Genomic DNA, 144,179 nt, shown 5'->3' on the forward strand with positions numbered 1-144,179 from the left:
GAAGGGTGAAAAGTTTGTTTGGACAGAACCTTGTCAGGAGGCATTTGATAAATTGAAAGCTATCTTATGTCACCAACCTGTGCTCAGGTCACCTGATTTTGCCAAGCCATTCTCCATGGCTGTGGATGCCAGTGATGAGGCTGCAGGAGCAGTGTTACAACAAAGGGATGGTTATAATGATGTTGACCATCTTGTGGCTTACTTTCCAAAGAAATTTAATGAGCATCAAAGAAATTATTCCACCATAGAAAAGGAATTATTATCACATATTTTGGCTTTGTAGCATTTTGATGTGTGTGTTTGCACAGCTCAGAAACCACTTGTGGTTTATTCAGATCATAATCCATTGGTGTTCTTGAGTAAAGTGAAAAACAAAAATGGCAGGTTGCTGAGTTGGAGTTTGATTTTGCAGGAGTATGATCTCCTGATAACTCACATTAAAGGCAAAGATGATGTAATTGCCGATTGTCTTTCCAGATGTTAAACTTGCAATGTAATTTTAACAATGGAGTGGAATTTAATATTTGTATATGCTCCTGCAATATGTTGTATTAGTTTGTAGTGTGCTATATGATAACCATATATGAATTGTTCCACATATTGTAGATTGTAGTTAAAATTTTATTCTTACAGATCAAATTTTTCTCTTCTTGGGGGGAGGTGTCACGTGTCCACAGTTCCGTTTTCCTGGGAGTCCATAGTTTCATTTACTGTGGGCATCACATGACCCCAGTTTCGCTTTACTGGGAGTCCACAGTTTCATTTCTGTGAGTGTTACCTTATGACGTATGCCGATGGTATAAAAGAAATGTGGGCATGAATGCTGAGAAGAAGTCAAAGGAAAGAGAGAGAGAGTGAAGACTGCACTTCGAGCTTTCCAGGAACAGCTCACGATCGAGAACGGTAAAGACTAATGCTTACCCAAACCCAAAGGATTGGGTTAATCAGCGGCACACTGTGCATTGTGGAGATGTGTCTGTCCTTCATATGATCCATGGGTGTGGATTTCGTGACAGTCACTTTGTGAAATCACTCTTCGTGGACTTCAGAACAGTATTCCTCGGCTGAGATCTTCGGTAACTGTTTCTTCGTTCGCTAGCCATGAAATCTTTGGAATTCATCATGATTGCCTCGTCGCTGCACTGTGAATCCACAAGTCTCTCCTCTCACCTATTTTGTGAATTTCTGGGACTGGGACTCTCTGAACTGCCACTTTAAGACTGTGCTTGAGTAAGATTTGTTAAGAACGGGTTCTAAGTTAGACTGTAAGGGAGCTATAGACATATAACACTGTTAACTTCTGTTTAAGAAAGTAGATTATTTCATTTTCTATATTTTTGAGTAGATGTAAATAATATAGTGGTTTTAATATTATAACTCGACTCAGTTTGTCATCTCTTGCTGCTGGTACGTTACGAAGTCGTAATACCAGTCCTCTGGGGCTATGCCAGAATAAAATGATTCTTAAAAGATCATGACCAATGCATCCATTATCTTTTCAGCAACCTTTCTCAGACTCTGGGATGTAGTCCATCTGATCCAGGTAACTTATCCACCTTAAGACCTTTCAGTTTGCTTGCACTTTTTTTCTTTGTAATAGCAATGGCACTCACTCCTGCTCCCTGACACTCACAGACCTCTAGCACACAGCTAGTGTCTTCCACAGTAAAGACTGGAGCAAACTACCTGTTAAGTTCATCTGCCATTTCTTTGTCCCCCGTTACTACCTCACCAACATCATTTTCCTGTCATCCAATATCAACTTTCACCTCCCTTAATTGGCCTTAATCAATCATGGAATTGAATTTAGGAGCCGAGAGGTAATGTTGCAGCTCATAGGATACTGGTCAGACTCCACTTGGAGTACTGTGCTCAGTTCTGGTCACCTCACTGCAGGAAGGATGTGGAAACCATAGAAAGGGTGCACAGGAGATTTACAAGGATGTTGCCTGGATTGGGGAGCATGCCTTATGAGAATAGGTTGAGTGACGGAGGTTGAGAGGTGACCTGATAGAGGTGTATAAGATAATGAGAGGTACTGATCGTGTGGATAGTCAGAGGCTTTTTCCCGGGGCCGAAACGGCTTACACGAGAGGGCACAGTTTTAAGGTGCTTGGAAGCAAGTATAGGGGATATGTCAGGGGTAAGTTTTTTTTAAACACAGAGAGCGGTGGAGGCGGATATGATAGGATCTTTTAAGAGACTCCTGGACAGGTACATAGAGCTTAGAAAAATAGAGGGCTTTGGGTAACCCTAGGTAATTTCTAAAGTAAGTACATGTTTGGCACAGCTTTGTGGACCAAAGGGCCTGTATTGTGCTGTAGGTTTTCTATGTTTCTATGTTTGTATGCTCGCTCTCAGCACCACAGACTGTTCAATCCTGACCAGATTGTAGAACTGCTCGCTCTGAACACCACAGGTATGAGGTTGAATGCAGAATGTATTGTAGAGCTGCTCGATCTCGGCACCAGAGACTGTTCAATCCAGACCAGATTGTAGAACTGTTCTCAATGTGCATCACAGAAGGTTCACCGCAGAGAAGATTGTAGACCGGTTCGCTCTCAGCACCATGGACAACGGATCAATCCCGACCAATTTGTAGAGCTGCTCGCTCTCATCACCACAGACCTTGCTTCTGTCTAGACCAAAATGTAGAGCTGCTGGCTCTCAGCTCCATAGACTAAGGATTGGGGAGCATGCCTTATGAAGACAGGTTGAGTGAACTCGGCCTTTTCTCCTTGGAGCAACAGAGGATGAGAGGTGACCTGGTAGAGGTGTATAAGATAATGAGAGGCATTGATCGTGTGGATAGTCAGAGGCATTTTCGCAGGGCTGAAATGGTTGCCACAAGAGGACACAGGTTTAAAGTGCTGGGGAGTAGGTACAGAGGAGATGTCAGGGGTAAGTTTTTTTATACAGAGAGTGGTGAATGCGTGGAATGGGCTGACGGCAATGGTGGTGGAGGCAGATACGATAGGGTCTTTTAAGAGACTTTGGGAAAGGTACATGGAGCTTAGAAAAATAGAGGGCTATAGGTAAGCTAGTAATCTCTAAGGTAGGGACATGTTCGGCACAACTTTGTGGGCCGATGGGCCTGTATTGTGCTGTAGGTTTGCTCTGTCATTCTATGTTTCTATTCTTGCTCGTACAAAATCTCCATCACGCGTTATTTCCGGGGTATTCCGGCTCATCCACGGGCTCTATAATGCGTTAGTTCTGGAACATTCCTGTACGTCTTAGGTCTCTATCACACGTTAGTTCCCAAGCATTCCAGCTCATTCAAGGGCGCTGGCACACCATAGCACTGGAGCTGCCCAGCTCGTCCGAGGGCGCTGTCGTGCATTAGGTCTACAGCATTCCTGTTTGTCCAAGGGCTCTATCACGCTTCTATTCCAGAGCATTGGATCTCGTCTGAGTTGTCTTCCATGTCTTAGTCAAAGAGCTTTTCAGCTCGTCCCAGGGCTCCATCGCGCGGTAATTCAAGGGCTCTGTCACACGTTGGTTCCCGAGCATTGCTGCTCATTCAAGGGCTCTGCAATGTGTCAGTTCCGAAGCATTCCAGCTCGCCCAGGGCGTTATCACACGTTCGTTCCAGAACTTTCCTGCTCCACTTAGTACTCTATCCCATTTTATTTTTAGAGCATTCCAGCACATGCGAGGGCTATATCACACGTTTGTTTCGGAGCATTCCAGATCGTCGAAGACCACTGCCATGTGTTATTTCCGGAGCATTCCTGCTCGTCCAGGGGCTCTATCACGCATGAATACTGGAGCATTACATTTGTCCAAGGTCTCCATCACGTGTCAGTTCCAGAGCACTTCAGCTGGTCGAAGGGCTTTATCGCACTTCGGTTCTGGACCACTCCGGTTCCAGAGCAGTCCTGCTCATCGAAGAGCTCTGCAACGTTTTTCTTTGGCATTCCAGGTGGTCCAAGGGCTCTGTCACATGGTCGTTCTAGAGTATTCCTGCTTGACCGAGGGTTACAGCACGTGTTTGTTCTAGAGCATTCCAACTCGTCCAATAGCTGTGTGATCCGTTCGTTCTGGAGCATTGCTGTTCGTCCTAGATCTCCATAACATGTTAGTTCCACGGTTCATTCGTACACCTTCTCTTTCATATGTTACTTTCAAAGCTTTTCAGCTCATCGGTGGGCTCTATCACGTGTTAGTTGGTGGAGAATTCCACCCCAAGTAATGGCTCTGTCATGTGTCCAGTCCGGAGCATTTCAGCTCGCCGAAGGGGCTGTCACGCGTTAGGTCTGGAGCATTCCAGCTCGCCCAAAGGCACTTTAATGAATTAGGTTCAGAGTATTTCAGCTGGTGCAAGGGCTTTGTCATGCGTTTGTTCTGGAATGTTCCTGCTCATTCAAGGGGGCGGTCATGTGTTAGTTCTGTAGTATTCCAGCTCTTCCAAGGTGTCTATCACAGCTAGTTCCGGAGTATTCCAGCTCATCCACGGGCTTTGTGATGCGTTAGTTCTGCAGCATTCCTCTTCGTTCTAGGTCTCTATCAGCAGTTAGTTCCGGAGCATTCCAGCTCGTCCAAGGGACTGTCATGTGTTAGATCCAGAGCATTCCAGCTCATCCAAAGACTCTATCGCGCGTTCATTCCAGATCGCCCAAGGGCTCTATCCAAGCTTGTTCCGGAACGTTCAAGATGGTCCAAGGGCGTTGTCATTCGTTATTTCCCGACTATTCCTGTTCATCCTTGGTTTCTAACATACATTTGTTCCAGGGTATTCCTGCTCATTCAAGGGCGCTGTCACACGTTAGATCTGGAGCATTCCAGCTCGTTCAAGCTCTCTATCACACATTAGTTCCAAAGCATTCCAGCTGCCCAGGAACCCTATGATTCATTAGTTCCAGAACATCCCTGTTCTTCCAAGGGCACTATCATGCATTAATTCCAAGGCTTTCCAGCTCGTCCAAGGGCGCTGGCAGGCGTTAGTACCAGAGCATACCAGCTAATCCACGCGTCATAGAGCCCGTGGGTGAGCTGGAATGCTCTATCACAAGCTGGCTCCACAGCATCCCAGCTCACCCACGGGCTCTATGATGCGTTAGTTCCGGAGCATTCCTGCTCGCTTTAGGTCTCTATCACAAGTTAGTACTAGCGCATTCTTGCTCGTTGAAGTGGCTGTTACGTGTGAGTTCTGGAGCATTCCAGCTTGTCCAAGGGCGCTGTCATGCGTTAGGTCCAGAGTGTTTCAGCTGATCTAAGGCTTGATGATGCGTTATTTCCAGCGCATTCCTGTTCGTCCAAGGTCTCTATCACAAGTTAATTCCACAGCATTCTTGCTCGTTGAAGGGGTTGTCACGCGTGAGTTCTGGAGCATTCCAGCGCGCCCAAGGGCGCTATTATGTATTAGTTCCAGAGCGTTCCTACTCGTCCACGACCTCCGTCACGTGTTACTTCCGCAGCATTCTAGCTCGTTAGTTTTGTAGCTTTCCTGCTCCTCGAAGGGCTTTATCGTGTGTTAGTTTCAGAGCATTGCAGCTCACCCTAGTGAGCAGTCACACGTTAGTTCCGGAAATTTTTCTTGTCCGAGAGCTCTTTCACACGGTAGTTCCAAAGGATTTCACTCATCCAAGGGTACTGTCATGGGTTAATTCTCGGGAGTTGCAGCTCGACTAATGGCCCTGTCGTGCTTTGGGTCCAGAGCATTTCAGCTCGTCAAAGGGCTCTGGTCACGTGCTTGTTCCGGAACCTTCTATCTCATCCAAGTGCGTACTCAGGTGTTATTTCCGAAACATTCAGCCGTCGAAAGGCTCTCTCGTACATTAGTACCGGAGAATTTCTGCCCGTCCAAGGGCTCAAAATGATGCGTTGTTTCCAGAGCATTCCTGTTCATCCAACGGCTCTGTCGTGCGTTACTCCGGAGCATCTCAAATCGTCCTGTCATGGTTCCGTTTGGCTGTTCCCCTTTAACGCTCCTTTCTCCCTGGTTATGCCCTAATTTCAGATTTCCAATTGCTGCTAGTTTTCCTAATTACAGTACACCTGTTTTTCATCAGGGACTGTGAAATAAGTACGATGGCTTCTCTATCACAGGTTGCCAGTTTGTCGGTTTATCCTTGTATGATACCTCGTTCTCTTGTCCGCTTAGAATCATTAGTTCCAAGTTTAGTTCTAAGTTCTGCTCTAGTTTCAAGATAGTCCCTGTAGCTCCCGCCTCCTTGTCAATATTCCTCTGGTTTGCTGTTCTACGTTCACATCCACGCCAGCATCCCCAACTCAGTCGACGTGCCGGTGTTCTCCTCAGTCGCCCCGTACCACACGTCCAAGGCCTCTGTCGCGAATTAGTTCCCGAGTATTCCTGCTCGTTCAAAGATTCTATCACGCGGAACATTCCATCTGGTCTAATGTCTATATCAGTCATTAGTTCCAGAGCATTACAGCTGGCCAAGAGCTCCAGGATGCGTTAGTTCCAGAACATCCCTGATTGTCCGAGGGAACTATTGCGCATTAGTTCCAGGGCACTCCAGCAAGTCCAAAGGTGCTGTCGGGCGTTTGTATTGGAGCGTACCAGCTTATCCAAGGTGCCTATCACAAGCTGGCTCCGGACCAATCCAGTTCGTCCAAGGTGTCTAGCACACGTTCATTCCAGAGTATTCCTGCTTGAACAAGGGATCTATCATGCGTTAGTTCTGGAGCAAGACATCTCCTTCAAGGCCTCCGAAACATTTCCACCAGGTAATTTAAATCCCAGTCGTTCTTTCCTCTTTCCTGACCTCTGCACCAAAGCACAACAGGTCCTTCTCAGTCGGTTTGTGCCACTTTGTGTTACTCTTGAACCCCTACACCCTCTCCTGCTCCGTAACAATGTCACTGTCAGCAGTTTGGGCCTCTTATCTAACGAATTATACGCTGCCGTTGGAGAAGATCCAGACGACGTTCAGAAGAATGATCCCAGGGATAAAGGGTTAACATATGAGGAGGGTTTGATGGCTCTGTGTCTGTACTCGCTGGAGTTTAGAAGAATAAGGGGGCATCTCTTTGAGACCTGTCTAATATTGAAAGTGTTAGATATAGTGGATGTGAAGAGGATGTTTTTTATAGTGGGGGAGTCTAGGGCCAGAGGGCACAGCCTCAGAATAGAGGGATGTCCATTTAGACTCGTACAGTCACAGAAAAGTACAGCACAGAAACAGGCTCTTCGGCCCATCTAGTCCTCGACGAGCCATTTAAACTGCCTACTTCTATCGCCCTGCACTGAGACCATAGCCCTCCATACCCCTGCCGTCCATGTACCTGTCCAAACTTCTCTTCAGCATTGAAGTCGAGCTCACGTGCACTATTTGTACCGGGAGCTCATTCCACACTCTCATGATCCTCTGAGTGAAAAGTTTCCCCTCATGCTCCCCTTAAACATCCCACCTTTCACCCTTAACCCATGACCTCTGTTACAGTCCCATCTCACCTCAGTGGAAAAAGCCTGCTTGCATTTACCCTGTCTATACTCCTCATAATTGTGTGTACCTCTATCAAATCTCCTCTCTGGCTTCTACGTTCTGAGGAATAAAGTCCTAAGCTATTTAATCTTTCCTTTTCACTCAGGTCTTCCACACCCGGCAACATTCTCGTAAATTTACTCTGTACTCTTTCAACTGTATTTCCATCTTTCCTTTGGGTAAGTGACTAAACCTGCGCACAATTTAAAACAGAGGAATGTGCATTTAGAACGGAGATGAGGATTTTTCTTTAGCCGGAGGGTGGCTGTGAATGCAAGTCATTTCGGTAATTTTAAAGCAGGAGTTTGATAGGTTCTGCATTAGTCAGGGCATCAAAGGTTATGGGGAGAATGGAATTGAGAGAGAAATGGATCAGCCATGTTGGAATTGTCATGCTGACTCGACGGGCCGAATGGCCTGATTCGGCTTCTACGTTCTCATGGTGGGATGTCAGACTGGAAGTCTTCACCCCGTGCTGGACTAATTCCCTCTGCCACCAGGAACTCCTTTCGGGTGGCCGAAATGGGAACATTCTGGTCGGCGGGGTGGCACGAACGAGCCTGGTGGTGGGGACAGGTTAACCTTTCCTGCCTTGCATTGGGTGAGTTTGTAGAGGAAGGTCCAAGATTTCCGCCGTCGGTGGTGAGAGACGAGGAAGCGGAGATCGCCGGTGCCGGTGGACGTGAGACGGCGCTGCTGGTTGAGAAGATACTGGAGCCCACGCCCCCCGTCTCCCCCCCCCCCCCGAGGCCAAAGGACCCGGGTGGTGGCGGTGGCGGTAGCGGAGTGGGCCAGATGGTAGCCTTCGCTCCAGCAATGGGACCAGGATGTTAAGACTGCGCATTCGGTGAGAAAGTGTCATTGAAGCGTTTATAGGAATCAAATGCACCCGGCGCCAAGGAACCCTTCCTGCACCGAGACCGGAACCGGTGCAGAGTCGGGCCGCGGGCGTCTAAGCGGCGGAGCCCGGGAACCGGAGCGGGAGGAAGCGGTTACAAACAGATCGAGCGACGGAGCGGGAGGGATTGGTTACAGGAAGACCGAGAATCGGAATGGAACGACCAGGGACCGGTGTTTGGAGTGTACGGGAGCGTTGAACCTGGGACCGAGAGCCGGCGGTGGAGATGCTGGAAGCTGGGAAACGATTATTGCAGCGACCGCTGCCTTCTCGACCCTCGCCCGTGAAATTGCACCTCCCCGTCCTGCTCCACTCTGTCCAGTTCTCCACCGGACACCAGCTCTACCCCGCTGGGCACTCGGCGTCTTCGGCCGGAGCTCCGGTCCCGGGGCACGAGGTCGGAGATTGGTCGGGATCGGGTTTGGGGAGGGGAGTCTGTGACAAAGAGAGGGAGAGCGGCATGTCCCCAGTAACGTCAACCTTGGTTGAAAGGGAGAGGGCGGTGGACCCAGGCGACGGACTGGGGAAAGGATAGAGGGCGAAAGTCCCGGGCAGTGAGGTGGGGTAGGTAAGTCCCGGTCGGTGAGGGGGAGACGTAATTCCCGGCTAGTGAGGGTGGGACGCAAGTCCCGGACGGTGAGGGGGGAGACGTAAGTCCCGGGTGGTGATGGGGAGAGGGAGTAAATCCCTGGCGGTGAGGGGTCGGAACTTAAGTACCGAGCAGCGAAGTGGGGAAAGAGGGCGGAGGTCCCGGGAGACGGAGTGGGGAGTTAGGGCGGAGGAGGAGAAAGAGGTCGTAGATCCCGGGGGGAGGAGGAGAGGAGATCAGGCGGAGGTCCCGGGCCGGAGGAGTAGGGAGAGGACGGAGGTCCCAGCCGCGAATGGGAGAGAGGTCGGGGGCTCGGGCAGTAGAGGGTCCCAGGAGGGAACACGTCGGTCGCTAAGGAGTGGGAGATCATCGAGCCAGGGAGAAGTGAGTGTCCAGTGCCGGCACGTCGTTCCAAAAAGGACTGGGAGCGATGGATAACTCGGGTTGGGGGGGAGGGGTGTTCAAGAGCGGGGTACGAGCTTTGGGTCAAGTACTGCTAAGAGCCGGCTTTGGGCGTTGGGACCTTGTTGAATGGGAAGCCGAAGTGCTGAGGGAGAGTAACCTTGATGTCCAGACGGACCACGTCCATAGCTCCCTGAAAGAGGAACTGAGATTAAAAGTCAAAAAGTTCTCTTGCAGCTTGATAAAACTCTGGTTCGGACGCATCTGGAGTATTGCGTGCAGTTCTGGTCGTCCCATTATCGGAAGGACGTCAAGGCTTTGGAGAGGGTGCAGCAGGGGGTTAACCGGGATGTAGCCCTGATTGGAAGTCATGTACTATAACGAGAGGTTGGACAAACCTGGGTTGTTTTCTTGAAGCGGTGATTGCTGAGGGCAGCAGATTCAACGGGCCGAATGGCCTACTTCTACTTATACAGTATGCCTTATGGTAAAGTTAACAGGTTCATAAAATTATGAGAGAGATTCTGTAGATAGACAACCCGTATAAAAAGAATCTAGTGCTTTCCCGGTGTAGATGGAGAAAAAACTCTTCTGGGGCTTCCAGCCGGAGGGGGTGGGGTACAGGAATTGATTATAACCAACGTTTCGATGACGAACTCTGCCATCTTCATGTCGGTTATAATCGATAGCTGCACCCGGCTGGAAGCCCGAGAAAAGTTTACTAGACAGCTTGTATCTATTCCCAGAGTTGAAATGTATAATATCAGGGCCTTGCATTTACTTCAGTATAAATTCAATGTAAATTTATTATCAGAATACATATATATCACGAAATACAACCCTGAGATTCATTTTCCTGTGGCATACTCAGCAAGTCTATAGAATAGTAACTATAACAGGATCAACGAAAGATCAACCAGAGTGCAGAAGACAACAAACTGTGCGAATACAAAAATAAATGAACAGCAATAAATAACGAGAACTTGAGATAATGAGATAAGGATTCCTTAAAATGAGGTCATTGGTTGGGGGAACATCTCAATGGATGGTCGAGTGAGTGTAGTTTTCCCCTTTGATTCAAGAGCCTGATGGTTGAGGGGTAATAACTGTTCTTGAACCTGGTGGTGCGAGTCCCACGGCGTTCTAGGCTAAATCCTTTTGTAAGATTTTCCATTCAAAGGCATCCATGTTTCCATACCAGGCCATGATGCAGCCGGTCAATACACTCTCCACTACACATCTATAGAAGTTAGTCAAAGTTTTAGATGTCATGCCGAATATCAGCAGATTGCTGAGGAAGTCCATGTGCTGCTGTGCTTTCTTTGCAATCATGTGCTGTGTCCAGGACGATCCTCTGATAGAGTAACAGCAAGGAATTTAAAGTTGCTGACCCTCCCCACCTCTGATCCTCCAATGTGGACTTGCTCAGGAGAGAAGGGGTAACATCAAAGGAGTTGGGAGGGGCCAGTTTATTTTTACACAGTGGATAGGGCTGCCAGGGGGGTGAGACCATTTCACAAGCTCTCACAGAAGCACACGGATGTGCAGAGAATGGAGGGACAAGGATCATATATTGGCGGGCTTTTCACTCACACAGCACAGTTGTTGGTTGGAACATGTTGCCGGGGCAGTGGTAGAGGCAGATACATCAGGGACATCTAAAAGACAAGTTGAAGGATAAAGAGTGGGTTTAAGGATCCGTGCAACATCGTGGGCCAAAGGGTCTGTACTGTGCCGAGGGTTCTCAGTTCTTTTTGCAGCATAAATTCCTATAGTGGGTGAGTCACGGAGCCTCAGAACAGGGAGACGTCAATTTAGAACAGAGATGAGGAGGAACTTCGTTAGCCAGCGAATGGTGAATCTGTGGAAGTCATTGCCAGGGATGGCTGTAGAGAACAAGTCATTGTGAATATTTAAAGTGGAGATTGACCGGTTCTTGATTAGTCAGTGTGTCAAGGGTCACAGGGAAAAGGCAGGAGATCGGGGTTGATCGGGATAATAAGTCAGGTCAGGTCAAGTTTATTGTCATTTAACTATATACATTACATGTATATAACGTATATAACCATATAATGTATATAGAAGCGAAACATTTCTCCGAGACAGGGTGTAAAGTACAGTCGTACACGTAACACATACAGCACATGATAACATGAAGGTAAGGATCAATCACGCATAAATAACAAACTTAAGGACATCAAATTTAACACTGGAAGGTACGGAGCAGATTAAATAATGAACAGGCCATGACGGAATGGTAGAGCAGACTCGATGAGCCGAATGGCCTAATTCTGCTCATACGGGAATTGTGGTAATTCAGCATCATTAGGCCAATTAGTTGGACCCCACTCTGTGGGCTGAAGGGCCTGTTCCTGTGATATAATGTTCCAGGTACTAGTAAGCAGCATTTATAACGTGATACTGTGTGATTTCAGATGGCACAGCGCTCAGACCGTACAAACCTCACGGAGGAGAACTGTTGAAGAGGAGACGAGTTCCGTGGGATGGAAGGAGACTCTGGGAATGATTCGCCGGCTGGCGGCCGCCGGGACTGGTCAGATGGAGTCTGGGAGATGTCCGCTCTCACTCTCCAGAGTAACACCAGCAACTCTACAGCCGAGCCCGGCCTTCAGGGCTCGGCTGCCCAAACCCTGCTGAGGGTCGCCCTGCTCTCGGCCATCCTCGGCGCCTCGCTGTTCGGGAATGGCCTGGTGCTGTCTGTGTTCCAGAGCAAACCACAGCTTCTGCACGTAGCCAACCGTTTCGTGTTCAACCTCCTGCTGGCGGACCTGCTGCAGACGCTGGTGGTGATGCCGCTGGTGATCGCGGGCGGCGTACCGGGCATCCAGCCACTCAACAGCGGCCTCTGCACGGCCCTGGTGGTCTTAGCTCACCTCTTTGCCTTCGCTGGTGTCCATACCATCGTGGTGGTCTCCATTGACCGGTACCTGGCAATAATCCACCCCCTGTCCTATCCCTCGCGAATGACTTCCAGGAGAGGTAGCCACCTCATAGCTCTCACCTGGCTGCTGGGCACAGTGCAGAGTACCCCGCCACTGTACGGCTGGGGACAGGTGGCTTTGGATGGCCACCCCTTCTGCGGCCTTGTCTGGTCCTCCAGCCCCTCCTACTCGTTGCTGACCACACTGCTGGGCTTCTGGCTGCCTGCCCTCATCATGCTGGGCTGCTACTGGATGGTGTTCCGCGCAGCTCGGCGGCAGAACGCACTGGTCCACCCAGCCCGTTCCAACAGCCCACCGCGGGGCTGGACTTGCACCAATACTTCCGCCCCCAGCTCTGGAGTCAGGATTCGGGCGCGCCGCTCCCTTTGCCACTGCAAGGCGGCCAGGGTGGTTTGTTTCATTATGTCCTCCTACCTCCTCAGCATGGGGCCCTACAGCATCCTGGGCACCATATCCATCAGCAGGGCCCACAGCCCACCCTCTTGGCTCAGTACCGTCGCCCTGGTCCTCTTCTACAGCCAGTGCTCCGTCCACCCCTACATATATGGGTACCTGCACAGGAGCATCAGGAGGGAGTTCCTCCGCCTGCTAACCAGCTCCTGTTGCGTTTTGCCGCAACCCAAGGCCTTGCCAGCCCACAGTCACCTCACCACCATGGTCAGGAGGGTTCATCGCCCCCACTGCTCCTCGGGCGCCTCTCGGGCCTGTGCCCTGGGGTGCTGGGGGGTGGAGCCTGCCACTGCACTAACTCCCATGGACCTGAGCGGAGCTCAGAGCCCCCAGGGCTGCCGCAGGGAGACTGTCTCAACCAGCTGCAGCTCAGAGAACGAACTTCGTCTCTTGCCCAGCCAGGTGTCTGGGCGGAGGCAGAACGGTGTCGCCTCTCGTTAATACAACAACTCTCGCTGTACCTACACAGAAACATAGAAAACCTACAGCACAATACAGGCCCTTCGGCCCACAAAGTTGTGCCGAACATGTCCCTACCTTAGAAATTAATAGGCTTACCTATGGCCCTCTATTTTTCTAAGCTCCATGTACCTATCCAAAACTCTCTTAAAAGACCTTATTGTATCCGCCTCCACCACCGTTGCCAGCAGCCCATTCCACGCACTCACCACTCTCTGAGTAAAAAACTTACCCCTGACATCTCCCCTGTACCTACCCCCTAACACCTTAAACCTGTGTCCTCTTGTGGCAATCATTTCAGCCTTGGGAAAAAGCCTCTGACTATCTACAAGATCGATACCTCTCATCATCTTATACACTTCTTTCAGGTCACCTCTCATCCTCCGTCGCTCCAAGGAGAAAAGGCCGACTTCACTCAACCTATTCTCATAAGGCATGCTCCCCAATCCAGGCAACATCCTTGTAAATCTCCTCTGCACCCTTTCAATGGTTTCCACATTCTTCCTGTAGTGAGGTGACCAGAACTGAGCACAGTACTCCAAGTGGGGTCTGACCACGGTCCTATATAGCTGCAACATTACCTCTCGGCTCCTAAACTCAATCCCACGATTGATGAAGGCCAATGCACCGTATGCCTTCTTAACCACAGAGTCAACCTGCGCAGCTGCTTTGAGCGTCCTATGGACTCGGATCCCAAGATCCCTCTGATCCTCCACACTGCCAAGATGTACATGCTGAACCTGTTTTCATTTCAATGGTTATACAGTATCTGTGAGAATAAATTATTCTGATGAATAGAAAATACTGTAATTTTCTAATCAATGGAAGAGTTCAAAGCCTGAACATGCAGTTGGTGAACTTTCCTGGAAGGGATCTCTGCTGCCTTGCTCCAGGCCCACTCATGGGGGATGCTTTGGGAGTAAACCCCAAGGAAAAATCTGGACCTGAAGTCCTTGCATTTTGTTCAAAGCTGACTGGTAACTCCTGCGACGCTGCTGGTGCCAGACTGTATTGGACTCTGTCATTTCTTTGGATTCTTCAACCGTGTTGAGAAAAGGAGCCTGCTACATGGGCACCAGTTTGCTCTCCCCTCCCTGGCTTGCTTGCTGGCATGCATCTCAAATGTAGACAGCCAGGACACAACATCCATGGTCAACCAACCCTATCTAACTTGGGCTTAACCTGCTTAAAATAAAGTGCTTGACTTGCTTGGGGCTGAGATAGTTTGGATGGACGTTCACCCATATCCTGGAAGTTAGCGATGGAAGCGTCTGTGGTCACAGATTTCAGACCAGTTGGTTAAAAATGAGCAAAAACCTCAAAGCTGGAAGCACTCAGCAGGTTGGATGGCATCAATGGGAAAGAGGTGGGGTCCCTCTCATGAGAACGGGAAGGGGCTGGGTTGAAAGTCAATGTGTCCCAATTAACTGCCCCTTGTTCTCAGTATTGGCAGCCCTCGGGACTGTCCAGGAGCTTTGTGGAAATGACATAATCTCCCAACTCAGGGAGATGATGCTTCTCGTGTTTGGAGACTGACCACATTCTGACGCAGACGGCCCAGGGACAATGGAAGTGCCAACAGTAAGAGCTGAAGGTTAGTGATGCAACTCCAGAGAAACATGAAATCACGGGCCGCCACCCACACTCCCTCTTATTTGCATGGTCTATTTATTTAGAGATACAGCGCTTAACAGTCCCTTCCAGACCAATGAGCTGTGCCGCCCAGCAACCCTCGCCGAATCACAGGAGAATTCACAATCATCAATGAACCTACTAACCGGTACGTCTTTGGACTGTGGGGGGAAACCGGAGCACCCGGAGGAAACTCACATGGTCATGGGGAGAATGTACAAACTCTTCACAGACCACGCCAGAATGAATTCCGAACTCCGATTCCCCAAGCTGGAATAGTGTCACACTAACCGCTACACTATAGCCCCACTACTAAATTTCGGGTGTGGTCACCAAAGTGCTGTGTTTTGCACAAAATGGAACAACGTATCAGTTCAATGCTGCAGGACATTGGAGAAACGTGCTAATGAGTGAAGAAGGTGGGTAACAAACACACAGAACTGACCGGGTTATCGGTGAACAATTTCCCCTAAAGGTTTGCAGTCATACGTCAGCAACAGACTTGTGTCAGAGGGTGTGAATATGGTGATAGTGTCAGTGTCTGTAACAGACTTGTGTCAGAGGGTGTGAATATGGTGATAGTGTCAGTGTCTGTAACAGCCTTGTGTCAGAGGGTGTGATTGTAGTGATAGTGTCAGTGTCTGTAACAGACTTGTGTCAGAGGGTGTGAATATGGTGATAGTGTCAGTGTCTGTAACAGACTTGTGTCAGAGGGTGTGAATATGGTGATAGTGTCAGAGTCTATAACAGACTTGTGTCAGAGGGTGTGATTGTAGTGATAGTGTCAGTGTCAGTGTCTGTAACAGACTTGTGTCAGAGGGTGTGAATATGGTGATAGTGTCAGTGTCCATAACAGATTTGTTTCAGTCAGTGTGAAGTGCTGGTGTCCATAACAGACTTGTGTCAGAGGGTGTGAAATGAATAATAGTGTCCAAATCCACCAAAGGCTGTTTCAACGGGTGTGAACAGAGTTATATTGCCCGTGTCCAAGAGCGCCATGTAGTGTTAGTCCAGTCACTTGTTACCAAAATTTTACAGGTATTAAAAGTAAACTTCAACAGACATTGAGGGGAAGTCTCATTTACTTACCTTGCCTGTAGGAAGTGTAATGGTCATTTTTGTCTGTATCTTGAAACCCATTTTACTCCATGCCAGAAAGGTCATCACTCTTTGGGTTCAGTGCATGCAGTGTTTGACAGTGGGCAGTCTACTGTTCCCATCTCTGTTGCAATCTCCTCTGTTGCTTACCATATTTTCCCCTCCTCTCCCCAATAACACCATTTGTAACGTTTGTAATATAGAGTCATAGAACACTATGACACAAAAACAGTCCTTCAGGCCATCTGGTCCATGCTGATCTATTATTCTGCCTAGTCCCGTTAACCAGCACCCATACCCCTCCCATCCATGTACCTATCCTAACTTCTCTTATATGTTGAAATCAAACCCTCTTCTACCACTTGTGCTGGCAGCTCGTTCCACACGCTCACCACCTTCTGAGTTAGGAAGTTTTTCCTTGTGATCCCCTTAAATATTTCACCTTTCACCCTTAACCCATAACCTCAATGTCTAGTCTCACTCAACCTCAGTAGAAAAAGCCTGCTTGCTTTTACCCTATCTATAGCCCCCCTCAGAGCAAAAAAGAGAGGCAAAAATAGTGAGGTAGTGTGCATGGCTTCATTGTCCATTCAGAAATCTGATGGTGGAGGGGAAGAAGCTGTTCCTGAAACATTGAGTGTGGGTCTTGAGGCTCCTGTACCACCAAACAACGAGAAGAAGGTGACGGTGGTCCTAAATGACTGATCCTGCCTTTTTGAGGAATGGCCTTTTGAAGATGGGAGGCTAATGCCCTTGGTGGAGCAGGCTGAGTTTGCAATTTTTTGAAGCTTTTCCTGATCCTGATCCTCCATACTCAGACATTCCTCTTGTCCTCACAGAAGGACTATTGGGTTCTTGGGCTGTATTCCCTGGAGTTCAGGAGAATGGGTGGGGGGGGGGGGGCTTCTCATTCTGAATGGTAAAAGGGCTGAACAGATTAGATATGGCAAAGTTATTTCCCATGGTAGGGGAGTCTAGGACAAGAGGGCACGACTTCAGGATTGAAGGACGTCCATTTAGAACGGAGATGCGGAGAAATTACTTTAGTCAGAGGGTGGTAAATCTGTGGAATTTGTTGCCACGAGTGGCTGTGGAGGCCAAGTTATCGGTTGCATTTAAGGCAGAGATAGATAGGTTCCTGATTAGCCAGGACATCAAAGGGTATAGGGTGAAAGCAGGGGAGTGGGGATAACTGGAAGAATTAGATCAGCCCATGATTGATTGGTGGAGCAGACTCAATGGGCCGAATGCCCTACCTCTGCTCCTATATCTTATAGTCCTCTGGTCTTATGGAGTAGGTGCCATGGCTGAACCCTTTCTCTTGGTATAAAGCACAGAAAAGATCCAAAACCCCCTCACCACCAAAGGTAGGGGATGCCATGGGACAGTAACAACCTTCTATAGACATGTCAGGACAGGCTGTGGATGGGTCACTCAGCTGAAAGACAGAAAACCATGAGTTCTCAGCACCAGTGGAGAAACTGGATGGCTTTATAGAGCATTGGTCAAACCACACATTAAGTATTGTGAGCAATTTTGGTCCCCTTATCTAAGATGTGCTGACATTGGAGAAAGTTCAGAGCAGGTTCATGAGAATGATCCCAGGAATGAAAGGGTTAATGTATGAGGATCATTTGATGGTTCTGAGCCTGTACTTGCTGGAATTTAGAAGAATGGGGGTGGTGAGTCTCACTGAAACCTATTGAATATTGTAAGGCCTAGATGGAGTGGATGTGCAGAGGATATTTCCTGTAGTGGGGGAGTCTAGGACCAGAGGGCACAGCCTCAGAATAGAGGGATATCCATTTAGAACAGAGGTGAGGGGGAATTTATTTAGCCAGAAGGTAGTGAATCTGTGGAATTCATGCCAGATGGCTGTGGAGGCCAAGTATATTTAAAGTGGAGGTTGATGGGTCCTTGACAAGTCAGGGCATTAAAGAATATGGGGTGTAGATGGGAGAATGCAGTCAAGAAAGAACATAAATCAGCCATGATGGAATGGCGGAGCAGACTTGATTTGGTCAATGGCCTAATTCTGCTACTATGTCTTATGGTCTTATGTGTTGGTCTTATGTGTGGTATCACGTGTTGATGTCACATCAAGGCACAAATGCCTTCTCAAGGGGAAAGAACATTCTTCTGATAGAACATAGAACACATAATGATACAGCACAGAATGTATCCTTCGGCCCATCATGTTGTGTCAACCAATATAAACGTACTCCACAATCAATCTAACTTGTCCCTCCTGCACAGAGCTGTCAATCTCAACAGCAGAGGAGAGCACCCTAGTATCCTGGCCAGTCCTTAAAAATATTAGCTCAGATCCAAAATCACATTCAGGTTTAATATCACAGCAAATGTCGTGAAATATGCTGTTTTGCAGTTTTATAAATTACTATAAAACTATAAAAATTATATATCTAAAATCGAAATTAAATTAGTGCAAAAAGAGAGCAAAAAAAAGGGAAAAAAAGTGAGTTAGTGTATATGGGTTCAATGTCCATTTAGAAATCTGATGGCAGTCCTGAAAAGTTGTGTGTATGTCTTCAGGCTCCTGTACCTCATCCTTGATGGTAGACATGAGAAGAGGGCATGTCCTGGGTGATGGAGGTCCTTAATGATGGATGCTGCCACTTTGAGGCACCTGATTTTGAAGGTGTTCTCAATGCTGCTGCCCATGATGGAGCAGGCTGAGTTTCACCTTTTTGCTGCTTTTTCCAATCCTGTGCAGTGGCCCCTCTGTACTACCTGTCTCCTTGTCTCTGTGAGAACATGCCAAGCACAGATCACATCTACAATTCCTGCATTACAACTGCATCTGCACTTTAAAATGTACTGTAGTGATGCTTGAAATGTCACAAAAGGCCTTATGAAACAGATCAGGCAGCATTTGAGAGAGAAACTACTGACTTGGTGTTTCAGATCAGTGACCCCTCGTGGCTGATACAAGGGGCATAATTGTAAGATGATTGGAGGAAAGTATTGGGGGGGCTGTCGGAGGTAGGTTTGTTTTTTTTTTTTTACACAGAGTGGTGGATCTGTGGAACTTCCTGCCCGGGATGATGGTAGAGGCAGATGTGTTGGGAACATTTAAGAGACTCTCAGATCAGCACATGGATGAGAGGGGTTAGACTGATCTTGGAGTAGGTTAAAGGGCTGGCACATCGTGAGCTGAAGGGCCTGTACTGCATTGTACTGTTCTATATTCGTCAGAACTGGGAAATGTCAGAAGAGGAGGAGATAAGAACAGGCACAGAAAACTGTGATCAGCTGGGGACTAGGAAGCAAATGACAGAGCGGGTGAATATATCCAGAAAACAACAAGTCTCCAGGAGGTACAAGCAGAACATGAGCAAGAGTGCTAGGCTAACTGAAAGGTCCTAAGGTGGAAAAGTCACCTGGATCAGATGGACTACATCCCAGAGTCCTGAGAGAGGTTGCTGAAGAGATAATGGATGCATTGGTCATGATCTTTCAAAAATCACTTGATTCTGGCATGGTCCCAGAGGACTGGAAAACTGCAAATGTCACTCCACTCTTTAAGAAGTGAGGAAGGCAAAAAAAAAGGAAATTATAGACCAGTTAGCCTAATCTCAGTAGTTGGGAAAGTATTGGAGTCTATTATTAAGGATGGGGTTTTGGGGTTCTTGGAGACTTCTGATAAAATAAGTCAAAGATAGCATGGTTTCTGTAAAGGGAAATCTTGCCTGACAAATCTGTTACAGTTCTTTGAAGAAGTAACAAGCAGGGTGGACAAAGGAAAGGCAGTGGATGTCACTTACTTGGATTTTCAGAAGGCATTTGATAAGGTGCACACAAGGTTGCTTAACAAGATAAAATCCTATGGCGTTACGGGTGACTAGTGGTCTCACTATTGGGACTGCTGCTTTCACATTGTTTATCAATGATTTGGATAATGGAATTGATGGCTTTGTGGTAACGTTTGCAGATGATACAAAGATAGGTGGAATGGTAGGTGGTGTTGAGGAAGCAATGTAATTGCAGCAAGACTTGGAGAAATTGGAAGAATGGGCAAAAAAGTGGTAGATGGAATACAGTATTGGCAAATGTATGATAACGCATCTTGGTAAAAGGAACAATAGTACAGGCAATTATTTAAATGGGGGAAGGTTCAAACATCACAGGTGCAGAGGGACTTAGGAGACCTTGTGCAAGACTCCCAGAAGGTTAATTTACAAATTGAGTTTGTGGTAAACAAGACAAATTCAAAATTGGCACTATTTCAAGGGAAATAGAGTTTAAAAGCAAGAGATCATGCTTGACCTTTATAAGACACTAGTCAGGCTGCACTTGGAATATAGTCATCAGTTTTGAGCCCCATGTCTCAGAAAGGATGTGTTGTCCAGAGGAGGTTAACGAAGATAATTCCAGGAATGAAGGGGTTAACATATGAGGACAGTTTGGCAGCTTTGGGCCTGGACTCACTGGAATTTAGAAGAATGCATGGGGATCTCATTGAAACCTACTGAATGTCAAAGGGACTAGATAGGGTGGATGTGGAGAGGATGTTTCCTATGGTGGGGGTATCCAGAACTAGAGGGGACAGCCTCAGATTTGAGGGGTGACCTGTTAGAACAGAGGTAAGGAGGAACTTTTGTTTTTAGCCAGAGAGTAGTGAATCTGTGGAATGCTCTGCTACAGACTGCAATGGAGGCCAAGTCTGTGGGTATATTTAAGGCAGAAGTTGAGAGCTCTCTGATTGGTCAGGGCATCAAAGGAGAAGGCAGGTGTATGGGGTTGAATGGGATCTGGGATCAGCCATGATGGAATGGTGGGGCAGACTCGATGGGCTGAATGGCCTAATTCTACTCCTATGCCTTATGGTCTAAGAGAAATTATCTCCCCCCTCTCCCTTCACGGGTTGCAATATTTCCAGTTTTCACAATCCCTTCCCGACCCACAGTGTCCTTGTTCCATTGCCACCTCCTCTTATGTCTGAAGGTCCAAACTTGTGTCCAATATCCTCTGGATTTTGCAGGATCTCATCTACCTTCCCAGATCTGAGTGCGTCTGCCTGCTCCGAAATGCCCACTTCCAGTTATCCCTCTGCTCAAGTGACAGATTGAGCAACGTGGCGCAGACAGGAGAGCCGAGTGTGGGGAGTGAAAGGGAAACATGCTCAACAGAACAGTTAGTAGAAGAAGGCACTTTGAGCAGCAAGCAGAGAACAGCCTGAGGGGGCTGGGCATGCTGACGGACCAAAGGGAGTTCAGGGTTGGCAAACCTATGGCATTCAAGACAGGGGGCTAGTCTTAGAGCCCCTGCTCCACCATCCAATTAGACAAGATAAACATTACCTATAAAAATGGGATGCTGGAAATCCAAAGCAATGACACAAAATGTTAGTGGAACTCAGAAGATCAAACAGCATCTAGGGAGGGGAATATGCAATCAGCATTTTGGGCTGAAGCCCTTCGTCAAGACTGGGAAGGAAGGGGACAGAAGCCAGAATAAAAAGGTGGGGTGGGGAAGGAGTAAAAGTTAGCAGGTGATAGGTGACACCAGGTGAGGGGGAAGGTAGGTGAGTGGGGAATGAAATGACAAGCTGAGAGGAGATAGGTGATAGAGGTAAAGAGCTGAAGAAGAAATGGTACAGGAGAGGAGAATGAAGCAAGAACAAGAACCCCTTACAGTCTTGGCCTGAAACATCGACTGCTTATTCTTCTCCACAGATATTGCCTGAAACAGAGTAGGAGTAGATGACGACGACATTGGACAGTGTTCAGAGAAGATTCACGAGAATGATTCCAGGATGTATGAGGAACATCTGGCAGCTCTTGGGCTGTATTCCCTGGAGTTCAGGAGAATGAGGGGGGATCTCAGAAACATTCCGAATGGTAAAAGGCCTGAACAGATTAGATGTGGCAAAGTTACAGAGATGTGGAGAAATTACTTTAGTCAGAGGGTGGTAAATCTGTGGAATTTGTTGCCATGAACAGCTGTGGAGGCCAAGTCATTGGGTGTATTTAAGGCAGAGATGGATAGGTTCTGGATTAGCCAGGGCATCGAAGCATTTGGGGAGAAGTGGGGATGACTGGAAGAATTGGATCAGCCCTTGATTGAATGGCAGAGCAGAGCCAATGGGCCAAATGGCCTACTTCTTCTCCTATATCTTATGGTCTTATGTAATGACCTAATTCTGCTCCATTGTCTTATCGTCTAAGCTAAATTCTGATTATATCTACAAGACAATATACATTATCTAAACAATGAAACAAAACATTAAAATGTAAGAAGTCTGCACAAATAAAAAGTGATTGATCTCAAGTTTATTGAAGAGATATTGGTAGATATTGGAGACATCAGGCACTGCGGATAGGTAAAGCCACCAATCTGTGCTGCTCTAGCACCAAAACACTACCCTTGATCCAAGTTGATGGGAATATTTACAAAATATCACAGTAAACAATAGAAGATTAAATCCTTGCTGCTGTTGGGAAGTGGGAACAACGACCGGACTGGGGAAGGAATGGGTTAACACAGTTCCATATATTTACATTACAAAGGTGAATGAGCTGTCTATATACAATGGATTGATCTTATTGCAATTGTTTTAATGTAGCACTAAAGAATCCACTTTCAGTAAAATTATTCAGTTATTATTTGAGCACAAACAGTGGAAGTAAAAACACGGGAGCACAACGACCAACGTCTTTGGAACTGCCAGAGCAAAACTGCCTCACAACCTCAAGCTATCAAAGAGAAAGTGTGCCTTGGAAATCCAGCAACAATGCCACAGTGTGGTTCTCCAACAGTTCAAGTGCTCCTGACGGTGCCCAGGTATCCAAGTGCTATTTTACTGGGCATGACAGTCCCAACCATTGACAAAGGATCAGAAAGCATGCACTACAAATCAAATTGGAAGGAGGAAACTATGCAGTAAATGGGACATCTGAACACGGAGTTAACAGCCAAGGAAGCCTTCCTCAACCTGTCACTCTAATCATTATCACATGATTGCAAAAATGTGAGACAATCGACTAAACTAGTTTTTATTGTTGCAATTATTCTAGCTTCGCAATTAGAAGTGAACAATGTTTAGAAAGTGTCCAGGATTGAAGCTATTGATAAATATTTTAAATGCAAAAGTTAAAGAAAATACACATCATATGTGTGGGGGCCGTTATTAATCCACCTTCACAACACTATAGATCTTGTTGACAAACCAGAAACAAGCGAAAAATCCAACAGTACCTAAACAAAGAAAACACAGAGAGAAGAAGTTAATGTCAGTAACACATTACAGCATTGCCGACATTAAAAACCATCTGATCAATATCTCCAGTTAATAGGTGTAACAGAAATGCCAAATGGAGCAATAGACTGTTTGGGCCACAGGGGCCTGTATCTGTTCTGTCACATGATGATAACAGGCCCCTTTCTCTACTTTTGGTACTTGCTTGTGACTGGATTGGAATAAAACATACATCCTATTGACAAGGGAAATAATGCACAATTGTTTTAAAAAATGTTGCATATGTTTTCTTTGATCCTCCTTTAATGTTCAGTTCAGTTATTACCCCTCAACCATCAGACTACTGAACCAGAGGAACGTAACATCACTCAACTTCACTCGTCTCATCACTGAACTGTTCCCACATCTCGTTCCTCACTTTCAACAACTCTTCCTCTCATATTCTTGATATTTATTATTATAAACAAACAATAAAAAATACTTTCTCTGTATTTGCAGTTTGCTGTTTTTTTTGCACTGGTTGTTTGTCCATCTTGTTGTGAGCTGTGTTTCACTGATCCTATTGTGTTTCTTGCATTTCCTGTGAATGCCTGCAAGAAAATGAGTCTCAAGGTTGTATGTGGTGACGTAGAGTACTGTGCACAAGTCTTAGGCACATATGTATAGCTAAGGTGCTTAAAACCTTTGCACAGTACTGTGTTGCACGGCAAAACAGTACAGTTTTATGTATTACACTGTACTGCTGCTTGCTGCAAAAAAAATTCATGACATATGTGAGTGAACTTGATTCTGATCTGGGTCTCTATTGTGGACTGAGAGTGGGAAGAGGGCAGGGAGAGGACAATCATGGTTGGGGAAAGGGAAAGGGTGAGGGGAGGGAGCAGAAGGCACCAGGAAGACATTCTGTATTGATCAATAAATTAACTGTTTGGAATCAAATGACCTTGCCTGGCATCTGCATCACCCCCCCACCCCAGGCACTCCTCTGCCACATGTCCCACACACCTCCCAAAGCACTCAACCCTTGCCATTCCCAACATCCCTTGCTCCCACCAGATTTACAAACTCACTCGCCATTCCACACTGGCAAATACTGTACTATGAAAAAGTCTTAAGCACCTTAACTATATAAATACATATGCCTAAGACTTTTGCACAGTACTGTAAATATACTTCGATATTAAATTTATTTTGAACTTTGGCGCTTTGCTTACATGGTCTTCTGCTGCCTTCACAGTGGACGAGAACATTTTGCTAAAGTTGAATTAGTTTTATATGTTCTTTTCAGATCTCCTCATGCATGAAGGTTCCTGGTATGAGCTTTGAGTAAGAAATCTAAAAGCTGTGTGTTCAGTTTCAGGAGTCAAACAGATAAACCGAGGGAGTGTTGCTGCAGACAGAGGAAGACTGAGGCTGTGCTCTCTACTGTGGTGTGTGTACACGTACGTACGTACGTATACACACACACACAATGCTGGAGGAAACCAACGTGTCAGATGGAGACCCTTCATCAGGAAGGTTAGATTGGCCTTGGAGTAAATTAAAGGGTTGGCACAACATCGTGGGCTGAAGGGACCTTACTGGTATATGTGAAACAAACCACACTCTCTGTGCTGACCAATGAAGCCAGTCCCTCTCCTGCAGTTCCCTATTTGCATGCAATATATTACCCCTTCAAGCAATAATCTACTTTCCTCAAAGCCTTAACTAAACCTGTCTCAGCCGCCTGGGAAGGTATTGCATGCCAGACACGAGCCAGGTACTGTGTGAAAATTATTTTCACACACTTCATCTATATAGCAGGGTGATCCTTCCCCTTGACGGCAATGCTGAGAGTGCAGAGTTTGGAAGAACAATTCCACTTCTGGTCCACAGGTGCTTTGGATTTATCAGCTGCATGGAGAGGGGGGCAGCAGCTTGTTCTCCATATTGTACTGCCCTGGCTCGCACAGGCAGCCAGGATGACACATCCATGGTTGAGCTGACCTACGAATGACCTCAAATTTCATACCATATAATAAACTGAACTGAATTTCTCCAACTGCCATGGTAAAACTGGAAACATTTCAAATCAGTGACCCAGATACAGTGCCTATTAAAAAGTATTCACTGCCCCCTTTTTTCTGACTCTGATCAAAAGAAAAAGACTCTGTATCAAAGTGAAAACAAATCTCTACAAAGTGATCTAAATTAATTACAAATATAAAACAAAATGATTGATTACACAAGTATTTACCCCCTTTAATATGACACACCAAATCATCACTGGTGCAGCCAATTGGTTTCAGAAGTCACATAATTCGTTACACGGATATCACCTGTGTGCAGTCAAGGTGTTTCAATTACACCTGTATCTGGAAGGTCCAACTGCTGGTGAGTCAGTATCCTGGCAAAATCTACACCATGAAGACAAAAGAACACTCCAAGCAACTCCATGAAAAGGTGATTGAAAGGCACAAGTCAGGAGATGGATACAAGAAAATTTCCGAGTCACTGAGTATCCCTTGGAGTTGGTTAAGTCAATCATCAAGAAATGGAAAGAATATGGCACAGCTGGAAATCTGCCTGGAGAAGGTTGTCCTCAAAACCTGAGTGACTCTACAAGAAGGGGACTAGTGAGATAAGCCATCAAAAGACCTTTGACAACTCCGGAGGAATTACAAGCTTCAGTGGCTGAGATGGGAGAGACTGTGCATACAACAAACGTTGCCCCACTGTTTCACCCTCTGCACCTTTATGGGAGTATGGCAAAGAGAAAGCCACTGTTGGGGAAAACAAAACTCACATGAAATCTCAGCTAGAGTTTGCCAGAAGGCATGTGGGAGACTCTGAAGTCAGCTGGAAGAAGGTTCTATGGCCTGACGAAACCAAAATTGAGCTTCTTGGCCATCAGACTAATTGCAATGTTTGGCGTAGGCCAAACACCGCACATCATGAGCTGGTGATGCTTCACTGCAGCAGGCCCTGGAAGGCTTAGAAAGTAGAGGGTGAAATGAATGCAGCAAAAAGCAGGGAAATCCTGGAGGAAAACCTGATGCAGTCTGCAATAGAACTGCAACTTCGGAGAAGATTTGTTTTCCAGCAGGACAATGACCCCAAGAATAAAGCCAAAGCAACATTGACTTGGCTCTATGACATTAACTTTGTTGTTTTTAAGCCATTTCCGAGTCCAGAGCTCAATCTAATTGAGAAATTGTAGCTGGACTTGAAAAGGGCTATTCACTCACAATTCTCATGCAATCTGACAGAGCTTGACAAGTTTTGTAAAGAATGGGGAAAAATTGCAGTGGCCAGATGTGCAAAGCTGACAGAGAGCTATCCACACAGACTCAAGGCTGTAATTGCTATCAAAGGTGCATTTACTAAATACTGACTTGAAGGGGGTGAGCAGATATGCAATCAATTATTTTGTGTTTAATAATTGTAATAAATTTAGACCAATTTGTAGAAATTTGTTTTCACATCGACATGACTCTTCATTTGATCAGTGTCCAGAAATAAAATTACATCCACTGTGATTCAATGTTGTAAGACAATAAACCATGAAAACTTCCAAGGAGTGTGAATACTTTTTATAGGCACTGTATCTGGATTGCCAGTAAAGAAATCTCCATAACAAATTAGAACCCATCATAAGAATAAAAATTTAAAGCATTACCTTCCATTCTGCAGCAGACTGAAATCAAACAAACTAAGTCAGTTGCCTATTTGTGCCTAGTGATCTGGTGAATGGACCATGCAGCACTGACTGTTGGATCTGGGCTTGATACTGACCTCTGGAACTAGCTGTATGGAGACTCCACTAGTGCCACTTGTTGGACATACAATGTATATAAACTATCTCACGTACTTACATGTATCATTTTAAAAAATAATTATTACTGTTTTTTGGTGCCGCATCAGATCTGGAGTAACAATTATTTTGTTCTCCTTTATATTTGTATACTGGAAATGACATAAAGCAATCTTAAATCGTGACCATTTCCCTGTGACGATTTCCTCACACACTCTAGAGGTTGTGCCCATGGGTTTCATGGCTGCTGTACAAGAAGTGGCAAACTAATGGGTGGGTGCTCGAGAAAGAACAAGTTATGGGGCTGCAGGGACAGGAAGAGGCCTGATGCCATTGCTCTGATAGGAGCTAGCATGGAAAAGGGCTGAATAACCACCTTCTACCCCTGCTTCCTGCCAGCAGTGCCTGCCCACTTCAATAATTCATTCCTACTAGCTGCTCTGAAGGTCGCAAGACCATAAGACATAAGAACAGAATTAGGCCATTCAGCCCATCAAGTCTGCTCTACCACTCTATCATGGCTGAATTATCCTCCTCAATCCTATTCCCCTGCCTTCTCTCTGCAACATTCGATGCCCTGACTAATCAAGAAGCTATCACCTACTTTTTAAATATCCACAATCCATAGCCACCTGTGGATTTTGCTCTTATAATACGTTGGTCAGACCGCACTTGGATTACTGTTTTAATGCTACAGTGAAGCATGATCCTTCAAAGGAAACACAAGAGGTGAAGGGTAAAATATTGCACAACCCCACATGAGACACTAATTGGTTTAGCAGCCTCAGCTACAACTCAGATTTAACATCACAGAATCTGCTGCTAGGTGAAAAATTGTCTGTAGAGAACACTGACTGAATCACAAACATTCATCCCCAAGGCTGCTCTCCCACAGCAGAAATCTCATTTTGGTTTCTACATTAGCCGGAAGCCAACATGCCTTGGAATTAACATGTAACTGATGTCTACTGCTGGCTCCCAGATAGAAAGCCTCGCCAGGCATCACAGTAGTGTAGCTGTTTGCGGCAGGAATCTGGGTTCAATTCTGCAGCTGCCTGCATGGAGTTAGTATGTTCTCCCCGTGACCATGTCAGTTTCCTCCAGTTACTCCAGTTTCCTCCCATGTTCCAGAGACATACAGGTTAGGGTTAGTAAGTTATACCAGCCATAAAGTGCTTTGAGAGACTTGTGCTCTCACACATTAAGGCTATAATCCCACCTGATCTGGACAAACACCAGTCTGCCTACCGGGCAAACCGCTCCACAGAGGATGCAATCACAACAGCCCTCTGTATTGTCTGACTCACTTAGAGGAACCGAACACTTATGTGAGGATGTTATTTGTGGACTTCAGTTCTGCATTTAACACAGTCGTCCCCCATAAGCTGGTCAGCAGGCTGAACACTCTTGGCCTTGGTTCCTCCCTGTGCTCATGGGTCATGGACCTTCTCACAGACCGACCACAGCAAGTCAGAATTGGTCAGCACACCTCCACCACCCTCATCTTAAAAATAGGCACCTCGCAGGGCCCGTACACACTATGCTCTACACTCTCTTCACACATGACTGAACCCCCATCTACACCTCCAACTCCATAATTAAATTTGCGGACGATACCACAGTGGTTGGCCTGATCTCGGACGAGGATGAAACAGCCTACAGGCTTGAGGTGGATCATCTGACGGAGTGGTGTAAGAACAACGACCTGGTCCTTAACACTTCTAAAACAAAAGAGATGATCATTGACTTCAGGAGATCGAAGGACAGAGTACACACCCCCCTCCAATATACATGGAGAGGTAGTGGAAAGTGTGGAAAACCTAAAGTTCCTTGGAGTTACATTATCAAAACAGCTGACATGGACCTCCAACACCTCGATGCTTGTGAAAAAAAAAGCACAACAGAGACTCCTCTTCCTCAGAAAGCTGAAACAGGCCAAACTCCTACAAATGCTGTTGCAAAACTTCTCCAGAAGCACAATTGCAACCATCCTGACTAACAGCGCCACAGTGTGGTATGCCAGCTGCACAGCCGCTGAGCGACAAGAGCTGCATCGCGTGGTGAAGGCGGCCCAGCAAATTGTCAGGATGGAGCTCCCAGGACTGGACACCATCTACTCCAGCAGACTCAGGAGGAAAGCAACCAGCATAACCAGAGACACCACACACCCCGGCCACTCCCTGTTCGACCCGCTGCTGCCCAGCAAAAGGTTCAGGGCACTGAAAGCCAGAACAAATAGACTGAGAAACAGCTTCTATCCCAGAGCTGCGGCCTCCATCACACCACTCCCACAGAACAATGACTGAAACTGTGAGCACACACAGGGACTCAAATACTTGCACTAATGGCACCTTGTGCATTACTGTGATGTTCTGGTGGTGCTGCAACTTATTTTCAGTTACTTATCTATTTAACACTGTTTTTCTATTACTGTCTTGCTTTTATCTACCGCTTTATTTAATTGCCTGAGAGGAACTTGGGGCATTGGGATTGTTCAGAAAAAAGTTGGATGTGTATAAACTAATCTGGTTATAGCTCAGTGGGGCTGAGATCAAAATCTTCACAGTCAGGTTGCAGAGGGCTAAACTTGCTCGAGTATAGAAGACAAAGCAAACGAATAGACAAAGGAGCCAGGAGGTGCTTAGATGTACGAAGGGCAATCAATACTGATAAAGGAAATGCAAAAATCAGACAAGGAAGGAAAATCTCAGGAGGTCAGATAGAATCTGCGCAGAAAACACAATGAACGTCAGCAATTTTTTCTCTCATCAACTGGATGACCTTCCAAATATTTTCAACATTTTTTGTTTTTCTTCCCCCAGCTAATGCGTTTTGTGCTCCAGACTAGGGGTGAAGAGTAAGAGATGAGCTTGGGTCAAGTGTCAATGATAGCTCTGGCTCTCTTTTGTCCTTGCTGATACCTACTGCATACTAATGAGCAAATTTAACTGCCACTGTGCCCTGCTCATACCAGTGAAAGATATAAAACCATAAGACTTGGAGCAGAATTAGGCCATTCAGCCCATTGAGTCAGTTCCACCATTCCATATTATCTCTCTCAACCCCATTCTCCTGCCCTCTCCCCACAACCTTTAAGACCAGACTAAGCAAGAACCTATCAACCTCTGCTTTAAATGTACTCAATAACTTGGCCTCCAGTCATCAAATGCATTGAAGTCCACAGATTCACCACCCTCTGGCTAAAGAAATTCCTCATCTCCATTCTAAATGGAGGCAATGCCCTTTGGACCGAGACTCCCCCACTACAGGAAACATCCTCTCTACAGTCCTCTCTACAATCACTATCTAGGCCTTTCAATATTCAATAGATCCAGCGAGGTCCCTCCTCATTCTTCCAAATACCAGCGAATATAAACCCAGAGCCACCAAACGTTCCTCATGCGTTAACCCTTTCATTCTTGTGAACATCCTCTGCACCTTCTCCAATGCCAGCACATCTTTTCTTAAGATATGGAGCCCAAAACTGCTCACAGTAATCCAAGTGCAGTCTGACCAATATATTATAAGGCCTCAACTTTGTTTTACATTCAGGACCTCTTGAAATGAATGCTTACATATAGAATGTGGTCGTTTTTCAGCTAACAACTCCTAATTGTCCTTTTACACCTTTAATTACAACAGCCTTCAAAAACTAAGGCAAGCAATTCTGTTCCTCTATGTCTGATTTAAATTCTCACCAGCTTTCAGAAATGACAACAAATTCATGAAATTTTCATTATTGTAAACAAAAAGTAATTGGAAAATGAATTCTATTTAACCATTTTCCCTAGTTTTCTGATAAATGTCTATATAGATACCACTTCATTTCCTTATCTGCATATAAAACCTTTCATTTCTAAATAATGATTTTTAATCAATCTGCTATCATCTGAAGTTGCTAAGTTGCCATAACAGCAGTAACCAGGAATTTAGAAGCACCTATTATCTTTGTTGGTGACTAAAATGTATTAGCATCACTCACTGAAGTTTCAAATTAAAATGCGAATTTTCAGATCTAAAGCCTTTGAAGTCCCTCCCACTGCCAATATGCGCTTATTAACTAGACAAAGGAAGATGCAGCCGTGTCTGCTGAGTTACTGTCTCATTCACCTAACCCTCAGGGTGCTGGATGACTTTATGTACCTGTGTACCACAGGGTTACCAGCACACACAATGTATTCACTTGCTGGAAGACCCCACTTCCTGGGATGAATGACATTTTCTCACCTACCTGACATGTACTGAACCCATCTCCAAGCTTACCAGTCACAAGTCACCAAAGTGGAGCAAATTTCTACAGGTATACCGTGGAGAGCATTCTAACTGGTTGCATCACCGTCTAGTATGGAGGGGCCACTGCACAGGTAAGCAAAAAGCCTCAGAGGGTTGTAAACTCAGCCATAGAACCATAGAAACTACAGCACAGAAACAGGCCTTTTGGCCCTTCTTGGCTGTGCCGAACCATTTTCTGCCTAGTCCCACTGACCTGCACACGGACCATATCTCTCCATACACCTCCCATCCATGTATCTGTCCAATTTATTCTTAAATGTTAAAAAAGAACCCGCATTTACCACCTCGTCTGGCAGCTCATTCCATACCCCCACCACTCTCTGTGTGAAGAAGCCCCCCCTAATGTTCCCTTTAATGTTCCCAGCCAGTTCCATTGTGGGCACAACCCTCCCCACCATACAGGACATCTTCAAACAGCAATGCCTCAAGAAAGTGGTATCCATCACCCAGGACATATCCTCTTCTAATTGCTACCATCAGAAGGTACAGGAGCCTGAAGACACAGTCAATGTCTCAGGAACAGCCTCCTCCTCTCCACCATCAGATTTCTAAACAGTCCTCGTTATGAACACTAGCTCACTATTTTTGCTCTTTTTTGTTTGCAATATATATATTTCTTATTGTAATTTATAGAATTTAGAAACATAGAAAAGCTACAGCACAATACAGGCACTTTGGCCCACAAAACTGTGCCGAACATGTCCTTACCATAGAAATTACCTAGTGTTACCCATAGCCCTCTATTTCACTGAGCTCCATGTACCTACCCAGGACTCTCTCGAAAGACCCTATCGTATCCGCCTCCACCACCGTTGCCAGCAGCCCATTTCACCCACTCACCACTCTCTGCGTAAAAAAATTACCCCTGACATCTCCTCTGTACCTATTTCCAAGCACCTTAAAACTGTGCTCTCTCGTGCTAGCCATTTCAGCTCTGGCACCTCTTATCCTCCATCGCTCCAAAGAGAAAAGGCTGAGTTCACTCAACCTATTCTCAGAAGGCATACTCCCCAATCCAGGCAACATCCTTGTAAATCTCCTCTGCAGCCTTTCTATGGTTTCCACATCCTTCCTGTGGTGAGGCGACCAGAACTGAGCACACCTTATGTATTGAACTATACTGATGTCACACAACAACAAATTTCATGACATGCTACGTCAGTCAGTGATAACCCAGATTCTGATTCAGTAGGATCTGGGGGATACCTGCCACATTCAGCTCACACTACTGGCTCAGCATCACCCTGTCCTTCAGCGGTCCCAATCCTGCCTTCCTCCCGACCCACGTTATCAATATCTTCAGTACACCCTCCCCTCATTAAACATCCTTCAGCAGTCCCAATCCTGCCTTCCTCCCGACCCACATTATAAATATCTTCAGTACACCCTCCCCTCATTAAAGATCCTCCAGCGGTCCCAATCCTGCCTTCCTCCCGACCCACATTATCAATATCTTCAGTACACCCTCCCCTCATTAAACATCCTTCAGCAGTCCCAATCCTGCCTTCCTCCCGACCCACATTATCAGTATCTTCAGTACACCCTCCCCTCGTTAAACATCCTTCAGCAGTCCCAATCCTGCCTTCCTCCCGACCCACATTATCAATACCCCCCACCCTCCCCTCAATAAACATCCTTCAGTGATCCCAATCCTATCTACCTACCCACATTCATCAGTATCTTCAGTAGCTCCCCAACCCTGTTAAGCATCTTTCAGAGGTCCCAATCCTACCTTCTTTCCCACATTCATCATCTTCAGCACTTCCCACCCCCTAATAAAAAAACTTCAGTGGTCACAATCCTATCCTACTTCCTGCCCACATTCAGCAATAGTTTCAGCACACCCTACCCCCCGGTTCCAACCTGCACCTCGTAAGGAATGAAAATGGCCGACACAGGCCTCTCATGGTCTGAGTCGACGTTCCCCCCCCCCACCCCCACCCCCCGGTTAAACATCTTGGTCAAAGCTGTGATCTTTTGGAACAAGACATCACCTAAAGCATGACACAGCAACTTCTGCAGAAAGGTTTAGCATCACCCAGTTCACCTCAAGCCGTGGCACAGAAAGCAGAGCACACTGAGCTTTCTCAACAGGCTCTCGGGTCAATGACCTGCTTAAAAGCTGTAGCCTACAATCCAAGTTGCAGCACTGAAACTGAGTGACTTTAGACGAGTGACTTACACACAGCTCTTGCCTGTCGTAATGAACGCTTGCTTGTGAGATGCTGCAGTGGAAGTAACTGCCCACTGCACAGCGATTTACTGCACCCACAATACAGAACCTCTATGACTCAACCAGCTCTCTGGAATTACACGCAGGCCAGACTGGAGAGGGACTGGGGAATGGCTAGGCCACAGACAGATGGAATCAGTTACAAAGTGATTGCCCACATAATTATTTCATCTGCCATTGGCTGCATGAAAACTACTGAATCAGCTGACATTGAACAACAGGAACTCTGCAGATGCTGGAAATTCAAGCCACACACATCAAAGTTGCTGGTGAACGCAGCAGGCCAGGCAGCATCTGTAGGAAGAGGTGCAGTCGACGTTTCAGGCCGAGACCCTTCATCAGGACTAACTGAAGGAAGAGTGAGTAAGAGATTTGAAAGTTGGAGGGGGAGGGGGCGATCCAAAATGATAGGAGAAGACAGGAGGGGGAGGGATGGAGCCAAGAGCTGGACAGGTGATAGGCAAAAGGGATATGAGAGGATCATGGGACAGGAGGCCCAGGGAGAAGGAAAAGGGGAAGGGGAGGAAAACCCAGAGGATGGGCAAGGGGTATAGTAAGAGTGACAGAGGAAGAAAAAGGAGAGTGAGAGAAAGAATGTGTGCATAAAAATAAGTAACAGATGGGGTACGAGGGGGAGATGGGGCCTTAGCGGAAGTCAGAGAAGTCGATGTTCATGCCATCAGGTTGGAGGCTACCCAGACGGAATATAAGGTGTTGTTCCTCCAACCTGAGTGTGGCTTCATCTTTACAGTAGAGGAGGCCGTGGATAGACATGTCAGAATGGGAATGGGATGTGGAATTAAAATGTGTGGCCACTGGGAGATCCTGCTTTCTCTGGCGGACAGAGCGTAGATGTTCAGCAAAGCGGTCTCCCAGTCTGCGTCGGGTCTCGCCAATATATACAAGGCCACATCGGGAGCACCGGACGCAGTATATCACCCCAGCCGACTCACAGGTGAAGTGTTGCCTCACCTGGAAGGACTGTTTGGGGCCCTGAATGGTGGTAAGGGAGGAAGTGTAAGGGCATGTGTAGCACTTGTTCCGCTTACACGGATAAGTGCCAGGAGGGAGATCAGTGGGGAGGGATGGGGGGGGACGAATGGACAAGGGAGTTGCGTAGGGAGCGATCCCTGCGGAATGCAGAGAGAGGGGGGGAGGGAAACATGTGCTTAGTCATGGGATCCCGTTGGAGGTGGCGGAAGTTACAGAGAATAATATGTTGGACCCGGAGGCTGCTGGGGTGGTAGGTGAGGACCAGGGGAACCCTATTCCTAGTGGGGTGGCGGGAGGATGGAGAGAGAGCAGATGTACGTGAAATGGGGGAGGTGCGTTTAAGAGCAGAGTTGATAGTGGAGGAAGGGAAGCCCCTTTCTTTAAAAAAGGAAGACATCTCCCTCGTCCTAGAATGAAAAGCCTCATCCTGAGAGCAGATGCGGCGGAGACGGAGGAATTGCGAGAAGGGGATGGTGTTTTTGCAAGAGACAGGGTGAGAAGAGGAATAGTCCAGATAGCTGTGAGAGTCAGTAGGCTTATAGTAGACATCAGTGGATAAGCTGTCTCCAGAGACAGAGACAGAAAGATCAGCTGACATTGAGATGCTTTTACTTCACCGTATCTGGCTAATTTAAAGAGGCATAAATTCAGGAATAACATCAACACATAAACACAAGAGATTCTGCAGATGCTGGAAATCCACAGCAAAACACACCAATCCAGATCTGTTCTTTGCAAAAACTAACAGAAAAAAGGAAAACTCTGTTAGCAAATTTATTAGAGTGCTTTTGAGAACATGTCCAAGGATAAAGGTTAGCTTTATTTATCATATGTACATTGAAAAACGGTGAATATCATTGTTTGCATCAACAATCAGTCTGAGCATGTACTGGGAGCAGCCCACAAGTGCCTTCATGCTTCCAACACCAACATAGTGTGCCCACAAATTAGTGACCTTAATCGGTACGTCTTTGGAATGTGGAGGAGACCAGTGCGTCTGTAGGAAACACACGCAGTCAAGGGAAGAACGTACAAACTCCTTATAGACAGATAGGAATTAAACCTGAATCGGTGATTGCTGACACTGTGTTAACGTTACACTAACCACTACTGACAGAAGGGACAAAGGCGGGTTACTAGCTCCTGAAAACCAGTCGCTTTGGGCAGATGGGGCTCGTCAGCCGGTGTTGGCAGAGAAGAAAACTCTAATGTGAAACCTCTGCTGCCTTGCAGCTATACCCGCTTATGGGGAAGGTTTCAGGAGTAAACCCAAAGGGAAAAATCTGGAGCTGGAGTCCCTAAGGCAGTCCTACATTGAGTTCAATGCTGACTGGCAACTCTTGCGATGCTGCTGGTGCCAAACCGTATCGACCTCTGCCGTTCCTTTGTGTTCATTAGATGTGTGGAGAGGGGGAGCTTACTACACAGGCAACAGCTTGCTCTCCATATCGTTCTGCCCAGGCTTGCGTATCTGGACAGCTAGGATGCAATATTCATGGTTAACTCTGACCGACAGAGTGCCACACCTCACCAACCAAACTTCAAAGTAAAAGGGGAGACAAGAAGACGACTGCGTTTAGATTTCCAAAAGGATGCGAAAGAAAAGCTTGTCAGTCCCTACACAAAAACTGAAGGAAACAAATACTACAGAACAGACACAGCAGCCCTCTTCAGTTTAGCAAAGAATAGTTTGTGAAGTATCACAAGGTTCAGCGCTGAACTCAAGCCATTTACAATTTATGCCAATCATGCAGACAAAGGCATCTTGTCTACAACACCCAAAATATGAAATATTAGTGCTCAGAAAGAGCCGGTCGAAGAGACAATTATAGCAAATAATCAGGCGGCCAACAGCCTTTACCGCAAGGACCAAGAGCCTCCCAAATTCCCTCAGGATCAATAAAGTATATATATCTCTCTATCTATCCATCTCACCCATTCAGAATCACATCCAGCATCAGGTTTAATATCAACAGCATACATCATGAAATTTGTTTTTTTGTGGCAGCAGTATTCTGCAATACATTCTGCATACAATGCAAAGAGAACCAATTTCCCCCGGGATCAATAAAGTATGATTATGACTATGACAACATAATAAAATAAACTATAAATTACAATAAATATATATAAATTAAATAAGTAGCGCAAATTATCTTTGAGGTAAATAGATTGTTGAAGTTTAGGAGAAATCTCATCATCATCATCATCATGGCTTGGCTTCGCGAATGAAGATTTAGGAAAGGGCTGCCCACGTCTGCTGCAGGCTTGCTGGTGGCTGACGAGGCCAGTACGGGGCAGGCAGGCCCGGCCACAGCGGTTGCAAGGAAAATTCTGTTCTGGGTTTGGTGCTGCTGTGTCACGGTTCTTCCTCCTTCCTCCTTCTCCTTTTGTCCTCAATGCCAGCCCTACGTGCGTTCTCGAAGGAGGAGACAGACTGCTGAATGGTGTGTCATCAGTCCTCACGATCGGAGGCTAGATTAGACCACTGGCAATGGTCAATGTAGTCATAGTCATACTTTATTGATCCTGGGGGAAATTGGTTTTCGTTACAGTTGCACCATAAATAATAAATAGTAATAGAAATAGTAATACTATTAGTAAATAGTAATAGTCATGGAAATAATAAATAGTAATAGAAAAATAGTAATAAATAGTTAAATAGTAATATGCAAATTATGCCAGTAAATTATGAAATAAATCCTGGACCAGCCTATTGGCTCAGGGTGTCTGACCCTCCAAGGGAGGAGTTGTAAAGTTTGATGGCCACAGGCAGGAATGACTTCCTATGACGCTCTGTGCTGCATCTCGGTGGAATGAGTCTCTGGCTGAATGTACTCCTGTGCCCACCCAGTACATTATGTAGTGGATGGGAGACATTGTCCAAGATGGCATGCAACTTAGACAGCATCCTCTTTTCAGACACCACCGTGAGAGAGTCCAGTTCCATCCCTACAACATCACTGGCCTTACGAATGAGTTTGTTGATTCTGTTGGTGTCTGCTGCCCCCAGCCTGCTGCCCCAGCATACAACAGCAAACATGATAGCACTGGGCACCACAGACTCGTAGAACATCTTCAGCATCGTCCGGCAGATGTTAAAGGACCTCAGTCTCCTCAGGAAATAGAGACGGCTCTGAACCTTCTTGTAGACAGCCTCAGTGTTCTTAGACCAGTCCAGTTTATTGACAAGCACCAAGGAATTTCTTCAGAGAGTCCTTGCACCTCTTCTTCGGTGCCCCTCTGTCACGGTAGCCAGTGGAGAGTTCGCCATACAGCACAATCTTGGGCAGGTGATGATCCTCCATCCTGGAGACGTGCCCTGTCCAGCGCAGCTGCGTCTTCAACAGCACGGCCTCGATGCTGGTGACCTCCGCCTGTTCGAGGACTTCGATGTTGGTGACAAAGTCACTCCAGTGGATGTTGAGGATGGTGCGGAGGCAGCGCTGGTGGAAACGCTCGAGGAGTCGTAGATGGTGACGGTAGGTGACGGTAGGTGACTCACGACTCGGAGCCGTACAGGAGGGTAGTCAGTACAACGGCTCTGTTCACGCTGATCTTTGTGCCTTTCTTCAAATGCTTGTTGTTCCAGACTCTTTTGTACAGCCTGCCGAATGCGCTGTTTGCCTTTGCCAGTCTGTTGTCAATCTCTTTGTTGATCTTGGCATCTGACAAGTTGGTGCTCCCCAGGTAGCTGAACTGGTGGACTGCCTACAGCTCTACCTCACCAATGGTGATGCGGGGAGGGTGGTAATCTTCCTGAGATGCGGGCTGATGGAGAACTTCTGTCTTCTTCAAGCTGACTTCCAGTCTGAAGAGCTCTGTAGCCTCTGCGAAGCAGGATATTATACGCTGCAGGGCAGTCTCTGTGTGGGCAACAAAGGCAGCATCATCGGCGAAGGGTAGCTCTCGGATGAGTTGTTCCAACGTCTTGGTGTGGGACTGTAGTCGCCTCAGGTTGAACAGGCTGCCATCTGTGCGGTATCAGATGTAGACACTGTCCTCGTCATCAAGGTCTTCTGTGGCCCTTTCGAGCATCATGCTGAAGAAGATGGTGAAGAGAGTCGGCGCGAGGACACAGCCTTGCTTTACTCCGTTGCCTATTGGGAAGGGTTCTGAGAGGTCGTTGTTGTGTCTGACTTGGCCACTCTGATCTTCGTGTAGCTGGATGACCATGCTGTGGAACCTTGGGGGGCATCCCAGTCGTTCCATGATTTGCCACAAACCTTCCCTGCTCACAGTGTTGAACGCTTTGGTATGGTCAACAAACGTCACGTACAATCCCTTGTTCTGTTCCCTACATTTTTCTTGGAGCTGCCCGAGAACAAATACCATGTCGGTGGTGCTCCAGCTGGCTCTGAAACCACACTGGTTCTCTGGGAGGTGTTCTTCTGCAATGCTGGGCACCAATCTGTTCAGGAGTACTCTTGCGAGGATTTTTTCTGCAATAGAGAGAAGAGTTATCCCCCGGTAGTTGGAGCAGTCGGACTTTTCCCCCTTGTTCTTATACAGGGCGATGATGACTGCGTTATGGAGGTCCTGTGGTAGTTTACCTTGCTCCCAGCAGTAGACAAAGAACTCGTAGAGTTTGGTGTGTAACGCTGGGCCCCCATGTTTCCAAATCTCAGGTGGGATTCCATCAACTCCCACTGCCTTGCCACTTTTCAGCTGCTCTATGGCCTTGACCGTCTCTTCTAGGGTTGGAATCTTGTCCAGTTCTGTTTTCTCTGGCTGTTGTGGATGCCATGAATTGCTGAGCCTTGGACCATGCGGTTGGCGCTGAAGAGAGTCTGGAAATGTTCCAACCACCGGTTCAGGATGGACGCCCTGTCTGTGAAGAGCGCCTGACCGTCTGCACTGCGCAAGGGACTCTGGACCTGGTGCGAAGGTTCCATACACCGCTCTCAGGGCTTCATAAAACCCTCTGTAGTCACCGGTGTCTGCGTAAAGCTGAGTTCTCTTTGCGAGGTTGGTCCATCACACATTCTGAATCTCTCGAAATGCGCTGGAGGTTGCTGCATACAAAGTGGAAGGCTGCTTTCTTATCAGGACAAGACGGCTGAGCAGGGTGCACCTGGTTGGCGGATCTCTTCATCACCAGCAATTCTTTGAAAACAACCAGGAGATCATCGAACCAGTCCTTGCTCTTCTTTGTGGAAAATCCTAGGACTTCTTCAGAGGTTTGCAGGATGGTGGTTTTTGGGTGTTCCCAAAGCAGCTCTGGAGAGGAGTCTGTAGGGAAACTGGGATCCTGAAACCTCGACTGAAGATTCGTCTGAAAGTCAGCTTTCACTTCAGCTGACTGGAGGTTGCCAACATGAAACTCCTTCCTTGGAGTGCCTCCTCTCTTTGGCTTGAGTTTGAAATGGAGACTAAGTTTGCAGCGGACAAGCCGATGGTCCGTATGACACTCTGCGCTGGACATCGGGTTGAGTAAGACGTCCCGAAGGTTTCTCTGGCACACCAAGATGTAGTCCATGAGGTGCCAATGCTTGGACCGAGGATGCATCCAGGTTGTCTTCAGACTGTCTTTCTGCTGGAAAATGGTGTTAGTGATGGTGAGTTGCTGCTCCATGCAATAATCTAACAGAAGGCGCCCGTTGTCGTTGCAGTTTCCAACACCATGTTTGCCAAGTACTCCTTTCCAGGCTTCTGAATCTTGGCCTACTCTGACACTGAAGTCGCCAAGGATGAAGACCTTGTTGTCGGCAGGGGCGTTCCGTACGAGGTTGGGCAGGTCAGTGTAAAACTTATTCTTTTCTTCAGGATCCGCACGTACACGCTGAAGAGTGTGGCATGCTGCTTGGTTCAAAGTGGGAGGCGCATGGAGATGATGCGGTCAGAGTGACCCATTGGCAATTTTTCAAGTTTGGAGGCAATGGAGCTCCTGACCATAAAGCCAATGCCAGAAAGGCATCTCTCAGTCTCTGGCTTGCTTGACCAGTAAAGGGTGTGTCCTTCGGCCTGCGCAATGGTATCTTAGGTGGAGTGCAGTGTGCGCGGTACTGGCCCCACCCTTTACACCTGGGGTTCATCTGCCATAGCCTAGCAAGCTGGGGCGGTGACAGTGAAGTCCTCAGGTCGTAGGATTTATGTTGGAGTGTCCTTCTCCTAGGTGGTTGGCCTGACAAGGGCAACGAGCCCCACCTGCCCGGGTTTGGATTCAGAGTCGTCCTTCTCTTAGGCTGGCTGCCAACCAAGGCTAACTAGCCCTGCCTACCCATCCAGCTATACCGCTGGTCACTCGGTTGCCGCCATAACGTAGCAAACTCGGTGGAAACAGGGGGCACCGACGAGAAGGTGTTGCTACGGGCGCAGTAATGTAGCAGAGGCCATTTGCAGTGGCCTCCTGTCTAGCAGGCCAGACAGCGAGCACATGGTGATCACTACACCGGGAAAGGGGAGGCAATGTATTGCGCGTTCACTTTCCCTGGGTGAGCGGGACGTCAGGCCCAGACCTACAGTCATACAAACTGGCCACAAAAGCAGAATCAAATATCAGATCAAACATGTTCCTGGTAAGCATCAGTATGGGCTCGAGAGAAATGTGCCTTCCTCTTCCTACACCTTGCTTTCTAAGAGATCAGCATAATGGCTAGGGAGGTTGACACTGTTCCAGAAACCCATGCTCAAACCTAGTGCAGGTCTCTCAGTGCTGAAGCCCTGCGACCATTTGGGCCTTCCCGAGCGCTCCAGTGTCCTCCAGCAGGGCAAGTTACCATGATACAGGTGGAGAGTAATGAGGAACCGAAGTTTTATAAAGTATCGGTCATAGACTGCACTTGGAGTATTCTGAGTAGTTTTGGGCTGGCATTGGAGGCTCCAAGAGGTTCACAAAATTATCCCGGGAATGAAAGGGTTAATGTATGAGAAGTGTATGATGGATCTAGGCCTATACTCACTGGAGTTTAAACGAATGTCATAGAAAAGTACAGCACATAAACAGTCCTTTTAGCCCTTACTGAAATCTTTTAAACTGCCTTGTCCCATCAACCTGCACCAGAGCCATAGCCCTCCAAACCCCGAACATCCATGCACCTACCCAACCTTCGCTTAAACGTTGAAATCCAGCTCACATGCCCTACTTGTGCTGGCAGCTTGCTGCACACTCTCATCACCTCTGAAGGGGGTTCTCATTGAAACTTATCAAATACTGAAAAGCCTTGATAGAGTGGATGTTTCCTATAGTGGGCAAGTCCAGGAGCAGAGGGAGAAGATGTCCCTTTACAGCAGAGATGAGGAGGAATTTTGTTAGCAGAGAGTGGTGAATCTTTGGAATTTATTACCACAGACAGCTGTGAAGACCGAGCAATTGAATATATTTAAAGCTGAGGCTGTTAGCTTCTTGACTAGTAAGGGTGTCAAAGGAAGACGACAGAAGAATGGGATAATAACCCTGCTGTGATGGGATAGCAGAGCAGACTTGATGGGCCAAGTGGCCTGGTTCTGCTCCAATATCTTATGAGAAAGAACAGGTGGGGGAATGAACACAAGAACGCACAGATGCAAGGAAACAAATGTCATATGTGGAAAAACACATAGCAGAGTGTACCCATACATGTACTTTTAAAACAGGCTCTCAATGCAGCCATATTGACAATGACCAGCCTGCACACCACTGAGGGGGAGAAACAATTAGCCCCTTCAGAAGTGAATTGCTCAAGCCTGATGTAAATTTCATAGCATTTCCTTTCATAGAGATTAATGACGTTAAGTTTGGAGCATGTGCGTGTCTCTGTCCCTCAGTGTCTCCCTGTATATACTTAACTGAATGCTTCGTTAAGACTTTCATTAAACACAGAAGCAGTGTCAATGTCAGAGCCCAATTATAATTGTCCTATTACACACTGAATGCTATTTCAGGATCAGTCACTTCAATCTCACTTCTTAATTTGAAAGATAACCATTTAATCAAATGCCAAGCTTGATGGAATTGATTCAACAGTTGACTTTGGAACAGTTGTATATATGTTGGCTTGCAATCTGAGCCAATAAAAATCTGACTGTTGCCACTAATTTTAAGGCTGCTGAATCCAGTGAAGGATATCACCCTCTGATGTCTAGGTTAATGATTTCATGAAGCACATAAGAACATTAAGAAATAGGAGCAGGAGTTGGCCATCTGGCCCGTCGAGCCTGCTCTGCCATTCAATAAGATCATGGCTGATCTGGCCATGGACTCATCTCCATCTACCTGCCTTTTCCCTATAACCCTTAATTCCCCTACTATGCAAAAATCATTCCAACCTTGACTTAGGTATATTTACTGAGGTAGCCTCCACTGCTTCATTAGGCAGAGAATTCCACAGATTCATCACTCTCTGGGAAAAGCAGTTCCTCCTCATCTCTGTCCTAAATCTACTTTCCCGCCTCTATCTTATCAATCCCTTTCACAATTTTATGTTTCTACAAGATCTCCTCTCACTCTTCTGAATTCCAGCGAGTACAATCCCAGGCGTCTCAATCTCTCCTCACAGTCGAACCCCCTCATCTCTGGAATCAACCTGGTGAACCTCCTCTGCACTGCCTCCAAAGCCAGTATATCCTTCCTCAAGTAAGGAGACCAGAAATGCACACAGTATTTCAGGTGCGTTCTTACCAGGGCCCTGTACAGTTACAGTATAAACTCTCTACTTTTCAATTCAATCCCTCTAGCAATGAAGGCCAACAATCCATTTGCCTTCTTGATAGTCTGCTGCACCTGCAAACCAACCTTTCGTGATTCATGCACAAGCACTCCCAGGTCCCACTGCACAGCAGCATGTCGCATTTTTTTTTTTACCATTTAAGTAATAATCTGCTTTCATTTTTTCCTTCCAAAGAGGATGGCTTCACATTAGCAACATAGTACTCCATATGCCAGACCTTTGCCCACTCACTTAACCTATCTATATATCTCTGCAGTCTTTCTGTATCTTCTGCACAATTTCCACTCCACTCAACTTAGTATCATCAAAAACTTAAGATACACGACACTTGGTCCCCTCTTCCATCCATTAATGTATGCTGTAAACAGTGTGGCGACATAAAGATCCTAGCCAGAGGCTCAGCAATCTCTTCCCTCGCCTCGTGGAGCAGCCTGGGGAATATTCCGTCAGGCCCCGGGGACTTATCCACCCTAATGTATTTTACCAACTCCCACACCTCCTCTCCCTTAATATCAACATGCTCCAGAACATCAACCTCACTCATATTGTACTCACTGTCATAAAGTTCCCTCTCATTGGTGAATACTGAACAGAAGTATTCATCGAGGACCTCGCTTACTTCCACAGCCTCCAGGCACATCTTCCCACCTTTATCTCTAATCGGTCCTACCTTCACTCCTGTCATCCTTTTGTTCTTCACATAATTGAAGAATGCCTTGGGGTTTTCCTTTATCCTACACGCCAAGGCCTTCTCATGCCCACTTCTTGCTCTTCTCAGCCCCTTCTTAAGCTCCTTTCTTGCTTCCCTATATTCCTCAATAGACCCATCTGATCCTTGCTTCCTAAACCTCATGTATGCTGCCTTCTTCCACCTGACTAGATTTTCCACCTCACTTGTCACCCATGGTTCCTTCACCCTACTATTCTTTATCTTCCTCACCGGGACAAATTTATCCCTAACATCCCGCAAGAGATCTCTAAACATCAACCACATGTCCATAGTACATTTCCCTGCAAAAACATCATCCCAATTCACACCCGCAAGTTCTAGCCTTATAGCCTCATAATTTGCCCTTCCCTAATTAAAAATTTTCCTGTCCTCTCTGATTCTATCCTTTTCCATGATAATGCTAAAGGCCAGGGAGCGGTGGTCACTGTCCCCCAGGTGCTCACCCACTGAGAGATCTGTGACCTGGCCCGGTTCGTTACCTAATACTAGATCTAGTATGGCATTCCCCCTAGTCAGCCTGTCAACATACTGTGACAGAAATCCGTCCTGGACACACTTAACAAACTCTGCCCCGCCTAAACCCTTGGAACTAATCAGGTGCCAATCAATATTAGTGAAGTTAAAGTCACCCATGATAACAACCCTGTTATTTTTGCACCTTTCCAAAATCTGCCTCCCAATCTGCTCCTCGGTATCTCTGTTGCTACTAGGGGGCCTATAGCGTACTTCCAATAGAGTAACTGCTCCCTTCCTGTTCCTGACTTCTACCCATACTGACTCAAAAGAGGATCCTGCTACATTACCCACCCTTTCGGTAGCTGTAATAGTATCCCTGACCAGTAATGTCACCCCTCCTCCCCTTTTCCCCCCTCTCTATCCATAGAAACTACAGCACAGAAACAGGCCTTTTGGCCCTTTTTGGCTGTGCCGAACCATTTTCTGCCTAGTCCCACTGACCTGCACACGGACCATATCCCTCCATACACCTCCCATCCATGTATCTGTCCAATTTATTCTTAAATGTTAAAAAAGAACCTGCATTTACCACCTCGTCTGGCAGCTCATTCCATACTCCCACCACTCTCTGTGTGAAGAAGCCCCCACTAATGTTCCCTTTAAACTTTTCCCCCCTCACCCTTAACCCATGTCCTCTGGTTTTTTTCTCCCCTTGCCTCAGTGGAAAAAGCCTGCTTGCATTCACTCTATCTATACCCATCATAATTTTATATACCTCTATCAAATCTCCCCTCATTCTTCTACGCTCCAGGGAATAAACTCCTAACCTTTTCAACCTTTCTCTGTAACTGAGTTTCTCAAGTCCCGGCAACATCCTTGTAAACCTTCTCTGCACTCTTTCAACCTTATTTATATCCTTCCTGTAATTTGGTGACCAAAACTGAACATAATACTCCAGATTCGGCCTCACCAATGCCTTATACAACCTCATCATAACATTCCAGCTCTTATACTCAATACTTCGATTAATAAAGGCCAATGTACCAAAAGCTCTCTTTATGACCCTATCTACCTGTGACGACACTTTTAGGGAATTTTGTATCTGTATTCCCAGATCCCTCTGTTCCACTGCACTCCTCAGTGCCTTACCATTAACCCTGTATGTTCTATGTTGGTTTGTCCTTCCAACGTGCAATACCTCACACTTGTCAGTATTAAACTCCATCTGCCATTTTTCAGCCCATTTTTCCAGCCGGTCTAAGTCCCTCTGCAGGCTCTGAAAACCTTCCTCATGTCTACTACACCTCCAATCTTTGTATCATCAGCAAACTTGCTGATCCAATTTACCACATTATCATCCAGATCATTGATATAGATGACAAATAACAATGGACCCAGCACTGATCCCTGTGGCACACCACTAGTCACAGGCCTCCACTCAGAGAAGCAATTCTCTGCCACCACTCTCTGGCTTCTTCCATCGAGCCAATGTCTAATCCAATTTACCACCTATCCATGTATACCTAGCGACTGAGTTTTCCCAACTAACCTCCCATGCGGGACCTTGTCAAAGGCCTTACTGAAGTCCACATAGACAATATCCACAGCCTTCCCTTCATCCACTTTCCTGGTAACCTCCTCGAAAAACTCCAACAGATTGGTCAAACATGACCTACCACGCACAAAGCCATGTTGACTCTCCCTAATAAGCCCCTGTATATCCAAATGCTTGTAGATTCTGTCTCTTAGTACTCCCTCCAATAACTTACCTACTACTGACATTAAACTCACCGGCCTATAATTTCCCAGATTACTTTTCGATCCTTTTTTAAACAACAGAACAACATGAGCCACTCTCCAATCCTCCGGCACTTCACCCGTAGACAGCGACATTTTAAATATTTCTGCCAGGGCCCCCGCAATTTCAACACTAGTCTCCTTCAAGGTCCGAGGGAACACTCTGTCAGGTCCCGGGGATTTATCCACTTTAATTTTCCTCAAGACAGCAAGCACCTCCTCCTTTTCAATCTGTACAGATTCCATGGTCTCACTACTTGATTCCCTCAATTCCATAGATTTCATGCCAGCTTCCTTAGTAAATACAGACGCAAAAAACCTATTTAAGATCTCCCCCATTTCCTTTGGTTCCGCACAAAGCCAACCACTCTGATCTTCAAGAGGAGCAATTTTATCCCTTAAAATCCTTTTGCTCTTGATATACTTGTAAAAGCTCTTTGGATTATCCTTCACTTTGACTGCCAAGGCAACCTCATGTCTTCTTTTAGCCCTCCTGATTTCTTTCTTAAGTATTTTCTGGCACTTCTTATACTCCTCAAGCACCTGATTTACCCCCCGTTTCCTATAAATTTCATAAAACTCCCTCTTCTTCTTTATCAGAGTTACAATATCCTTTGAGAACCAAGGTTCCTTATTCCTATTCAATTTGCCTTTAATCCTGACAGGAACATACAAACTCTGCACTCTCAAAATTTCCCCTTTGAAGGCTTCCCACCTGCCAATCACATCTTTGCCAGAGAACAACCTGTCCCAATCCACGCTTTTTAGATCCTTTCTCATTTCTTCAAATTTAGCCTTCTTCCAGTTCAGAACCTCAACCTTAGGACCAGATCTATCCTTGTCCATGATCAAATTGAAACTAATGGTGTTATGATCACTGGAACCAAAGTGCTCCCCTGCACAGACTTCCGTCACTTGTCCTAATTCGTTTCCTAACAGGAGATCCAAAATTGCATCCCCTCTAGTTGGTCCCTCTATATATTGATTTAGAAAACTTTCCTGAACACATTTTACAAACTCTAAACCATCTAGACCCCTAACAGTATGGGAGTCCCAATCAATGTATGGAAAATTAAAATCCCCCACCACCACAACTTTATGTTTCCTGCAGTTGCCTGCTATCTCTCTGCAGATTTGCTCTTCCAAGTCTCGCTGACTATTGGGCGGTCTGTAATACAATCCCATTAATGTGGCCATACCTTTCTTGTTTCTCAGCTCCACCCATAAGGACTCAGTAGACAAACCCTCCAATCTGTACTGCCTGAGCACTGCCGTAATATTTTCCCTAACAAGCAATGCCACTCCCCCACCTTTCATTCCTCTGCCTCGATCACATCTGAAACATCGGAACCCTAGAATATTAAGCTGCCAGTCCTGCCCCTCCTGTAGCCAAGTTTCACTAATTGCTACAACATCATAATTCCACGTGTCAATCCACGCCCTCAACTCATCCGCCTTCCCCGCAATACTCCTAGCATTGAAATATATACACCTCAGAAGATTTTTACCACCACTCACAACCTTTCTATCAGCGGATTTGCTTAAACTTTCAAACCCCAGCCACACTGTCAGCTCTGGCACTCTGGTTCCCATCCCCCTGCAAATCTAGTTTAAAGCCTCCCCAATAGCACTAACAAACCTCCCTGAAAGGATATTGGTCCCCCTGTGGTTCAAGTGTAGCCCATCTCTCTTGTACAGGTCCCACCTGCCCCAGAAGAGGTCCCAATGATCCTGAAATCTGAAACCCCGCCCCCTACACCAGTTCCTCAGCCACTTGTTCCTCCTCCAGAGCATCCTATTCCTACCCTCACTGGCACCTAGCACAGGTAGCAATCCTGAGATTACCACCCTTGAGGTCCTGCTTTTCAACTTCCTACCAAGCTCTCTATACTCACTGTCCAGGACCTCTTCACTCTTCCTTGCTATGTCATTGGTACCGATGTGCACCACGACATCTGGCTGGTCACCCTCCCACCTCAGAATGTCATGCAATCGATCAGAGACATCCTTGACCCTGGCACCTGGGAGGCAACAAACCATCCTGGATTCTCTGTCACGACCACAGAACCTTCTATCTGCACCTCTAACTATCGAGTCCCCTATCACTACCGTTCTCCTCTTTTTCCCCCCTCCCTTCTGCACTGCAGAGCCAGACTCAGTGCCAGAGATCCGGCTACTGCAGCTAGTCCCAGGTAAGTCATTTCCCCCCCCACCCCCCAACAGTATCCAATGTGGTATACTTGTTGTTGAGGGGAATGGCCACAGGGGAACCCTGCTCTGCTTGCCCTTTCCTCTTCCCTCGCCAGTGACCCAATTTCCTGTCCTCTGCTCCTCTGGCATAACTACCTCCCTGTAGCTACGATCTATAATCTCCTCATTCTCCCGGATGATCCGCAGGTCATCCAGCTCCTGCTCCAGTTCCCTAACACGGTTTGTTAGGAGCTGCAGCTGGATGCACTTCTTGCAGGTGTCGTTGTCAGGGACACCGGAGGGCTCCCTGACTTCCCACATCCTGCAAGAGGAGCATTCCAACATCCTGCCTGGCATTCTCACTGCACTAAACAATCTGAACAAAAAACTTACCGGAACCTACCCTGGCCTCTGCCTGTTCTCACCGAATCCCTTTTAAAGCACTGAAATCCAAGAATAACGAGAATCCATTCCTGCCCTGGTGCCAACCAAGTCTCTGTAATGGCCACTACATCATAATTCCATGTATGTATCCAAGCTCTCAGTTCATCACCTTTGTTCCTGATGCTTCTTGCATTGAGGTACACACATTTCAGCCCTTCTACTTTACTGTCTTTACACCGTTTATTCTGCTTCTCTTTCCTCAAAGCCTCTCTATATGTTAGATCTGGCTTTACTCCATGCACTTCTTTCACTGCTCTATCGCTCTGGGTCCCATCCCCCTTGCAAATTAGTTTAAACCCTCCCGAACCATGCTAGCAAACCTACCTGCAAGGATATTGCTCCCCCTCAAGTTCAGGTGCAACCCACCCAATCTGTACAGGTCCCACCTTCCCCAGAAGAGATCCTAATGATCCAAAAATCTAAAACCCTGCCCCCTGCACCAACTCCTCAGCCATGCATTCAAATGCCATCTCCTCCAATTCTTACCATCACTGTCACGTAGCACTGGCAGCAATCCTGAGAACGCCACCCTTGAGGTCCTGTTCTTCAGCCTTCTGCCTAGTTCCGGAAACTCACACTTCAGGACCTCATCCCTCTTCCTGCCTATGTCATTGGTGCCAACATGTATCACGACTTCTGGTTGCTTTCCCTCTCATATCAGGATGTACCTGCCTGATAGCTTCATATTTCCCCTTACTCCAATTAAACACTTTCCTAAGTTGTCTGTTCCTATCCCTCTCCAATGCTATGGTAACGGAGATAGAATTGTGATCACTATCTCCAAATTGCTCTCAGTGAGAGACCTGACACCTGACCAGGTTCATTTCCCAATAGCAGATCAAGTATAGCCTCTCCTCTTATAGGCTTATCTACATATTGTGTCAGGAAACCTTCCTGTACACATCTAACAAACTCCACCCCATCTAAGCCTCTTGTTCTAGGGACATGCCAATCAATATTTGGGAAATTAAAATCTCCCACCACAGCACCCCTGTTATTATTACACCTTTCCAGAATCTGTCTCCCTATCTGCTCCTCAATGTCCCTGTTACTATTGGGTGGTCTTTATATAGAAAAACACCCAGTAGAGTTATTGACCCCTTCCTGTTTCTAACTTCCACAGAGACTCAGTAGACAACCCCTCCTTGACTTCCTCTTTTTCTACAGCCCTGACACTATCTCTGATCAGCATTGTCATGCCCCCACCTTTTTTGCCTCCCTCCCTGTTCTTTCTGAAACATCTAAAGCCTGGCACTTGAAGTAACCATTCCTGCCCCTGAGCCATCCAAGTTTCTGTAATGGCCACAACATCTTAGCTCCAAGTACTGATCCACGCTCTAAACTCATCCGCTTTGTTCATGATGCTTCTTGCATTAAAACAGACACATTTCAAACCATCATTCTGAGCGCATACCTTCTCTATTACCTGCCTATCCTCCCTTTCACACTGTCTCCAAGCTTTCTCTATCTGTGAACCAACAGCCGCTTCCTCCATTTCTTCAATTCAGTTTCCCACTCCCCAGCAATTCTAGTTTAAACTCTTCCCAATCGCCTTAGCAAACCTCCCTGCCAGGATATTGATCCCCCTGGGACTCAAGTGCAACCCGTCCTTTTTGTACAGGTCACGTCTGCCCCAAAAGAGGTCCCAATGATCCAGAATCTGAATCCCTGCCCCCTGCTCCAATCCCTCAGCCATACATTTATCCTCCACCTCACTCTATTCCTATACTCACTGTCACGTGGCACAGGCAGTAATCCCGAGATTATAGTCCGGTACATCTGATTACTGATGCCATTCATGGGCTGCGTTTCTGAAGAACGTTTAATGCCCCTGCAGATAGTTCATTTTTTGTAAAAAGCAAATGATAATAGATGAAAACTATCACTACATATTTTATCTTACCTGTAAAAAGAAAGAAAATCAAGACCATGATGAGCGTGTAGCCAAAGTATAAAATCGTGCTCGCAGCCCCGGAAATTTGAAGTTTGGAGAAGAAGTAATGGACGGCATATATAAAGAAGTAAACAGCTGTAAAGCCACTGGTCAGGAACGACCTCCACCACCAGTGATAATCCTGCAAAAGAACACAATGCCATGGTATTGAAACACTAAAATAGTGTGTGTAGAATTATAAAATTAGAATTGATATCTTATGAGCACGATCAAATATTGAGATTTTCTACATAAAGCTGCAGTAATATATAGGACAGAGTTAGGAAGCAAGAAAGGGATGGTGGTTGGGGCCACGTTTGGTTGATAATTGGTAATCAGACAACTGGAACAAAATGACGATTACAAAGCACAATCCACAATGACTAGTTTCCTCATTTCTCAAGAAAGAATATGTGCCTGAGGGGATATAGCCCCACTGAAAGCTGGGACTGCCCAGAACTGACCAGGAGAAGGTGATGTTCAGTGGCAGAAAGTGCAAATTGTGTCAAACTAATCCTATACTATTGACCACACATGCACTATCCATAGTAGCCACCAGGTGGCAGACGCAATCAGAGTAGCAGACCTACTCACTTAATATTCACATCTGACCAAATGCACTTGTTATCCGTCCAACAACTCTCTCTTTTGTCATCCAAGGAGCTATTTCTCCATTACTCTAAATACTATCTAATGCAAAGCTTGTTTTTTAAAAAGTCCGAGTTATCATGTAGTGAGTCTTGATTTTGTTTTCAAGTTTACACCATTCCATTATGCATTCTTTAAAAAAAAGTTAAATCCTAATCAGGCTTCCTCGACTGACTACTATAACAAAAGTAAACTAACTGCTCTGCAGCCTGAAGCAATTATAAAGCAAATTGCCAATGGGTTTAAAAACTCCCCAACTGAACATATTTTTGAATTAAATTACAAATAGAAATCAAAACAGGCTGCATCTCACATCAGTTCAACAATGCAAGCAATAGTGCAAATGGGTTTAGGGTCTGAGTGTGTCATTAGACATCATTAATCCTGTATTTCAATATTGTGTTTGAGAGATTCCCATACCCATCAAAGTGATTTCTGTGTAAAACATGGAATGCCAAACAGCAGAGCACCATACAGGTTGTGGCAACCTTTTACCCTACTCCAAGACAATCTAACCCTTCCCTTCTGCATGGTCCTACACTCTTCTATCATCCATCTGCCTATCCAAGAGTCTCTTAAATGTCCCTAATGTAACTGCCTCTAAGACCAGCCTTAGCATGACCTACCACCCACCCACCACTCTCTGTGTTTAAAAAAAATGTCTCTATACTTTCCTCCAATCACTTTAAAATTATGCCCCTTCACATTAGCCACCTTCAAGAATATAGAACAGGACAGGCCCGGTGGCCCAGAATCTAGTGCTAACAATGAAGAGGGTCCAGCTCTACTGGTATGAAAGGTGATCGCAGAGTAAAAGATTCTCGGAAGGGTTGATTATTAAGGAGCTCCTCTATGGAGTGGAGCTCACTCATGCGCTTTCAGATGGCAAATCAAATGGCCTCCAAAACCAGAAGGCTCTCTTGAACATGGGCAAAAGCACAGACTTCAGCAAATGTGACCTTACGGCACACTGTACAGTCCGCAGCACGGCAGCGTAGCGGTTAGCACAGCGCTATTACAGCTTGAGGCTTTGGACTTCAGTGTTCAGTCCCAGCGTACTCTGTAAGGACTTTCTGTACATCCTTCCCAGTGAATGAGTGGGTTTTCTCTGAGTACTCTGGTTTCCTCCCACGTACCGGATAGGTTCATTGGTTATTGGAAATTGTACCGTGATTAAGTTACGATTAAATACGGGTTGTCAGGGGGTGCTGGGCAACACAGTTTGAAAGGCTGGAAGGGCCTATTCCACACTGAACCTCTAAATAAATAATTCTGAGCAAGACTTCTTTGTACATCATTCCCAATGCAACAGATCAGATGCCTCTGAACTCCTCGCTGTATCTGCCTCTGTCTCATGAATCACAGAGCCCTCTAATACAAATTCAATTTTGTACAAGTTTCTTCTCCCTATAAAGTCAAACCTCAAAGTTCCCCTCCTCCACTAATTTGCCATCTTTAAGCCATTCAGTGAGCCTATTTCCCTCAGGGGATAACCCAAGCAGACTCTCCTCCTCCTCACAGCCCACTTTCCCACCAGGATTAGAACAGAAATAAACTTCACACTGTGGCCTACCATTTTACTCACAGACAGAAAACTATAAATTCAACATACAATGAACCCAACACACATTCTCTGCAGACCTAGAAGATTAAAAATGCAAATCTACAGAGATATTACTCAGGGACTTGAGCTATATTATGAGCTCTTTTTGACTGCATATTTTTCTGAAATCACAACCATGTGCGTTATTTGTGCTACGTGCTGTGTGCAATGTGTTTTAAACCTTGGGCTTGGGGGAGCACTGTTCCGTTTGACAATACTCATGTCTGGTTGAGTGAAAATTAAACTTGTTGGTGCAGATTCACAGGTATTGTTAACTTGAGCAGAGGAATTTGGAGCAATAATCTTTCTGCAGGGCCAGGTGGCAGCAGGGCTGGGAGGTACAAACCTCTGCACAAAGGTGGAAGTGAAGCAGATCAGAGAACATGTGGCGTGGCACCGGGGCCAGGAGGTACCGCAGCACCGCGTGGCAGTGGGGCCCAGGAGCTACTGTGGCACCACATGGCAGTGGGCCCGGGAGGTACAAACCTCTGCACAAAGGTGGAAGTGAAGCAGATCAGAGAACATTTGGCATGGCAGTGGGGCCGGCAGTTACAAACCTCTGCACAAAGGTGGAAGTAACAAAGCAGAATGGTAGCTTCTGAACAAGTGATGAGGAGAATGATGAAGACCAGGAATAGGAAACCAAACATGTAGTACATCTGATGAGACCTGCAACAGAATGAACACAATTACTACAGCAAATGGATGATATACAAGCCATCTATAACAATGCACACACAGGAGGGCCTCAGCCCGAAACATCAGCTGTTCATTCCCCCGCATAGACACTGCCTGATCTGCTGAGCTCCTCCAGCATTTTGTGTGTGTTACTCTGGATTTTCAGCATCTATAGAATCTCCTGTGTTAATGACCTGTAACAATACAGCTGGGCACAATGCCTTGGATACAAAAACAACTGCAATTACTGATACTGGAAATCTCAAATAAACCAAGGAACACGGGGAAAGTAGAATGCATCAAGTCCCGCATAAACTGCCAAAAAGTCTTCTGAGGTAAAGCAACGTCTTTGAAGAAATAATGCTTGAAATTAAATGACCTTTTAGAAGATTCTGATGCTGTTTTGCTAACTTTCTCTAAAAAGATGCAGCAAATTTTAAATCTAAGTCAATTACAGTAGAACTTCTAAACAGGCTGCATTCTGCCATTTTACATTCAAATGAATGCTTGTGTAAACCAGTTACTCACAATGTTAAATTCAATTTAGATCATTCTTCCAACATGTTATGAGAAGCATCGGTCTTCGTTCTGGTGTAATGTTATCAACAAAATTAAAACTTTCAGTAAGATGACAGAGCACTAGGTTGCAGCAGCCTCTCTGGGTCCAACAAACGGTGCAAACGTGCATCTTAAACATTTTTCTTGTGGTGGCAAGATCCTAATTGACATCGGTAATGCAAAATGCTGCAAGTCTGGTTCATTTGTGAGACGGATGGTGGGAAGCTGTGTGGCCTCGGTTGTTGCGTGGACCAGGAGGCCCTCATGCCACGATGTCGAAGGCAACGAAAACACAGGAAGCATTAGGTCCAGCAGAGGGCAGCAGTGGCACAGCTGGTAAAGCCATTGTCTCACAACTCCAGAGAGCTGCGTTCATTCCCAACCTTGTGTAGTCTGTGTGGAGTTTACTCGTTCTCCCTATAACCAGCAGCATTCTCTCCAGATGCTCGATTTGTCTCCAATATCCAAAGCATGTACGGGTTTAAATGCCCGATGGAACCTACCCCCCCGATGTGTTATTACCCCTCAGCCATGAGGCTTCTGAACCAGCATAGATAACTTCACTAACTCCAACACTGACTGAACTGATCCCACAACCTATGGGCTCACTCTCAAAGGCTCTACAACTCACCTTCTCAATATTTATCACTTTGTTTTTGTAGTTGCAGTTTATTGTCGCTTGCTCGTTGGCTGTTTGTGTGTAAAAAACTAATCTCAGGGTTGTATATAGTGACATACACATACATTGGTAATAAATTTGTTTGAACCTAGGTGAACAGCAGACTCCGGGAGGTACTGACAGTACAGGGAGAAACTGTGGGATTAATACAAGACCACTGTAAATGGGTGGTTGATGGTCAATATGGACTTAATGGGCCTGCTTCCCACAATGAGCTGAGCCAAGCCCAAGCGATGGGTCTGCCCTTCACAAACCGAATGATGTATGGCTGGAAGCAGAACTGAATACAACTGAAACCTTAACTCACCAGATGCTGTTGAGAATAAAAAACAGCTGGATAAAGATGCACCCGAAGGGCAGGATGCCGCCCATGACGATCCCCGGTAATGGTTTTGTGAAAAAGGATTGTTCTGGAATTTGACGTGGGATCTGATTAGTGCGCACAGGGTGATCAATTGGCTGAAAAGGCAATATGCACCAAATTAATTACATATATCCAAAATCTGACAACTTATTATCATCCCGTTCAGTAGTCTGATGTCCTGCAAAGAGACAAACAAACCAAGGACTTTGTCTATACTGCCCACTGCCTCAGTAAAGCAGCCAGCAGAACCAAAGACCTACCCTACCCAGGCATCCTCTCTTCTCACACCAGCCAGAAGATAGATTATTGAACAGTTCTAGTATGATAAAATACTCTTAACCTCACAACCTACCTTGTTCTGACCTTGCAACTTATTGTCTGCCTGTACTGCACTCTGTAATTTCATACTTTAATCTGTACTCTTGTTGTTTGCCCTTGTACTACCTCAATGTACTTTTGTTGTAGTATGAGGGAAAACAGTGGCAGACTGCAAATTAAAGTGTAACACTTAAGAGTATGAACATCATGCAAAACAAAGCTTTGCACTGGTCCTCACAACTGTAACAATAATAAACCTATTTACTATAAAACCCTTGAGCACAGAAATTGACAAATACTTCAAACTTTATTAGAGACTTCAATGTGTAGTTAAAATAGACCTGATTTAAGCAGAGTTTTGAACATGATCAGCCCTTATTTTTTATAAATGCATTTTATTTCATTTAATTGTTAGAAATGCAACAAGTACAACTGATAAAATCCCGCTTGACCATTCTCACCAAAATTTGTTTGTCAGCTTGGGAGATGTGGGGGAAAGTACGGAATGAATGAATCACCCTGTAGTACATGGTTGTGTGGTCTACAGCAATGCAGCCCTCCATAATACCGTCTGGCACACTGACCAACTTTGATTACAACTCCAAATTCCAAGGAGTCACTCCCCTTAAATGCTTGAAATTTAGAGGTAAAATATTTAAAAATCTCTGCTGGGTAACTACACAATCTCCTAACATGGCAACTCAGATGGCTACTCCAGGCACTCATTCAAAGGATTTACTTAGTAATCAGTATCTTGCTGGCTTTCCTGCAATCTTCATCACTTTGTTTTGGATATGTCGATCACCAATTTCAGGGAAAACCATAATTAAAAATGATGAAAAGAATCCTTAGTGTCGGTTTTCTGTAACAGTTCCACTTTTTGTTTTAAACAAAGGAGTTTAATTTTCTGGCCAATTGCCCATCCTAATTCAATACATTCCTTTCACAAACATGGCTTCTCCCATGGCTCTACTCCATCAGAATTTATCTTTCCCAGTCTTGCAACTCCATGCACGGACAGCAAATCAACATTAAATTTCAGAGAACATCTGGAGTAACTATCATTAAACTCACCCTTTTCTTAAATCCAAAATAAGCGCCAACAAAAGTCAATGGTACCGAAATTCCAAACCACATCGCCAAGATTGCTACTAGTGTGCCGAAAGGAATGGCAGCAGATGATCCCTCGACCCAGAGGATGAGGTTGGTGATAAAGAAATCAATGAAAACAATTCTGTAAATGACAATAATGCATCACAAGATCAACAGATTGTTTAATGTCATTTCAGGTACACAAGTGTAAAGGAGAACGAAATAATTGTTAATCTGGATCTCATGCAGCACAAAAATAAAACAAGATAAAGAACACATAATAAAAATGACAATATAAATAAATATATAAGATAGTTTGTGCACATAGATTGACTGTATGTTTACAAAGTGACACTAGGTACAGGAATGTCTGTATACAGTGGCATGCAGAAGTTTGGGCACCCCGGTCAAAATTTCTGTTACTGGGAATAGTTAAGTGAGTAGAAGATGAACTGATCTCTAGAAGTCATAAAGTTAAAGATGAAACATTCTTTTCAACATTTTAAGCAAGATTAGTGTATTATTTTTGTTTTGCACAGTTTTAGAGTGGAAAAAAGGAAAGGAGCACCATGCAAGTTTGGGCACCCCAAGAGATCTGAGCTCTCAGATAACTTTTACCAAGGTCTCAGACCTTAATTAGCTTGTTAGGGCTATGGCTTGTTCACAATCATCATTAGGAAAGGCCAGGTTATGCAAATTTCAAAGCCTTATAAATACCCTGACTCCTCAAACCTTGTTCCAACAATCAGCAGCCATGGGATCCTCTAAGCACTCTGAAAATTAAAATAATTGATGCCCACAAAGCAGGAGAAGGCTATAAGAAGATCGCAAAGTGTCTTCAGGTAGCCGTTTTCTCAGTTTGTAATGTCATTAAGAAATGGCAGTTAAAAGGAATGGTGGAGGTCAAGTTGAGGTCTGGAAAACCAAGAAAACTTTCCAAGAGAACTGCTCATAGGATTGCTAGAAAGGCAAATCAAAACCCCCATTCGACTGCAAAAGACCTTCAGGAAGATTTAGCAGACTCTGGAGCGGTGGTGCACGGTTCTACTGTGCAGCAACACCTGCACAAATATGACCTTCATGGAAGAGTCATCAGAAGAAAACCTTTCCTGCCTCCTCACCACATAAATTCAGCATTAGTGTTTGCAAAGGAAAAACAAGCCTGATGCATTTTGGAAACAAGTCCTGTGGACTGATGAAGTTAAAATAGAACTTTCTGGCCACAATGAGCAAAGGTATGTTTGGAGAAAAAAGGGTGCAGAATTTCATGAAAAGAACACCTCTCCAACTGTTGAGCACAGGGGTGGATCGATCATGCTTTGGGCTTGTGTTGCAGCCAGTGGCACAGGGAACATTTACTGGTCGAGGAAAGAATTAATTCAATTAAATACCAGCAAATTCTGGAAGCAAACATCACACCATCTGTAAAAAAGCTGAAGATGAAAAGAGGATGTTTCCCACAACAGGATAATGATCCTAAACAGACCTCAAAATCCACAATGGACTACCTCAAGATGCGCAAGCTGAAGGTTTTGCCATGACCCTCACAGTCCCCCGACCTAAACAAAAGAACAGTGCATGCAAGACAGCCCAAGAATCTCACAGAACTAGAAGCCTTTTGCAAGGAAGAATGGGCAAAAATCCCCCAAACAATTGAAAGACTCTTCGCTGGCTACAGAAAGCATTTACAAGCTGTGACACTTGTCAAAGGGGGTGTTACTAAGTACTGACCATGCAGGGTGCCCAAACTTTTGCTTCGGGCCTTTTTCCTTTTTTGTTATTTTGAAACTGTAAAAGATGGAAATAAAAAAGTAATCTTGCTTAAAATATTAAAGAAATGTGTCATCTTTAACTTCATGCCTTTTGGAAATCCGGTCATCTTTTACTCGCTTAGCTATTCAGAAATTTTGTCCGGGGTGCCCAAACTTTTGCATGTCACTGTATATAGTGAATCTGAGAGGAACGATGAAGTCGTGGTAGCTGGGGATTAGTGAGTGGAGGCGTGACCAGCCTTACTGCTTGGAGAAAGTAACTCAATCTTAAATGTAGGATTACCCACCTGAACGGGTTAAAAACCAAAGGCTTCACAGTCACACATTTTGCACTTGTATACAATGAACCAGACTGATTCAGGATCCCACAAAATTAATGACAAACTCTGAAGAGGCAAGGTAGAAAGGAAATCTTACCTTGTTCAGGTTTAATGTTTGCTTAACCAGAATAGCACAACAGAGAGAAAAGGAAGCTTCACATATATTTTTTCAAATCTAGAGATACAGCGCAATACAGGCGCTTCTGGCCCACTGAGCCACACCACCCAGCAACCGACCAACTTAACCTTCCTCTAACCACAGGTCCATAACATGTCGGAACAGAATTACGCCTTTTGGCCCATCAAGTCTGCTCCGCCAATCAATCATGGCTGATCCTTTTCTCCCCCTCCTCAACCCCATTCCCCAGCCTTCTCCCCATAACTTTTGATGCCGTGTTCAATCAAGAACCTACTAATCTCTGCCTTAAATACATCCAATGACCTGGCCTCCACAGCTGCCCGAGGTAACAGATTCCAATGACAAATTAACCTACTAACCCATAGGTCTTTGGTCTTCCTTCAGTGGGAGGAAACTGGAGTATCCGGAGGAAACCCACGTGGTCACATGGAGAACATACAAACTCCTTTCAGAGGATGCCAGAATTGAACTCCAAACTCTGATGTGCCAAGCTGTAATAGCACTGCTCTAATTAGTACACTGCCCTGGCATCAGTTTTGATTTTTCATTACAAATGCACAGGATTTTTAAAACTCTCCACCATCTCAATACTATATTGCAGTTCCCGAGGGCAAGTTATTATCCAGTTCTCAGTTTAAATGTTTGTGTGCATGTAAATGAATGATGTGAAGACTGCGGGCTGGTGGAACTCAAGTAGCTTAGTGTTGCTGCTTCACATATCCAAGTTAGTGATCCTGGTCTGACAGGAGCTATGCAACATTACGAAGTATTAAACAAAACAAGCTCCGACTGAATGCATTCAAAGTCATATTTACCCTAAAATGCATCACTAACTAGAGACTTTGCCTACAACCTGTAACATGAATTCAAACAAATTATACATTAACTCAGAACTCGGCACACTAATCAAGAATAAATTAGTTGTTCAGGCAGCATCTATGGAGAGGAATAAGCAGTCTATGTTTCAGGCCAAAACCCTATGAGTACTCAGCCCGATATGTCAGTGTTGTGTCTCTGTGTTATGGTTAAGAGCAATTTGGACAAGTATATGACAGGGATGCAGTGGAGGGATACATGTAGACCGTGTATAAAGATGTTTTTGAAAGATGAATATATTTATCACACTGAAATGCATCACCAACATGTCATGTCCAGAACTCAGTGACCCACTGACTAATGTGCAGACAGATGGGATGATTTGGATTGGCACTGTGTCCAGCATGGACATTGCGGGCTGAATGGCCTGTTCCTGTATACCATTATGTTTTTCCCAGCTCCTGCTCAGGAGAGGCTCACCCCACTGAGGGATCCCACCTTTGTCACGCTCACATTTATTGCTGTTGTTCCTGATGCAGGAGATACGTTGTTCAGCGCACACAACACCAGAGAAACTCACAGGTCAGGAAGCATCTATGGAGGGTAATAACAGGCAACTTTTCAGGCCGAGACCCTTCATCAGGACATGGCTTGAAACATCAACCATTTATTCCCTTTCATAGGTATTGCCTGAACTGCTGAGTTCCTCCAGCATTTTGTGTGTGTTACTCTGGATTTCCAGCATCTGCAGAATCTCCTGTGTTTACAAATTACGTTACTATTATTTAAGTTTTACCCATTATCCTTCCCATAAAATGATTACATTGATGAAGTATGTGCACCAAAATATAATAGTTAAACACAAATTCTATTGTTACAAAAACATGCTGGCAAGTACTAACCCAGGACAAAGGAAAGAAGTCAAGAGAACATTGGTTTTCCATTTCTCACCACCGAACGCTGCAGGAAAAAACACAATAGTTAATCAAAATATTGGTAGATATTTGAAACCTGGTTCTTTTTATTGCCTTGAGCAAGAACATCTGATCACAAGACATAGGAGCAGAATTAGGCTATACGGTCCATCTGGTCTCAACCTCATTCTCTCATCTTCTCTCTATAACCTTTGATGCCCTGACTAATCAAGAACCTATCAAACTCTGCTTTAAATATACTTAAGGACTTGGCTTCCACAGCCACTGTAGCAATGAATTCCAGATTCACTACCCTCTGGCTAAAGAAATTCCTCATCTCTGTTCTAAATGAATGTCCCTCTATTCAGAGGGCACAGCCTCAGGTCCTAGACTCGCCGACTTTCACGAAACATCCTCTCCACAGCCACTCTACCTAGGCCTTTCAATATTCGATAGGTTTCAGTGAGATCCCTTATTCTTCTAAACTCCATTGACTACAGACCTACAGCCATTAAACGCTCCTCATACATTAACCCTTTCATTTCCAGAATCATTCTTGTGAACCTCCTCTGCACTCTCTCCAATGTCAGCACACTTTTCTTATATAAGGGGCCCAAAACTGTTCACAATATTCCAAGTGTAGTCTGATGAATGCCTGATAAAGCCTCAGCTTTTGGAGTTGAGAATACCAAGCATCTTCACAATTTTCATTTCTGACTTTTGCTGTTTGTTTTGGGGTGTGGAACTCTTCCCCTTGTCAAGGTCGACTACAATAAACAAGGTCTGCATAAGTTTGTTGCTTTTATGGGCCGTGCTCAATCACCGAAGGAAGTTCTAACCCAGACATTACCATGTTTGTCATTACTAAGGTCAAATGTCACTCTTACAAAATACATCCAGTAGTCATTTTAGTAGGTACAGCTGTACACCTGCTCGTTAATGCAAATATCTAATCAATCAATCATGTGGCAGCAACTCAGTACATAAAAGCATATAGACATGGTCAAGAGGTTCAGTTGTTGTTCAGACCAAACATCAGGATGGGGAAGAAATGTGACCTGAGTGACTTCAACTGTGTTGTCAGACAGATTGTTGATGCCAGACAGGATGGTATCTCAGAAACTAATTTCCTGGAATTTTCATGAAAAACCAGTCTCTAGAGTTTACAAAGAATGTGTGAAAAACAAAAAAAGTATCCAGTGAGTGGGGGTCCTGTGGGTGAAAACACCTTGTTAATTTGAGAGGTCAGAGGAGAATGGCCAGACTAGTTAAAGCTGACAGGAAGGCAACAGTAACTCAAATAACCACATGTACAACAGTGATGTGCAGAAAAGCATCTTTAAACGCACAACACGTAAAACCTTGAAGTGAATGGGTTACAGCAACAGAAGACCACAAACATATACTCATTGGCCACTTTATCAGGTACAGGAGGTACCTAATAAATTGACACTGAGTACATATATCAAAAAGATACTCAAACTGATATCCCACCAAGAACAACAGACATGTAAAACATAGGCTGCAGAAATATTCTGAAGCCCTGAGGTGTAAGCTACAGTGAGAAACTGAAATTTAACATCTAACAAAAGCAGTAGATTCCAGTGAGTGGGGATTGTGCACTTATATCTTAAGGTAACTTCTCAGTTTTATTACATATAAAAGAGGGCTTTCAAATAAAACGTAGTTCTTGTAATCGTACTCCCATTTTGTTTTTTGGTTTAAATAGTTCATGTAATCAGATAGGTTGATGGAACAGATAAAAGGAAGGGCCAAGTCTGGTGTTCAGTTTAACCAGCCTAAAGGCTGCTTTCATCATGAACAAGGTTTTGCAAGTGTACGCCCACAGCTGTTTTATAAGTTTTCATCTCAGAGAATATGTGGTGGAGAATTTCCCTCCCACTCCCAAAGCAGAAAACAGAGGTAAAACTAACCACTAGAAATGGAAATGGTATAGAAGCAGAAAGCAAAACAACATCCAACTGGAGAGATTTTATAGGGTAGCTAGGGAAAGATTACGTCCCCTTGGAAAAACATACAGTAATGAGAATGGCACACTACAATTGCTAATATTGGAAATATAGAAGTGGGGTTAGGAGAAGTTGATGTCAATTACCAGTCACTTTAGTCATTGTGGAAATAGACTCAGATGCAGACAAAAACAGTAAATGAAGGACATCTTACACAATGGATTCAGGTTATTCAATTGTAATGAGCTGTATCTTGTGGGAACTGTCCCAGTGCCCCTGTCTGGCCCTATCTGCCTGCACTGGTGGCAAAGTGGCACATTGCCAAGCCTCTCCACCCAAATAAGGCACAGTATAAAGAATGGCACTAAAGTTCAGGCAGTAGAGAAGCCCCGTTACTAATGCACAGACATATGATGATGCTGGAATGGACTGGGGCTGGGGGCGTGTGGTGGTAGTAGGGATGCAATCAATTGTGCTGCAAACACTAATAATGCATTTTTAACAGATTTTTAATACCTCTGACATCATCTCAAAGTATCAATTTCAAATAAATGAAATAAAACAAAGATGAAAAGACAAGAGGTCAATAAGTTAGAAGTAGGGCAGAATATTACTGCAAAACAATGGAGTCTTTTCTCTGCTGTATCACCAGTGAAATCAGTGACATGTCAAACTCTGAACAGACTTTGAGATAATTGGTTGCATATTCTACAGAATGAAGACCAGAACCTTGCAGATGCCAGACCAAATCTGAGATCTTGAATATCTAAAAATAGGCATCCATTGCAGCATCAAATGTGACAGAAAATTAAAGTGGTTTTTAAACAGAATGAGTCAGCACGATGCCTTTTTTTTAAAAAATTACTGCAAACTCCATTCCACCAACCCTCAATTGCACATCTGCAGAGAAAGCCTCACATCCTTACTGCCACATTAATGGCTGAGCACCCTATAAAAGCCCAGTATCTGTCAACATTTTACGTAACATAGATCAGTTTAAAAACCCTTTACATCTTTGCATTCTCCACAAAGTGAGACTGATTCACTACAACAATGGTATAGTCAAGAACAAATAGCTACTTAAAGCATGACTTACTCTTGTACATTCGAGCAGAAACATATCCTGCAGGTGTTCCTAACAAGACCCAGAGGACAACAGCACAGGTCATCAGTGCTCCTCGGTTTGCCGGAGAAAGGAACCCAAGACATGCGAGGACTAAAGGGAAAGAGAAAGAGGAACGTGTCAATGTGCAGAAAGACACCACCAGTGTCTCCCTTACCCAATCACTACAGAAGAGTTCAACACCCTAGAGGAAAGCTCAGTTTTGTCCATCCACCTCGAACAGTGTTGATCAGACTGTATAATTGTTATTGTCTGTGCAGTTTAACAATTTCTCTGTTTGTATTTTTATATAGCTACCTATATACACGTAATTGTTTAGTATGTCCCCCTGTATTCACAGTATGTATATGCAATTGTTCAGTGAGTCCCCTAGTGGTTACAGTTATTTGTCTGATTCTGGAAGCTTCTTTGGCATCACATTATCTGAATAAGTACGATCTAATAGTTGACTCTAATCTACAAAATTGAATGGAATGTCTCTTATCTAACTAAACTCATTGCCCCACCATCTTTTTCCCCCCTTTCTTTGTTCTTAGACTCTAGCTACTGTCCATTCCAAATTTTCTTTGTTCTGTTAGCACTTAACAAAATGACCATGAAGCAACATGTTTTATGCCTTTTTCCTGACACCCAGAAGAACCTTGGATCAAAAACATTGGAATCTAACATCAAGCAATAATTTGACTCTTTTTCTCATTAGTGTTTTACTTCCAGTCAAGATGGCACCAGTGAACAATTCTTCAGGCGACATCTTCCACACAGCCATATCCCTTCAATTATTTCACTTCCTCTACATCTTCTGCTTGTTCCTTTTATCTTGATTGTGTTTTGGAAACTGTTGAAAACTTGTGATGTGTAGCTTGGAATTCGATCAACAGATCTAGTGCTCTGCTCTCCCCCAGAGAGGACTGACAGCACGAGCTGCCTCATGGAGAAGACAAAATGGAGTCCCAGAAAGGACCGAGAGTATGAGCTGCCTCATAGAGACAGCACAAAGTCAAGAACAACTCAATTTTGAAGCTTCGAGGTGAATATGAAGGAGGTCAGCGATTGCTCTCCATGGAGGCCACAGGGTCAATGGTGGTCAGGATGGCAGCGTTCATGCCCGGCATGGCAATTGCTCTTCATAGGACTGAGATCTTTTGGCCACTCTCCTCGATGCTGATCGGAGGATGTTTTTGAAATTCTGATATTTATGTGATTATTGGACTGTAGCTATATTGGTCTCCTTCAGTTTTCCATGTTTTTTTTCCTCTTGCTGCCAAATGGCAGGTGGGCAATAAGTTACTTTTTGTTCAAGGGTGGAGTTGAGGATTTGGGATCTGATGCTCTTGTTGGTGTTTTTCTGTGTGGATGATTGTTTTTTTGTCTGTGAGAGAAGGGATTGGGGGTTTGGTACCATTGTCACTGTTCTTTTCTGAGAGGGAGGAGTTGGAGGTTTGATGTCCTAGCTGCTGTTTTTTGAGCAGGCGATCTGTTAGTTCTTGTGCAAGCGAGGGGGTTGGGGGTCTGGGGTTTGGTGTTCCAGTTGCCATTTTCCATGTGGGCGATGCTAGTTTTTTGTGGGAGGAAGTGGGTGGGGGCAGCTTAGGGTTTGCAAATTTTGTTTCTTTTTCTTTTTCACTGGGGGGGGGGAAATCGATGTCTCTTATTTCAGCAAATTCCATGGTCTTCTGTATTTCATGGCTACCTGGAGAAGACGAATATCAGAGCTGTATTGTATATGCATACTTTAAAAATATAACGAACCTTTGAACCTTTTCATGAGCACTGATTTCTCCAGGAACTCATTCAATATCAGCAGAATGAAGATGAGAGTATCTATAGAGATAACTGTGGAGGTAACCCATTCCGCTTTGCAATATACTGTCACAGAAGACACTCAGCTGCACTTTCCACCCTTTGTACTTCACAACTGAGCTAATTACCATTGATTTCCATTATTTTTAACCAGTAACTTCAGATCTGAGTGATTTACTTTGAGTTATATTTAAAAGAACTCCATTGCCATGAACTAGTCTCATCCTCTGCACCAATACTGTCTGCTTTCAGCTACAACAGGAATAACAAAACTTTAAGACACATTCAAACTCCTTCAACATTCAACCTGATTTAAACCTCTTTGAATCAAAGATCCACAAGAAGGTGGCACCAGCAACCATGGACAACATTCTCCAGAAAATGACGCACAAAACTCTTTCTTTCTCTTCTTTTATGCCTTTTTCTTTCAAATATGGTTCTGGTACTGTCGGATCCTGTGATCTATAATTTGATGGAGTGATTTTGGGACATTTGAGCAATCTGGCACTTATCTCCAAGAAGATTCTGGGAGGCGAGTGGCCTCGAAGCCAAGAAGCATAAAGATGGGACATGTGCCCATGATCAACTCCATTTCTCGCCAATCTCGCTGATTAAAGCACCGAGAAGATTGAAAACACCGAGACGGGTGCAGAAGGCGAGCAAGTGTTCAGTGCCATCTACCAGCTTCTCACTCGCTGCTGCCAGAGGAAGGTGTCTGCATATGACAGTCTCTCTCTCCCCACCCCCCCCCCACCCACTGCTCCCAAGGGAAGGCATCTGCATTTGAATGGTCTCTCCCTCCCTCGATGCTGTCAGAGGCTGGTTCCAAAGTTCTCGGTCTACAGCTTGTGGATTGGACTGTTGTTCCTGGTTGCTCCTTTCTCTGTTGCTAATTTGCTATTTTTGGGTAACTTTGAATCGGGGCAGCCTTCAGATAATGAGCGTTGAGCTGAAAGTGAATATGGACTCTTCGATCTTGTGTTTTTGTTTGTTCTTTCACGTTGCTATTTCTGCAATTTTTTTTGCACAGGGGTTTGATGTTCTTGTTGCCATTTGCACTATTACTTTTTTTGTGGTGTGGGAGTTGACATTCTTGTTGCTGTTTATGTGATTTGTTTTTTCTGCACGGCGGGGGGAATAGTTTGATGGGTTCCATGGTCTTCTTTGTCTTGTGACTGTGGAGAGATGAATCTCAGAGCTGTGTGATGCATACATACTTTGATAATAAATGTACTTTGAATCCTTTGATCCTTTGCCCTTCCTACTGTGCCCCCTACCAAACTACTTGAAATACCACACTGAAGTTTATCCAATCTTGCGAACTATTCCAGAAAAACAAGCAATAATTCAAAAACATGAGCAATACAGGTTCCCCCCCCCCCATCCGAAGGTAGAGCGTTCCTATGAAACGGTTCGTAAGCGAGATGTCGTAAAGCGAAGAAGCAATTACCATTTATTTATATGGGAAACTTTTGTGAGCATTCGCAGACCCAAAAATAATCTACCAAATCATGCCAAATAACACATAAAACCTAAAATAACAGTAACATATAGTAAAAGCAGGAATGACATGATTAATACACAGCCTATATAAAGTAGAAATACTTTTCCACAATCATTGCCGGCACTGTTCGCTGAAGCGAAAGTCTCACGCAACCGCTCTCAGCAGAAAATCTCACGCAAGCACTCTCCGCAGAAACACGGCGCAAGCGCTCTCCCGTAACCTTTAAGCTATGAAGCTGCCAAATCATACCAAATAACACGTAAAAATACACAGCCAATATAAAGTAGAAATAATGTATGTACAGTGTAGTATCACTTACCGGAATCAGGACAGCACCGAGCACACTGATGATGTGTTTTAAGGTGATAGACTGGCAGGCACTCTGTGAGCCACATGGAGAGGATTTTGATGGGCTCACAGAGTGCATCACTGATTACATCAACTTCTGTGTGGACGGCAATGTTCCGACAAGAACTGTCCTTTGTTATTCAAATAACAAGCCATGGGTGACAAAGGACATTAAAGACATCCTGAACGCTAAAAAGAGGGCGTTTAGAGATGGAAATAGGGAGGAGCTGAGGGCAATACAGAGTGACCTGAAAGCCAGGATCAGGGAGGCTATAGACAGGTACAGGAGGAAGCTTGAGTGGAAACTCCAGCAGAACAACATGAGAGGTCTGGAGGGGGATGAGGACCATCACTGGGTTCCAGCAAACTAGCAACAGAGGAGCAGAAGGCAGTGTGGACAGGGCCAATGAACTTAACCTGTTCTTTAACAGATTTGACAGTGTGGCCCCTGCTCATCCCACACATGAGCCATCTGTTGTCGGCCCCCAACCAACACATATTCCACTCTCCCCTCCTACCCCTCCTCACAGTCCCCCACCCTGCTCTCATGACTATACCACTTCCCCACACGAAACCACCACGGTGGGCTTCACAGCTCTACAGGTGAAAAGACAGCTGAAGCGTCTCAACCAAGCAAGGCTGCAGGACCAGATGGTGTCAGTACCAGGGTGCTCAAAGCCTGTACCCCTCAGCTATATGGAGTACTTCGCCATGTATTCAACCTGAGCCTCAGGCTCCGGAGAATTCCTGTACTGTGGAAGACGTCCTGCCTCGTCCCTGTGCCGAAGACGCCGCGCCCCAGTGGCCTCAATGACTACAGACCGGTGGCATTGACCTCCTACATCATGAAGACCCTGGAGAGACTTGTTCTGGAGCTGCTCCAGCCTATGGTCAGGCCACATTTAGATCCCCTCCAGTTCGCCTACCAGCCCCGACTAGGAGTTGAGGATGCCATCATCTTCCTACTGAACTATGTCTACGCCCACCTGGACAAGCCAGCGAGCACTGTGAGGGTCATGTTTTTTGACTTCTCCAATGCATACAACACCATCCGCCCTGCTCTGCTGGGGGAGAAGCTGACAGCGATGCAGGTGGATGCTTCCCTGGTATCATGGATTCTTGATTACCTGACTGGCAGACCACAGTACGTGTGCTTGCAACACTGTGTGTCCGACAGAGTGATCAGCAGCACTGGGGCTCCACAGGGGACTGTCTTGTCTCCCTTTCTCTTCACCATTTACACCTCGGACTTCAACTACTGCACAGAGTCTTGTCATCTTCAGAAGTTTTCGGATGACTCTGCCATAGTTGGATGCATCAGCAAGGGAGATGAGGCTGAGTACAGGGCTACAGTAGGAAACTCTGTCACATGGTGTGAGCAGAATTATCTGCAGCTTAATGTGAAAAAGACTAAGGAGCTGGTGGTAGACCTGAGGAGAGCTAAGATACCGGTGACCCCTGTTTCCATCCAGGGGGTCAGTGTGGACATGGTGGAGGATTACAAATACCTGGGGATACGAATTGACAATAAACTGGACTGGTCAAAGAACACTGAGGCTGTCTACAAGAACGGCCAGAGCCATCTCTATTTCCTGAGGAGACTGAGGTCCTTTAACATCTGCCGGACGATGCTGAGGATGTTCTACAAGTCTGTGGTGGCCAGTGCTATCATGTTTGCTGTTGTGTGCTGGGGCAGCAGGCTGAGGGTGGCAGACACCAACAGAATCAACAAACTCATTCATAAGGCCAGTGATGCTGTCGGGATGGAACTGGACTCTCTCATGGTGGTGTCTGAAAAGAGGATGCTGTCTGAGTTGCATGCCATCTTGGTCAATGTCTCCCATCCACTACATAATGTACTGGGTGGGCACAGGAGTACATTCAGCCAGAGACTCATCCCACCAAGATGCAGCACTGAGCGTCATAGGATGTCATTCCTGCCTGTGGCCATCAAACTTTACAACTCCTCCCTTGGAGGGTCAGACATCCTGAGCCAATAGGCTGATCCTGGACTTATTTCATAATTTACTGGCATAATTTACATATTACTATTTAACTATTTATTATTTATGGAGCAACTGTAACAAAAACCAATTTCCCCCGGGATTAATAAAGTATGACCGTGACTATGACTATGACGATGGTGTGTTAGACTGAGTCACAGGTTGGGGTGGTGCAGTAGTCCCCACCCTCCGGGCCGCCGACCGATACATTGCCGCGAAGCATGCAGGAATGCAGCGGTAGCCGGGAGGCACACTTCACATCTTCAAGAAAAAAGCCGAAATAAACATGCTAATTAATTAGGTGCTGCCCGACACATAATTGTCAGCTCAGATCAGTGCCGACTGCCGATTTTATTGCCTCTGATCTGGGCCGACATTTATGTGTGGGGCGGCACCTAATTAATTAGAATGTTTATTTCAGCTTTTTTCTTAAAGATGTGAAGTGTGCCTCCCGGCTACTGCTGCATTCTCCGCGAATCCATACTGTATCTGTCCGCGGCCTGGGGGTTGGGGTGGTGGGACACTGGGGTGTCATCTCGCCGTCTGTTTCCATTAGAACAGGTAGCTTATCTTCTCCTATGACTGCCTGCCTCGATGTCGAAGGTCGAGGTTCGTTGCCTGCTGTGGATGTGGAAGGCTTGCTTGACTGCTGAGCCTCGCGCATTTCTCTATCACACAGTTCTTTGTAAGGACTCAAACCATCCTGCAAATATCCCCTAAACCGACGTATTCTTTCAAAATTAAAGTCGTACTTTATCATTGCAGCAAAAATCTCACGCAGTGGCTTCACGTTCATTTCGCTACTGCATTCAGTTTCGATTGTTATCCTTTCCTTTTCTAATTGCATCAGCTCTTCATCTATCAGTTCTTGGTCATGGGATGCCAAAACCTCTTCAACATCATCTTCGTCATCTTCCACAAGTCAAACTCACTTTGTCCTTCCTTCGTTCACCACGATCAAACGCTTAATTATGTCTAGCCTTACGCTAAATGTAACACCCTTACAAGCTCTTTCAGGCTTTTCCAATACCTCAGAACTCATCTTGCAAACGGCTGCTCAATGCAACATGTTAAAGCAATGCTGTTCCGAATCCGGGGGAGAGCGGCTGCTTGGGGCGCGCACGGCTTTTTATCGCGCGCTGATTTTTTATCACACCCTGATTTTTTTGTAACAGTAAAAACACCTTCTGAAAGCGAAAACAGGGTACTAATGTAGGTCTTTCGTAACAGTGAGGTTTCATAAAGCAAACGTTCGAAAAGCGGGGGACACCTGTAATCCACTTGTACAAATATCTTAGCAACCAAGGACACTTAATACTTACAAAGAGTGATAAACATCATTATGAAGATCTGTGTTCCTTGACCAAGGAAAACTGACAACAGCATTCCTTTCCTGGGAGGTCTGAAAATATCTCCATGCACCAGCTTCCAACCAAACTCTTCCTGTGCATCCTCCTGCAGAGATGTCATCAGTATCAAGTGCATCAGTATTATGCAGAAACAGTAAACACCATCAAACTAATGCACAAATGTAGCACAAGGCTTCATGAACAATGTAACTTAGGTCACTGTGAAATTTCATTTGCACCAATTCAAAAAAATTTATCCCTTCCTCATGAAAGCCTCACACTGGAACCTGCCCTCACCATGATTCTAGAGTTTCCCTGCCGCCTTAAGTGTTGAGAAATCTGACATTAGCTCAGACTGACACCAATGTTCTACTACAAATGTATAGAATTATCCCAAATGAGCTTAAAGAGTACTCTGCAAAAATTTGGATAAGGGAAGTGCTGCAGATATTGATAATCTAAGGTAAAATAAGAAATGCGACAAATACTCAGCTGACTAGACTGTATCTATGGAAACAAAGATTTCATCTCAATATCCTTTCCATGGTATTGAGCTATGATACAAGATCTGTGATCAGAAACATCGGCTCAGTTTTCTTTCTTATGACATTAGCTGACATTCTGAATATTTCTAGCACTTTCTTTTCATTAAGAAAAATTAGTTCATGAAGAGCTTTAAATATTGGGGGAGGGGTTGTGAAAAATTATGAGATGGCAGTGCTTATGGGAGCAGAGAATAACAGGTTTGTTTTCTCCAATATTTCTGAGCAGTAAGAGGAAGGAAAGAGTACTAAGAGCTTCAATATCCTGGAAAAGTATACAAACTACAACACTAGTTGCAAAGGAATAGGGGAGCATGCCAACAACAGGAATTCTGCAGATGTTGGAAATTTAAGCAACACACATCAAAGTTGCTGGTGAACGCAGCAGGCCAGGCAGCATCTGTAGGAAGAGGTGCAGTCGACGTTTCAGGTCGAGACCCTTCGTTAGGACTAACTGAAGGAAGAGTGAGTAAGGGATTTGAAAGTTGGAGGGGGAGGAGAGATCCAAAATGATAGGAGAAGACAGGAGGGGGAGGGATAGAGCCAAGAGCTGGACAGGTGATAGGCAAAAGGGATACGAGAGGATAATGGGACAGGAGGTCCGGGAAGAAAGACAGTGGGGGGGGGGACCCAGAGGATGGGCAAGAGGTATATTCAGAGGGACAGAGGGAGAAAAAGGAGAGTGAGAGAAAGAATGTGTGCATAAAAATAAGTAACAGATGGGGTACGAGGGGAGCATGCCAGTCATTGAGGAAAGCAATAATGCATCAAGGATGGACAGAGTGCGGGCCTTTGTTTACAACGGAAGTATGTGGAGCAGACGTTACCACACATCCTCGCAAAACCCTGGAGAGATCACTACTTGCATTTTTTGGCAATACCCCTTACAGGTTTCAAAAATTTATTTACAAAGATAGCACAACTTAATATTCTATTCTTTAGAGTTTCAGAAGGAACAAGGTATTTTGATTGAAGTTCTCAACATACTGAAGGGAAGTAAAAGAACACAATTAGTAAAACTATCACCAGTTGGGCACTGCAGAACAAGGAAAAATAATCAAAGCTGGGCTTTAGAAGAGAAGCAATGGGACATGTACACACCAACCCATGTGTATGTCCACAAGTACACAAGATCAACAGAGAACATTTGGACAGTCCTGTGAATAGCAAATGAGACCAAGTCTATTACTAATTTAGAATCTGCAACTGATGGATTTATTTTTCTTGACAAAGTTAGGTAAACAGGGTTTCAATACTGTAAATCCCCCTTCAATATAAGTAAAAAACAAAAGATTCAAAGTAGAGCTATTGAGCTTGCTAGAGATTAAGTTCTAGCGGTGCAGGGAGATGACAGGAATGGGAATGAAGGGATTGCTCAGTGGGAACTAGCATGCACCCAATGGTCTGATTGACCATCTCCTGCATCATATATAATTGCTGAAGGAACACGATAGAATGGGAGAAAGAGGTGGATCAAAGGTTCAATCAGAAAGTGATTAATTATAACAAAGATTGCATACTATATGAGGAAGATCAAAACCACAGCACACTGCTTCTATGACATAATTATCATCACCATTTTGAACACACTCCATGAATGTACTTACTGCCGAATCAATCTGGTTGTATCTGGCAATATCTTTGTGTAGGGTCCGAAGCATAATCATCGCCACCATTCCAGATAAGAAGAGGACGATCACAAGGGAATTCATAATGCTAAAAAAACAACAAATGAGAAAAACAATTTAACATCAGAAGTAACTGCACCATGACACTCGTTCATCAAATGGGCCAGTTCGCGATCTGTATCGTTTAATAAAAAAAAGGTACTAAGCACATGGCATTTTTAAGATTTGAATGAATTTCAAATATGCTATTGTAATAGAAAACAATAACAAATTTTTATTTTGGTGATTTGTTCATGTTTCTCAGTTCATGAAAAAACATTCGTTATGAGGTAAAATTACCTTTATTTATAAACAACCAAACTCTATGTACTTATGTAGGATGAGAAATGTAGATGGTTTTGTAAGTCAAATGTAAATTGGGGAGGGTTGGGCGTGGAAAAGGTATACATGCAATTTGAATGGTTTACAATATAGACATACCTAAACCACTGAATATTTGTGTGTGGCATGGACTCCAAAATGTAATCCCATCTGGAAGCCCACTTTATCTTAGCATCTTCCTAGAAATGAAAAAAATTACACGTTAAAATTACCAGTATATATCATTATCAAATAAACCCTGGCACTTAAAAATAATGAAGAACAAATTCATTGAACCCATTGCTTTACTTTTATTTTGATTCACTAATCACTCAAATACAATTAAAATATAACTTTCAAACTGAAATATAATCATTCAGAACACGGTCATAATGTTAATCTAACTCGTGAACCTAAACTGCAAATATACAAGCAAAGAGCAGTTCCTCAGTTTCATAAAGTTGCAACATGCCATTTGATTCTGACATACTTTGCTTACTGGAGTCACAGACCAATACAGCACAGAAACACACACAATCATGAGAGAGCCTACAGCTGCTGGAAATCCAGAGCAACACACACAGAGCGTTGGATGAACTCAGCAGTGTAGGCAACATCAATGGAGATAAATTATTTCCCTCTATAGATGCGGCCTGATTTGCTGAGTTTCTTCAGCACTTTGTGTGCGTTGGATATGAACCAGAGGCAAATGTCAAGACTTAAAAAGGTAGACAGCCATTTTAAACAATCTTAGAATGTAGTTACAGAATGAGCAATGACTGTGATAGCTATATTGTTAAACATTTAATCATTTTCACCAATGTTACTGCAAGTAACAAAACACAGAGTCTTTTTCAACAACTCAGACTAACTCACGGCACTTGTCACAAAACTAATTTGACCATATTCCTTTCACTCACCTGATCCACCCAGGTCCTCTTCCACAGCCTCTTCCTTCCAGCCACACTGTCCAGTCCCATGTTTCTCACCACTCCTCAACCTGGCTCCACTTATCAGCCATCCACATACAGACCACTCTGTCTCCTATCCTTGCCCCCCCCCGCCCCCAATCACCTCTCCACCCTACCTGCCCTTCATCTCTTAACTGATTCCTCTTACCACCTCTGTTTCCTATCAAAAGGCCTGGATCAAGTGGATGTGGAGAGACGTTTCTAAAAGTGGGGGAGTCCAAGACCAGAGGGCACAACCTCAGAATAGATGGTTGTCCATTTAGAACAGGGATGAGTAATTTCTTTAGCCAGAGGGTGGTGAATCTGTGGAATTCATTACCATAGACGGCTGTGTAGGCCAAGACATTGGGTATATCTAAAGCGGAGTTTGATAGGTTCCTGATTAATCGGGGGTCAAAGGTTTATGGAGAGAAGGCAGGAGAATGGGGTTGAGAGGGCTAATAAATCAACCCTGATGGAATGCGGAGCAGACTCAATGGGCTGAATGAACTCATTCTGCTCCTGTCTTGTGGCCCATCAGTAGTTTTTGTTATCACCACCCAGTTTTTTCCTGTAGTAATCTGAAAAGAGTGCTCATACAGTTCTGGATACAAAGCAATAAAGTAAACTTATTTATTTGGAAATACAGTGCAGAACAAGGCATTCCAGCCCTTCAAGTAGCCCACTGACTTAACCCAAATCTACTCATGGGACAATTTACAATGACCAATTAACTCGCTGATTAAAATTAGAATGCCTTGGTTTGTGGGAAGAAACCAGAGCACCCAGAGGAAACCTACATTCACAAAGGAAGGAATGTCTTGGCTCCATCCCTCCCCCTCCTGTCTTCTCCTATCATTTTGGATCTCCCTCTCCCCCTCCAACTTTCAAATCTCTTACTCACTCTTCCTTCAGTTAGTCCTGACGAAGGGTCTCGGCCTGAAACGTCGACTGCACCTCTTCCTACAGATGCTGCCTGGCCTGCTGCGTTCACCAGCAACTTTGATGTGTGTTGAATGTACAAGCATGTTTACTAGAGTGTGCCAGAATTAAACTCCGAACATAAGACCATAAGACAGGGCAGCAAAGTTAGGCCATCCCACCCAACCCCATACACCTGCCTTCTTGCCATATCTTTTGATGCCCTGACTGATCAGAAAACTATCAATTTCTGCTTTAAATATACCCACAGACTTGGCCTCCACTGCAGCCGGCGGCAGAGCATTCCACAGATCATTATTCTCTGGTTTAAAAAAAAATCCTCCTTACCTCTGTTCTCAAAGGTCACCCCTCAATTTTGAGGCTGTGCCCTCCAGTTCTGGATACTCCCAACATAGAAAATATCCTCTCCACATCCACCCTATCTGGTCCTTTCAACATTCAGTAAGTTTCAATGAGATGACCCCGCTTTCTTCTAAATTCCAGTGAGCACAGGCCCAAAGTTGCCAAATGCTCCTCATATGTTAACCCCTTCATTCCTGGAATCATCCTCATGAATCTCCTCTGGATTCTCTCCAATGACAACACATCCTTTCTGAGATATGGGGCCCAAAACTGTTGACAATACTCCAAGAGCAGCCTGACTAGTGTCTTATAAAGCCTCAGCATTATCTCCTTGCTTTTATATTCTATACCCCTTGGAATAAATGCCAACATTGCATTTACATTCTTTACCACAGACTCAACCTGTAAATTAACCTTCTGGAGATCTTGTACAAGGACTCCTAGTCCCCTGTACCTCTGATGTTTGAACCTTCTCCCCATTTAGATAATAGTCTGCACTATTGTTCCTTTCACCAAAATGCATTATCATACATTTCCCAACACTGCATTTCATCAGCCACTTTTTGCCCATTCTTCCAATTTGACTAAAACCTGATGCAATCGCGTTGCTTCCTCAGCACTACCTACCCCTCCACCTATCTTCATACGCTGACACCCCACACTGTAGTAGCGTCATGCTAACCACTAGCACTGAATAATCAAGAAATTGAAATTCAAGTATTTAAGTTTGGAATTAACAAGCATGCATCACTGCTGTACAAACCATCTGCTTCACTCACTTCTTCAAGGAAGGAAATCGGTGGTTTTTGTGATTCTGTGACTCTCAGTTCATAACTTTGTAAGTCAATTCACTTATACTTGAAATAGCTTAGTTTCAATGGGTAACTACTCGTGGACAGTAAGTGAATGAGGTAATTTAGAAATACAGTACTGTAATAGGCCTTTCCAATCCAATGAGCTTGCACCCATGTGACTGTTTAAGCCATGCGCCTTTGTATGTGGGAGGAAACTCGATCACCTGAAGGAAACATGTCCAGCACACATTACATTGATCTTACAATTGGTGAAAAGGTTAGCACAACATCATGGGCCAAAGGGCCTGTACTGTGCTGTAATGTACTATGTTCCATGTACAAACTCCTTACAGACAGCGGCGGAATTGAACCCGGGTCACTGGTGCCGTATTAGCGTTATGCTAACCGCCATGCTACCATGTTGCACAATTGTGATTTCTTCCCACATTCCAAAGAGGTACTAGCTAGCAGGTTAACTGGTCACTCGGGTGCCACGGGTGTTAGGCTGAAGGGCCTGTTGTCCTAATGTATCTCTGAATAAAATACAAAAAGAAGAGATTCTGCTGGAAATCCAGAACAACCCACACAAAATGCTGGAGGAACTCAGCAGGTCAGTCAGCATCAACATTTCAGACCAAGACCCTTCATCAGGACTAAGAACTCAGACTGTTTATTCCCCCCATATATGCTGACTGACTTGCTGAGTTCCTCCAGCAGTTTTTATGGGTTGCTTGTGCTTGAATTTACTGCCAAAGTTGAAGAGATGGGAACAGTACCACAGTGGGAACTTGAATCACATGTAAATTCAACAAGACCTGCTTTGCTGCAACTGACTGAACTACTCTGAGGACAAGACTACCTCAAACATCAGAAGTTCTGCTGTAGCTGCTGGAAATGCTATTGCAGTTTTAGAGCACCAACATCTATCCAGTGAAATCATCCACTTCACTGCAATTCACTTCACAGCACATAGTCATGAGGTCATCTCAGACCACACAAACTACATGCTCTCCAAACTGGACTACAGGAGAAACGATTAGACATTACTTACTGTAAATGTAACCGAATAGGTGTACACAATATTTATTTTCTTATCTTTGTCTTCAGCAGGAATTTCCATCGGGGCTCCATCACAATTCAGGTGGGTGGCGTCCACATGGTTGTAACTAAAAGGTAAATAAAGTTGAAAGCGCCATTTAATACCCCAACAAAACACTGCTGACAAATCAGTGCCACGTGCATAATCTGTCTCAATGCATGGTGTTCATCACAGCCAACTATATTTGTTTCTTGTCTCTTCAAACTAGTTTGAGTTTAATTGTCATTTAACCATGCACATGAATACAGCCAAAAAAAAAAATTTTCTCACACTATGGATATTACCTTTTGGGCACTAATTTAGCAGCAACCAATCGTGCACCTTCCCATTCTTTGTTTGTTCCTTTGTGGTAAGTGATAAGGATATCCACATGATTGAAAACATAGTAGGTGTTCTTCTTGTTGAACTCAGACTGCAAAATACAAAAGGAGCTGTAACAACAAGATAACAAAAATCGAAGAGCACCAAGGCAAAAGGTACCTCAAGGCATTACTCTATTTTCAGAAAATTCAAAACAATGCTTTTTGTTGTATAAAGTATGAAAATGATAGAAAATAATCAAGTTCTAATCATTTTCATAATCAAGCCAAATGGGAGGTATTGATCAACAAAAATCTATGAAACTGATGAGACATTCATTGAAGATAAATGAACATTTACACTAAAGTGCAAACATACAGAATGACATCAGTGGCTTCAGAGACATGCATAAAGCAGCAACAAATGCCTACAAAATATTAAGATTCAATACCACAGGATCATAATTCAGAAGCAGAATATAATCTTGTCTGATTACACGGGTTACTGGTAACAGCTCTGGTCTGCAACTTACAAAATGCAAATGAAATAATTGTCATATCAGATTGCATTAGCAAAAGTGAGCAGTCTGGCACACTAACTTTACAATTCTTACAGGTGGACTGAAAAAGTTGAACAAGTATGTAAAATACAAAACATGCCCATAAACATTGATAAATTCGGTAAGGAACTCTGGGAAGTGCACAGAATGCTTTGAACGTAGGACCTGCTATCACAAGTGACAGCTGCAATAAACAGCAGTGACACACAGCTTCCCCTGAAGTTTAACAGTCAAAAGGAACAAAAGAACATGCTGCTCAGATGAAAATGACGGGTTTACAAAGCATGTACCCGCTGTTGGATTACTATTTTCTGTGCAGTTTAACATTTATGTCTGCTTGTATTTTACAGAACTACTTACATACATTTAACAGTTTAGTATGTTTCCTGGTGGTCACAGTATGTATATGCAATTGTTCAGTGTGTCCACTGGTGGTTACAATTCTGTATGATTCTGGGAAGTTCTCTGGTATTGCATTATTTGAATATGGGAAAACTGATTCATTAACTCTTACCTACAAATTTGAATGGAACGTCTCTTATCAATGGTACAAGAGCCTCCATGCAATCTCGCATCTTTAGCCTTCACTTCTTTCCCTACGAGACTCCTGTTACTGTACACCTCTGTAATGCGCTGTAAGGTTTCACTGCAAATGTAATGGTTTCTCTGTAGCAGTAATGTTTAGGTTATGACTAGCGATAACAGGGCTTTGGAATGTGGGCTATCCAATGAGAGGGATATTATTCTTTCTTGTGGGTCTGGGTGCAGGGATTACACAGTCTTTTGCTGGGGAGAGATGAGTAGAGAAGACGCGAATGGAGAGAGTTGGTAGACCACCGGACGAAGTGGACAGAATCCAACAACGCTAACAAAAAGTGTGCATTTCTTATCTGTATAAGGAATAATGTTAATCTGATTAACATGCCAACTATCAATGAAAATTATTGTCTACTATTTGAATACATACACGTTTCAAGCAGAACTTACATTGATGACACAGGCATCCTTTGGACGGCCATCCTGAGTAACAAAGCATCCAATAGGAAATCCCGGATTACAAAACTTTTGGCCATCTTCTACATCGTAGCACCATGTGACAGGCATGTTATCAATGATCCTACAAAAGGCACAACACCAACATTGCTACAAATTACAAATTAACATTAAAATATTAAGATTAAAAACAAAATGAAACTCAGGAGATCCTGGAAAGGTTCTCAAATTCTAAAAATAATGATTGGCAATAACACCCACAAAATGCTAGAAGAACTCAACAGGTCAGCAATAGCCAGCATTGATGGAAATAAATAAACTGACAGCGTTTTGGACCAAGACCCTTCATCTGTCCTGATGAAGTATCTCTGCCCAAAATATTAACTGTTTATTCATTTCCATAGATCAGGGGGTTTAAAACCTTTTTTTATACCATGGTGTCTTACCATTAACCAAGGGGTCCATAAACCTCGGGTTGGAAACCCTGCCACGGATGCTGCCTGATCTGCTGAGTACCTCCTCCAACATTTTGAGTGCATTGTTCTGGATTTCCAGCATCTTTTCTTGTGTGTGTGATAAAAATTGGGTTACTTTTTGTTTGAATTAGCTAGCAAAAGGTGTATTTATATAGCCCACTTAAAGATAGAAAACTGAAAGGTGCTACAAACATACAATGCTGGAGGAACTCAGCAGGTCAAGCAGCAATGGAAGTTGCTACACAGGAATGCGACCACACAAAGTCCAATATTGAAGTTCTGACACAAAGCAATAAAATGATAGAAGACAGCGTGAGCAAAGGACTATTGTAAAAGGAGGAAAGGTAGAGGATTGTGAAAGGTGGTGACTAAACTCAGGGATGCACAACTGGATGACCATTAAAATTTGATGGTTGTAGGTTATTGAGATAAGGATGGACCATGTCATAATTGATTAGTAACCAAGGATAAGAATGCCAAAACAATGGCATTGCTTAACCGAGCAGCAAAGGTAGATGAATGGAACTTGATAAAAACATGTAATTGTGGACCAGAGAATTTCACAGAACTTCTCTCTGCTCTACATTTCTACAAATTCTAGACACACCAACTTGTTTTATTCCAACCACCCTTCCACCCATTGAACTTCATTTCATAACTATCCCCTGCACTGTTTTACTACACATACATATTTCCCTTTGCATATTTTGCCCAAAATGTTAAATATATACTCCTTCTATTTGCATTTACTAATCATACTTTACTCATCTTTCAGGAGGGTGAGGTGAAGTCCTCCATTGGTCAGTTGACCATAGATATTGCATCCTAGCTGTCTAGGTCTACAGGTCTGGGCAGTATAATATGGAGGGCAGGCTGTAGCCCATGTAGCAAGCTCCCCCTCTCCACACATCTGATGAACCCAAAGAAAGGACAGAAACAGATACAGTTTGGTACTAGCAGCATCGCAGGAGTTGCCAGTCAGCATTGAACTCAATGTATGACTGCCGTAGGGACTCCAGCTCCAGAATTTTCCCTCAAGGTTTACTCTAGAATCCTTCCCCATGAGTGAGTATAGCCGTAAGGCAACGGAGGTTTCAGATCAGAGTTTTCTTTCTCCTAGATGAGCTGCCAACCACAGCTGGAAAGCCCCATCTGTCCGAAGAGACTAGTTTAAGACACCAGTAACCCACCTTTTCCCCCTTCTCCAGTCAATAGAAACGGTTCCACCAAGCTTAGTAGTTAAGCCACACGTGAAGGCCAGAAGCTATTTGAAGGCTATTTGAAGCGCACGCCATTGGGCGCACTTAATAGGTAGTGGGAGTTTGTTCCCATTACCACCCCCGGCAAAAACAACCCACAGAAAGCGCTCAGGTCAGGCGGGCTACCTGACCAAGTACCAAACGACTGTGCAGGTCAACTGCTCAAATGTTCACCAATATCTTTAACCTCTTGCTTCAGCAGTCAGAACACTTGCTTCAAGCCGGCTTCAATTAAACTGGTGCCAAGAAGGACGTGGTAACCTGCCTCTATCATCCAGTAGCACTTACATCAATTGTGACGAAGTACTTTGAGAGGATAGTGATGAAAGGTATCGAATCCTGCCTGAGAAGCTACTTGGATCCGCTCCAATTTGCCTGCAGGAGCAATAGGTCCACAGCAGGTGCTCTTCACTCAACCCTAGAACACCTGGGCAGCAAAGATATATGAACTACAATTTGACATTCAATAGTATCAGCTCCTCAAAACTAATTGAGACCTTGACCTCAATACCTCTTTGTGCAATTGGATCCTCAATTTCCTCCCAGTCAGTTTAGATTGGCAACGACATCTCCTCAATGATCTCTATGAGCACAGGTGCACCACAAGGCTGTGTGTTTAGCACCCTGATCTACTCGCTTTACAATTATGGCTGTGTGGCCAAGCACATCACCAATGCCATATTTAAGTTTGCTGATGATACCTTTGTCATTGGTCAAATCAAAAGTAGTCAGCAAATGGGAGGGAGTCTGAATATCTAGTTGAATGGTGCCACAACAACAACCTGTCACTCAACATCAGCAAAAACAAATAGCTGATTATTTACTAGAGGAGGAGGAAACGGAGGTCCATGAGTCTGTCCTCATCAGGGGATCAGAGGTGAGGAGGGTCAGCAGTTTTAAATTTCTCAGTGTTATCAATTACGAAGAACAAATGGCAGTGCCTCTACTTTCTTAGAAGTTTGTGAGGATTCAGCATGTCATTTAAAACTAGACAAACTTCTATTGATGTGTGGTGGAGAATACATTGACTGGCTGCAACACAGACTGATATGGAAATACCAATGCCCTTGAATGGAAAATCCTACAAAAGTAAAGGATACGGCCCAGTCCATCACAGGTAAAGCCCTTCCTACCAGTGGGCACATCTACACAGAATGCTGTCACAGGAAAGCAGCGTCTATCATCAAGGACCCCACCATCCAGGCTATGTCCTTTTCCTCACTGTTACTTTCAGGAATGAGGTACAGGAATCTCAGGACCCACACCATCAGATTCAGGAAGAGTTATTACCCTTCCACCACCTTGAACCAGTAGGGATAACTTAACTCGCCCCCATCACAGAACTGTTTCCATAACCCATGGGCTCACTCTTCAATTCATGTTCTTGATATTTAGCGCTTATTTATTTATTCTTTTTATTCTTTCTTTTTTCCCTCTTTCTTTATTTGCAGTGTTTTTTTTTGCACATTGGTTTGTTTGTCCATCCTGTTGGGTGCAGTCTTTCATTAAAGCTATTGAGTTTCTTATACTTACTATGATTGCCTGCAGCAAAATGAACCTCAAGGTTGTATATGATATACTACATATGTACTCTGATAATAAACTTACTTGAAGTTGTACCAAACCAATTTCTTTGCTTCAATAATAGCTCCAACTATTCCTACACAACCTTGCAAAAACTATTCCCGATTCTGGAACTAATCTCAATTTTTCTGCACACTCTCTGGGGGGCTTCGAATCCTTCCGAATCAATCCCTTACTCTCTATTCCATATATTCCTAGAATGGTGTGTTTTAATTAGAATACCATTTTGTGACTATCTACACATAAAACACATTCTGTGCAACTATTGCTGAAGAAATTCCCAGTCTACTCCAGTCATTCCAACCACTCTTGCCAGCAACCATCCTCCACCATCAACATTACCCCCTCCTCTCCCCTACTTGCTCATCACACACCCCTCCTCAGTTCACCAATCACCTCCGAATCCTTCCTCACTGGCCACCTTCCCTCAGTCCCAATGCAGGGTTTCAATCAGAAATGGAAATGAGTACAAAGGAGCTCAGTCCTGCGGAAGAGGTTTGGCCCGAAATGTCGATATTCCTCCTTTCCATAGATTCTGCCTGGCCTGCTGAGTTCCTCCAGGATCTTGTGTGTGTTGCTTTCAATCAGAAATGCCAAGTTCCTTTCTCCAGATACCATTCGACCTGCTGAGTTCCTCCAGCAGATTGTTTGTTGACCAATCACCCCATTCCCGCCGCACCGCTTTCTGCTTTCAAGAGGGTCCACTCACATTTATTCATCTCTCCCTATCCCCAGGAACCTTCCCCTGCATCAGTAGGGTGCAACCCATCTCTTCACCTCCTCATTCACAGCCACCCAAGGCCCTTAAACAACCCTTCTAGGTGGGGCAGAGATTTCACCTCGTTTTTAATCACATTTGGTGCTCTCGGTGTAGCCTCTTGTGAAACCAAGCACGGACTGGGCAACCACTTTGCTGAATGCATGTATTCTGCCAACTGAGGCCATCCTGAAGTCCCAGTTGCTAGCCATTTTAACTCCCTCCCCATTCCCACACCACTTGCCTACCCTCAACTGCCTCCATTAACCAGGGTGGGACCAAACCTAAAACTAGAGGAACATCATTTCATATTCCACCGGGGTAGTCTACAACCAGACATGAAAACTGAATTTTCCAGCTTCCAAAAACCTGCTCCCTGCCCTTTTCTCTCCCTCCTGATCCACCCAAGTCCTCACACATTTCTCCTTTCCAATAATCCCATGGACCCCAATCCCCTGTTCCATCTGCCTATCACACACACAAAGTCAACTTAGTTCCTATCTCCTCCTCCTCCTATTCTGTCCAACGACCCTCACTTAAAACCTATTGAATACTGAAAGCTTCCTGCAGTTGGGGAACTCTGTGTTAGAGGACACAGGGTGGGGGGAGGGGGTTCTCTTTAGACCAGAGATGAGGAGGTATTTCTTTAGCCAGAGAGTGGTGAATCTGTGGAGGGCAGGTCACTGGGTATATTTAAAGTGGAGATTGATAGGTTCTTGATTAGTCAGGGCATCAAAGGTTACAGGGAGAAAGCAGGAAAATGGGGTTGAAAGGGATCATAAATCAGGCATGATGGAATGGTGGAGAAGACTCGATGAGCTGATTGACCGAATTCTACTTCTATGTCTCATAGTCTTATGGACTTGTCTGGTTCCACTCCTCACCTTCCTCTATCAGGGTCCATAACATGCAGCATATGTAATCACCTGGCAGCCTCAGGCACTAATCTTCACCCCTCCCGCACCCATATGACTCTACCCAATAGTGGTCAGCTCCTACCTCACTTCTTCATACTGCACATCTCCTCTTTGAACTCTCATTCATGTTACAATATCTTGATCCTAAACGTCAGCTATCCCTTTGTCTCCTCAGATGCTGCCTGACCAAATGAGTTCTTCCAGTAGCTTGCTTTTGCTCCATATCCCAGCATTTGCAGTCTCTGTATCATAATGCACACGATTAAGATGTCATCACTCCACCAATATACATCCTAAAGATGTCTGTCCCTTTGAATTACACCCATTAATTATGAGGCTTTGAGCTGGACACTGCCTGACATAATGGAGGATACTCAGCGCCCCTCATCTGTTTCAGTTGTTCTGAGCTCAGTAACAGTGACCTTTCCGTTCAAGCATTTTGTATTCCCCAAACACCAGGGCCCTGGAATATGCCAATTGTCCTCAAGTTTCCACATGGTTAAAGGTGTCATGTATTTCATACATTACCATGGTACTTCCATGCTAGCATAGGAGTTCAGAGTTCAGGGATGGCTTAGCTGGTGACGCCCACATCCCGTAAATGAATGAATAAAAATAAATACAGTGGCATGCAAAAGTTCGGGCACCCCGGTCAAAATTTCTGTTACTGTGAACAGCTGAGTAAAAGATGAACTAATTTCCAAAAGGCATAAAGTTAAAGATGACATATTTCTTTAATACTTTAAGCAAGAAAACTTTTTTATTTCCATCTTTTACAGTTTCAAAATAACAAAAAAAGAAAAGGGCCTGAAGCAAAAGTTTGGGCACCCTGCATGGCAGTACTTAGTAATACCCCCTTTGGCAAGTATCACAGCTTGTAAATGCTTTTTGTAGCCAGCTAAGAGTCTTTCAATTCTTGTTTGGGGGATTTTCGCCCATTCTTCCTTGCAAAAGGCTTGTAGTTCTGTGAGATTCTTGGGCCATCACTGCTCTTTTGAGGTCTATCCACAGATCCTCAATAATGTATAGGTCAGGGGACTGTGAGGGCCATGGCAAAACCTTCAGCTTGTGCCTCTTGAGGTAGTCCATTGTGGATTTTGAGGTGTGTTTAGGTTCATTATCCTGTTGTAGAAGCCACCCTCTTTTCATCTTCAGCTTTTTACAGATGGTGTGATGTCTGCTTCCAGAACTTGCTGGTATTTAATTGAATTCATTCTTCCCTCTACCAGTAAATATTCCCCGTGCCACTGGCTGCAACACAAACTTTTGCATGCCACTGTAAATAAACAGATACAGGTGTCCCCCGCTTTTTGAACGTTCGCTTTACGAAACCTCACGTTACGGAAGACCTACATTAGTTCCCTGTTTTCGCTAACAGAAGGTGTTTTCACTGTTACGAAAAAAGGCAGCGTGCGAAAAAAAAATCAGTGCACGCCCCGAGCAACCACTCTCCCTGGGAACGGCATTCTCGTCGGTATTGCTTAAACACGTGTCTGTGAGCAGCCCTTAGCAAGATGAGTTCTAAGGTATCAGAAAAGCCTAAAAGAGCTCATAAGGATGTTACACTTAGCATAAAACTAGACATAATTAAGCATTTTGATCATGGTGAAAGAAGTAAGGACACAGTGAGTTTGGCATCCCATAACCAAGAACTGATAGATGAAGAGCTGATGCAATTGGAAGAGGAAGGGATAACAATTGAAACCAAATGAGTAATGATAAAGTACGACTTTAATTTTGAAAGGGTATGTTAGTTTAGGGCATATTTGCAAGATAGTTTGAGTCCTTACAAAGAACTGTATGATAGAAAAATGCGCGAGGCTCAGCAGTCAAGCAAACTGTCGTTTTTCAAGACTTCCACATCAGCCACAGCAGACGACGAACCTCGACCTTCGATATCGAGGCAGGCAGACATAGAAGAAGATGACCTGCTTGCCCTGATGGAAACAGACGACACCCCAGTGTCCCACCACCCAAACCCCGGGCCGCACACAGATACTGATCCGCGGAGAATGCAGCGGTAGCCGGAACACACCCAGTGCATCTTTAAGAAAAAAGCCGAAATAAAGAAACCAATTAATTACGTGCTGGGCGGCACCTAATTAATTAGCATGTTTATTTCAGCTTTTTCTTAAAGATGTGCTGTGTGCCTCCGGCTACGCTGCACGCTTCGCGGATCGGTATCGGGTCGCTGCCTGGAGGGTGTGGGGCCACTGCACCACCCCAACCTGCGACGACTCAGCCTAACACACCATCATCAGTGTGCTCGATCTCTTCCAAATTCCCATAAATGATACTACACTGTACATACATTATTTCTACTTTATATAGGCTGTGTATTTTTACGTGTTATTTGGTACGATTTGGCAGTTTCATAGCTTAAAGGTTACTGGACAGCACTTGCGCCGTGTTTTTGCTGACGGCGCTCGCGTGAGATTTTCGCTACGGAGAACAGTTCAGGGAATGATTGTGGAAAAGTACTTCTACTTTATATAGGCTGTGTATTTATCGTATCATTCCTGCTTTTACTATATGTTACTGTTATTTTAGGTTTTATGTGTTATTTGGCATGATTTTGTAGGTTATTTTTGGGTCTGCGAACGCTCACAAAAATTTTCCCATATAAATAAATGGTAATTGCTTCTTTGCTTTATGACATTCCGGCTTACGAACCGTTTCATAGGAAGGCTCTACCTTCGGATGGCGGGGGAAACCTGTAATCCCAGCATTTTCTGTAAGGAGTTTGCACATTATCCCTGTGGAATGCACGTTTTCTCCAGGTGTTCTGGTTTCCTCACACAGCCCAAAGATGTGTTAATTGGTCATTATAAATTGTCCCATGGTGAGGTTAGGATTAAATCAGGGGTTGTTGGGGGTTGCTGGGCACAGAGCCATAGAGCCAGAAGGGCCTATTTGCCGTTTCTCTAAAATTCTCCCTTACCTAACCAATAAAATACATACCTCCAATTATTTTAGAAATACTAATTAACTGGCAATGCAAAAAAAGATGCCACTTTTTAATTTTTTGAATGATTTGAATACAACTGAAATCTGCCCTCTGTATAGCAAGCTTTAGGAAAATAAGCAACACCATTTTACTCATTTACCTAATTCTGACTGTTGGTCCAACCACATGAACCTGTACATCGTGTGGCTGCATTAAAACATTGGCTCTATGTTTTCTGTCTCAGCTTACATAATGACCAGGTAACATCCTCAGCTGACAACGTGGGGATGAGTGAAACTACCACTGGTTAGCAGTTTGATCAGCACTGACAAAGGTTAAAGAGTTGTAAAAAAAAATCAATGTGAAAAACTCAAAACTTTAACTGAAATCATTCTTTAATTCTAATGCGTAAACAATTCCATCATCTTCATTCCTTTGCCTCAGCTGACACACTGCTAACAGTGGTTCTGACCCACTTGTCTCATCACAGTTTGCAATCCTGAAAATTAACACTGAGGCTACGTCCACACTAGACCAGATAATTTTGAAAATGTCCAGTTTCGCGTAAAAACGACAGGCATCCACACTAGCCGTTTTTAAAAATACCTCTGTCCACATTAAAATGGAAATTTGGGGGAATTTCCTCCTACTGGGCATGTGCAGGACACACAGACAACAAGCGAAGAGGAAACTGTATACTTGGTGCGCATTTGTCCAGTTACAGACTAGAAAAACTTGAAAGGAAATTGCCAAATGAAAGACTTGGTGCGCGTTTGTCCAGAAACATTTCCTACAGCCAAAGTCTCTTCACCGATGAAAGGGACAACAGCTACAACTAAATGCAATTAGGCTTGTTACTGGGCAAAAGTGAAATTTGCTGTTATCTCATTTGTTTGCCTTTACTTTTGCCATGTTTTTGTGTATTATTTTGCTGTATTTAAGATGTGTAATAAAACGAGTTACTGGGCAAAAGTGACAATTGCATCTATTGAATGCTTGCACAAGCAATACATTAATAAAGCATCTTGTTAGATGTATAAAACATGTCTGCATCAGTGTTATCTTGTATTTCTATACAATGTTACATTAGGATGTTACACATCTATTGTCAGACATTGTTGTGGTTGTGTTCAAGAAAACAATGAAATGCCGCGCTGCTGCCACCATTTGTTCCGGCACGTCATGACAGCACTTTTAAAAATAGCCGGTTACCCCATACACACTACGCTGGATATTAGGCGTTTTCAGATTTATTTACGCTGGAAAGCATTTCTGAAAATCTCCATTTTTGGGAGAGGAAAACGCCATTTCAATGTGGACAGAGGGTCAAAACAAAGAGGAAAAAGCTTTGGTTACAGATTTATTCGGTCAAGTGTAGACGTAGCCTTAGATTTATAGAGCTTAACAGCACATAAGCAGGCACTTCAGCCCATCTAGTCCATGCCAAACCTGTTATTCTGCCTAGTCTCATCAATTCGTACCTGGATCATACCCACACCCTTCTTATCCATGTACTTATCCAAACTTCTCGAAGTATTGAAATCAAACCCATGTGCACCACTTTCGCTGGCAGCTTGCTCCACAACTCTTTTTCCTCAATACTCCCAGGAAGGAGCACTTGGCCAGTCAAGTCCATATTGCCAACCAGAAAAACCAATCAGTCTTACTCCTCATCTTTTCATTCCACTTTAGCTCTGCAACTCATTTTTTCTCAGATTCCCATCCACTTTCATTCTTGTGCCAGTTGTCTAGATTTACCCAACTCAGCTTTGTACTGACCTCTACCTTGCCGAGGCACAGCAACAACTCGCGCATACCTCCTCTTATTTACCCCTCGATCATGACCCCACTAAGGAGCACCAGGCCATTGTCTCCCACACCATCACCGACTTTATCCGCTCAGGGGATCTCCCATTCACTGCTACCAACCTTACAGTTCCCACACCTCGCACTTCCCGTATCTACCTCCTACCCAAGATCCACAAACCTGCCTGACCTGGCAGACCTATTGTCTCAGCTTGCTGCTGCCCCACCGAACTCGTTTCTGCATACCTCGACACAGTTTTATCCCCCCTTGTTCAATCCCTTCCGACCTATGTTCGTGACACTTCTCACGCTCTTCAACTTTTCGATGATTTTAAGTTCCCTGGCCCCCACCGCTTTATTTTCACCATGGATGTCCAGTCCCTATATATTTCCATCCCACATCAGGAAGGTCTCAAAGCTCTACGCTTCTTTTTGGATTCCAGACCTAATCAGTTCCCCTCTACCACCACTCTGCTCCGTCCAACGGAATTAGTCCTTACTCTTAATAATTTCTCCTTTGGCTTCTCCCACTTCCTCCAAACTAAAGGTGTAGCTATGGGCACCCGTATGGGTCCTAGCTATGCCTGCCTTTTTGTTGGGTTTGTGGAACAATCTATGTTCCGTACCTATTCTGGTATCTGTCCCCCACTTTTCCTTCGCTACATCGACGACTGCATTGGTGCTGCTTCCTGCACGCATGCAGAACTCGTTGACTTTATTAACTTTGCCTCCAACTTTCACCCTGCCCTCAAGTTTACCTGGTCCATTTCCGACACCTCCCTCCCCTTTCTAGATCTTTCTGTCTCTGTCTCTGGAGACAGCTTATCCACTGATGTCTACCATAAGCCTACTGACTCTCACAGGTATCTTGACTATTGCTCTTCTCACCCTGTCTCTTGCAAAAACACCATCCCCTTCTCGCAATTCCTCCGTCTCCGCCGCATCTGCTCTCAGGATGAGGCTTTTCATTCTAGGACGAGGGAGATGTCTTCCTTTCTTAAAGAAAGGGGCTTCCCTTCCTCCACTATCAACTCTGCTCTTAAACGCATCTCCCCCATTTCACGTACATCTGCTCTCACTCCATCCTCCCGCCACCCCACTAGGAATAGGATTCCCCTGGTCCTCACCTACCACCCCACCAGCCTCCGGGTCCAACATATTATTCTCCATAACTTCCGCCACCTCCAACGGGATCCCACCACTAAGCACATCTTTCCCTCCTCCCCCCCCCGCATTCCGCAGGGATCGCTCCCTACACAACTCCCTTGTCCATTCGTCCCCCCTATCCCTCCCCACTGATCTCTCTCCAGGCACTTATCCGTGTAAGCGGAACAAGTGCTACACATGCCCTTACACTTCCTCCCTTACCACCATTCAGGGCCCCAAACAGTCCTTCCAGGTGAGGCAACACTTCACCTGTGAGTCGATTGGGGTAATATACTGCGTCCGGCGCTCCCGATGTGGCCTTTTATATATTGGCAAGACCCGACGCAGACTGGGAGACCGCTTTGCTGAACATCTACGCTCTGTCCGCCAGAGAAAGCAGGATCTCCCAGTGGCCACACATTTTAATTCCACGTCCCATTCCCGTTCTGACATGTCTGTCCACGGCCTCCTCTACTGTAAAGATGAAGCCACACTCAGGTTGGAGGAACAACACCTTATATTCCGTCTGGGTAGCCTCTAACCTGATGGCATGAACATCGACTTCTCTAACTTCCGCTAAGGCCCCACCTCCCCCTCGTACCCCATCTGTTACTTTTTTTTATGCACACATTCTTTCTCTCACTCTCCTTTTTCTCCCTCTGTCCCTCTGAATATACCCCTTGCCATCCTCTGGGTCCCCCCCCCCCCTTGTCTTTCTTCCCGTTCCTCCTGTCCCATGATCCTCTCGTATCCCTTTTGCCTATCACCTGTCCAGCTCTTGGCTCTATCCCTCCCCCTCCCATCTTCTCCTATCATTTTGGATCCCCCCTCGTCCTCCAACTTTCAAATCCCTTACTCACTCTTCCTTCAGTTAGTCCTGACGAAGGGTCTCAGCCTGAAACGTCGACTGCACCTCTTCCTACAGATGCTGCCTGGCCTGCTGCGTTCACCAGCAACTTTGATGTGTGTTGTTTGTACTAAATTAATTGTTTGAAGTGTCTTATTCTATTGTCCCTTGATTATTTTGATATTTGGTATGGTTTATATTTTGTACTGTCAAAAACATTCCAAATGCTTGTGTTCTTAATTTTCTTTTCCCCATTAAACCTCAACTCAGCTGCAAAGGGAACTCCTTGCTCTCTATTATGTATTTGAATTTCAGATTAAGAAAAAAATTCTTGTTTATTTTCTTCCCAAATTTTTCCCACATCTTCAGACTTGGCATTCTCTACAACCTTATGAACATTTTCTTTCAGTCTAATACCATCTTCCACTTCACCTATAAAGGGACAATCATTTTGCCAATGGAATCTCCATGTCCATCTATTGAGAATTAGCAATATTTAGAACATAGCAATATTTAGTACAGTACAGGCTCTCCATTCACCTGTGAGTCGATTGGGGTAATATACTGCGTCCGGCGCTCCCGATGTGGCCTCACCTGGAAGGACTGTTTGGGGCCCTGAGGGGGAGGGATAGAGCCAAGAGCTGGACAGGTGATAGGCTGACCCTTTAACCTACCATAAGATCAATCGAAACCTTCCCTCCCACATAGCCGTCCATTTCCTTTCACCGATGTACCATAATTTTAAAAAATATTTGCCACTGCTCATCTACCATGACACCTCCTGATCTAATTGGCAAATATGTCTCCAACTTACCATCCACATAATTACCATATTTAAATAACTAGCTTCATCACCAATTCATTCAAAACAGAATCATTTTTTTTTATTTTAGGAGCTAGTTACTGCAATGCTCTTGTGAACTATTACCTCTTCCTGTCACACAACATAGTTATTACATTAATATGCCTTTAACCTCAGAATCAGGTTTAATATAAGACCGAAAGATATAGGAGCAGGATTGGCCATTGGATCCATCGAGTCTGCTCTGCCATGTCATCATGGCTGATCCATTTCCCTCTTAACCCTAATCTCCTACCTTCTCCCCACATCCCTTCATGCCCTGACCAATCAAGAATCTATCAATCTCTGCCTTAAATATACATAAAGACTTGGCCTCCACAGCTGCCTGTGGCAAAGGATTCCACAGATTCACCAATTCTCTGGGTAAAAAAAATCCTCCTCATCTACATTCTAAAAGGACGCCCCTCTATTCTGAGGTTGCCTCCTCTGGTCTTAGCCTCTCCCACCATAGGAAACATTCTCTCCACATCCACTCTATCAAGGCTGTTTATCATTCAAAAGGTTTCAATGAGGTAACCCCTTATTCTTCAGTATTCTACTGAATACACGTCCATAGTCAGCAAACGCTCTTCATATGAAAAGCCATTCAATCCTGGAATCATTTTTGTGAACCTTCTTTGAACCATCTCCAGTTTCAGCACATCCTTTCTAAGATCCGGGGCTCAAACCTGCTCACAATACTCCACGTGAGATCTCACCAATGCTTTACAAACTCTCAACATTACATCCTCGCTTTTATATTCTAGCCCTCTTCAAATTAATGCTAACATTGCATTTGCCTTCCTCACCACAGACTAACTTGCAAATTAACTTTTAGGGAATCTTGCGCAAAGACTCCCAATTCTCTTTGCACCTCAATTTTTTTGTATTTTCGTTTCATTTAGAAAATAGTCAACCCTTTCATTTCTTCTACCAAAGTGAATGACCACTTACTTCCCCACACTGAATTCCATCTGCCATTTCTTTGCCCATCCTCCTAATCTGTCCAAGTCCTTCTGTAGCCTCTCTACTTCCTCAAAACTACCTGCACCTCCACCTATCTTCATAACACCTGCAAACTTTGCAACAAAGCCATCAATTCCATCATCCAAATCATTGACATATATGTAAAAACAGGGGTCCCCAACCTTTTTTGCACTGCGGACCAATTTAAAATTGATAATATTCTTGCAGACCGGCCAACCCGGGTGGGGGGGGTTGGGTTGCCAACGGACAAGAGTAGCAGTCAAATACATTGTGTTTACCCCGAGAAAGACTACAATGACCATGAAGCCTTGTGCGGGCACCAGTGTGCATGCGTGTACCTGCCGAGGTTTTTTTCCCTACAAATCGTTTTTGGCGATTCTGTTTGGGGGGGGGGGGGGGGGGTGTTAATCACAACCGGAATATAGCTGATAAATGGCTAATACACTCAATTTCGTTTCTAAAAAGGTTTATCTAACGAATTTAATATTAAACACACAGCACATATTTTCCTCACATGAATATAGGGGAGGACAGGGGAGCTTGAAATAAGCGTTGAACGAACTTCCAGTAGAAGTGGTAGCGGCAGGTTCGATGTTATCATTTAAAGAAAAATTGGATAGGTAAATGGACAGGAAAGGAATGGAGGATTATGGGCTGAGTGCAGGTCGGTGGGACTAGGTGAGACTAGTGTACGGCACGGACTAGAAGGGCCGAGATCGCCTGTTTCCGTGCTGTAATTGTTATATAGTTATATAAGTCACTTATCAGTCAATAGCATCATAAAATTTTAAGTAACGTTTGGATATTAAACACACAGCACATAGTTTCCCCGTATGAACATATAAAATCACTGCAACACACCAATCTCTCTGAATCAGTGGGAGTCCTGGGCTTGTTTTCCTGCAACGAGACTGTCCTATCGAGGGGTAATGGGAGACAGCGATATGCAAAGCGGGTTCCTTCTGTTCAGTTTATTCCGCAATTTAATTTTCGTTGTATTCATTGCAGAGATATGTTGCAAATGGAAGCAACGTTTTCAGTGCTTTCGTGGCTATCTCAGGATATTTAGCCTTGACTTTGATCCAGAATGCCGGCAGAGATGTTACGTCAAACATACTTTTCAGCCCGCCATCATTTGCAAGCTCAAGGAGTTGATCTCCTTCCCACGCTGACATGGATGACGCGCGGATAATGACCTCGCATGCGTTCAATCTCAACAGTGCGCGTGACAGGGAATGAGGAGAGGTACAGCTGACTCATATCACCAAATCACATCGTTTCCTCGTGGCCCGGTAGCACATGCTCTGTGGCCCAGTGGTTGGGGATCGCTGTGTAAAAAGAATCAGTCCTAACATCGACCCCTGCAGAACACCACTAGTCACCAGCAGCCAACCAGAAAAGGCTCCCTTCATTCTCACTCTTTGCCTCCTGCCAGTCAGACACCGCTTTATCCATGCCTGAATCTTTTCTGTAATACCATGGGCTTGTAAATTGTTAAGCAGCCTCATGTGTGGCACCTTGTCAAAGGCCTTCTGAAAATCCAAGAACACAACATTAAGTGATTCTCCGTTGTCTATCTCACTTGTTATTTCCTCAAATAATTCCAACAGATTTGTCAGGCAAGATTTTCCCTCAAGCAAACCATGCTGACTACAGCCTAGTTTATCATGTGCCTATAAATACCCAAGGCTTCATTCTTATAACAATCAACTTCAACATCTTCCCAACCACTGAGGTCAGACAAACTGGCCTATAGTTTACTTTCTTCTGCCTCTCTCCATTCTTGAAGAATGGAGTGACATATGCAATTTTCCAATCTTCTGGAACCATTCCAGAATCAAGTGATTCTAGAAAGATCATTACTAGCACCTCTACTATCTCCTCAGTCACCTGATCAGAGCCCTGGAGTGTACATCATCTGGTCCAGGTGATTTACCTACCTTCAGACCCTTCAGTTTCACAAGAATCTTCTCTCTAGTAATGGTAACTTCATGACCCCAGACACCTGGAACTTCCACCATATTGCTAGTGAAGGGAAGGCTGATGCAAAATACTTATACAGTTTATCCACCATTTGCTTCTCCCCATTACTACATCTCTAGCATTGTTTACCACTTGTCCAATATTCATTCTTGCCTCTCTTTTACACTTAATGTAGCTGAAGAAACTTTTGGTATCCTCTTAAAAACCAATAGAAGGCACTGAAAAATTCATTAAGGAGGTAAAGGTGGAATACAATAAAAAAATTATTAAAAAAAAGATGGAGTACAAAAGTAAGCTAGCCAATAATATTAAAAAGCTTCCCAATCCTCCAACTTCCCACTAATTTTTGCTCTATTATATGCCTTCTCTTTGGATTTTATGTTGGCTTTGACTTCTTTGTCAACCATGGCTGTGTCATCTTTCCTTTGGGATACCTCTTCCTCTTTGGAATGTATATATGCTGTGTCTTCCGAATTGCTTCCAGTAATTCCAGCTATTGCTGTCATCCCTGTCAGTGTTCTTTTCCAATCAATTTTGGCCAAATCCTCTCTCATGCCTCTGTAACTCCCTTTACTCCAATGTAATACTGATACATTTGACTATAGCTTCTCCTTCTCAAATTACAGGGTGAATCAAACATATTATCCTCGCCCCCAAGGATATATTTTTTAACCTTAAGCTCCTAATCAGCTCTGGTTCATTGCACAACACCCAATCTAGAATAGCTGATCCTCTAGTGGGCTCAACCATGAGCTTCCCTAAAAAGCCATCTTGTAGGCATTCTAGGATATTAGTCTCACTCCAGTTCAGGTGCAAACTGTCCCTTCTGTACACGTCCCATCTTCCCTGGAAGAGATCCCAATGACCCAAAAATCTTATGCCCTTCCTCCGGCACCAACTCCTTGGTCACGTATTAAACTGCATAATCTTCCTAGTTCTCGCCTCACTAGCACATTGCATGGGCAGCAATATTGAGATCACAACCCTGGAGGTCCTGTCCTTTAGTTTAGTACCTAACTCCCTGAACACCCTATGCAGAACCTCATCACTCATCCTCCCCATGTCATTGGTACCTACATGGACCACGATTTCTGACTTTTCAAACTCCCAGTTGATAATGTTGAGGACTGTATTCGAGATATCCCAGACACTGACACTCGGGAGGTAACATACCATCTGGGAATCTCATTCTTGCCCACAGATCCCCCTGTGGGTGTGGGACAAACTACCAGAGGAAGTGTTGGATGAACATTCAATTGCAACATTTAAGAGAAGTTTGGATAAGTACATGGTTGGGAGGGCTACGGTCCAGGTGTGGGTCAATGGGAGACCGAGCAGGATAACTATTTGGCATGGACTAGATGAGCAACAAAGCCTGTTACTGTGCCGGAGGGCTCTATGACTCTAAACACGATAGGCAGAATGGGCATCACCTGTACTATCATGACTCTATGGGGAGGATACAGTTCCTAATGTTACCAATGGGGTCACATTAAAAACCTAGGGCCCGAAATACAATATTGTCACTAGTAAAAATGTAATGGGGAAATAAGCACTTAGCTTGTTCAGTTTAACCTTAAATGTTTCCAAGTTAGACAAGTGCACAAGGGGCAAAAGAGAGGAAGGCCAGGAGAAGATAGATATAAATGCGAAGCAAAAAAGGAACATCAACACTGACACATTGGTGGGCAGAATGGGCAATTCTCCAGAGAATCCTGGGCACAATCACCATGGCACATCGGTGGGCAGAAAGAGCCAATTTTACAAAGGGAATCCTGGGCACAATCACCATTGCACAATGGTGGGCAGAATGGGCAATTACATGGCACACAGTGAGCTAATTGGGTCAATTTTCCAAAGGAATTCTGGGCACAATCACCATGGCACATTGGTGGGCAAAATGGGAAATCACCATAGCAAAATGGTGGGCTAATTAGGTCAATTTTCCAAAGGGAATCCTGGGCACAAACACTATAGCATATTAGTGGGCAGAATGGGCAATCACATGGCACACTGGTGGGCTAATTGGGTCAATTTTCCAAAGGGAATCCTACGCACAATCACCATGGCAAAATGGTGGGCTAATTAGGTCAATTTTCCAAAGGGAATCCTGGACACAATCACTATAGCATATCAGTGGGCAGAATGGGCAATCACATGGCACACTGGTCAGCTAATTGAGTCAATTTTCCAAAGGAAATCCTGGGCACAATCACCATGGCACACTGGTGGGCAGAATGGGCAATTCTCCAAAGCTCTTTATTTCATTAATCTTGGGCATTATCACTATGAACCCACATTTTTCAGTACAAATCTTATGTCTGAAGTTCAACGAATAGCAGGAAATAAAACATTGTTAACATCTGGAAGCATTCAGGAACTTACCAATGATGTTGGTAATTCAGGAGAATTCCCTTCTTTATGAAAGACAGTTTGTCTGCACTCACTTTGTCCTTTGGTTCATAGGATTTCATGCAAATTGGTTTACATATTTCTGGTTTGTTAAAAGTAAACTGTAGGAATGGAAAAAACAAAGATTGTCTCTGATGAGTAATCCTTGATATTTCTCAGGTAGTATTAAAATCAACAATTATTCTATTGTTTTATTCATACTGGAAAAAAAATGGTTTAACTACATAACACCTCATAGGCCTGATTTGATTCTCACAAGTCAATGAACATGTTGTAAAAAAAATCACTCCCTACTCTGTACATAGTTTTCTTCTTTCGATTGTTCTTTCTTTCCTCTTTCTATAAGTGTATACCTCAGATAAATATCTGTGGAGATTTATGACAAATATGACTATATGATATATATGTACAGTATCTGAAATACATCCTATGGAAATGGTTGCTTGATGATGAAATTCAATGAAAAATAAATTACAAAATAACAATTCTGTTGCACAGGAACAGGCCCTTCGGCCCATCATGACTATGCTGCCCATCAAACTAATTCCACTGAGCTGTATTAATTCCATATCCTTCTATACCTGCTCACTTAAGTACCCGGTAAACCTCTCCTGCACTGACGAGCAGATCCGTATACGATACTCCAAGTGTCATCTGAATAATATTTTGTACAGCTGCGACATAATGTCCCAACTTCTATTCTCAATGCCTCAGCCAATGAACAACATTGTGGGCCGAAGGGCCTGTACTGTGCTGTACTGTTCTATGTTCTATGAAGGCAAGCACAGAACAGTGAACAGTACAGCACAGTACCGGTCCTTCAGCTGATGATGTTACGCTAACCTTTAAACCTACTCCCAGATCAATCTAACCCTCCTAGTCCTCCATTTTACTGCTATTAAAACAAAATTTCTTTCTCAATTGTTTTGAATGGAATATTGGTTTTGTTCTTTCATGCTAGAATACCCCAGAATTTTTTTCACTTCAAGTGCAGAGTGAAATTTTGTAAAATTTCTTGACGCTTTCTCCACGTCAATGTAAATATCGCATTAACTCACATGCAGCCAATTCATCATCACCCTGAACAGGAAGGACTTATTGCAGTATCACTCGTCTTATCATGGACTGTCTGTCTCACTCCCAAAAGGGAGGAAGCTACATTGCATCCACACCAGGACTGCCAGACTCAAAAGTTATTTTCCCTTTAAATGACGCAAACAACAGGAATTCTGCAGATGCTAGAAATTCAAGCAACACACATCAAAGTTGCTGGTGAACGCAGCAGGCCAGGCAGCATCTCTAGGAAGAGGTGCAGTCGACGTTTCAGGCCGAGACCCTTCGTCAGGACTAACTGGAGGAAGAGCTAGTAAGAGATTTGAAAGTGGGAGGGGGAGGGGAGATCCAAAATGATAGGAGAAGACAGGAGGGGGAGGGATGGAGCCAAGAGCTGGACAGGTGATTGGCAAAAGGGGTATGAGAGGATCATGGGACAGAAGGCCCAGGGAGAAGGAAAAGGGGGAGGGGGGAACCCAGAGGATGGGCGAGGTGTGTAGTCATAGGGACAGAGGGAGAAAAAGGAGAGTGAGAGAAAGAATGTGTGTATAAAAATAAATAACGGATGGGGTACGAGGGGCATCAGTGGAAGTTAGAGAAGTCAATGTTCCTGCCATTAGGTTGGAGGCTACCCAGATGGAATATAAGGTGTTGTTCCTCCAACCTGAGTGTGGCTTCATCTTTACGGTAGAGGAGGCCGTGGATAGACATGTCAGAATGGGAATGGGACATGGAATTAAAATGTGTGGGCACTGGGAGATCCTGCTTTACCATGTATGTCCTATTTTGATTAGCCCTACCAAAATGTAGCACCTCACATTTATCAGCATTAAACTCCATCTGCCATCTTTCAGCCCACTCTTCCAACTGGCCTAAATCTCTCTTCTTTTGTGCAACTTTCAATGAAATTTAACCTTTCCAACAATCACATCTCCTACAAGTCCAGACAAGAATAGATACAATTTTTAATCAGAAACCCTTTGATAATGGTTCAATATCTTACATTTATGGTCTACCGTTGGGACTGAAAATGGCCTCTTTTGATAAAATTAAAGGAGATTTGGATTTACAGATTTTCGTATCTGATGAGAGCTGGAAGATTATTTTAAAATTGATTAATTCTTCATCATTATGTGCTCGTCATTATTTATTACAAATCAAAGTGGTACATAGAGTTCAAGACAAGCTTTCCTGTTTGTACGCAGATATTTCCCTTTACTGTGATAGATGTACTAATGGAGTGGCCACACTAATTCATATGTTTTGGACATGTCTGAGCCTTGAAAAATTCTGGAAAGATGTATTTCAAATGTCAGCTTTAAGCCCAATCCTTTGACTGCCTTTTTTGGTATTGTTGAGGATAGTGCTACAAAATTGAAGTCATCTAACTTGGCCTTTATGTCTCTTATGGCCAGAAGGGCGATCTTGCTCAAGTGGAAGGAGGCCCACTCTTGTTCAATGGCTATCTTACGTTATGTTGTGCCTTGATCTAGAGAAGATTCGTTGTTCGATTTCTGATTCTAAACATGATTTTCTAATGCTTTGGGGACCCTTCCTGAATTATTTTCACAATCTGAGACATTATTATTATAATATCATATGGTAAGGTATTTTTCTATTTTCTTCTTTTTTTTTTACCAACCAGCTCATTTTGGTAGTGGGAGTAATTTGTTTTAATAAAATACAATTTTTATGCTATTTCATTTCATAATTCAATCTTTTTTTATACATGATTGATTTGGAATATGGGATACTGTGATCACGTTACTGTGATCTAAATGTAATGTAATTCGTATTATTTACTTGCATCCTTATGAATTGTGTATTTGTATTCATGTAATTTATATATCAAAATATTGAAAAAGAAAAAGTTATTTTCCCCAAGCAGTAACACCTCCACCCACTAACCCAGCCCTCCACATCCACCACCACCTTATTATTTCCTGTCAATCCCCTTATGTACAAATTCTCCAGTGCCGAGTGTCACCTTATGGACATACAATCAATGTATACAAGGTATCTTATGTAGCTGTCTTTCCTGTGTTTTTTATTGTGTATTTTTTGTGCTGTATCAACTATCTCACTCTCCTTTACACTTATGTACTGGAAAGGACATTAAACAATCTTGAATCTTGCATGATATGTCTGCTTTCTTTGTCCATATGTATTTAACTTGAATCCTCCTCCCCATTTCCCATCATGGAATCAAAGGAAGAGCTGATCATTGACTTCGGGGGGGAGGGGGGCCTGCTGTCCACATCATCGGTGTTGAGGTTGAGAGGATTAAGAGCTTCAAATAATGATGAGAACACAGAACACTACAGCCCAGTACAGGCCCTTCAGCCCACATTGCTGTGCCGACCCTCAAACCCTGCCTCCCATATTAACCCCCCATCTTAAATTCCTCCATATAACTGTCTAGTAGTCTCCTAAACTTCACTAGTGTATCTGCCTCCACCACTCAGGCAGTGCATTCCACACACCAGCCACTCTCTGAGTAAAAAAATCTTCCTCTAATATCCCCCTTGAACTTCCCACCCCTCATCTTAAAGCCATGTCCTCTTGTATTGAGCCCTGGGGAAGAGGCGCTGGCTATCCACTCTATCTATTCCTCTTATTATCTTGTACATCTCTATCATGTCTCCTCTCATCCTCCTTCTCTCCAAAGAGTAAAGCCCTAGCTCCAATCTCTGATCATAATGCATTCTCTCTAAACCAGGCAGCATCCTGGTAAATCTCCTCTGTACCCTTTCCAATGCTTCCACATCCTTCCTATCGTGAGGCAACCAGAACTGGACACAGTACTCCAAGTGTGGCCGAACCAGAGTTTTATAGAGCTGCATCATTACCTCACGACTCTTAAACTCCATCCCTCAACTTATGAAAGCTAACACCCCATAAGCTTGTCCTTCCAAAGTGTACCACCTTGGAACATCACCAATAGACTGTTCTGGCCCAACTACATTGAGGTTATGGCCAAGAAAGGTCACCAACATCTCTACTTCCTTCGATGACTAAAGAAACTTAGCATGTCTACTTCAACCCTCACCAATTTTATTGACGCAGATAGAAAGCATTCTATCCGCATGCATAATGGTTTGGTATAACAACTGCTCTGCACATGACTACAAAAACCAAGACCAAAAGATGATTGTGGACTTTAGAAACCTGTCAACTGACCAGTCCTCACTGCACATACATGGCTCCTCCATGGAAAGAGTTAGGAGCATCAAGGATCTTGGAGGGCACAGAACAACAACCTCATTTGGTCCCTCAACACCATCTGTTTGGTAAAAGAAAGAATTGCAGCCTCTCCACTTCTTGAAAAGATTGAGTGAGGCTCCCGTCGCTACCCACTCCATTTTTGCCAATTTTGGCAGGAGAACCATCGAGTGTCCTGACCAGCTGCATCACCCTCTGGTACGGGAATTCATGACATCAAACCTCAAGTCCCAACAAAGGATTGCAAAGACTTTTGAAAGGATCATCAGGGTGTCTCTTCCACCCAGATATATACCAGGAGTGCTGTACATGCAGGGCCCTTAGCTTTGTCAATGATCTCTCCCATCTGTCCAACAATCTCTTTGACACCCACCCTCCACCATCAGGCAGAGAGTACTGTAGCATTAGGACAAGAACTATTAGGATGGAAAAGAGTTTCTTCCCTCAGGCCATAAGATTACTGTACTCTCTGTCACCAACCAGGTCTCATCAGGTATGAAGTGCCAGTAGCATTATACTGTTTACTTTTTAAATGTGCCATAAATGCACTTTATTATTTGTTAACTTATTTGTGGTAATATTACTTTACATGTGATGTGCATCTGAAGGAAAGTTGTTTCATTTGGCGATATACATATGTACGGTTCAATGATGACAAATTGAACTCGAACTTGTGACAGCACAGCGAAACCAATAACTGTAGCAGCACAGGAGACCACAATTCAACCTTTAAATTCCGTGTTGGTTCACTACCAGACAGAGGCCCATTCCTTCCCATAAGCCAGCAGCTTTTCTCCATGAACTTTGTTTCTGCACCTCCTTTAGAACATAGAACAGAAATTTATAGCGCATTATAGGCCCTTCAGCCCACAATGTTGTGCCCACCATGTAACCTACTCTAGAAATTGCCAAGTATTTCCTTGGCGCATAGCCCTCTATTTTTCTAAGCTCCATGTACCTATCTAAGAGGCTCTTAAAAGACCCTATTGTATCTGCTTCCACCACTGCTAGCAGTACATTCCAAGCACCCACTACTCTGTGTGAAAAACTTACCCAGAACATCCCCTCGGTACCATTTCCAAGCACCTTAAAACTATGCCCCTTTGTGTTTGCCATTTCAGCCCTGGGAAAAAGCCTCTGGCTATCCACACGATCAATGCCCCTCATCATCTTATACAACTCAATCAGGTCACCTCCCATCCTCTGTCACTCCAAGGAGAAAAGGCCAAGTTCACTCAACCTATTTTCATAAGGAATACCCTCCAATCCAAGCAACATCCTTGTAAATCTCTTCTGCACTCTCTCTATAGTATCCACATCCTTCCTATAGTGAGGTGACCTGAACTGAACACAGTACTCCAAGTGAGGTCTGACCAAGGTCTTGTACAGCTATAACATTACCTCAAGGCTCTTGAACTCAACCCCTTCTTAACAATACTGTCAACCTGTGCAGCAGCTTTGAGAGTCCGATCCACACAGACCCCAAGATCTCTCAGATCCTCCACACTGCCAAAAGTCTTACCATTTATATTATATTCTGTTTTCAAATTGGACCTACCAAAATTAACCACTTCACACTTGTCTGGGTTGAAGTCCATCTGCCACTTCTCAGCCCAGTTCTGCATTCTGTCGATGTCCCACTGTAACCTCTGACAACACTACAGACCATCCACAACACCCCCAACCTTTGTGTTACCTGCAAACTTACTAACTCACTCTTCTACTTCCTCATCCAGGTCATTTATAAAAATCACAAAGAGGAGGGGTTGCAGAACAGATCCCTGTGAAACACCGTCGGTCACTGACCTCCATGCAGAATAGGAGCCATCTACAACCACCCTTTGCCTTTGTGAGCAAGCCAATTCTGGATCCACAAAGCAAGGTTTCCTTGGATGTCATGTCTCCTTACTTTCTGAAGGAGCTTGGCATGGGGAACCTTATCAAATGCCTTACTGAAATCCAAAACACTACATCCAGGGTTCTACCTTTATCATTTACATTATGCCACTCCTCCTGAAATGCTTCAGGTTTCCTCTTTCCTGGATTAAATTCCACCTGTCATATCTGCCCATTTGACCTCCAACTGGTGAAAGCTGAAATGTTTAAGAGGAACATGAGGAGGAACTTCTTCACTCAGAGGATAGTGAAAGTGTGGAATGAGCTGCCAGAAGTGAAGGATGCATGCTCAAGTTCAACATTTAAGAGAAGTTTGGACAGGTACATGGATGGACAGGGTATGGAGGGCTATGGTTCATGTGCAGGTCGATGAGACTGGACAGATTAATAGTTTGTCATGGACTAGATGCGCTGAAGGGCCTGGTTCTGTTCTGTAGTGTTCTATGACTACTGGTAACCTCAAAGACATCAGTACCTATCAGGAGGAACACAGACCACAGCACTAATCCCTGGGGTACACCATATTCTGCATATCAAAGATATAACCACTCATGATTTCTATTGATAGATCAATTAGTTATGCAAATACTACTCCATTTCCTTTCTCCCACACTTCCCGTAAATTAATAGGCTTGTCAGCATGGTCAGAGTCTGTTCTGTGGCATTTCAGCAAAAAAATTTGCAGCTTGGTATTCACCACATCACTCACCTTATCCTCAGGCCCTCTGCTACCTCTTCCAAAGTAAATAACCAGCTTAGTTCAAGGCAGTAAAAATTATCAAATTACTACAAGAACAAGAGGGGTAGTAATAGAAGTTCCCTTTAATTGGTGCCTTAGGCCATAAGACATAGAAGGAAAATTAGGCCTTCAGCCCATCGAGTCTGCTCCACCATTCCATCATGGATGACATTATCCCTCTCAACCCCATTCTCCTACCTCCTCTCCATAACCTCTGACTCCCTTACTGATCAAGAACCTATCAACCTCCCCTTCTGTGGCAAAGAGTTTCAGATTCATCACCGTCTGGCTGAAGAAATTACTCCTTATGTCTGTTCCAAAGGGATACCACTCTATTCTGTGGCTGTGCCCACTCATCCTAGACTCCCCAACTATTGGAAACATTCTCTCCATGTTCACTCTATCTAAGCCTTTCAATATTCAATAGGTTTCAAAGATTCTCCCCCCACTCATTCTTTTAAGCTCCAGCAAGTCCAGGCCCAGAGCCTTAAATGCTCCTCATACATGAACCCTTCATTGCTGGTATCATTCCCTTTATTGTGGTGTCGATCCCCATCTCCCACAATCATCTGTTGTGTACTGCCACCATGATAAAGCTGAGCTGACTCAAAGATAAAAATAAAATTCAACCATTTATGAAAATTGTTGCTACCCAAATGATCAATACAAAAACATTTTTAAAAAGCATGCAGAACACTGCTTCTTCTTTTTAAACAGTCTGAGGTGTTGAAACAGGCAGCTGATTGATTAAATCAATTATGAATAATATCTTGTCAGTTAACTGTGGTTTTCATCACCCGAGTTAGCAACAGAACACCAATATTCTCCAACAGTCCAAAGAATATGGTTCTATCTTTAAACATTGTTTTAAATTCTCATTCCTCAGTTTGTCCCTCTGTACTTTGAACCTCCCCCAGTACCGCGGTCTTCTGCATTCTGACCTAGTGCACACGCCATAATTAACATCAACATCCACGATCACCAAGCATTAACAGTCTTTTCTGGATGAGGGGCAAGGAATCCAGGGATGGAAATACAGAGGCAAATGACAGTAGCCAGGAGCCTAGATAGATAAGTTAGGACTTCACCGTCCGTAGAGTATGCTACATAGCTTCCAAAATGTCAACATCTCTGATGCAATTACAAAGAAGGTATGAGAGCAGCTATACTTCATTAAAAATTTAAGGAGAATTGGTACATTTCCAAATACTGTCACAAATCTCTACAGATGTACCGTGAAGAGCATTCTGACTGACTGCGGCAATGTCTGGTATTTCGGGGCCACTGCACAGGATCAGAAAAAGTTACAAAGGTTGTAAAGTCAGCCAGTGCCATCATGGGCACTGGCTTCCTTAGCATTAAGGACATCTTCAAAAGATGATGCCTCAAGAAGGCAGCATCCATCATGAAGAACACCCATCACCCAGGACATGCTCATTGCAACCATCAAGGAAGACACTCATTCAACATTTCAGGTACAGCTTCTTCCCCTCCGCCATCAGATTTCTGAATGGACAACGTACACCACCTCAGTAATTTTTGTAACACACATCAAAGTTGCTGGTGAACGCAGCAGGCCAAGCAGCATCTGTAGGAAGAGGTGCAGACGATGCTTCAGGCCAAGACCCTACGTCAGGGCTAACTAAAGGAAGAGTGAGTAAGGGATTTGAAAGTTGGAGGGGGAGGGGGAGATCCAAAATGATAGGAGAAGACAGGAGGGGAAGGGATAGAGCCAAGAGCTGGACAGGTGATAGGCAAAAGGGGATGGATCATGGGACAGAAGGTCCGGGAAGAAAGACGGGGGGGGGGGGACCCAGAGGATGGGCAAGAGGTATATTCAGAGGGACAGAGGGAGAAAAAGGAGAGTGAGAGAAAGAATGTGTGCATAAAAATAAGTAACAGATGGGGTACGAGGGGGAGGTGGGGCCTTAGCGGAAGTTAGAGAAGTCGATGTTCATGCCATCAGGTTGGAGGCGACCCAGACGGAATATAAGGTGTTGTTCCTCCAACCTGAGCGTGGCTTCATCTTTACAGTAGAGGAGGCCGTGGATAGACATGTCAGAATGGGAATGGGATGCGGAATTAAAATGTGTGGCCACTGGGAGATCCTGCTTTCTCTGGCGGACAGAGCGCAGGTGTTCAGCAAAGCGGTCTCCCAGTCTGCGTCGGGTCTCGCCAATATATAAAAGGCCACATCGGGAGCACCTGACGCAGTATATCACCCCAGCCGACTCACAGGTGAAGTGTTGCCTCACCTGGAAGAACTGTTTGGGGCCCTGAATGGTGGTAAGGGAGGAAGTGTAAGGGCATGTGTAGCACTTGACTGGGAGACCGCTTTGCTGAACACCTGCGCTCTGTCCGCCAGAGAAAGCAGGATCTCCCAGTGGCCACACATTTTAATTCCGCATCCCATTCCCATTCTGACATGTCTATCCACGGCCTCCTCTACTGTAAAGATGAAGCCACGCTCAGGTTGGAGGAACAACACCTTATATTCCGTCTGGGTAGCCTCCAACCTGATGGCATGAACATCGACTTCTCTAACTTCCGCTAAGGCCCCACCTCCCCCTTGTACCCCATCTGTTACTTATTTTTATGCACACATTCTTTCTCTCACTCTCCTTTTTCTCCCTCTGTCCCTCTGAATATACCTCTTGCCCATCCTCTGGGTTCCTCCTCCCCCCCCCCCCATCTTTCTTCCCGGACCTTCTGTCCCATGATTCTCTCGTATCCCCTTTTGCCAATCACCTGTCCAGCTCTTGGCTCCATCCCTCCCCCTCCTCCTATCATTTTGGATCTCCCCCTCCCCCTCCAACTTTCAAATCCCTTACTCACTCTTCCTTCAGTTAGTCCTGACGAAGGGTCTCGGCCTGAAACGTTGACTGCACCTCTTCCTACAGATGCTGCTTGGCCTGCTGCGTTCACCAGCAACTTTTATGTGTGTTGCTTGAATTTCCAGCATCTGCAGAATTCCTGTTGTTCTCAGTAATTTTTGCCCACTTTTTGCACGACTCAATTTAATTTTTAATATATTATTGTAATTTATGTTTTTTAAAAAATATGTATTGTAATGTACTACAGGTGCAGAACAACAAATTTCACAATGTATGGTGATACTAAACCTGATTCTGATTCAGAGTTTCCACCGTCCCAGCAACCCATTTCAGTACTTTTAAGGAACTATAGATGAACTTAAAATCTTGACAAGTTACTGCATGTGACCGACAGGTTGCTGTTGCACTGCATGTAACCGGAGTTATTGTACGTTTTATCCTTATTTGACTTTGTAAAATGTACAGCCTGACATGTCAGGATTAAATTCTACCTGCCAGCATTCCAGATGATTGATATTCTGCTGGTGCCCAGACAATCTACTTCCTGATTAACACCATCAATTTTCATGTCATACCCAAAGTTCTGAATCATTACTCTATGCTCGTCAATCCATCACAAACAACCAAGGTCCCAACCAAAGCATTCCTCCACTACTACCTTCTGCTTCCCATTACAAAGACAATTGTGGATCCACTTAGCCTTGAATTCCATGTGCACCAACCTCTCAGCAATGAGGAACCTATCGATCTCTACCTTAATTGCACTATATGACTATTAACTTTCTGTTTCACAAGATTGTTTCTATCAACCTCCCACCACTATAAGGATTCATTTTATTCAGAGCAGTGATGAGTGCAACTCATGAATAAATGAGTAATTACACACCAATTTACTTATTTTAATACAACATTTTAAACGTTTGTTAGGCATTTAAAGTCTCCTGGTACCATACCTTGTATGGGGATGACTCTATTCTCTCTCCAAACAACACCTGTCCCAAATTCTCTGAAGGCCGTTTCTCAGTATCATTCTGGCAGAAGTCAAACCTTTGCAAAGGTAAGCAAACAATTGTAAACACACATGGTAAAGCAAAAAACACGCCAGGTTTTAATTTATCACAATGCGTACAAAGGAGTTCAACCCAGCCAAACATGAAGTGTTGCTCCTTGGTAGGTCAAATGTGAGGGGCAAATTTTTCTTCTATATACAGGGCGTGGTGGGTGCCTGGAATGTTGTGGGAGAGGCAAAAACTTTAGAGACATTTGGATAGGTACGTGAATGTGAGGGAAATGGAAATATATGGGCATTGTGTAGGCAGAAAGGTTTAGTTTAATTGGCCAGTTGATGAATAATTTATTTGATTCAGCACAATATTGTGGGCAGAAGGCCCTCTTCCTGTGCTGCATTGTAATTTACAAAAGAACAATCGGAAATAGGAATCCTCTGATTTTTCACAATACTGAGCTGCTCTTAAATGTACAGATTAGAAACAGAAATCATCAACAGCAAGAAAATTTTCAATCATGAAAATTGGAATAACAGCTAAAACAATGCTTTTAGGAATAAAGCTCGATTTCAAGTACAGCATCACAGTCTGACAGGAAAGAGAAAACAGGAAAACCTAGAAATGCTCAGTAGGTCAGACAGCAGATGTGAAGAATTAAACAGCCAATGACCTTCCATCAGAATTGTATGATATACATTAGCTTGATGACATGGTCATAAATAAGATGCTCCAGTGACAAGAAATGCTTTTTCTCACCGCTTAGATACAAATAGCACACATCAAGAAGGAAAACCTAGCTTCACTGAACAGAAAGAAAATGACTTGTGTTATAAGTGAAGCCAAGTGGGTGGATGGGAAAGGTGAAGCACTAGAGAAGAAAGAATCTGAGAGGCAAGTATGGGAAAATGAGAGGGACGGATGGACTCCATGGGGGAGGAGGTGATAGGCAGGTGAGAAGAGGTAAGAGGCCAAAGTGCAGAATAGAAGAGGGGAAAGTTATATAAAACAGGGACAAAAAAATTACCACAAGTTGGAGAAATTGATGCTCATGGCATCGGGTTGGAGGCTACCTGGAGGGAATATAAGGTGTTGCCCCTTTACCCTGACAGTTGTCTCATCATAGAAGAGATGGCCATGCTTCCCACACAAACAGCTTTTATTTCACGGTGTGGTCAACCTCAAAGCCCCCAAGGACAGATTGCGCAGGAATACTGCACAATCCCCATAGTTCACAGGAAACCAGCAGAATATTCAGCCATTGGCACATCTGCACTGTTCAGTCTTCACCATCTACCCATCCTAAAAGACCTTGCTTGTTTCCAAGGCTGGGTTTAATCTCTTACACAATTAGAAGAAACTTCACGACTTGGTGTTTGATCAATTAACCTGATGCACAATATCATTTACCTTTGAGCTCTATTCCAAGCACAAACACCAAACTTCATAACAGATGTTAGTGATTCAAGGCCTGATTCTGATTTAACACCCCACATTTGAACATTCTCAAAATAAGGAGTCACCCATTTAAGACAGAGAAAACATGAAGAAAGTTTCAGAAGGTTTCGTGGGTCAAATGGGAATGTGGTTTGAGGTTACCATTGGATCAGCTATGATCACATTTACAAGTAAAACCAGCTCAAGCCACTGAGGGCCGATGCCTGCTCATGACTGCATGTTCATAGAAACATAGAAAGTTGGTGCAGGAGTAGGCCATTCAGCGCTTCGAGCCTGCACTGCCATTCAGTATGATCATGGCTGCTCATCCAACTCAGAACCCTGTACCTGCCTTCTCTCCATACTCCCGATCCCTTTAGCCACAAGGGCCATATAGCTCCCTCTTAAATATAGCCAATGAACTGGCCTCAACTGTTTCCTGTGGCAGAGAATCCCACAGATTCACCACTCTCTGTGTGAAGAAGTTTTTCCTCATCTCGGTCCTAAAAGGCTTCCCCTTTATCCTTAAACTGTGACCCCTCGTTCTGGACTTCCCCAACATCGGGAACAATCTTCCTGCATCTAGCCTGTCCAATCCCTTTAGGATTTTATACGTTTCAATCAGATCCCCTCTCAATCTTCTAAATTCCAGCAAGTATAAGTCTAGTCGATCCAGTCTTTCACCATATGAAAGTCCTGCCATCCCAGGAATTAATCTGGTGACCCTTCTTTGTACTCCCTCCATGGCAAGAACGTCTTTCCTCAGATTAGGGCACCAAAACTGCACACAATACTCCAGGTGTGGTCTCACCAAGGCCTTGTACAACTGCAGTAGTACCTCCCTGCTCCTGTACTCGAAATTCTCTTGCAATGAATACCAGCATACCATTCGCCTTTTTCCACCGCCTGTTGTACCTGCATGCCCACTTTCAATGACTGGTGTATAATGACACCCAGGTCTCGTTGCACCTGCCCTTTTCCTAATCGGCCACCATTCAGATAATAAATCTGTTTTCTTGTTCTTGCCACCAAAGTGGATAACCTCACATTTATCCACATTAAATTGCATCTGCCATGAATTTGCCCACTCACCTAACCTATGCAAGTCACCCTGCATCCTCTTAGCATTCTCCTCACAGCTAACACTGCCGCCCAGCTTCGTGTCATCCGCAAACTTGGAGATGCTGCATTTAATTCCCTCATCTAAGTCATTAATATATATTGTAAACTACTGGGGTTCCAGTACTGAGCCTTGTGGTGCCCCACTAGTCACTGCCTGCCATTCTGAAAAGGTCCTGTTTATTCCCACTCTTTGCTTCCTGTCTGCCTACCAATTCTCTATCCACATCAATACCATACCCCCAATACCGTGTGCTTTAAGTTTGCACACTAATCTCCTGTGTGGGACCTTGTCAAAAGCCTTTTGAAAATCCAAATATACCACATCCACTGGTTCTCCCCTATCCACTCTACTAATTACATCCTCAAAAAATTCTATGAGATTCGTCAGACATGATTTTCCTTTCACAAATCCATGCTGACTTTGTCCGATGATTTCACCGCTTTCCAAATGTGCTGTTATCACATCTTTGATAACTGACTCCAGCATTTTCCCCACCACCGACGTCAGGCTTACCGGTCTATAATTCCCCAGTTTTTCTCTCCCTCCTTTTTTAAAAAGCGGGGTTACACCCTCCAATCCTCAGGAACTAATCCACAATCTAAAGAGTTTTGAAAAATCATCACTAATGCATCCACTATTTCTTGGGCTACTTCCTTAAGCACTCTGGGATGCAGACCATCTGGCCCTGGGGATTTATCTGCCTTTAATCCCTTCAATTTACCTAACACCACTTCCTTACTAACATGTATTTCACTCAGTTCCTCCATTTCACTGGACCCTCTGTCCCCTACTATTTCCGGAAGATTATTTATGTTCTCCTTAGTAAAGACAGAACCAAAGTAGTTATTCAATTGGTCTGTCATGTCCTTGCTCCCCATGATCAATTCACCTGTTTCTGACTGTAAGGGACCTACATTTGTCTTGACCAATCTTTTTCTTTTCACATATCTATAAAAGCTTTTACAGTCAGTTTTTATGTTCCCTGCCAGCTTTCTCTCATAATCTTTTTTCCCCTTCCTAATTAAGCCCTTTGTCCTCCTCTGCTGGACTCTGAATTTCTCCCAGTCCTCAGATGCGCCACTTTTTCTGGCTAATTTGTATGTTTCTTCTTTGGAATTGATACTATCCCTAATTTCCCTTGTCAGCCACAGGTGCACTCTCTTCCCTGGTTTATTCTTTTGCCAAACTGGGATGAACAATTGTTGTAGTTCATCCATGCGATCTTTAAATGCTTGCCATTGCATATCCACCATCAACCCTTTAAGTATCATTTGCCAGCCTATCTTAGCTAATTCACATCTCACACCTTCAAAGTTACCCTTCTTTAAGTTCAGAACCATTGTTACTGAATTAACTATATCACTCTCCATCTTAATGAAGAATTCCACCATATTATGGTCACTCTTACCCAAGGGGCCTCGCACGACAAGATTGCTAACTAACCCTTCCTCATTGCTCAATACTCAGTCTAGAATGGCCTGCTCTTTAGTTGGTTCCTCGACATGTTGGTTCAGAAAACCATCCCGCATACATTCCAAGAAATCCTCTTCCTCAGCACCCTTACCAATTTGGTTCAACCAATCTATATGTAGATTGAAGTCACCCATTATAACTGCTGTTCCTTTATTACACGCATTTCTAATTTCCTGTTTAATGCCATCCCCAACCTCACTACTACTGTTAGGTGGCCTGTACACAACTCCCACCAGCGTTTTCTGCCCCTTCGTGTTATTCAGCTCTACCCATATCGATTCCACATCCTCCCGGCTAATGTCCTTCCTTTCTATTGCGTTAATCTCCTCTCTAACCAGCAATGCCACCCCACCTCCTTTTCTTTCATGTCTATCCCTCCTGAATATTGAATATCCCTGAATGTTGAGCTCCCAGTCTTGGTCACCCTGGAGCCATGTCTCTGTGATCCCAACTATATCATATTCATTAATAACTATCTGTACATTCAATTCATCCACCTTGTTACGAATGCTCCTTGCATTAACACACAAAACCTTCAGGCTTGCTTTTACAACACTCTTAGCCCTTATACAATTATGTTGAAAAGTGGCCCTTTTTGATTTTTGCCCTGCATTTGCTGGCTTGCCACTTTTACTTTTCACCTTGCTACTTTTTGCTCCTACCCTCATTTTACAACCCTCTGTCTCTCTGCACTTGTTCCCATCCCCCTGCCACATTAGTTTAAATCCTCCTGAACAACAGTAGCAAACGCTCCCCCTAGGACATTGGTTCCAGTCCAGCCCAGATGCAGACCGTCCTGTTTGTACCGGTCCCACCTCCTCCAGAACTGGTTCCAATGCCTCAGAAATTTGAATCCCGCCCCCTTGCACCATTTTTCAAGTCACGTATTCATCTGAATAAAAAACAAAGGAGATGGTCTCTTCACTGCTTCTGGAAATTAGGAATGACCAATATTAGTCGTGCAGCACAAAAAACAGGCCCTCCATATCTGCATACTACATCTCTGCTAATCCCATTCCCAGCCATAGCCTTCTTTGCCACATAATTTCAAGGGTTTACGCAAACATTTCTTTTTGTCAGTGCCTCAAACACTACACTGCACTGCAATGAGAAGTCATCAATTTAATATTGCCACACAGACAATGAGTGGAGGAGTTTGGCAAAATTCTTTTATTACAGAGAACAGGGTTGTATAAAGATTAACGTCAGGCACAATTCACATAAATACAGCCCCATTGGCTCTTTACAAATGTACTCACGCATCATATTCATATGGCAGAACAGATTCCACAGAGTCCAGTCTGTTCACAAATACTTCAATGCTTGACTGAAAAAAGAAAATAACATTATAAATACACTTTCAAAGCCACAGAAATTTCACTGCATCAAGCAGGAGAAACATTCTATCCTGTCATTATCTTTTAATATCTCTGTTTGTGAGGTCGTTCCTCATTTTCAAAAATCCTCGTAGGCCCAGTCTGCTTCTCCTTTGTTCATTCATCAGTCCGTTCCTTCTTTTTTTCCCTCTACCCAACCCAGAAATCCTCCAAGAGGACCACAACCTTGTTGTAGGGTTTGGAGGTTTGCGTCCCTCATTGACCTAGACAGCTATGCGGGCTGGAGTCAAGACTTGATGCATTGCTAGGGCCACCCAGGCCAAACAGGTCAAGGGGGAGAGACCAGATGAAGAGTGGTCTACCAGTCCTCCAATCTGGGGGTTCAGCTCAGCGCTAACAATCCTGACTGGTAAAACAAAAATGTTACAGAAACGGCAATGAAGGATCCTTCTACACTTGAGTGCAACAGTATTCCTGAGTCTCCACCTGGACTTGCATAAGCTAAAGGAATTTGAAGCTCTCAACATCAACACCTTTGGTGTAGACCTGAGCATGTGCACTGCCCCCACTTTCTGAAGTCAATGACAAACTCTTTTATTTTGCTGACTTTGAGTGAAAGGTTGCTGTCGCTCAGTCAACACGTCACTAGACTCTCTATTTCCTTCTTGTACTCCAACTCACTGTTATTTGAGATATGGCTCACTCTAGCAGTATCATCTGCAAACCTGCAGATGGAGTGAGAGCAGAATCGGGTCACGTACTCGTGAGTGTACAAGGAGCTGAGTATGGGCCTGAGAATGTGATCTTGTGGAGCACCAGCGTTTTGAATAACTGTTAGGTCAAAAAATAGTCCTTTAAATATAAATAAAAGCAACTAGCAAAGCCTGAGAGTAAAAACAACTGAAGTGTGTGGCAAATTAAAAGGGATTGGTCAGTCAAGAGGCAATAGTAAACATTTAGGGGAGTATTACTGTACCATCTGGTATGGCAATTAACTGTGTAGGAAATAAGAAGCTGCATAGAATTCTGGACTCTGCCCTATACATCACTTGCCACCATTGGTATTATCTACAGGAGGCTGTGTCTCATCAAGACAAAAGCAACCAAGGATCTCCACTATCAGAACCATGCTGTCTCTTCATAGCTACCATTGAGAGGTACAGACTCCCAAAGCCCCATACATTCAAGTTCAAGAATAAAAACACCCCTCCCGCCATCTGTCAAACACTTAACAGTTTGTGTATAATTTATGTTTAGTTATGCTCCCTTGTGAATGCTCTTCATCTTATGCTACGCTGCCTGTGATGATGCTACAACTAAGTTTTGCATATCAACAAGCTCAAAGCAAAGAAAGAATTTCACAGGGAGAATCCACAATTCCTCATCACCAAAAATGGTTCAAAGATGCATCAAAAAATTATAAAGGAAAGTAAAGTTAAAAACAAGTGGCAAACTAGAAGGTTGGAAACAGTTTAAAAACATTAATGACTTGAAGATTATAGGAAGGAAAATTGGAATGTGAGATAAAGTAAGCCAGGTTTCAAATCATTCATTACCATGTGCACATTGAAACATATGTTAACAATCAAAGCAACCTACTGATGTGCTGGGGGCAGCCCGCAAGCATCATGACACATACTGTCACCATCATAGCATGCTCACAACAACAGTGAATGGCAGAGCAGGCTCAATAGACCAGACGGCCTATTCCTGCTCCGATTTCTTATGTCCTTGTGAAAATTTCCACACACACACACAGGTCTCCAACCCCAGGATAAGGCCACCCATGGGTCTTCACCCTCCAATGGACTCTCAGTCATCAGAACTCTGACTTCTGGACACACCGACCCATCCCTTCAACCATTGGGCCTCAAATTCCAGACTTGCTGACTTCAGTCGTCAACCTTCGGGCTTCGATCTTCAGTATCAAATTCTGGACTCGCTGACCACAGAATCCCGAACTCCAGGACCTAAACTCCAAACTTGTGTGGTCTCTGACCTGGGGCATCACAGGCCCTTACGCCTCCTGCCCACATGGACCTCTGATCCCAAACTCTGCCGAGCTGGGGTGGAGCTGAGGGTCACCTACCTTTGTCCACATGGTCCACTGACCCCAGTCATTGACTCCAGCCTGATTTCTAACTCCCCCTCATCCTTTTCCTAAACCCTAACCTGACTCCCAGTTCCACATGTTGTCCCCAAAAACAATCCCTACAAACCTAAAAATCAACTAAGGCAGCACCACAGCCTCAACAGACATCACAAATCAATGCCATCTTGACCGGAAGATTTCAAGAGCTCCAATAGGAATCAGAACAGAAGAGATCTGATATCAGAATCAGGTTGAGTATCGCTGACATATGTTGTGACATTTGTTGTTTTGCAGCAGCAGTACATTCCAATACATAGCAATGAAAAACCCATAAATTACACTAAGAAATACTTTTCTAAAATTAAATTGTGCAAAAAGAGAGCAAAACAGATACACTTAGTGTACATGGGTTCACTGATCATTCACAAGTCTGATTGCAGAGGGGAAGAAGCTGTTCCTAAAGGTATGAGTGTGTGCCTTCACGTTCCTGTACCACCTCTTCGATGATAGCAATGAAAAGAGGACATGTCCTGGGAGGTAGGGTTCTTGCCGATGGATGCTGCTTCTTCGCTTAAAATGGAATTCGAAAACCAGGAAGTTAAAGGCAAGTCAGAAATTTAGTCATTCATTTGGCTGTCTGAGCACCTCAGCTAAGTCATAAACCTTTTACCCTGTAACAAGTAACTGTGACTTCTCACTTTAAATACCCCTACCACGGAAACAAACAACAAATCTATTTTTCTTGACAATCATCCTTACTCATATGACAATCTTGCTATTCCATAAATCTGACTACTGAACTTTTGCTACAACCTATCATAATTTCTTCTCTTAGCCTAGAACAAGATTGCATACATTTCTATTGGGATGTATCAAATCCCAGTGACATCATTCCATACAGCAAGGAGAATGGGTAAAGATTTGATAGAGGTATACAAAATCCCACCACGGCCTGTAAGGAGTTGATACATTCTGCATTACCGTGTAGTTAGCAGGTGAACACAGCCCAGCACATCACACAAACCAATCTTCCGTCCTTGGACTCACTTTACACCGCACACTGTCAGAGCTGTGCTGCCAGGATAATCAAGGATACGATCCACCCAGCCAACACACTTTTCATCCCTCTTCCCTCCAGGAGAAGGCTCAGGAGCTTGAAGACTCGTATGGCCAGATTTGGGAACAGCTTCTTTCCAACTGTGCTAAGACTGCTGAACGGATCCTGACCCGGATCTGGGCCATATCCTCCAAATATCTGGACCTGCCTCCCGGTTTTTTGCACTACCTTACTTTCCCTTTTCTATCTTCTATTATGATTTATAATTTAAATTTTTACTATTTACTATTGATTTGTACTCCAGGGAGCGCAAATCACAGAATCAAATATCGCTGTGAGGATTGTATGCTCTAGTATCAATTGTTTGGCGACAGTAAAGTAAAAAAAAAAAAAAAAATTGGTCATTGTAAGTTGTCCTGTGATTAGGCCGGGGTTAAATTGGGGGTGGTTGGACAACACAGCTCAGAGTGCTGATTCCGTACCATATATCAATAAAATCAAATAAAAATTATGAGGGGTATAGCTAGGTAAATTCAATTTAGCTTTTCTTCAGAGTTAGGGTGAGAATACAACTAGAGGTCATAGGTTAAGGGTGAAAGGTTAAATATTTAGAACACTGAAAATCTACAGCACAATACAGGCCCTTCAGCCCACAATGCTGTGCCGAACATGTCCCTACCTTAGAAATTACCAACGGTTACCCATAGCTCTCTATTTTTCTAAGCTCCATGTACCTATCCAGGAGTCTCTTAAAAGACTCTATCGTTTCCGCCTCCACCACTACAGCCGGCAGCCATTCCATGCACTCACCACTCTCCGTGTAAAAAACTTACCCCTGACATCTCCTCTGTACCTACTTCCAAGCACCTTAAAACTGTGCCTTCTTGTGCTAGCCATTTCAGCCCTGGGAAAAAGCCTCTGACTATCAACAAGATCAATGCCCCTCATCATCTTGTATACCTCTATCAGGTCACCTCTCATCCTCCATCGCTTCAGGGAGAAAAGGCCGAGTTCACGCAACCTATTCTCATAAGGTATGCTCCCCAATCCAGGCAACATCCTTGTAAACCTCCCCTGCACCCTTTTTATAGTTTCCACATCCTTTCTGTAGTCAGGTGATCGGAACTGAGCACAGTACTCCAAGTGGGGTCTGACCACGGTCCTATATATCTGTAACATTACCTCCAGCTCTTAAACTCAATCCCACAGTTGATGAAGGCCAATCCATCATATGCCTTCTTAACCACAGAGTCAACCTGGGAAGCAGCTCTGAGTGTCCTATGGACTCAGACTCCAAGATCCCTCTGATCCTCCACACTGTCAAGAGTCTTACCATTAATACTATATTCTGCCATCATATTTGACCCTGAAAATGAACTACCTCACACTTAACTGGGTTGAACTCCATCTGCCACTTCTCAGCCCAGTTTTACATCTTATCAATGCCCCCACTGTAACCTCTGACAGCCCTCCACACTATCCACAACACCCCCAACCTTTGTGTCATCAGCAAATTTACTAACCCATCCCTCTTCCTCATCCAGGTTATTTATAAAAATCACGGAAAAGGGGTCCCAGAACAGATTCCTGAGGCACACCACTGGTCACTGACCTCCATGCAGAATATGACCCATCTGCAACCACTTTTTGCCTTCTGCGGGCAAGCCAGTTCTGGATCCACAAAGTAAGGTCCCCTTGGATACTATGCCTCCTTACTTTCTCAATAAGTGGAACATGAGCGACAACTTCACTCAAAGGATGATAAGAGTGTGGAAGTGGTTACTGCAAGTTTGATTTCAACATAGTAGAGACGTTTGGGTTGATACATGGAGGGGAGGGTGTAGATGGCTATGGTCTGGGTTTAGGTCGATGGCAGTAGCCAAAATAATAATTCAGCATGGACTGAGTGGGCCTAAGGACCTATTCTTGTGCTGTAGAGCTCTATGACTGTCAAGATACCATAGTTTCTGTCTTGAGATGGTGTCACAACTGTTTGATGCACCTGCAAGGACCTCCAAGTCTCCTCGGACATGTGAGTGGATACTGGGCACGGGAAATAATATCAGACAACACTGGAAACACTCAGTGGGTCGGGCAGCGCATGGGGTGGGGGTGGGGGTGGGGGTGGGGGTGGGGGAAAAGGGAGTTGATTACGAAGAGCAGTCTGCGTTGTCCTCCAGAGGTTTGCCATCCTGCTGAACATCGATTCCCCTCCCCATGACACCGCGAACCGTGGTCCCAGTACCCGCCGCCTGCCCCGTCTCTTCACGCCGAGTGTCCGATGCGGCCGCCACCCAAGGTGCGGGGCAGCCCAGGCCTCGGGGCCCGGGGCCGAGATCCCTGGCGCAGGCAGCAGCCACCGGCCCGCCTGCCCTTCCTTACCTTACACGTCTCTGTCTCCTCATCCTTCTGGCAGAAGCTGACGGGTGCCAGGCCAGGCAGGTAGAAGGCGGCGGAGAGCGGCAGCAGGACGAACATCAACAACCGACAACTGGAGGCCTCCATGGTACGGGCCAGGGCGAGGCGGCGGGAGACAGGAAGCAGTGCGCGGGGCCTTCTGGGTAGCTGTGGCCTCCGCTCGACCCGCCCTCCGGCAGCCATGGCAACCTGTCGCCGTGGTAACGGCGGCCGGGGCGCCCGGGCCCGTGATTTGGCCGGTGCGCTGCGCGGTCTGAGGCTGATGAGGAGGTCAACCAACAAACGGAGGCAAAAGCGGATGGGAAGGACGAACGGCGGGTGGCTAGTGACGAGAAGGGCCGTGGAGCCCTCACTGAGGAGGATCCTGCCGGAGTTTCAGCAAACAGACTCAAGGTTTCCATTACTGACTTGGAGGACCTCGTATTTGTTGTCCTGCAGTAGCAGTGCAGTGCAAAGACATAAATTACAAATAAATCAGTGCAAAAAAAAAATGATAGTGTGAGAGAACTATGGTTGACAAGAGTCGTGTAATATCTAGTCAAGATTATAATGATGCTGATGAGAGGCATTGATCGTGTGGATAGTTAGAGGCTTTTGGCCCGGACAGACAGGAACAGCTAACGGTACGAGCTAACGGTTTAAAAAGTTCGTCTGTTTGGCAAGGTAAGTGGGTGAGTAGAGTTATTTTTCCTGTTTCATTCCTGTAGAATTAGATAACATGCCTGCAGGGTTAGTACTTTGTTCAGGGTGTCGGATGTGGGAATCCTGGGAGACTTCCAGCCTCCCTGATGGCCACATCTGCGCCAGGTGCACCGAGATGCAGCTCCTCAGAGACCGTGTTAGGGATCTGGAGCTGCAGCTTCATGACCTACTGCTTACCAGGGAAAGTGAAGAGGTGATAGACAGGAGCTACAGGGAGGTAGTCATCCCTAGGCTACAGGAGTCAGAAAACTGGGTCACTGTCAAGAGAGGGAAGGGAAATGCCCGGATAGTGGAGAGCACACCTGTGGCTGTCCCCCTTAGCAACAAATATCTTGTTCTGGATGCTGCTGAGGGGGATGACCTGACAGGGGATGCCCACGGTGACCGGGTCTCTGGCACTGAGCCTGGCACTGTTGTGCAGGAGAGAAGGAGGGAGAAGAGAAATGTGGTAGTCGTAGGGGATTCCATAGTCAGGGGAACGGACAGGAGGTTCTGTGAGCCTGATAGAAATACCCGCATGGTGTGTTGCCTCCCAGGTGCCAGGGTACGGGATGTCTCAGATCGGGTCCTGAATATTCTGAAGCGGGAGGGTGAGCAGCCAGTTGTCTTGGTACATGTTGGTACCAATGACATAGATAGGACAAAGGAGGAGGTTCTGAAGAGAGATTTCCAGGAGTTAGGAAGAAAGCTGAGAAGCAGGACCTCCAGGGTAGTAATCTCGGGATTGCTACCAGTGCCACATGCTAGCGAGGGCAAGAATAGCCGGATCAGGCAGATGAATGCGAGGCTGAGAGACTGGTGTAGGGGGCAGGGCTTCAGATTCTTGGATAATTGGGATCTCTTCTGGGGGAAGTATGACCTGTTCAAAAAGGACAGGTTACACCTGAACCCGAAGGGGACCAATATCCTGGCGGGAAAGTTTAATAGATCTGTTAGGGAGGGTTTAAACTAATTTGGCAGGGGGTTGGGAACCGGAATGACAGAGCGGAGGAAGGGGAAAACAAATAAATCTAAGATAGTGAGCAGTAAAGATGTCAGGAAAGACAGGCAGGTGATGGGGCAAATTTGTAGCCATTGGGATGAGTTGCAGTGCAATAAAGTTGCAGTGAAATCAAAGCGAAAAGTACCAAATACTGGTCTTAAGGTGTTGTACTTAAATGCACGCAGCATAAGGAATAAGGTGGATGATCTTGTTGTACAGCTACAGATTGGCAGGTATGATATTGTGGCCATCACTGAGACCTGGCTAAAGGATGCATGTCTCTGGGAGCAGAACATCCAAGGATACATGGTGTATCGGAAGGATAGGAAGGTAGGCAGAGGGGGAGGTGTGGCTTTATTGATAAGAAATGATATTAAATTATTAGAAAGGTGATATAGGATCGGAAGGCGCAGAATCTTTATGGGTTGAGCTAAGAAATCGCAGGGGTAAAAGGACCCTGATGGCAGTTATTTATAGGCCTCCAAACAGCTGCAGTGATGTGGACTACAAATTACAACAGGAAATAGCAAAGGCTTGTCAGAAGGGCAGTGTTATGATAATTGTGGGGGATTTTAACATGCAAGTGGATTGGGAAAATCAGGTTGGCACTGGATCTCAAGAGAGAGAATTTGTAGAATGTCTGCGAGATGGCTTTTTAGAACAGCTTGTTGTTGAGCCCACTAGGGGATTGGCTGTACTGGATTGGGTATTATGTAATGAACCGGAGGTGATTAGAGAGATTGAGGTGAAGGAACCCTTAGGAGACAGTGATCATAACATGATTGAGTTCACTGTGAAATATGAAAAAGAGAAGCCGAAATCTGATGTGTCGGTGTTTCAGTGGAGTAAAGGAAATTATAGTGGCATGAGAGAGGAACTGGCCAAAGTTGACTGGAAAGGGACACTGGCGGGAAAGATGGCAGGGAAAGATGGCAGAGCAGCAGTGGCTGGAGTTTATGCGAGAAGTGAGGAAGGTGCAAGGCAGGTATATTCCAAAAAAGAAGAAATTTTCAAATGAGAAAAGGATGCAACCGTGGTTGACAAGAGAAGTCAAAGCCAAAGTTAAAGCAAAGGAGAGGGCATACAAGGAAGCAAAAATTAGTGGGAAGACAGAGGATTGGGAAGTTTTTAAAACCTTACAAAAGGAAACTAAGAAGGTCATTAAGAGAGAAAAGATTAACTATGAAAGGAAGGTAGCAAATAATATCAAAGAGGATACCAAAAGCTTTTTCAAGTATATAAAGAGTAAAAGACAGGTGAGAGTAGATATAGGACCGATAGAAAATGATGCTGGAGAAATCGTAATGGGAGATAAGGAGATGGCAGAGGAACTGAACGAGTATTTTACATCAGTCTTCACTGAGGAAGACATCAGCAGTATACCGGACACTCAAGGGTGGCAGGGAAGAGAAGTGTGCACAGTCACAATTACGACAGAGAAAGTACTCAGGAAGCTGAATAGTCTAAAGGTAGATAAATCTCCTGGACCAGATGGAATGCACCCGCGTGTTCTGAAGGAAGTAGCTATGGAGATTGAGGAGGCATTAGCGATGATCTTTCAAAAGTCGATAGATTCTGGCATGGTTCCGGAGGACTGGAAGATTGCAAATGTCACTCTGCTATTTAAGAAGGGAGCAAGGAAGCAAAAAGGAAATTATAGACCTGCGAGCTTGACATCGATGGTTGGGAAGTTGTTGGAGTCGATTGTCAAGGATGAGGTTACGGAGTACCTGGAGGCATATGGCAAGATTGGCAGAACTCAGCATGGATTCCTTAAAGGAAAATCCTGCCTGACAAACCTATTACAATTTTTTGAGGAAATTACCAGTAGGCTAGACAAGGGAGATGCAGTGGATGTTGTATATTTGGATTTTCAGAAGGCCTTTGACAAGGTGCCACACATGAGGCTACTTAACAAGATAAGAGCCCATGGAATTACGGGAAAGTTACATACGTGGATAGAGCATTGGCTGATTGGCAGGAAACAGAGAGTGGGAATAAAGGGATCCTATTCTGGTTGGCTGCCGGTTACCAGTGGTGTTCCACAGGGATCAGTGTTGGGGCCGCTTCTTTTTACATTGTACATCAACGATTTAGATTATGGAATAGATGGCTTTGTGGCTAAGTTTGCTGACGATACGAAGATAGGTGGAGGGGCCGGTAGTGCTGAGGAAACGGAGAGTCTGCAGAGAGACTTGGATAAATTGGAAGAATGGGCAGAGAAGTGGCAAATGAAGTACAATGTTGGAAAGTGTATGGTTATGCACTTTGGGAGAAAAAAAATAAACGGGCAGCCTATTATTTAAATGGGGAAAGAATTCAAAGTTCTGAGATGCAACGGGACTTGGGAGTCCTCGTACAGGATACCCTCAAGGTTAACCGCCAGGTTGAGTTGGTAGTGAAGAAGGCGAATGCAATGTTGGCATTCATTTCTAGAGGAATAGAGTACAGGAGTGGGGATGTGATGTTGAGGCTCTATAAGGCGCTGGTGAGACCTCACTTGGAGTACTGTGGGTAGTTTTGGTCTCCTTATTTAAGAAAGAATGTGCTGACGTTGGAGAGGGTACAGAGAAGATTCACTAGAATGATTCTGGGAATGAGAGGGTTAACATATGAGGAACGTTTGTCTGCTCTTGGACTATATTCCTTGGAGTTTAGAAGAAAGAAGGGGGACCTCATAGAAACATTTCAAATGTTGAAAGGAATGGACAGAGTGGATGTGGCAAAGTTGTTTCCCATGATGGGGGAGTCTAGTACAAGAGGGCATGACTTAAGGATTGAAGGGCGCCCATTCAGAACAGAGATGTGAAGAAATTTTTTTAGTCAGAGGGTGGTGAATCTATGGAATTTGTTGCCACGGGCGGCAGTGGGGGCCAAGTCATTGGGTGTATTTAAGGCAGAGATTGATAGGTATCTGAGTAGCCAGGGCATCAAAGGTTATGGTGAGAAGGCGGGGGAGTGGGACTAAATGGGAGAATGGATCAGCTCATGATAAAATGGCGGAGCAGACTCAATGGGCCGAATGGCCGACTTCTGCTCCTTTGTCTTATGGTCTTATGGTCTAACTCTCTGAACTTCCTGTGCAGAACCTCATCACTCTTCCTACCCATGTCATTGTACCTATATGGACCACGATCTCTGGCTGTTCACCCTCCCCCCTTAAGAATGCTGAGGACTTGATCGAGATGTACTGGACCTTGGCACCTAGGAGGCAAAGTACCATATGGAATCTCGTTCAAAGAGCCTTCAAAGAGATGCAGACAAGCTGTGAAAAACATGAGTTTAGCAAATGGAGTACAATGAAAAAAAATATAAAATTATAGATGGAAATACATTGGGAAATAATAATGTTCAGAGATCTCTGTGTCCTACACAAGTCATGAAAAGATGATATGCAAATTCAACAAGCAAATGTTGGCTTTTACAGAAAGAGAATTTTGAATGCATGAGTGTATGGGTTTTAAATTTCAATCGAACTTCATTTTGACTTTCAGAAAGCCTTTGATCTGGTCCCACATAGGAGATTAGTAGGCAAAATTAGAGCACATGGTATTGCAGGTAGGGTACTGACATGGATAGAAAATTGGTTGACAGACAGGAAACAAAGAGTAGGGATTAACGGGTCCCTTTCAGAATGGCAGGCGGTTACTAGTGGGGTACCGCAAGGCTCGGTGCTGGGACCGCAGCTATTTACAATATACATTAATGATTTAGATGAAGGGATTAAAAGTAACATTAGCAAATTGCAGATGGCACAAAGCTGGGTGGCAGTGTGAAATGTGCAGAGGATGCTGAGATAATGCAGGATGACTTGGACAGGTTGGGTGAGTGGGCAGATGCATGGCAGATGCAGTTTAATGTGGATAAATGTGAGGTTATCCACTTTGGTGGCAAGAACAGGAAGCCAGATTACTATTTGAATGTGTCAAGTTAGCAAAAGGGGAAGTACAACGAGATCTAGGTGTTCTTGTACATCAGTCACTGAAAGTAAGCATGCAGGTACAGCAGGCAGTGAAGAAAGCTATTCGCATGTTGGTCTTCATAACAAAGGGAGTTGAGTATAGGAGCAAAGAGGTCCTTCTGCAGTTGTACAGGGCCCTGGTGAAACCACACCTGGAGTATTGTGTACAGTTTTGGTCTCCAAATTTGAGGAAGGACATTCTTGCTATTGAGGGAGTGCAGCGTAGGTTCACGAGGTTAATTCCTGGGATGGCGGGACTGTCATATGTTGAAAGATTAGAATGACTGGGCTTGTATACACTGGAATTTAGAAGGCTGAGAGGGGATCTGATTGAAACATATAAGATTATTAAGGGATTGGACACGCTGGAGGCAGGAAGCATGTTTCCGATGTTGTGGGAGTCCAGAACCAGAGGCCACAATTTGAGAATAAGGAGTAGGCCATTTAGAATGGAATTGAGGAAAAACTTTTTTCACCCAGAGAGTTGTAGATCTGTGGAATGCTCTGCCTCAGAAGGCAGTGGAGGCCGATTCTCTGGATGCTTTCAAGAAAGAGTTAGATGGAGCTCTTAATGATAGCGGAATCAAGGGATATGGGGAGAAGGCAGGAACTGGATACTGATTGTGGATGATCAGCCATGATCACAGTGAATGGTGGTGCTGGCTCGAAGGGCCAAATGGCCTACTCCTGCATCTATTGCCTATTGACTTGCTATTCCCATTCTGACATCTCTGTCCGTGGCCTCCTCTACTGTTATGATGAGGGAAAAAATCAGGTTGGCAGAGCAACACCTCGCATTCTGTGTGGGTAGCTTCTAATCTGATGGCATGAACATTAGTCTTTCTAACTTCCTTTAATTTCTCCACCTCTCTCCTTTATTTTTCTATTCCCCATCCTCGTTACCCTCTCACCCCTTCTCACCTGCCCATCACCTCTCTCTGGCTCTCCTCATCCTTTCCTTTCTTCCATGGTCCATTTTCCTCTCATTAGATTCCTTCTTCCTCAGCACTTAACCTCTTCCAACTGTCCCTCTGAGCTTCTCACTTCATCCCCTCCCCCCTCACTTAGCCTCATCTGCCACCTTTTGGCCTGTATTCCTCCCCCTACCCCCATGTTCATATTCAATAGATTTCAATAGCTGCATTTCATGTCAGAGAAACATATGCAATATACATCCTGAAATTCTTTCTCTTCGCAAACATCCACGAAAACACAGGAGTGCCCCAAAGGATGAATGACAATTAAACGTTAGAACTCCAAAGCCCCCCCAGCTCCCCCCTCCCAGGCACAAGCAGCAGTATGGCAATGACCCCCCACCACCACCCACCAGCAAAAAAGCAACGGTGCCTCCCCCCCCACCGAGCACTCAAGCGTGCAGCAAAGCATCAATAAAGATGCAGACTTGCAGTACCCCAAGGACTACTTGTTCACTCAGTATTTTGACAAACCACAGACTCTCTCGCCCCTTAATAAGGGAAAAAGAGTTGTCCCTGTTTCACAGCGTTTCATAACAAACAACTGGCTGATTTATGGTGAACGCAGCAGGCCAGGCAGCATCTCTAGGAAGAGGTGCAGTCGACGTTTCAGGCCGAGACCCTTCGTCAGGACTAACTGAAGGAAGAGTGAATAAGGGATTTGAAAGTTGGATGGGGAGGAGGAGATCCAAAATGATAGGAGAAGACAGGAGGGGGAGGGATGGAGCCAAGAACTGGACAGGTGATAGGCAAAAGGGATACGAGAGGATCATGGGACAGGAGGTCTGGGAAGAAAGACAATGGGGGGGGGGACCCAGGGGATGGGCAAGGGGTATATTCAGAGGGACAGAGGGAGAAAAAGGAGAGTGAGAGAAAGAATGTGTATATAAAAATAAGTAACAGATGGGGTACGAGGGGGAGGTGGGGCATTAGCGGAAGTTAGAGAAGTCGATGTTCATGCCATCAGGTTGGAGGCTACCCAGACGGAATATAAGGTGTTGTTCCTCCAACCTGAGTGTGGCTTCATCTTTACAGTAGAGGAGGCCGTGGATAGACATGTCAGAATGGGAATGGGATGTGGAATTAAAATGTGTGGCCACGGAGATCCTGCTTTCTCTGGCGGACAGAGCGCAGGTGTTCAGCAAAGCGGTCTCCCAGTCTGCGTCGGGTCTTGCCAATATATAAAAGGCCACATTGGGAGCACCGGATGCAGTATATCACCCCAGCCGACTCATAGGTGAAGTGTTGCCTCACCTGGAAGGACTGTTTGGGGCCCTGAATGGTGGTAAGGGAGGAAGTGTAAGGGCATGTGTAGCACTTGTTCCGCTTACACAGATAAGTGCCAGGAGGGAGATCAGTGGGGAGGGATGGGGGGGACGAATGGACAAGGGAGTTGCATAGGGAGCGATCCCTGTGGAATGCAGGGGGGGGGGGAGGGAAAGATGTGCTTAGTGGTGGGATCCCATTGGAGATGGCAGAAGATACGGAGAATAATATGTTGGACCCAGAGGCTGGTGGGGTGGTAGGTGAGGACCAGGGGAGCCCTATTCCTAGTGGGGTGGCGGGAGGATGGAGTGAGAGCAGATGTACGTGAAATGCCACTGATGTCTACTATAAGCTTACTGACTCTCACAGCTATATGGACTATTCCTCTTCCCACCCTGTCTCTTGCAAAAATGCCATCCCCTTCTCGCAATTCCTCCATCTCCGCCGCATCTGCTCTCAGGATGAGGCTTTTCATTCTAGGACGAGGGAGATGTCTTCCCTTTTTTAAAGAAAGGGGCTTCCCTTCCTCCACTATCAACTCTGCTCTTAAACGCATTTCCCCCATTTCACGTACATCTGCTCTCACTCCATCCTCCTGCCCATCCCCTGGGTACCCCCCCCCTTGTCTTTCTTCCAGGACCTCCTGTCCCATGATCCTCTCGTATCCTTTTTGCCTATCACCTGCCCAGCTCTTGGCTCCATCCCTCCCCCTCCTGTCTTCTATCATTTTGGATCTCCCCCTCCCCCTCCAACTTTCAAATCCCTTATTCACTCTTCCTCCAGTTAGTCCTGACGAAGGGTCTCGGCCTGAAACGTCGACTGCTCCTCTTCCTAGAGATGCTGCCTGGCCTGCTGCGTTCACCAGCAACTTTGATGTGTGTTGCTTGAATTTCCAGCATCTGCAGAATTCCTGTTGTTTACTGGCTGATTTATGATGTTAAAAGTCTGTTGTGTCACTCTTTCCAAGCTCTGCACCCAGAGAGTTGGCCCCAAAAAGGCTCAGGTCTCTGGACACACAGCCCATGTTCTGGGTTCTGTCCAATTCCTTCCCAGTCCCGATGAAAGGTCTCAGCCCTAAATGTCAGCAACACAAACACAAAATGCTGGAGGAACTCAGCAGGCCAGGCAGCATCACCCAGGCCAGGCTTGCTGTATTCCTGCAGCATTTTGTGTGTGTTGCTTGGATTTCCAACATCTCCAGATTTTCTCTTGTTTGGGCCCAAAATGTCGACTGTTTATTTACTTCCATAGATGCTGTTAGACTTTTTGAGTTCCTCCAGCATTTTGTGTGTGTTACATCTGCAGAATGTCTTGTGGTTACAATTATATAGGGCCTTGATGAGACCACATCTCTGGTATCATGATAGAGTTTTTGTCTTCCTACCTAACAGATGATATGCTTGCTACATTGGTTCCTGACATGGCAAATCACTTCAAATCTGTAACATCTTTATACAGCAGGTCTTTCACATGGTGGGGGGACGGTTGAGTCTGCTGGGTATCTGGAATTTAGAAGGAAGAGAATTGATCTCATTGAGACTTAATAAGAGGTTAGATGAAAAGAGGATGTGGGCCTGACTGAATAGTTTTATCACCAGAGGGGACAATTTCTGAGTAAGGAATAGGACTGAAAATGAAGGGCAATTTTTTCCTTCACACAAGAATGAGTCTTTGGAATTCCCTTCTCCAGGGGACAGTGGAGATTCAAGTTACTGACTGGATTTTCTGTACATTGAGGGAATCAAAGCACCTGGGAAATTGTCAGGCAAATGAGGTGGATGACCAGCAGAGCAGACTGAAGGAGACAAATCACAAACACAAGAAAATCTGCAGATGCTGGAAATCCAGAGCAACCCTCACAAAATTCTGGAGGAACTTAGCTGGTCAGGCAGCATACATGGAAATGAATAAACAGTTGACATTTTGGGCCGAGACCCTTCAGAACTGAGAGGGAAGGGGGGAAATGGCTGAATTAAATGATGGGGGAGGGGGAAAAGGCTAGCTGGAAGGTGATAGGTGAAGCCAGGTGTGTGGGAAAGGTCAAGGGGTCCAATAGGAGACGAGAGTGGACAGTCAGAGAAAGGGGAAGTAATAGGCAAATGAGAAGAAGTAAAAGGTCAGAGTGGGGGAGAAAGGAAAGGTGGTGGGGGAGTGGAAATTTTGTTTACCGAAAGGAGAAGTCAATATTTATACCATCGGGTTGGAGGGTATACTGCTTCTTGGCACAAGAAGAGACTATGATGGATTGACACTTCTGAATGGGAATTGTGGCAGATAAGACCATAAGACACGGGAACAGAATTCGGCTGTTCAGCCCATTAAGTCTTCTCTGCCATTCCATCCTGGCTGATCCCAAATCACATTCAACCCCAGACACCTGCCTTCACGCCATATACTCTGATCCCCGACCGATCAGGAAACTATCAACTTCCACCTTAAATGTATCCATGGACTTGGCCTCCACCACAGTCTGTGGCAGAGTATTCCACAGATTCACTGCTCTCTGGCTAAAAAAACCCCCCTTGCCTCTGCTCTAAAAGGTCAACCCTCAATTTTGAGGCTCTGCCCTCTAGTCTGGATACCCAGACCATAGGAAACATCCTTTCCACATCCACCCTGTCTGGTCCTTTCAATATTCAGTAGATTTCAATGAGATCTCCCCACATTCTTCTAAATTGCAATGAGTGCAGGTCCAAAGCTGCCAAATGCTCTTCATATGTTAACCGCTTCATTCCCAGACTCTTTCCAATGACAACACATCCTTTCTGAAATATGGGGCCCAAAAAGTAAGAATGGAGTAAAGAAAAGTCAAGTGCAAAAGAGAAAAAGAATACAAGATTTTAAAAGCACAATGAGTGTAAGGGCACTTTATCTGAATGCCCGTAGTATTCAAAACTAGGTCAAACAACTTGTGGCACAAATCGTACAAGGGGATTTGATTTAGTGGCTATAACAGATACATGGTTGCAGGGTGGAAAGGATTAGTAACTAAATATCCAAGGATATCAGGTAATACAGAATGATAGGCAAGAAGGTAAGGGAGGTGGGGTTGCGCTCTTTCAGAAGACATTTGATAAGCTGCCACACATGTGGCTGCCTATCAAGATGAAATCCTATGGCGTTACAGGAAAGGTACTGGCACGGATAGGGGAATAGCTGATTGGCAGGAGGCAGCATGTAGGAATAAAAGGGGCCTTTTCTGGTTGGCTGCCAGTGACTAGTGGTGTTCCTCGGTTCAGTATTGGGAATGCTGCTTTTCACATTTTTTGTCATTGATTTGGAGAATGGAATTGATGGCTTTGTGGCAAAGTTTACAGATGATGCAAAGGTATCAAAGGGGTAGGTCGTGGTGAGGAAGCAATGCGATTGTAGCAGGGCTTAGACAAATTGGAAGAATGGGTAAAAAAGTGGCAGATGGAAAATAGTGTTGGGAAGTATATGATAATGCATTTTGGTAAAAGGAACAATAGAGCGGACTATTATCCAAATGGGGAGAAGGTTCAAACAAAGGAGGTGCAGAGGGACTTAGGAGTCCTTGTGTAAGACTCCCAGAAGGTTAATTTATGGGTTGAGTCTGTGGCAAAGAAGGAAAATGCAATATTGGCATTTATTTCAAGGGGGATAGAATAAAAGAAACAAGGAGGTAATGCTGAGGCTTTATAAAATGCTAGTCAGGCCGCACTTGGAGTATTGTCAACAGTTTTGGGCCCCAAATCCCAGAAAGGATGTGCTGTCATTGGAGAGAGTCCAGAGGAGATTCATGAGGGTTATCAAATGAGGAGCGTTTGGCGGCTTCGGGCCTGTACTCACTGGAATTTAGAAGTATGCATGGGGGTTTCATTGCAACCTACAGAACGTTGTTAGGGCGGATGTGGAGAGGATGTTTCCGAAGGTAGGAATATCCACAGCCCCGGAGGACGCCGTTGCAAAACTGAGGGGCGACCTTTTCAAACAGAGCTAGAGAGTAGTGAATCTGTGGAATGCTCTGCTACAGACTGCGATGGAGGCCAAGTCTGCGGGAAAGTTGCTTCAAAGGATATGGCGAGAAGGCAGGTGTATGGGGTTGAGTGAGATCCAGGGACAGCCATGATGGAATGGTGGAGCAAGACTCGATAGGCTGACTAGACTAATTCTGCTCCTCTGTTTTATAGTCTAACATGAGATGAAGAATTCTTGAAAGTGAGTCCATAGGTTGTGGGAACATTTGAATGATGAAGTGAAGTTGACTGAAGTTATCCCTTTGGTTCAAGACCCTGATGGTTGAGGGGTAATAACTGTTCCCAAACCTGGTGGTGTGAGTCCTGAGGTTCCTGTACCTCCTTCCTGATGGCAGCACAGAGAAGAGAGCATGTCCTGGCTGGTGGGGGACCCTGATGAAAGATGTTGCTTTCCTGGAACAATGTTTCATGTAGATGTGCTCAGTAGAGGGGAGGACTTTACCCACAACCCATGATGGTCTGGGCCAAATCCGTTTCTTTCTGTAGGATTTTCCGGTTAAGGGCATCAGTTTGTCCAGACCAAGCTGTGATGCAGCCAGTCAATATACTCTCTACTAAACATCTGTAGAAGTTTGTCAAAGTTTTAGATGTCGCGCTGAATCTTTGCAAACTCCTCAGAAACTAGAGGTGCTGCTGTGCTTGCTTTGTAATTGCACTTATGTGCTGGGCCCAGGACAGGTCCTCTGAAGTAACAACACTGAGGAGTATAAAGTTGCTGACCCTCCCCCTCTCCACCTCTAATTCTCCGATGAGGATTGGCTCAGCGACCTCTGGTTTCCTCCGCCCAGGTCAATAATCAGCTCCTTGATCTTGCTGACATTGAGTACAAACAGCAAATACAATCAAACAAATAAATAAATAATACTGAGAACATGAATTATTGAGTCCTTCAAGGTGAGTCCATAACTCAGAATCAGGTTTAATATCACCAGCATATGTCATGAAGTTTGTCAACTTAGCAGTAGCCGTACAATGCAATATGTAATATTTTTTAAAAATAAATGCATAAATAAATTGCAGTAACTGTATGTATACTACATAAGAACATAAGAAGTGGGAGCAGGAGTCGGCCATCTGGCCTGTCAAGACTGCTCTGCCATTCAATAAGATGGCTGATCTGGCCATGGACTCATCTCCACCTACCTGCCTTTTCCCCACAACCCTTAATTTCCCTACTATACAAAAATCTATACAACCTTGTCTTAAATACATTTACCAAAGTAGCCTCCACTGCTTCAATGGGCAGAGAATTCCACAGATTCACCACTCTGTGGGAAAAGCATTTCCTCTTTATCTCTGTCCTAAATCTCCTCCCCGAAATCTTGAGGCTATGTCCCCTATTTCGAGTCTCACCTACCAGTGGAAACAACTTTCCTGCCTCTATCTCATCTATCCCTTTCATCATTTTATATGATTCTGTAAGATCTCCTCTCATTCTTCTGAATTTCAGCGAATATGGTCCCAGGCGACTCAGTCTTTCTCATAGTCTAATCCCCTCATCTCTGGAATCAGCCTTGTGAACCTCCTCTGCACCCCCTCCAAAGCTAGCGTATCCTTCCTTGAGTAAGGAGGCCAGAACCACATGCAGTATTCCAGCTGTGGCCTCACCAGTACCCTGTACAGTTGCAGCATAACCTCGCTGCTCTTAAATTCAATCACTCTAGCAATGAAAACCAACATTTCATTTACCTTTTTGATAGCCTGCTGTATCTGCAAACCAGTCTTTTGTGATTCATGCACAAGCACTCCCAAGTCCCTCTGCACAACAGCATGCTGCAGTTTTTTACCATTTAAATAATAATCTGCAGTTTAATTTTTCCTTCCAAAGCGGATGACCTTGCATTTACCAACATTGTACTCCATCTGCCAGACCCTTGCCCACTCACGTAACCTACCTATATCTCTCTGCAGTTTCTCTGTATCTTCTACACAATTTGCTTCTCCACTCAATTTAGTATCATGAGCAAACTTTGATACACTGCACTCGGTCCCCTCTTCCAGATCGTTAATGTATATTGTGAACAGTTGCAGGCCCAGCACCAACCCCTGCAGCATACTATTCACCACTGATCGCCAACCAGAGCAACAAGTCAAGTCAAGACAAGTTAAGTCGCTTTTATTGTCATTTCAACCAAAACTGCTGGTACAGTACACAGTAAAAATGAAACAACATTCCTCCAGGACCATGGTGGACCCTAACCCTAACAGCCATGTATCCCAACTCTCTGCCTTCTATTAGTGAACCAATCCTCTATCCATGCTAATACATCACCCCCAATTCTATGCATCCTTATCTTATGGATAAGTCTTTTATGTGGCACCTTATCGAACACCTTCTGGAAATTCAAGAAAGTAACGTCCATCTGTTCCCCTCTATCCACTATGCTCATTATATCCTTGAAGAACTCCAGTAAGTTTGTCAAACAGGACGTGCCTTTGCTGAATCCATGCAGCTTCTGCCTGATGGAACCATTTCTTTCCAGATGCCTCACTATTTCTTCTTTAATGATAGCTTCAAACTTTTTTTTCCCAATTACAGATATTAAACTAACTGGCCTATTGTTACCTGGCTTTTGCCTACATCCTGTTTTGAACAGTGGTGTGATACTCATCATCTTCCAATCCACCGGGACCTGCCCATAGTCCAGAGAATTTTGGTAAATTATCACTAAAGCTTCTACAATAACTTCCTGCCATTTTTTTCAGTACCCTGGGATGCATTCCATCAGGACCAGGGGACGTATCTATCTTCAGGCCCACAAGTTTGCTCAGTACTGCCTCTTTAGTGATAGCTATTGTATCAAGGTCCTCACCTCCCATCGCATCCGTAACATCACTCTTTGGCATGTTAGATGTGTCCTCCACCGTGAAGACCAACACAAAATAGTCATTCAAAGCCTCTGCCATTTCCTCATTACCCAATATCAATTCCCCCTTCTCGTCCACCAAGGGACCCACGTTCACCTTAGCCCCCCTTTAGCTTTATATAATTATAAAAAAATTATTATCTGTTTTTATATTTTGTCTGAGTTTATTTTCATAATCTAGCTTCCCTGTATTTATTGCTCACTTAGTGGTTCTTTCTTGCTTTTTGAAGTTTTCCCAATCTTCCAGTTTCCCACTACTCTTGGTGACTTTGTATGTACGAGCCTTTTGATGCCTTTTTTTAGTTTCTTGATTATCCAAGACTGGCTGTCCCCACACTTACTGTCCTTGCTTTTAACTAGAATACACTTTTGTTGCGCACCATGAAAAATCTCTTTGAAAGTCTTCCACTGTTCCTCAACCTCCCACCATATAGCCTGTGTTCCCAGTCTACATTAGCCAAATTCTCCTTCATCCCATTGTAGCCTCCATGAAACTCTCGTTTTTTAAAAAAAAAACTCTTCTCCCTGACCTGTGCTAAGCTCTTTCTGTCTGCAATCATGCTGTCTCTCACCCTGTTGGGAGACACTCAGACTGAATGTCAATTTTGTCACTTCAAAGCACAGTCACAGAAGCACCACCAAACCTCTCTTCATATTGATTTGTCTGCCATTTATGCCTGTTGTTAAAATAGTTAAAAAAACATAGTTAAAAATAGTAGGGCGAAAACAGAAATAATAAAAGAAAAGTGAGGTAGTGTTGAATGTCTATTTAGAAATTGGACGGCAGAGAGGAAGAAGCTGTTTCTGAATGACTGAGTGTGTGCCTTCAGGCTTCTGTCCCTCCTTCCTGACAGTAGCAATGAGAAGAGAGCATGTCCTGGGTGATGGGGGTCCTTCATAATGGATGCTGCCTTCTGAGGCACCGCTCCCTGAAGATGTCTCGGATACTTAGGAAGTTGGAACCCATGATGGAGCTGACTAATTTTACAACTTCCTGTACCTTCTTTCGGTCCTGTGCAGTCAACCCCACCCCACCCCACCCCACCCCACCCCACCCCACCCCAGACAGTGATGCAGCCTGTCAGAATGCTCTCCACGGTACATCGCTGGAAGTTTTCGAATGTTTTAAGTGACAAACCATATCTCCTCAAACTTCTAATAAAATATAGCCACTGTCTTGCCTTTTTAATAGCTGCATCGATACGTTGGGATCAGGTTAAATCCTGAGAGATAGCAACACCCAGGAACTTGAAATTGCTCACTCTCTCCACTTCTGATCCCTCTAAGAGGACTGGTTCATGTCCATAAGACCATGAGATATAGGAGCAGAAGTAGGCGTTTAGCCTGAGTCTGCTGTGCCATTCAATCATGGGTTGATCCAATTCTTCCAGTCATCCCCACTCCCCTGCTTTCACCCTTTGATACCCCGGCTAATCAGGAACCTATCTATCTCTGCCTTAAATACAACCAATGACTTGGCCTCCACAGCCACTTGTGGCAACAAATTCCACAGATTTACCACCCTCTGACTAAAGTAATTTCTCTGCATCCGAGTTCTAAAAGGACATCTTTCGATCCTGAAGTTGTGCCCTCTTGTCTTGGAATCCCCTACTATGGGAAATAACTTTTCCATATCTAATCTGTTCAGGCTTTTTAACATTTGGAATGTTTTTCTGAGATCCCCTTCATTCTCCTAAACTTCAGGGAATACATCATTCCTGGAATCATTCTTGTGAATCTTCTCTGAACCCTCTCTAATGTCAGTATATCCTTTCTAAAATAAGGAGCCCAAAACTGCACACGACACTCCAAGTGTGGTCTCACTGGTGCCTTATAGAGCCTTAACATCACATCCCTGCTGTTATATTCTACACCTCGAGAAATGAATGCTAACATTATATTCACCTTCTTCACAACGGACTCAACCTGGAGGTTAACCTTCAGGGTATCTTGCACAAGGACTCCCAAGTCCCTTTGCATCTCTGCATTTTGAATTCTTTCCCCATCTAAGTAATAGTCTGTCCATTCATTTCTTCCACCAAAATGCATGACCATACACTTTCCAACATTGTATTTCATTTGCCACTTCTTTGCCCATTCCCCTAAACTATCTAAGTCTCTCTTCAGGCTCTCTGTTCCCTCAACACTACCCGCTCCTTCACCTATCTTTGTATCATCAGCAAATTTAGCCACAAATCCATTAGTACCATAGTCCAAATCATTGACATACATCATAAAAAGCAGCGGTCCCAACACTGATCCCTGTGGAATTTCACTGGTAACCAGCAGCCAGCCAGAATAGGATCCCTTTATTCCCACTCTCTGCTTTCTGCTGACCAACCAGTGCCCCACCCATGCTAGTAACTTCCAGTAATTCCATGGGCTCTTATCTTGCTTAATTAGCCTCATGTGCGGCACCTTGTCAATGGTCTTCTGAAAATCCAAGTACCCCACGTCTACTGCATCTCCTTTGTTTACCCTGCTTGTAATTTCCTCAAAGAATTGCAGTGGGTTTGTCAGGCAGGATTTTCCTTTCAGAAAACCATGCTGGTTTTGGCCTATTGCCTTGCCCTTTCTGAAGTCCACAATCAGTTTGTGGAACCAGTTCAGTGTTGCAGCGAGTGAAGTTATCCACGCTGGATCAAGAGCTAGATGGTTGCAGGGTAATAACAATTTTTGAACCTGGTGGTGTGGTACCTCCCTCCTTCCCGATGGCAGCAGTGAGAAGTGAGCTTGGCCTGGATGCTGGGTTTCTGATGATGGTGCTGCTTGCTTGTGGCAGCACTCCTCGTAGATGTGCACAATGGTGGGGATGGCTCTTCCTGTGGTGAGCTGGCTGTGTCCACCACCTTTTGTAGGCTCTTCCATTGCTGGTCATTGGTTTTCCCATATCAGTCTGTGACGCATATCTACACTGTGCACTTATGGAAGTTTGTCAAAGTTTTAGATGACTTGCCAAATCTGTGCCAACTTCTAAGAAAGTAGAAGCTTTAACGTGCCTTCTTTGAAATGACACTTGTGTGCTAGTCCCAGGACAGATCCTCTAATATGATAATGCTGAGGAATTTGAAGTTACTGAACTTCTGGAATGACATTGAAAGGAAGAAGAATTTAAGATGGTATCAGGAATATCAAGACTAATCGATCTGAAGCACACAGCTGCTTAAGGGGCAGCAGAAATGCACGAAGTACCCATACCTCTGGGCCACCTGAAATCTCATTGTTGGAAAAGGCAATGGTTCCCACGTTTGCATTAGTACCCACAAATCAAATGGGACTGCCTAAGAAGAAGTAAGCATTCTCTGAAATGCTTGTGATTCACAATGTACAATGGGGGGAGGGGGTTCTTGAGTTAGAAAATGCACTTTCTGAGAAGCATTTGGGCATCCTGATAGACTCATCACTATCAACGTCTAGACAATGCGCAGAAGCGATTAGGAAGGCAAATAGAATGTTGAGCTATATAATGCGTTTAGTGGAGTTCAAGTCTAGAGATGTTTTCCTTAAGCTGTATAACGTAATTCTGAGGCCACACCTTGAGTTCTGCGTACAATGTTGGTCTCAATATTTTGTGAGGGATGTGAAGGCACTGGAGAGAATTGAGAGAAGAGCAACGAGACTCATTCCAGGTCTGCAGGGTATGAGCTATGAAGAAAGACTGAAAGAATTAAGCAACACACATCAAAGTTGCTGGTGAACGCAGCAGGCCAGGCAGCATCTGTAGGAAGAGGTGTAGTCGACGTTTCAGGCCGAGACCCTTCATCAGGACTAACTGAAGGAAGAGTGAGTAAGGGATTTGAAAGTTAGAGGGGGAGGGGGAGATCCAAACTGATAGGAGAAGACAGGAGGGGGAGGGATAGAGCCAAGAGCTGGACAGGTGATAGGCAAAAGGGGATACGAGAGGATCATGGGACAGGAGGTCTGGGAAGAAAGACAAGGGGGGGGACCCAGAGGATGGGCAAGAGGTATATTCAGAGGGACAGAGGGAGAAAAAGGAGAGTGAGAGAAAGAATGTGTGCATAAAAATAAGTAACAGATGGGGTACGAGGGGGAGGTGGGGCCTGAAAGAATTAAACCTGCTTAGCCTAGGTAGGAGACATGATAGAAGTGTTCAAAATCAATAAGGGTATAAGTAAGGTGGATGCCAGCTGCTACTTCAAAATTAATCCATCAACAAGGACATGGGGCCATAGGTGGAGATGGTTGAAGGGAGATTTCAGACTAACATCTGGAAGCATTTCTTTTAACAGTGAGTTGTGGACAAACTTAAACATGAGGAAATCTGCAGATACTGGAATTTCAAGTAACACACCTCAAAGTTGCTGGTGAATGCAGCAGGTCAGGCAGCATCTGTAGGAAGAGGTATGAGACGTCGACTGTATCTCTTCCTAGAGATGCTGCCTGGCCTGCTGCGTACACCAGCAACTTTGACGTGTGTTGTGGGCAAACTACCCAGTTGTGTAGTTGAGCGTAGTACCCTAAGAGACTTTAAAATCTAAACTCATGTTATTTCAACACACTATGTCAATAGGAATTAGGCAAGCTTTGTTGGGCCAAATGTTCTGTTGTCAAAAACTTTCTAATGTTCTAATGATTTGAATGACCATGAAAGGCTCAACCTGTAAATTTATTCATATAGAATTACTGTCTCTTTACTATGACTCTTTTTCAAAGGTTGGTTTGACCTTGGATTTGTCGTGGAGCGTTGAATAGTTTCCCACTCGTTTGCATATTAAAAATTAATTGCTGGAGGGAACAAACAGCATCAGGAGATGCACAGGTTTCGGATTGTATCTGAACGAGTGAATTATTTCCCGATTCTAACACGTGTAGTGCGCTGCAGCCTGCAGATCACTATCACCCAGCTCTGAGCTTGTGCATGCTGCCTGCCTGTACTCAGTACAGTACATTCAAAAGGACAATAGGAGGGAGGGACTACAGTCTGATTGCTGTGAAGCTGACCAACCACTGTGGACAAGTAGAGAGGCCCCGCCCCTGGCATCCGGGGCTTTGAGCCTCACTCTGGTGGCGCAGCGCGTCTATAAAAGCGGGTCTGCGCCTCGGCGCCCATTTGCTTTTGTGTCGTAGGAGGAGTTGGTTTGTTAGTGCTTCTGTGATTGCTTTGAAGTGACAGAATCGTCGTTAAAGGTGAGTTGCTTCGGACGGGGTGAGAGGGAAGGTGACTGCAGACACGGTGGGGCGTTTTGACGGTGGGCCGTAATTGCGAGTGGTGCGTGTGGGGGGAGGGGTTGTCCGCCATGTTGTGAGGGTAGGGTTTGAGTGTGAGGGGACCGGCAGCCGAGTCTGGGTCCGCTGCTCGGCCACCTTACGTTCTGCTGCTTTGCTGTATCGGAGTGGCTTCACAGCGGGCGCTCATTACCGGTCTCTTGCGGGCACGGTCACGCCGAGCGCGGCGCCAACGGCGGAGGAGAGCGCCGCCATTTTGTGGCGGGAGTGGATGGCGCTGTCCGCGCTCCTTCATTTAACTGCCGCTGTCTGTCCCTGAGGGAGCGGGGTGAAAACGGTGTTGGAATGTTCGCGAATCCTGGTGGAGGGGTGGTGGATTCCCGGCCGTGGCCCGTGGCCATAAATGTAATGTGACGAATGCTATTCGGGAGGGAACGGGAATGCCTGTGCTGTTGGTGGGCAGGAATACTATCCGGCTATCTCTCTGCCGCTTTGTTTGCCGGAGGGAGGGGAAGACGGGAAAATGAATCTTCAGGAGGGGTGTGTGCCAAGCAGCAACTTTAGTCTATCGCGGCGTGCACCTGTCGTGCTGCTCAGGCAGCTTCTATCAATTTGTGCCCATAATAGAGTAGTGTGTGCTATCAACATCGTGTCTAGTGGCCAGACAGTCTCTCGTTTTAATCTTGTGGCATTCAATCTTGCAATGATTTATAACACATGTAAAGCCTATTCCTTCCACATCTTTGCCGTGAGTGAACAAAAGCCAGCGATTCTAGACTATAGACAGGGTGTTGCTATAGTCAAGGACCAGAGGGCACAGACTCAAATTTAGAGGGACGTTCATTTAGAACAGAGATGAGGAATTTCTTTAGCCAGAGGGTGGTGAATCTGTTGGAATTCAGTGCCACAGGCGGCTGTGGAGGCCTAATCATTGAATTTATAGGTTCTTGATAAATAAGGGTGTCTAAAGATTACAGGGAGAAAGAGGTCAAGAAGGCTAATAAATCAGCCATGATGGGAGGGGAATCAAACTCAATTGGCTGAATGGCCTAATTCTGCGTCTCTGTCTTATGGTCTTTCTGAAGGGTCTCGACTGGAAAAGTCATCTATTCTTCTACAGAATTTGCGGAGTCTTTTGTGTTGGTAATCAGTCATTATTGGGCGTATGTCAAATATAGTTTTTGTGCATGTCATTTTTATTCCTAGTGGCTAGACCACTAACAGTTGTACAATTTGTTTAAGTAGTGAGTATCAAGCAGTGGTAAATCAAGGCAACTGGACTTGCTCTGTTTAGAAGATGTTTCGCCACTCACCCAAGAGGCTTATTCACTTATACAGTGAAATCCAGTTCTCTTGATTTACTGCTGCTTGATATACAATGACCTGGATGACTGAGAACCTTTGTTGACTTAAAGTAGTGAATGTTATCAAAAATATTGTTATTCATTAAAGATCTTGGGAAATCTTGTGGCCTAATGACTTTAGATCATATTTAAAAGTGGAACCCATTCTTGATGACTCGTGTATTATAATTGGAAAGTTCTGAACGGATAAATTATTCCCTTGTTCTTTGACATAGCAAGGAATTAATATTTAAATGTCTTATTTTGATGCATGCTGGGGTCTTTTTCCTTACGACAAAGTCTTGACTGCTGCATTTCATTGAATTTAGGTTTGTGTGGTTAGTGAAGTATCACATTTTGGTAGATTTTGCTACTTTCAGTTGATATGTCATTGTATTCATACAAAAATAAAACAGTGAAATACATAGTGATTCCATGGGACTACCATAGAGAGCATCCTCTCACAACTTTCGAAAAACCGACTGGTTTATCAATTCAGCTGAAAAGGCTACTGGCTGCAATCTGCCATCATTTGCAGGATTTGTATGTGTCCAGGACATTGAAGTGGGGAAATTTAGTGTCATGGTGTCATAGAATACTACAGCACAGTAACAGGTACTCCAGCCTCGCACTCGTTCTTGCCAAACCGTTTTTGAACAGTATTCACCATGGAAGATGCCTTCTCCAAAAGGTCCTAGAAAGTGTTATGGGTCTCGCCCCAGGCAGTCTGATCATTTCTCTAGTTAGCCCACCCCCTCTATTACCTCAGTTACAGCAGTGTATTTTAAACCACTTTTTACAATGCTATTTACATTGTAAATACATACTGGTGTTTGTGCTCATTTTATTCCATATCCTTACTTTAACCTCTAAATTGTTTTTGTGTAATTCTTTTGTATCTTTTTTGTTGCATATCACATCAACACATTATAGCAAATTCCTAATAAATGTAAATTTATATGGCAAATAAAACTGATCCTTAATATTTTTAGGCAGCTACCAAGATGGTGGAAGCAGACCGTCCTGGAAAACTCTTCGTCGGTGGCCTTAACACTGAAACAAATGAAAAGGCACTTGAAGCAGTGTTTGGCAAATATGGAAGAATAGTTGAAGGTAATTCATCAATTTATGGTCATTTCTCTTACTTGGTCAAGTGAAGCTAAGGGTTCTCTGGCAGGTTTTGCATGGTATCCGGGCTGGTGTCAAGAAATTAGAGCAAGTGTGTATAGTAGATATTTGTCATTCACCAATTTTGTGTCATCTGCTCTTCCTCTCCCTACTTAAGGTTTTGATCATCACTTGCTTAGTAGATTCTTGCATTATTTATCCTTTGTGTTCCTGTTTATCTTCTCGCCCCCCCCCGAATCTGTCACAACCTTTACCCACACCCTGTTCAATCTGATTGTCAGCCTTCACCCCTCGTTAGCTCACCTATCACCTCCTGCCCTGTCACGCTCCTCTGTCTTCCTGTAAGTCAGTGGAATACGCAGGTAGGAACAGTAAAGTCTCAGAATCAGTAATGAATGTGGTTGGACGTTGCAGTGGATTTTAGTGCTGCTCATGTTGAGAATCGATTTGTATTAATTGCTACAGTTGAAGTTCATATTGATCATGCACTGGTTACTAACTTGTATTTCCCTTTCAGTTCTTCTAATGAAGGATCGTGAAACAAACAAATCAAGGGGTTTTGCTTTTATTACTTTCGAAAGTCCAGGAGATGCAAGGGATGCAGCCAGGGATATGAATGGAAAGGTGAGGTGTTATACTATAGAATAATACTTCAGTAGTTGTCTTTTTGGGGAAAAAGTTAATTCAACTATCAGTGGTACTGGTAAAGAATTGGAAGTCTGAAATGTGTGTGTGCATGCACACTTGAGTGTAGAGTATTTTCCTTGTTAGCCCATGACCTATCTCTGGCACAGTAAATTGACTTATGTAAAACATGTTAATTGGCTTTCAGTTGATGTCTTTATCCACTGTATGCCTGTGGCGATTTAGGTCAATACTGAAGAAGCCGTTGACTGCTACAGCTATGTGTTGTGTTATATTCTAAATTTTCCAAAAATGGGCTCTGTGGATCTGACTGTTCAAAAGAATAGGACTTGCTGTTATACAAAAATAGCTGAAATTTGTGAATCTTCGGGTGCTGAAAAAAATATATTGTAAAAATTTGACCCATTGAAGTTTCCATGAATTGTAACTAAAGGTTGCTCTCAGCGCGTTTTAATGAATTTCCGTATGCTGTCAGGTGTGGCTATTGATTATGAAGGTCTTTTGACAAGTAAAATAAAGTTCCATTGGTTGAGGGCGTGCTGTTTAATAACACTGGTTTTGAAAGTAAAATTATTTGGTACATAAGATTTAAAATGGTCTTGGATTCCATTTAAAACCTTCATAATTCAAAAGCAAAAAGAATGGATCTACTTGGCTTCAGTGTAATTTGTAGTTTGTATTTCCAGTCATGCCTTTTAAGTTGAATTCACTCCTGAGTGCACAGCTGACATTTTTATCACTCCCTCAATTTTTTTTTTAAGTCTTTGGATGGAAAACCCATTAAAGTAGAACAGGCTACTAAACCAGCATTTGAAAATAGTGGACGACGTGGACCACCCCCACCCCCAAGAAGTCGTGGTCCTCCTAGGGGAATTCGAGGTGGAAGAGGAGGTAGTGGAGGAATGAGAGGTCCACCTCAAAAAGGTAAGTAGTTGGAAAAGAGGATAAAAATACAAGAGTAAACTGGCAGGTCTATTACACTCTGTCTGGACAGTTGCAACCCAGCAGGTTTCAGAGTGAACCTCTGTCAAATTTGGGCAACACACACTGCAGGCTGGATGAGCTGGGCAAGCCAGCCAGCATCAATGCAAAAAAGTAACCAGTTGACATTTTGGGCTGAGAGTCTTCATCAGGCTGGCTGAGTTCCTTCAACATTTTGTGTGAGTTGCTTGGATTTCCAGCATCTGCAGATTTTCTCATGTCTCTGAAATGGAAGAACACACAACAGAGTAGGAATTTTAGTAATTTCTAATGGGCCTAGATACTCCTTGTCTTACAGAACTTGGATTCAAGAGGTTTGTTTTGACTTTTTGATTTCCCTGTTTCTCAATCCTGAACAATGTTCGTCCATGCTAAATGTCAGGTTGTATTCGTGTGCATGAGCCTGATGCCTTAGAATTGCAGTAAAAGACATAACATCTGTTACTTGTTAAATAGTTTCCCCTGGAGCTTTGCAAATGCTCATAGTGGCATATTTGATAATAGAGCCTCCAATGAGATAACTGTATGATTGCAACAACCAACCATGCGATGTGTGATCTTTGTATTATATTGAACAGTTTGTTAAACTGCATTGTAGCTGGATGCATTTTGTTTGAGCTGAGTTGTGAAAATAGGAATGAAACTGCTTTAGATGCATTTGTTGGTGCTTTCTGCTGCACAATTAAAGTACTAACTTGAAAAGTGCTCAAGCAGAACTGTGGTGATTTGCACCTTTTTAGTTCGGAGATATGCCTGGAACCTTGCTGTCTGTTCTTTTCCTTCAAGGACCGCGTTTGTTCAAAATTTTAAACCAAACTCTAATTTCAAGCGATGAAGTTGTGAATTGCAAACTAGACATGGTGGAGATAACTGGCAGGTCGGGCAGAACATTTGGAGAGAAGTAATGTTTCAGATTGGCCTTTCATCTGTGTTGAATCTCCACTGATGCTGGCCTATTCCAGTCCCTCCAGTATATGGTATTTATTTCACATTTCCTGTATCTGTTGTATGATTTAGAAATATGGTAGTATATTCTCATAGAAGTAAGTTATCTTGGTCTTCAGGTACAGTTAATACTTCATCTTGATAATTAGTCTTGTGTAGATAATAGTTTTCATGATATTTTCTGAGATGTGGTTGGACATGCTCAACAAAGTACAGCACAACTTAACTACCTGAATTTAACACACCAGTTAGTGAAGTGTATATGATCAAATGTGTCCATAATGATTGATTTTGTTTTTAGTGACCTCCAGAGGGCCACCATTGAAACGGGGTCCCCCTGGACGTGCCAATGGACCCCCACCGAAAAGGCTTCCG

At 44.5% G+C, this 144,179-nt stretch overlaps 3 protein-coding genes across 5 annotated transcripts in view; 2 read left to right on the forward strand and 1 right to left on the reverse strand.

The window, feature by feature from the left end:
* Positions 1-8,209: 8,209 nt before the first annotated feature.
* Positions 8,210-13,984, forward strand: gpr101 (G protein-coupled receptor 101). Of its 2 annotated transcripts, none has more exons than XM_072271331.1 (2): positions 8,210-8,298; positions 11,776-13,984. In XM_072271331.1, exon 2 carries the CDS (start codon positions 11,845-11,847, stop codon positions 13,192-13,194), a length of 1,350 nt encoding a protein of 449 aa, XP_072127432.1. In that variant the 5' UTR covers positions 8,210-8,298; positions 11,776-11,844; the 3' UTR covers positions 13,195-13,984. The 2 variants fall into 2 exon arrangements, with proteins under 2 accessions (XP_072127432.1, XP_072127433.1); XM_072271332.1 differs by lacking the exon at positions 8,210-8,298 and adding an exon at positions 8,350-8,746.
* Positions 13,985-22,219: 8,235 nt separating this feature from the next.
* On the reverse strand, positions 22,220-119,014 carry LOC140204373 (transmembrane 9 superfamily member 2-like). Its single transcript, XM_072271067.1, has 17 exons — positions 118,790-119,014; positions 113,181-113,248; positions 107,838-107,931; positions 97,114-97,241; positions 79,173-79,302; positions 77,611-77,738; positions 77,279-77,393; positions 73,320-73,399; positions 72,819-72,927; positions 70,643-70,775; positions 63,639-63,758; positions 60,561-60,618; positions 56,594-56,753; positions 55,145-55,296; positions 53,480-53,591; positions 50,642-50,813; positions 22,220-23,160 (listed from the first exon to the last, which is right to left on the reverse strand). Exons 1-17 carry the CDS (start codon positions 119,006-119,008, stop codon positions 23,093-23,095), a joined length of 2,046 nt encoding a protein of 681 aa, XP_072127168.1. The 5' UTR covers positions 119,009-119,014; the 3' UTR covers positions 22,220-23,092.
* A 19,603-nt stretch (positions 119,015-138,617) lies between these two features.
* rbmx (RNA binding motif protein X-linked) overlaps positions 138,618-144,179 on the forward strand; it is a 10,700-nt gene continuing 5,138 nt past the window's right edge. For both annotated transcript variants that reach the window (XR_011887598.1, XM_072271068.1), the window contains exons 1-5: positions 138,618-138,723; positions 141,098-141,218; positions 141,751-141,857; positions 142,640-142,802; positions 144,106-144,179. The exon at positions 144,106-144,179 is cut by the window's right edge and continues 55 nt beyond it. Coding sequence is in view for 1 of the 2 variants with exons in the window: in XM_072271068.1 (XP_072127169.1) it covers positions 141,110-141,218; positions 141,751-141,857; positions 142,640-142,802; positions 144,106-144,179 (453 nt within the window). In the remaining variant the exon portion in view is untranslated. The remainder of the gene's footprint in view (positions 138,724-141,097; positions 141,219-141,750; positions 141,858-142,639; positions 142,803-144,105) is intronic.

The sequence above is a fragment of the Mobula birostris genome, chromosome 10 (assembly GCF_030028105.1).
Source record: "Mobula birostris isolate sMobBir1 chromosome 10, sMobBir1.hap1, whole genome shotgun sequence".
Lineage (NCBI taxonomy): Eukaryota > Metazoa > Chordata > Chondrichthyes > Myliobatiformes > Myliobatidae > Mobula > Mobula birostris.

Coding starts and splice junctions, on each gene's coding strand:
- gpr101 (XM_072271331.1), top strand. CDS start 11,845: ATGGAAGGAGACTCTGGGAATGATTCGCCGGCTGGCGGCCGCCGGGAC.
- LOC140204373 (XM_072271067.1), bottom strand. CDS start 119,008: ATGGCTGCCGGAGGGCGGGTCGAGCGGAGGCCACAGCTACCCAGAAGG. Junction 113,249..118,789: donor AGGAGACAGAGACGTGTAAG/GTAAGGAAGGGC, acceptor TTCTTTTTTCAG/TCAAGCATTGAAGTATTTGT. Junction 50,814..53,479: donor ACTTCCACCTTTGTGCAGAG/GTTTGTAACTGC, acceptor GTTCTTTTGCAG/GATTATCACTGGTGGTGGAG.